We start from the raw sequence: 144,179 nt of genomic DNA, 5'->3' as shown, positions 1-144,179 counted from the left end.
CCCTCTTTCCTCTCTTAGTGACTATGTTTTAATGGTATGGCCTCATATGCTGACTTCCTGCCATCCCCATCCAGGGGCTGTTATGGCGGAGACTCCATGAACAGGAAATGAGGCAGCGGATGAGGCATGCGAGTGCACAAACACGGCCCAAGACAGGATGGAAAGGGGCAGGGTGGATGGGACTGGGGAGGAGGAGGGAGGACCAACATTTGTTTAGTCATGGGTTGTGGCAGCCATGTTCTTACTGCTACTGATGTGTCAAGCTATGGGCTGGGAGAGAAATAAAAAATGTCAAGGAAGAGCTAATATTTGTTGTTTTTCTTTAGAGTTTTCCCACAATGTCCTTGCAATGAGGGACTAACTGTTCCCTCTTTCCAGCGAATACATTTCAAAACGATTGTGAAATGACAGTGAATTTTTATGGTCATACTCAAAGTAATTCACCTCAGTTGTCATGTATCCAATCACAAGTGGTAGCCCTTCGCTTCTGCGTGTGTGAATATTGTTAATTTGCCTCTAGCAGTCTCTGACCTCTTTGCTGCCCCTCAGGCACACTGGTGACCCCATTAGAAAGGGTGTTGGATACCCCTGCTGCCACCGATATCCTCGAAGGCGCCACCGATGCCCCCACGGCTGAACCCAATGCTGCGGACGATGAGGTCATAACGAAAGCCCCTGCCACCGATAAACCCGTCACTACTCAGGTCGATGAGGCTGCCCCGAATGTGACAGAGGCCGCTCCCACGGAGACCGAGGCCACTGAGGCTGCCGGGCAGGAGGCGGCCACAATGGAGGCCCCTGCTGTTGCCACCATGACCCCGGCGAATCCCGAAGCCACGGCAGCTGCAGAGGCTGATGAGGAGGAGTTGGTGGTGGAGGAGGGTAAGGATAGGAGATGTCAGCTGCAGATGTAGAGATCATGAAGCTGAGAAACCCTGTCAATGCTACAGTCTGTAGGTGCTCCCATTAGGCGGGAATCAAAGAGGGCAAGGATATGTGTAGAGCTCAAGACAAGATGAAATTGCTCTGCCCCCCAGTCTCTAAATTTCTATCCTTGCCTTTTAGTCAATTGTCTCTCTCCCTATTTCCAAAATTGTTTTCCCTTCTCTCAGTTTCCTTCCTGTTTCACCAAACGGGTTGTTGATTCCCTATCAAGGTCAGTCTGGTTGGGTAACTTGGTCTTTGTGTTCCTTCCACAGAGGGCACTGGCTCTGGACAAGTGGTGGGTATTGTGATTGGCGCATTGGTGGCAGTGATCATTGTCATCGCCGTGGTGATCGCCTTGGTGAGGAGAATGGGCAAATACTCGTAAGTTCCTCCAAGGGATACACCCATTGAACTAGAATTGGTCAATTTATTTCTATGAATATATACACACACACACTCATGTGCACATGTACACACTCTGCATGTCCTGTTTGCCTTGTGATCTTAGAGGACTAAGCATGCTGTAGAAGCATGAAGCTACTAGTGTATAAAACTATACTCTCATTTTCACAACTTATACATGTACTTTAAAGGGCTAGTTTGGGATTTTGGCAATTAAGCCCATTATCTACTTTCCCAGAGTCAGATGAATCATTTTTGACCCATTTTTTTCCCCTCTGCATCCAGTATGAGGGAAGTTAGAGGTAGTTTAGCAAGCCAATGCTAACTAGCTATGTGCAAACCCTGAAAGTCTACGGGATCCGTTAGCATCCGTTATACTGGACGCAGAGACATAACATTTGCTATCACAGGAGGTTGGTGGCACCTTAATTGGGGAGGATGGGCTCGTGGTAATGGCTGGAGTGGAATGGTATCAAATGGCTTCCGTGTGTTTGATGCCATTCCAGTTGTGCCATTCCAGCCATTATTATTAGCCGTCCTGCCCTCAGCAGCCTACACTGTTTGCCATCCACGTGTTCATCTGACTCTACTACGGTGAAGTGGGTGCAATGGGCGTTACGAAGCACATGGTTTAATAGATAAGACAACCTGCATCACTTGTCAACCATATTTGGTCCTCTGAACATAACACATTTGAATCATAGATTCAAATAGAAGTGTCTGTATTCCTTTAAAAAATATGTTTTGGCCTCCCGAGTGGCGCAGTGGTCTAAGGCACTGCAGTGTTAGCTGTGCCACTAGAGATTCTGAGTTCCGAGTCCAGGCTGTCGCAGCCAGCTGGTAATTTTTAAAATGTATCTATAGATGTTTTAAATGGGAACAAGAAGCGTCTTCCAATATTGGACACGACAGCTGCTGTACTCCTTACCAAACCGCACACCTTTTCCTCTGAACATATTGTTATGTTTGGGGATGTGCTTGCCTGCTAACAGGGAACATTTTTTTTATGCCATAGGGCTGCTGCTAAGAAAAAAGCTGCCACAAAAGAGAGCATCTTGGTTTCTGTCATTTTCTCTTTGATTGTTTTCCCAGTTAATCATCTTAACCCCGTGACTCTCTGTGGTCCAAAGTCACAGACACAAAACAAATGATGCGTCTCATATTGAACCCTATTCCTTTTTTAGGGACCTGGTCAAAAGTAGTGCTCCATAAAGGAGAATGCCATTTAGGATGCACCCTTTGTCTGTCCATCGCCGATCGACAGGCTGTTGGTTGCTACTGCTCTCTGAGACATCCACTCATGGGCCAATGAGCCATCAGGCATTGTTCATTCAGTGAAACAAGTGGCTTTATTTGCACTTCAATTTCAGTCAAAGGGCTCATGTATGGACTTAGTGGGTCCATTGACAAATGGTTTCCCAGCTGTTTGGCTTTACATCAGTTCTGATTGATTAGGCTGGCTGTCTAGGTTTCAGGATAACACACAGATTTGTTGTTGGTCCGTTTTGAATCACTTTTGTTTTTTATTGTACCAACTTGACCTAAACTGTGTGAACTGAGTACAATGTATTAAATAAATACCATTATGTTAAGCACGTTTCTCTTTTAAACCATTCAAAACTAACTATATCCTTATACTTCCCGAATGGCTGTAGTGCCCATAACTAAGATAGCATGCAGCATATGAGTGACTGGAATTAATTCAGTTACAATCACCCATGCTTTTATTTCCTCATTTTGGGGTCATCCCCCCCCCCCCTCTACGAATTATCACATTTCATAAAACATTTACTAAAAGTAATGTTCTCCATGTGCTGTGGTATCGTTAAAATCATAAACCAAGCAGCTTTTTAGATCTCATTTAGCCAAACCATTTTTTCAATCATCTGAAATGTATGAGCCGTGAGCAGATTTTGTTGTGTGTTGGCCTGTGTGTTTTACTCTCTCATTCTCTTCATCCCTCAGCCCCTGAGGAGAAAGGCTGCAAGACAGGAAGTCCCAAAAAAGTTCTCGCAATTCTGAACTGCTGAACTACGTAATTTCCTGTCATTAAACAAGCATGCTACCAGCACGAACCTAACCAAGATCTTGTACTGTTGCCAAAAGGAGGGGGAGGTGTGGGGGGGAGAAGAATGTTTCTCCCCCAACCCCCAGACAGAGCCATTGATATCAATGGTCCTGCCCAACCACACAGCAACCCTCCACGCTAATATCCAAACAGGGGGGTGACCCACCCCCCCACTGACATCCATAGTGACCCACAGGAAGTCAGTGAATTTCAGGATTTTTTGTAAAAAGAAAGGAAGTAAGGGATTATTTAACTTGTAGTAGAAAATGCTCTCTCTTATGCAGTGGTGTGTACATTAATTCCAATTTGCATTTGAGTTGAAGACGACCTAGAAACACGACACAAAATAAACAGAAAATTAAAATAAAAAGTTGACTACAGAGGGGGGAAATGGCGGAAGAGAATGTGGTGAATTTAATAGGGTGTATATACCATGAAAAGGGACTACAGTTATTTCTTGATCATATGTTGCAGTTGCTCACTATAGCATTGAGTTAATGGGACATTGGAAAGCAGCCAAAAACATCCACATAGTACATAGTATCTCACCTTAACACCTAGCCAATGAGTCCCTACCTACCAAAATGTTCAACAACTATATGAAGCACTGTATGCAGAAGTTGTTTCGACATTGTGCTCATGTTCTGAGGGTTAGCAAGGGGCTAATGAAAAGACGCCTCATTTGCAAGTGTAACGTGACATTCTGCCAGCTTTAACACTGACATAAAAACCTAATACACATCTGTGAAATTTTGCAGAAGGGTTTGTGCCACTGTCTCTGGTATTCCCTGGATAGTTTGGAGATTTTACTTTTAAAGTGCATTAATGTGAATGGACTGTACTTTAACTGTCACCCATTCCATTAGGACAGCTTTGACGACTTCAGGTTTTCACAAAATCATGTGTTCCGTATACAGGTAGAAGTCATCAGCCCCCATTCTGCTAGCATTGTCCTTTACAATGTATTCTCTGTACTTCTGCTTACTTTAGTTTGGATAGAGTATACCAAGCAAGCACACACAATCTTTAAATACAGGTTCCCCCCTGAATGCATGCAAAGGATGTTTAGACTTTCATGGTTGCACCCAGTTTTAGGCACATTTTCTTCATAATCGTTAGTGGACATTGAATCATTTTTACACCCATTAGTCTCAGCTTAGCTCCGCTTGCTTTAAGAACTCTGTTAATAAGTGCACTGAATGAGTGATGACAATTGTTTAATGGATCCGCTTTAGACACTGCAATCGTTTGCAACGATGTTTGTTTTCTGCTTTTGCTCCATATTATCAAATCTAGGTCTTTCATTTTATTGTCAGATTTGTCCTTTTATTTAATTGCAGTGTTTTTGTTCATACTGTTTCAATAAACAAGTGAAAACACTCCAAAATACACACTGGCTTGAGACATGTTTTTATTTGTGTGTGTTGGTAGAATTCAGATGTTGTATTGTCTTTGTTGCTCATCAAATCACGTTTTCATGACACTGTCTAAAGTCAGATTCCCTAAGTAATTTTCCCAAAAATCTCAAGCCAACCAAGAGGTGCTGACACAGGAAGTAATTCATTATCTCATGACACTGCTTTTTACACAACTTTCCCCACAATCTTTAGTGTAAAATTAGCACACACCACTACCCAGCATGCACTGGGGTAGAAGTCAGTGGCGAAAGCTGATTGCTCCAATACACAATTTCAACACCCCTCCACTGAAACAAGACAAACTACGGACAAATGCGGTCCTGTATGGACTGGTGAGTCCGTTAGCTCTCTCCGGCTGGGGTGTTTCTCTGACAGTTACGTGTGTATTTTTTTATGTTGTGGAGTTTTTCGTACGGCACTGTTAACCTGGAGCAGCTCTCCAACAGTGAGCTGTTAGGCACACAGAGCTGGCCTGTGTCTTGCTCTCTCCTCCATGTGGTTTTAGGCAGCGTCCCAAAATCCACTGCCCTAGACGCCCCCCAATCTGCCAGCTTCATCCCCCTTTAGCTCTGCTCTCTCCCTCCACACAGGGAACAATGGAGTCTTTTGAGAGGAAGAAGATGGAGAGGCTATGGGCCGTTGTGACGCTCACCCAGCTCTGGTCTCCTGTCATTACACAGCCTGCATGGACTCCCCACCCACCCCACAGGAGGTGCTAGGGCAAACTCTGTACATTGACCCAGGGTGGAGTCACTTCCTCCATGCACATGCAGATGTACACAACACAACTGTATACATTATTATTTACAGGTACATACGGTACACATGAATGCACGCATGCAAGACTACAAGCATCACCTCCACACTGATGCAGAAGCCCGGATAGGCACACAGCCACACTCAGGCTGCCCAACTCTCACAAATTGGTATTTTGACCAATCAGATCCGCTCTGAAAAAGATCTGATGTGATTGGTTAAAAAAAATGAATTAGGCTGCCTGTGTAAACACAGCTTCAGTCTTGTCTGTCTGCACACACATTCACAGACTGCAGCTACCCACACACACAAACAACTCCCTGCCTCACGTGTACAATACCTCCCTCATAAGCTCCCACTTGTGCAGTGTGCAGGCGTAAACATGAGCTTGGTGTGTGTGAAATAAATCCTTGTGCCGGTGTCCTCCTGCCTGGGTTTTTATGGCTGCTTCCCCCAGCCTCCCTGCGCACACGTACACACCCCTGTCCTGCTCAAGAGGTGACGGGCTGTTTCATAGGCCTGTCCACTCAGGAAGGCCGAGCAGAGGGAAAACGCGCAGCACTACAGTAACTCAGGCAAGCAGACAAATTCCAAATAGAAAGTCCTAAGAGATCTTGTGTAGGTCATGTCCATGGAAAATGACCAATGAGTGCCAACATGTGAAGTTCATAGGAACATGTCAAATGAAAGCTAAGAGTCTAGATTTTTTTTAAATGAAGGCATCAACATTTTCAACCATTTTCCACCCCCAAAAAATTGGAATAAGCAACGGCTTTGATTTCTGGTCAAACCGATGAAAAAGTCTTAAAAAGTACATCAAATCAGTCAAATAAAGACCTCTGCCAACTGACATCAATACTTCTATATAGTTTGAGAAAATGTTCTGCCTTCTGTAAGTTAAAAGAAACATTGCCTTGTGCCTTGGAATTCCATTACCAAAAACCCACATTCTTAACATATTTTCTCATTTCTCTCCCTCATGAGGGGAGGATAATAAAAGTTCACAGAAGTAACAAGTAAAGGTAGACCAATCAATTCGTTTGTGTTTTTACTGATATCAATTTTGTTAAGTGATTAAAACTCGAAATTAAAATCTAACAGAATTTCTGCAATTGAATTGGCTACAATGGTAAATCATAGTAGTCACAAATTTGGGTTCACAAGTTTGGACAGCACAGGAGAGCACAGTACAATAATCTACTGTACTATACTGGGCTGTACTTTTAAAACTTGAAACATCAACGTCTATGCTTGGTTCAGAGTTGATCTTGTTTTGGGTGCAGAGCTCATTAAAATAACACCTAGTGTGTAGAATAATGCCCCAAAATCCAAAGGATGGTATTGCATATTCTTACCTCTGTCTAGCTATTTAGGATACATCACATGAAGAGAATGACATTCACATCCATAATTTCTGTGTAGTACAGATCAGCGAATCATGATGAAATTCCATTACTGCAATTCCATTACTGGGTGTAAATCCACTTCACTTACTGTAGTTTAATAAACAGAGTAGAGTCAATGTGTCATGTTATCGCTGGCACCCCATTCTGTCTGCAGACATCGTTGAATCTCAATTCAGAACAAATATTTGGCAATTGTGGACACCAAAAAAATAGGGAGATTTGACCAAAATTCTGTTAACAAACTTTGCATTCGCACAGTTCTTCCAGTAAATGTGCTTTTGTTAAACTGTAAAAAGTAGTTGTTGTACATAAAATGATATGGTTTGTTAAACTTTGAAATGAATGGCATACATTTTAAGTGAAAAGAGCCACTCCATGAAAATGCCTTGTAGCAAAACAATACTTGTAACCTAGTTTATCCAGAACCCACTACACAGACGTGAGTTAATTTGTGACTGGAAATGTGATATTATTATATGCCGGGATTTAATCCGATTGGGCGTTATCGACAATGTCCCTTTTAAAGACAATGTTCCTGTGATCGCAGAGACCACATTCACGGTGAACGCTGTGTAAGTCAGCTCAATCAGAAATGATTTAAATGTCAAATGTTCTACACTACGGGTTAAATTCCAATTCTGTCAATAATGCTAGAACATGCGTACATGAATGTTTGCAATTTAGCTAGTCCAGCATCAACTACACACGTCAGATGAATTTGAGGTAAACTGAAGAAAAACAGGCCACAAACGGTACATTCGGGAAGTATTCAGACCCCTTAACTTTTTCCAAATGTTGTTACTATACAGCCTCATCTACAGACAATACCCCATAATGACAACGCAAAACGTTTTTTTGAAAATTTTGCAAATGTATTATGAATAAAGAATAGATACATTATTGAAACAAATATTCAGACTCAAAATTGAGCTCCGGTGCATCCTGTTTCCATTGATCATCCTTGAGATGTTTCTACAACTTGATTGGATTCCACCTGGGGTAAAATCAATTGATTGGACATGATTTGGAAAGCACACACCGGTCTATATAAAAGGTTCCACAGTTTGCAGTGCATGTCAGAGCAAAAACCAAGCAATGAGTTCGAAGGAATTGCCTGTAGAGCCCCGAGACAGGATTGTGTCGAGGCACAGATCTGGGGCAGAGTACCAAAACATTTCTGCAGCATTGAAGGCCCCGAAGAACACAGTGGTCTCCATCATTCTTAAATGAAAGAAGTTTGGAACCACCAAGACTCTTCCTAGAGCTGGCCGCCTGGCAAAACTGAGCAACTGGGGGAGAAGGGCATTGGTCAGAGAGGTGACCAAAAACCTGATGGTCACTCTGACAGAGATCCATAGTTCCTCTGTGGAGATGGGAGAACCTTCCAGAAAGACAACCATCTCTGCAGCACTCCACCAATCAGGCCTTTATGGTAGAGTGGCCAGACGAAAGCCACTCCTCTGTAAAAGGCACGACAGCCCGCTTGAAGTTTTCCAAAAGGCACCTAAAGGATTCAGACCATGAGAAAAAAGATGATCTGGTCTGATGAAACCGAGATTGAACTCTTTGGCCTGAATGCCAAGAGTCACGTCTCAAGGAAACCTGGAACCATCCCTACGGTGAAGCATGGTGGTGGCAGCATCATGCTGTGGGGATGTTTTTCAGCGGCATGGACTGGGAGACTAGTCAGGATCGAGAGAAAGATGAACAGAGTACAGAGTGATCCTTGGTGAAGAGCGCTCTGGAGCGCTCAGGACCTCAGACAGGGGCGAAGGTTCACCTTCCAACACGACAATGACCCAAAGCACACAGCCAAGACAACGCGGGAGTGGCTTTGGGACAAGTCTCTGAATGTCCTTGTGTGGCCCAGACAGAGCCCGGACTTGAACCCGATCAAACATCTCTGGAGAGACCTGAAAATAGCTGAGAAAATAGCTGTGATTTTAGAATAAGACTGCAATGTTGCAAAATGTGGAAAGTGTCAAGGGGTCTGAATAGTTTCAGAATGCATTGTACATGAATAAAGTCATTTTCATTTCACAATCCTCTCACCACAAGCTTGGTTATCATATTTTCAAGATATTGCTAGTCTAGAGTAGTCAGTCGCTGTCATATACAAAGCTTCCCACTGGGCACAGAAGTCTATTGCACATTGAAATTACGTGGAGGTTACGAGGTAACCCCAAACTGGGGTACGTGCAATAAAAATGTGATTCACATTTTTTGAAATAATAATCATCTTCACATTTTCAAACAGTCCATTTATATTTTCCAATGGGGCTGAGGTTCTTTTCTCGCCTGAGTAGCCTCGTTTCACTTCCAAAAATATAATTAAACCATCTAGTGTTCACCGAAATAACAACAATGTCAAATACAGGTAGCCTAGTCAAATAATTAACATCCAATCACATTAACCGTTACTCTCTCACGGGAATTCCACTAATGGTCCATATGTAGCCAAACGTAAGCCACAGGAGATTTTTGAGTGAGAATTAAGATGACTTTCGAGTAGTAAGACATGTATCAAAGCAACAGACGACATTCAACTTCCGGCGCCGACAGAGATGGCCGCCTTGCTTCGCGTTCCTAGGAAACTATGCAGTGTTTTGTTTTTTTACGTGTTATTTCTTACATTAGTACCCCAGGTCATCTTAGGTTTCATTACATACAGTCGAGAAGAACTACTGAATATAAGATCAGCGTCAACTCACCATCAGTACGACCAAGAATATGTTTTTCGCGACGCGGATCCTGTGTTCTGCCTTTCACCCAGGACAACGGAGTGGATCCCATGCAGCGACCCAAAAAAACGACTCCGAAAAAGAGGGAAACGAGGTGGTCTTCTGGTCAGACTCCGGAGACGGGCACATCGTGCACCACTCCCTAGCATCCTTCTCGCCAATGTCCAGTCTCTTGATAACAAGGTTGATGAAATCTGAGCAAATGTAGCATTCCAGAGGGACATCAGAGACTGTAACGTTCTTTGCTTCACGGAAACATGGCTCACTGGAGAGACGCTATCGGGGGCGGTGCAGCCAGCGGGTTTCTCCACGCATCGCGCCGACAGAAACAAACATCTTTCTGGTAAGAAGAGGGGCGGGGGCGTATGTCTTATGACTAACGAGACATGGTGTGATGAAAGAAACATACAGGAACTCAAATCCTTCTGTTCACCTGATTTAGAATTCCACTCAATCAAATGGAGACCGCATTATCTACCAAGAGAATTCTCTTCGATTATAATCACAGCCGTATATATCCCCCCCAAGCAGACACATCGATGGCTCTGAACAAACTTTATTTGACTCTTTGCAAACTGGAATCCATTTATCCGGAGGCTGCATTCATTGTTGCTGGGGATTTTAACAAGGCTAATCTGAAAACAAGACTCCCAAAATTTTATCAGCATATCGATTGCGCAACCAGGGGTGGAAAAACCTTGGATCATTGTTACTCTAACTTCCGCGACGCATATAAGGCCCTGCCCCGCCCTCCTTTCGGAAAAGCTGACCACGACTCCATTTTGTTGATCCCTGCCTACAGACAGAAACTAAAACAAGAGGCTCCCACGCTGAGGTCTGTCCAACGCTGGTCCGACCAAGCTGACTCCACACTCCAAGAATGCTTCCATCACGTGGACTGGGACATGTTTTGTATTGCGTCAGATAACAATGACGAATACGCTGATTCGGTGTGTGAGTTCATTAGAACGTGCGTTGAAGATGTCATTCCCATAGCAACGATTAAAACATTCCCTAACCAGAAACCGTGGATTGATGGCAGCATTCGCGTGAAACTGAAAGCGCAAACCACTGCTTTTAATCAGGGCAAGGTGACTGGTAACATGACCGAATACAAACAGTGCAGCTATTCCCTCCGCAAGGCTATCAAACAAGCTAAGCGTCAGTACAGAGACAAAGTAGAATCTCAATTCAACGGCTCAGACACAAGAGGCATGTGGCAGGGTCTACAGTCAATCATGCTTCAAGAGGGCCACCATTGTTCCTGTTCCCAAGAAAGCTAAGGTAACTGAGCTAAACGACTACCGCCCCGTAGCACTCACTTCCGTCATCATGAAGTGCTTTGAGAGACTAGTCAAGGACCATATCACCTCCACCCTACCCGACACCCTAGACCCACTCCAATTTGCTTACCGCCCAAATAGGTCCACAGACGATGCAATCTCAACCACACTGCACACTGCCCTAACCCATCTGGACAAGAGGAATACCTCTGTGAGAATGCTGTTCATCGACTACAGCTCGGCATTCAACACCATAGTACCCTCCAAACTCGTCATCAAGCTCGAGACCCTGGGTCTCGACCCCGCCCTGTGCAACTGGGTACTGGACTTCCTGACGGGCCGCCCCCAGGTGGTGAGGGTAGGCAACAACATCTCCACCCCGCTGATCCTCAACGCTGGGGTCCCCACAAGGGTGCGTTCTGAGCCCTCTCCTGTACTCCCTGTTCACCCACGACTGCGTGGCCACGCACGCCTCCAACTCAATCATCAAGTTTGCGGACGACACAACAGTGGTAGGCTTGATTACCAACAACGACAAGACGGCCTACAGGGAGGAGGTGAGGGCCCTCGGAGTGTGGTGTCAGGAAAATAACATCACACTCAACGTCAACAAAACTAAGGAGATGATTGTGGACTTCAGGAAACAGCAGAGGGAACACCCCCCTATCCACATCGATGGAACAGTAGTGGAAATGGTAGCAAGTTTTAAGTTCCTCGGCATACACATCACAGACAAACTGAATTGGTCCACTCACACAGACAGCATCGTGAAGAAGGCGCAGCAGCGCCTCTTCAACCTCAGGAGGCTGAAGAAATTTGGTTTGTCACCAAAAGCACTCACAAACTTCTACAGATGCACAATCGAGAGCATCCTGGCGGGCTGTATCACCGCCTGGTACGGCAACTGCTCCGCCCACAACCGTAAGGCTCTCCAGAGGGTAGTGAGGTCTGCACAACGCATCACCGGGGGCAAACTACCTGCCCTCCAGGACACCTACACCACCCGATGTCACAGGAAGGCCATAAAGATCATCAAGGACATCAACCACCCGAGCCACTGCCTGTTCACCCCGCTATCATCCAGAAGGCGAGGTCAGTACAGGTGCATCAAAGCTGGGACCGAGAGACTGAAAAACAGCTTCTATCTCAAGGCCATCAGACTGTTAAACAGCCACCACTAACATTGAGTGGCTGCTGCCAACACACTGACACTGACACTGACTCAACTAGAGCCACTTTAATAATGGGAATTGATGGGAAATTATGTAAATATATCACTAGCCACTTTAAAGAATGCTACCTTATATAATGTTACTTACCCTACATTATTCATCTCAGAAGCATACGTATATACTGTACTCTATATCATCGACTGCATCCTTATGTAATACATGTATCACTAGCCACTTTAACTATGCCACTTTGTTTACATACTCACCTCATGTATATACTGTACTCGATACCATCTACTGTATCCTGCCTATGCTGCTCTGTACCATCACTCATTCATATATCCTTATGTACATATTATTTATCCCCTTACACTGTGTATAAGACAGTAGTTTTGGAATTGTTAGTTAGATTACTTGTTGGTTATTACTGCATTGTCGGAACTAGAAGCACAAGCATTTCGCTACACTCGCATTAACATCTGCTAACCATGTGTATGTGACAATTTATTTGACATTAATAAGTTGGGTCTTATATGGTGAGCTACCGAGTGGCTAGGACAAATAAGCCCCATACTATTGTGGAGGACTTAATTCTTCCTGCTGCAGCAGATAGGGCTGGGACAATGCTGGGGGGAAAAGGCCCCAAAAAACTATACAGACAATGTCTTCATCAAACAACACTGTTTCACGATGCATCAGTGACATGGCAGGAGATGTTTTGAAACACTTACTGCTTCGCATACAAGCCAGGGAATTCTATGCGTTACAGCTGGATCAGTCAACAGACTGGCACAGCCTGGCACTGCTCCTGGAAAATGTCTGTTACTTTTATGGGGGGCTCAATTAAGGAAGACATCCTCTTCTGCAAACCACTGGAAATCAGGACAACAGGAGAGGATATTGTTAAAGTACTGGATAGCTTGGTGACATCCAATGGACTTTGGTGGTCAAGATGTGTTGGTATCTGTACGGATGGCACAAAAGCCATGACAAGGAGACACAGTGTAGTGATAACGCGTGTGTGCACGTGCAAACAGTTGCTACCGACACCACTTGGGTACACTGCAGCATCAACCTAGAGGCTCTTGCTGCCAAAGCAATGCCTGACAGCCTGGCTAGCATGGCTAGTATTATAATTATAATCCCAAGTCCTCACAAATTCTGGTTCCTATGGCTTCCACGAGATGTCAGTCTTTAGAAAGAGTTTCAGGCTGGTTTTTGGAAAAATGACCCGGAAATTGTAGTTTCTCTAGGTGGCTCCCATTTTGGCTGTAGTGGAGGAAAGCACGTGGAGGAAAGCTTGTTCTTTTGCCGTAAAGCCTTTTTGAAATCTGACACGGCGGCTGGATTAACAAGAAGTTAAGATTTATTTTGATGTATAACACATATATTTTCAAGAATGTTAAATATTGGAATACTCTGCAATTTCACTGGATGTTGGCCAGGTGGGATGCTACCGTCCCACGTACCCTTAAGAAGTTAAAGCAAGGCCCCTGAACTTTGTATTTCTGCACTATGCAATATGGGCAGCGACCATGTAACGCTTTTACAACATAGTGTATAACAAGTGCGCTGGTTATCAAGGGGCAAAGTATTGACACGTTTTTTTAATTGAGAGACGAGGTTACAGTTTTCACTGACCATAATTTTTCACTTGTCTGACCGCATGATGACGAGTTTCTCACATTACTGGCCAATCTGGGTGATGTATTTTCCTCTCCTGACTGATCTGAATCTAGGATTACAGGGACTCTCCGCAACTAGATACAATGTGCGGGACAAAATTGAGGCTATTATTAAGAAGTTGGACCTTTTCTCTGTCTGCAATAACAAGGACAACACACAAGTCTTTCCATCATTGTATGGTTTTTTGTGTGCAAACTAACTCAAGCTTACAGACAATGTCAAATGTGATATAGCGAAGCACCTGAGTGAGTTGGGTGCGCAATTACGCAGGTACTTTCCTGAAATGGATGACACAAACAACTGGATTCGTTATCCCTTTCATGCCCTGCCTCCAGTCCACTTAACGATATCTGAACAAGAGAGCCTCATCGAAATTGCAACAAGCGTTTGGTGAAAATTGAATTTAATCAGAAGCCATTGCCAGATTTCTGGATTGGGCTGCGCTCAGAGTATCCTGCTTTGGGAAATAGCGCTGTTAAGACACTGATGCCCTTTGCAACCACATACCTATGTGAGAGTGGATTCTCGGCCCTCACTAGCAAGAAAACGAAATACAGGCACAGACTGTGTGTGGAAAATGATTTAAGACTGAGACTCTCCAATACAACCCAATGAGGGTTGTTTATGAGTTATACCATTATAACCTTCTTCCTTGTATGATTATCAAATCGGTGCACTCTGTGTTATGATCTAAACCCTTGACAGTATGTATGATCTTTATGATTTTGTTTTCATGGAGGACTTATTGGGCTCATTGATTTGAAAAATAAATCATGGCTCATGGAATGGCATGCTTTGAGCACTACTGAAAAGTGCTATTTACATGTGAACAATGAATGCCATATGGAATTTGCTATAGGCCTATTGGTTTACCTTTTTGTTGGTGACGCTTTGATATCTTGATAATATACAGCTGTTTAAAGGGCAAATCCATAGATATAAAATATATTTTGATTTGTTTAACACTTTTTTGGTTACTACATGATTCCACGTGTGCTATTTCAAAGTATACAGTACCAGTCAAAAGTTTGGACACACCTACTCATTCAAGGGGTTTTCTTTATCTTTACTATTTTCTACAGTATGAAATGACACATATGGAATCATATAGTAACCAAAGTTTTAAACAAATCAAAATATATTTTAGATGCTTCAAAGTAGCCAACCTTCGTCTTGATGACAGCTTTGCACACTCTTGGCATTCTCTCAACCAGCTTATGAGGAATGCTTTTCCAACAGACTTAAAATGAGTTCCCACATATACTTGTTGGCTGCTTTTCCTTCACTCTGAGGTCCAACTCATCCCAAACCACCTCAATTGGGATGAGGTCGGGTGATTGTGGAGGCACAGTGATTGGAACCAAAAATCTCAAGAGAGAGAGAAAGCCAAGAGAGAAAGCCAAGAGTGTGCAAAGCTGTCAGGGCAAAAGGTGGCTACTTTGAAGAATATAAAATATACAACATTTTGGTTACTACATGGTTCAATATGTGTTATGTCATAGTTCTGATGACTTCACTATTACTCTACAAACACACACACACATTTGAAGTCAGAAGTTTACATACACCTTAGCCAAATACACTGCTCAAAAAAATAAAGGGAACACTTAAACACAATGTAACTCCAAGTCAATCACACTTCTGTGAAATCAAACTGTCCACTTAGGAAGCAACACTGATTGACAATCAATTTCACATGCTGTTGTGCAAATGGAATAGACAACAGGTGGAAATTATAGGCAATTAGCAAGACACCCCCAATAAAGGAGTGGTTCTGCAGGAGGTAACCACAGACCACTTCTCAGTTCCTATGCTTCCTGGCTGATGTTTTGGTCACTTGAATGCTGGCGGTGCTTTCACTCTAGTGGTAGCACGAGACGGAGTCTACAACCCACACAAGTGGCTCAGGTAGTGCAGCTCATCCAGGATGGCACATCAATGTGAGCTGTGGCAAGAAGGTTTGCTGTGTCTGTCAGCGTAGTGTCCAGAGCATGGAGGCGCTACCAGGAGACAGGCCAGTACATCAGGAGACGTGGAGGAGGCCGTAGGAGGGCAACAACCCAGCAGCAGGACCGCTACCTCCGCCTTTGTGCAAGGAGGAGTAGGAGGAGCACTGCCAGAGCCCTGCAAAATGACCTCCAGCAGGCCACAAATGTGCATGTGTCTGCTCAAACGGTCAGAAATAGACTCCATGAGGGTGGTATGAGGGCCCGACGTCCACAGGTGGGGGTTGTGCTTACAGACCAACACCGTGCAGGACGTTTGGCATTTGCCAGAGAACACCAAGATTGGCAAATTCGCCACTGGCGCCCTGTGCTCTTCACAGATGAAAGCAGGTTCACACTGGGCACATGTGACAGAGTCTGGAGACGCTGTGGAGAACGTTCTGCTGCCTGCAACATCCTCCAGCATGACCGGTTTGGCGGTGGGTCAGTCATGGTGTGGGGTGGCATTTCTTTGGGGGGCCATACAGCCCTCCATGTGCTCGCCAGAGGTAGCCTGACTGCCATTAGGTACCGAGATGAGATCCTCAGACCCCTTGTGGGACCATATGCTGGTGCGGTTGGCCCTGGGTTCCTCTTAATGCAAGACAATGCTAAACCTCATGTGGCTGGAGTGTGTCAGCAGTTCCTGCAAGAGGAAGGCATTGATGCTATGGACTGGCCCGCCTGTTCCCCAGACCTGAATCCAATTGAGCACATCTGGGACATCATGTCTCGCTCCATCCACCAATGCCACGTTGCACCACAGACTGTCCAGGAGTTGGCGGATGCTGTAGTCCAGGTCTGGGACGAGATCCCTCAGGAGACCATCCGCCACCTCATCAGGAGCATGACAAGGAGTTGTCATACAGGCACATGGAGGCCACACACACACACACACACACACACACACACACACACACACACACACACACACACACACACACACACACACACACACACACACACAACTGAGCCTCATTTTGACTTGTTTTAAGGACATTACAACAAAGTTGGATCAGCCTGTAGTGTGGTTTTCCACTTTAATTTTGAGTGTGACTCAAAGCATTTATTGAAGTTGGATAATCTATGAATGCCGACAGAAGTCGCACCATTGGAAGACAGCTTGGACTGTCGCATACAAAAGCCTATTCCTGCTCTTTTCCCGCGATCCATCAAACACATTTGGTGTGTCATCATAGTGGTCTCTGACTTGTGATCAGACTCGCTCAGGTGGAACAAACTTTTTTTCAATGCTGATTTGAATGTCATTGAGAAAACAGAAGTGTCAAAGATTTGTTTTCACAAACCCTTTCTGAATTTAAAAGTAATCCTCAATGTAATCTAGTTTTTCAAACGTATTTGTAATCTGATTACAATATTTTTGTTGGTAACGTAACGGATTACAATTTTATTTTTATTTTTATCCCTAACATGTAACGGATTACATGTCATCATTTCTCCCCAACTCTGCCAATTGGCTTGTATTTGGCACACGTGGTTAGGCCCTAAAGTTTAAGCTTATGCACTAATGCCAGATCAAAATAATGAAAGTAAAACCTCAATGTAACCTATTGACATGAATTGCACAATAATTATAGTCATGGATTTTTAATGCACTGTTTTCTCTTCATTCAACCTGCCCGTATCCCACCCTCTCTTCATCCATCCAATATTTAATGACCCTAAACCTGCCCCACAGATATAACCGCAGGGACTGCGTGTTATGAGTCAACCCGCACATCACTAGTGTTGGAGAAGTGACCGGGAGAGCACTGCATATAAAAATGTGTGTCTTGTGTTAAGGGAACTAGGACCATGGGAGAATAAGTCAAATTTATGGTAGAAAAGACAAGTGTCGTCTGAGGGTGTCTGCGACAATTTAAAAAAAACAAAGGGTGTCCACAACCCTCCTTTGCAACCAATGCACAGGAATTTTTGTCTGCTCTGTCGTCACTTTTGTCTGCAACCAATCCGGAATATATTTGTATTTTCTACCATGAATCGGGCATTAGGCGTCCAGGACAGGTGGTATTTGTGTGTTTGTATGTTTTTGTGCATGTGTACATGTGTGCACGCACACGTACTTGTGGGCGAGTCCTTTGGCTGCACATCTGGTGTGCTGGGATATATAGAAGTGTTTTTCTGTTCCAACGGCATGACTGTACTTTCCTGAGAGGCACAGCTTTGTGCCTGGCAGCTGGGAACATGCATTACGTTCGTGTGACACTCGGTGTCTGTAAGAGACACATAATATTGTTCTGGCCAAAACACTGTGCATTGATGGGGCCCAGATTCACAACGGCATTACAGGGTCCTCCGTCCCCCACACTTCAGTGGCCATGGTGCACATGTCATTGGCACAAGCTTGTGTCTGTCTGCCTTGACAGGATACTTTCCCATGCATTTAAATCAGTTGCACTATTCTGCCCAGTTTTACTGATTTCTTCCAACCATAGCTCTGTTTAAATCACCTTTGATCAGACTGTAGATCTGTGAGTGTATTTTAAAATTGTGTGAACTTTGTTTTCAGGTCCCGTCTTCCTACTGCTGTAGAGGAGTAGCATGTTAACCTTAAAGTAGTAGTGTGCAAAAGTAGTCCTCGTTTTGGCAGATGGCCACATTTATCGTATGGTTAACCCGTTTCTCAGAAGTCACAAAAGATGCCATGCATGCACTGGACATGTGGTGGAAACATTTGGCACACATGATAACTGAATATGAACTCGACAAGTCAAGGGAGGTTGAGAGCCATTGCATTGTGAGATTTTCACATGAAGGATGTAGATTTTTTGACGAATGACTATGTATTATTTTAAAGATTTCTGAAGATACAATAAGGGTGGAGGGTGGTTATTTGTAAACTCAACAAAAAAAGAAACGTCCCTTTTTTGACACCATACAGCTTACAGACGGTAGGCAAGTAAGGTCACAGTTATGACATTTTAGGACACTAAAGAGGCCTTTCTACTGACTTTGAAAAACACCAAAAGAAAGATACCCAGGGTCCCTGCTCATCTGTGTGAACGTGCCGTAGGCATGCTGCAAGGAGGCATGAGGACTGCAGATGTGGCCAGGGCAATGAATTGCAATGTCCGTACTGTGAGACGCCTAAGACAGCGCTACAGGGAGATAGGATGGACAGCTGATCGTCCTCGCAGTGGCAGACCACGTGTAACAACATCTGCATAGAATCGGTGCATCCGAACATCACACCTGCGGGATAGGTACAGGATGGCAACAACAACTGCCCAAGTTACACCAGGAATGCACAATCTCTCCATCAGTGCTCAGACTGTCCGCAATAGGCTGAGAGAGGCTGGACTGAGGGCCTGTAGGCCTGTTGTAAGGGAGGTCCTCACCAGACATCACTGGCAACAACGTCACCTATGGGCACAAACCCACCGTCGCTGGTCCAGACAGGACTGGCAAAAAGTGTTCTTCACTGACGAGTTGCAGTTGTCTCACCAGGGGTGATGGTCAGATTTGCATTTCATCGTCGAAGGAATGAGCGTTACACCGAGGCCTGTACTCTGGAGCATTTTGGATTGATTTTGAGGTGGAGGGTCCGTCATGGTCTGGGGCGGTGTGTCACAGCATCATCGGACTGAGCTTGTCGTCATTGCAGGCAATTTCAATGCTGTGCGTTACAGGGAAGACATCCTCCTTCCTCATGTGGTACCCTTCCCAGGCTCATCCAGACATGACCCTCCAGCATAACAATGCCACCAGCCATACTTCTCGTTCTGTGCGTGATTTCCTGCAAGACAGGAATGTCAGTGTTCTGCCATGACCGCGAAGAGGCCGGATCTCAAGCCCATTGAGCACGTCTGGGACCTGTTGGATCGGAGGGTGAGGGCTAGGGCCATTCCCCCCAGAAATATCCAAGAACTTACAGGTGCCTTGGTGGAAGAGTGGGGTAACGTCTCACAGCAAGACCTGGCAAATCTGGTGCAGTCCATGAGGAGGAGATCCACTGCAGTACTTAATGCAGCTGGTGGCCACACCAGATACTTACTGTTACTTTTTGACCCCCCTTTGTTCAGGGACACATTATTCCATTTCTATTAGTCACATGTCTGTGGAACTTGTTCAGTTTATGTCGCAGTTGTTGAATCATTTTATGTTCATACAAATACACATGTTAAATTTGCTGAAAATAAAACACACAGTGGACAGTGAGAGGACGTTTCTTTTTTTGCCGAGTTTATGGTCATATGATTGTTCTCTATGTCGCTACACCAAAACTCCACCACAAGCTGTGTTTTTGCCTGTCATTATCCTTGTTCTTCAAAAGTTGTCCAATACTTTGCACACAAAGTTTCACATGCAGTCAACAGCCAACAGACCTTGTGGAATACTAGTCTGAGTAAGATGTTTACATCTCCTAATACTATATTATAATAGCTTGATATTCTATGCGTATTAGTCAGAGTATGATTACTTTGATTAAGACCCTACTCTGATTTATATAGATAATAAGAGTAAGACTTTGCAAGATTTCTTCTTCTTCCATAATCAGAGTAATATTGGATTATAATCAGGCATCAATCAGTCAGTCAGTCACCAATTGTGCAAGTTCTCCCACTTAAAAAGATGAAAGATGCCTGTAATTTTCATCATAGGTACACTTCAACTATGACAGACAAAATGAGGAAAACAAATCCAGAAAATCACATTGTAGGATTTTTTTATTAATTTATTTGCAAATTATAGTGGAAAATAAGGTCCCCATTCATTTAATCTCATTATGGTACATTAACATACAGTATATGCCCATTAAATCAAACAGAGGAAAGGCGGCTGTAGAGCTACTTATGAAATACAGGTGCTTTACAGCCACACCACCATCATTAGTGTAGCAGAACTATCCAAACTAAGGTCAAAAGTGAATCCAAATTAACTTATTTTCAGATGGTGTTACAGCTACTTTAGGTTTGATAAATTGACATATTTATTTGGTTTGGCACGGCTTTATAGCAGCATTTGAACCATAGGCATTATTTATCAATGGTACAGTATCGTTTAGGAAATGTAACAGTTTGATTGAAGTACCACGAATATACCGGCGAGATGTGAACCTTAATTGAGTAAAATTCACACATCACTACACAAAAAAAGCTCTAATGCTGAGAGACTGACACCACAAGTAAATCCAGACCTACTCAGTTAAAAATTCTGTGACAAGCACACAAATGGGCTTCCCTGAGGCGGTTTCTGACAGTTTGTGCAGAAATTCTTCAGTTTTGCAAATCCAGAGGTTCATCAGCTATCCGGGTGGCTGCTCTCGGGCGATCCCGCCAATGAAGTGGGAGTTTTAGGCTGGCATGGTTACACGTGGTCTGCGGTTGTGAGGTCGGTTGGACTCACTGCCAAATCCTCTAGCTAAAACGATGTAGGAGAGGCGGCTTATGGTAGAAAAATTCAATTATGCTAGAACATTCAATTATCTGGCAACAGCTCTGGTGGACATTGCCGCAGTCAGCATGCCAATTGCACGCTCCCTCAAAACTTGAGATCTGTGTGGCATTTCATTGTGACAAAACTGCACATTTTAGAGTAGCCTTTTCTTGTCCCCAGCACAAGGCGCACCTGTGAAATGATCATGGTGTTTAATCAGCTCCTCGATATGCTACACATGTCAGGTGGATGGATTATCTTGGCAAAGCTCATGAAACATGGGACCAACACTTTACATATTGTGTTTATATTTTTGTTCAGTATAGGTCTACATCATCTCTAGGATATAACAGATTCAATAGTATATGCCTTTGAGCATACACCACTTTGACTTAACATCTACCACCATTTTCTACTACCTGTTTATTGTATAATGAGCTACATAATTATGTTTCCAAACAAAGCAAGGTATTCTTTGCTATATGTTGCCTGCAGTATCAGAGGCTGATTTTGGAGAAAGTGGTCTATCTTCTTCTATACATTGGGACATAGTGTACTCTAGTGGAGTATAAAGCTAATGCATGTATAATCAGTGTCTGCAGAACTGCTGGTTTTCATCTTTCCTCTCTAATCCTGGATCTGGATCAGGAACACCAGATGTGTGGGTTTTGATTAGTCTAAGGACAAAAGAAAGAAAACCTGCAGCACTGCAGACCTCAAGGCCCGGATATAAAGGCCTCTGAAATAGAAGAGACTTGTTGAGCTGACTGTCTTCAAAAATAAAGTCCTATAAAATTCAAATCCTGCAAGGTCAGTTACAGCCTTCAGGCTAGCTCTGTTGGAATGTTTGTTTGCAGGTTATGAAGCAGATGCATCATTAAACCCCATCTAAGGTATGAGCGGATGAGGACTTCAGTGCTTAATTTGTAAATGGAGATGTGCCAGTACAAAAAGTGAGCGCGAGAGGGGGTGACCTGGGGAGCTCTAAAAGGTACCGCAAAGCATGAGAAAAAAAATCCCCATTATAATAAAGCATTGCATGTGTAGCAGTGTCATGTTGTTCCCCTAGATTATGCACCAAGTTGCACACAAGGACCAATTCAAATAGGCCAGGTCAAGAGGGGATGTTAATAATTTGATAATAATACTAATAATTCAGTGTATTTTTTTATTTAATTACAGCTGCATAGTGTCGTGGAGAATCGTAACAAAATTGAACACTTACAAGAACTTGTGAATTCAATATAGGCTTTTAATAGAAACATATCAGAAGCCTAGATGGTCTGCAGAACACAACCTTTCCCAGAGCACTGGCTCTGTCTTTATACACACACAGTATATGAGTCCATTCCATACCTTACATATGTAAATGAAGTTACTTCCCTCAAGACATCGGTCACCATTATCTTTCAGTCCAGGCTTCCTCCATGTTCATGCCTAATAACGCCTGTATCCACTCTTGATTAGATTACAATGGTGGCATGACCCTCTCATGTCCTAACATTAATGTATATCTATCTTACCCTAAGCACTTATGTCCTTTACCCTCTCTATCTAATCTGTATAATGATGTCCTGCTCCTCCCATAATAGATAATGTATTTAAGTGTCACCTCCTCCTCTTTGCCCTAAGCCCTTATGCACAGTAAAGCACGTATGGCTTCGGCCATTACACTTATGTCTGTTTAATCTTTGGTTTCCTGTCCGCTTTCTGTTTGTGGTCTAATGTATACCTATCTTTGCTCAATAGTGTCCTATCTGTCTCTATATGTAACAAAAACTACAACAAATCCCTCCTCTGGGGCTAATTAAGCCCCAAAAACTACACCAAAAGGACATATAGAGTGAAGGCCAATACCAACAGTTGACAAAGACATTATCAAAAATAAAGCTTACAAATCACCTGGACCAAACATCTCCAATACATGAACACAGATAGGAGTAAAAGATCCAATTTGAAACATAAAACACTTACAAATCCCAACTAGACCAACCATCTCCAAACAATAACATAGGAGTAAAAGTCTGTAAAAAATAAAACACTTATAATCAATCATTATATTGTGAAGAAGCAATGAGCATGTAGTATGCCCACACACCCAGAAACTATCAGCTATTCCTCAATCCTGATTCTTTAATATTGCAACAGATAATGTTACTTGAGTCATTACCACATTTACCTTTGTGATTCACAATCATTCCTTTATCAAATTTACTAACTCCTGTAGTTTCTAACACCCAAATAGTTTATTCAATTAACTATACTGTTTCCCACATCCATCCCATTATCTCCATAGCTGTAAAAACATTAATTTTTATTTTGTCATTTCTTTTTACAATAGTAAACCTATCATTATGAGGATCATTCAATTCAGTTCTTATGTTGCACATTCATGTTCTCCCAACATATTTTTTATTTAATTCATTTCTGCATTTACTGTTACCTAGTGCCAAACTGCATTCTGTGTTACACAAAGGAATGTAGTATTTTCTCTGAATACATTGAACATTTTGCATTTAACACATTCTTCAAATGATGAAGGTTCAGGTACTATCAAAGGATCAGACAAAGGTGATTTGCGACACAAAATACAATTGTCTATCCTATGTTTGTTTGCTGTATACTTAGCCCATTCGTACCACTCATTCTTCACTACTTCTTCTCGTGTGGTGTCCTTGAGTGGTTCTGATTCTGAGATATCTGTCGATTCTACAATGTTTTTGTCTTGAGGTATATCATTAGAGTTTGTCAAAAAGTTCCAAATGTCAGTAAAGAACCCTCCTGGTTCTGATGCTTCAGGTTTCTTTGTGGGTACAGTGGACTGCTTGGTAAGGGCAGTTGATGTTATCTTAGTGGTAGCTACTGTGGTCTTCACAGCAGCTGCCACCATTGTTGTTGTCGTTGATCTAGTTGTCACAGGTTCTTCCTGTTCAGGTGCAGGGGTGGGATCAATCTTAATGACCATGGTGCTATTCCCTTCGGTCACTGTTGTTCTTGTTATTTCAACTATATGTTGCTCACCTTCCACTGGTTCAATCTTGTTCATGATGAGCACCCACTCATCTTCTTCTTTGATTAATGTCAGGTCACATCCTTTCGGATCCCATATGACTTCTCCCTTCGTTTGATGATGTGTCCATCCACAGAATGCAATCTCAGGTAGAGGCTTGATCCTTTTGATTGAGATTGTCTTCTGTTCACCTGTTTCAGTTATGTGTTGAGGTGGAACAGAGATTCTAACCTTGTCAGTCTTTTTGGATTGTTTGGCTGGTTCCTCTCTTCTCTTCCTGTTTCCACCATACTTCTTGATTGTGTGTGAGTCTGTTGTTTCTGTACTAGTGTTCACTATTTATTTTGCTATGTCAATGCCTTTGTTCTTCTGTCGTTCTAACTTCAATTGTCTGTTAAGGGGACCATTCAAAAGTTGAAAAGTCAATTGTGGGGAAAGCCCCATTTTTTTCAGCTTGCGGGACTTTTCCTCCTCTTTGTGGGGTCTCTCCTTTTGTTCCTTGTGAGGCCTCTCCTCCTCTTTCTTCCCCTGAGGCTCCCTCCTCAGGCCGGACTGAACTTTCATCTGGAAGGGTGTCAATTTTAGGGAAGAGATGTTCCCATTCTGTAGGTGGTACTTCGGGGTCCCACGGTGGAGGGCTTCTGTCAAAGAGGTCTGCCACAACAGGTATGTCATCAAGAGTAGCAGGCATGTTACTCCCTTCCATCCCTGGACTCTCTGGCCCCACAGGAGTAAATTCTGGTTGTTCGCAGGTTCTCTCTCCAGTGTTGTCTCTCCTTCATCTTCTTCTGTGTGCATTAGGCGATGCACCTGTCGTATTTTGGCTTTCACTTGGTCTGCTGTTCTCTTGGCTCCTCCCTGGCGTCTCGATTGCTTTTGCTGTTCCTGTTCCCTCCGGGCTCCCTCCTGGTGAATCAGCATCCTCTGTGTCCTCATCTCTATATGGTTGTGTCCTTCTTTCTGTTGGGACTCGGGTCCAGTGATTCAGATGGTACCACGTCTTGCTTCCTTTCACTTGGACGGCCGTGTTTGTTGCTGCAGCCACCTCGTAGGGTCCTTCTCTCCTCGGTTGATCCCACTTCCTCCGGAACAGTCGAACGTAGACTAGATTTCCTGGTATCACTGGGAGAGGTCCTTCTGGTCCCCTTGGATCATCAGATGTGGAACCTCTCATCCTGGTTCAGGTTTCTGCCTTCTTTCTGTGAGGCATTCAGACTTAGAGACTTATGGCCTCTGTTCTAAGATTACACCATATATTCTATTACTTACATCACTCATCACACAACAAACTGACATTCCAGCTGAAGCTGGCAAACCCTTCTCCATCTGGTTTCCTAAACATAAGACTTGAAACGCAAAGGACAAAACATATCAGTATTGACACTGTTATGTGTTATGCATGAATATATTCATGAATACTGAAATCTGAGACCATGACAATTCCCACTCTCTCTTCACCTGACTCTATGCCTCCAGGATACTTTTCTGCTGGACTCCACAAAAATGAAAGCCCTGAAAAGCTTCCTCTTGCTTTCACCCAGTCTTCCCCTTTCGGCCCCAGGTTCTGAGAGGTGTTCCCAAATAATGTCATTTTTACTTAGTTCCCCATCTGCTCTATTTCAACTGATAAGCACATGCATAACCTTAATCAACATTATTTCTTCTTGAGGTAATTCAACACTGAATGGGCTTTCACATCAAGCCTTCAACATGTTGTTTAGAGTACAACTACCCTAACATCTATAATTTTTCACATGATACATTAACAAATAAAACAAGTAACCCCCAAACTCAACCCAGTATGTCTACAGTGGAATCTAGTCTTTCTCTCTCTGGTTCCACGTCCTCTGTCATGGTGTTTTCAAGCTCACCCATTATTCAGCTGGACCTTACTTCTTGTGAGACTTATGCACCCACCAAAGAGAGACATGACGATCTTTACCACTGCAGGTGCTGTAAGAAGTATATCCCCAGCCTGGTGTATCTTGATGTACACTCAGTCTCCAGAATTCAGCCCATGCCCTTCCATCTGGCCTCTTATGTGCTTTTTCCTGAGGACATACACACTAACACATGGGTTATTTCCTGACAACAGACTTTCTTCTTATAGCAAGATCACTGAAACTTAATTTTTAAATAACAGCCCTATGTAAACATTCTGTCTCAAATACCTGGCCTGCCACAGAAATATTCATAATGATAGCCAAATTATGGTGCCTACACCAACTGCTGTAAGAATAACATGTAATCAGTCAAGTGTCTTCCAGTTGGAAGAATATCCAATCCTAACAAAACTAAGTCATAAGTTTCTTAAACGTTTGCTCTAGTGTTCAAAATGCCACTACTTATTACTTTTACCATAATCTAGGTATGTGTAATGTTCTATTTACTTTTAGAATTGTCCCTATATTTTATATCCCTATATTTTTACAAGACCAACTGTCCTTCCTTTTCTGTGAGTTATCTTGTCTATTAATATATATTGTTTCTAGAAATAACACCCCTCCGCTACCATAACCTTCATGTATGAGTTCCCAATGTAGTTACAGTTTTTTCTAACCCATAACACATAAGTCACTACTCCTAATTTCCTTCCATAGTTTGATACATACTTAAACATTCTCAAATGTAGTCAATTTATATCAGTCCCTTCTCAGGAACAATATACACACTTATTTTTCTCAAAACAAAAATAAATTGACCAAACAAGAAAAAATTGTAAAGTAAATTATAATAACTGCATATTTGCAATAAATTACCACTATTTGTAATGTAATTAAACCTGGGGAAAACGTCCATCCGTTTCGCTTTATGCCCATGTTGGTCTCTTTCTTCTTCATCCTTGGGTGTTATCGCACAACAGACTACACCTTTTATTCAATTACTTGTATCATTCCAATTTATCACTCCAATTACAATGACATTGTAAAACAAAAGAAACAAAAACCTTTAATCTAATATTCTGCAAGTTCTGTCAATCACCCTGTCTCAGGATTAGTTTCCAGAGCTTCCATAGGCCTAGTAAATTTAAACAGTCCTATATCCAAAACGTAACTAATTGTTGTTTATAAATTGTCCAACCCAATATTCAGGATAACAGTCCTTAGTGCTTACTTTAACTCAAATTTGACCTTCTCAATTCAATACACATCTTCCCTTTAATAATTAACATTTATACTAAAAACTTTTAGTACCAGTAATATCTATTTTCCAATACGCCCTTTTGTCTCTTTTCTGTCATGAGTGGCCTGGTAATAAAAGGTCATTTCCCCAATCCCCTTTAGCGTCTGAAAGTTTTGTATATTTTGGTTTGGTCCATCGCGGGTTATCTGTATTTCCATACCTCCTCATTGTTCTCTTTTGCCCGACCTTCAGCTAGCAAGGTATGTTGTCCTTGGCTCCAAAATTGTTTAATATAAAACCGTCATAATGTTACACAATGTACTGTTATGCTACCATAAGTTTGTTACAATGTGGATAATATAAAGATTTATGTTAACAAGTTTCACAAAGCTCGCTAACTAGGGTATCTATTGTAACTTGTGAGTACTTGGGACAGTGTTTGAGTGAGTGTCCATGTGCTTGCGCAGGTGCCTGAGAGCTAGGACCTTTTCTGAGGAAGATGACATTTATGAATTCCCTGACTGGGCTGCTTATAGTAGGATTATGACAGCACGTAAACAGGATTTGGAAGAGTTTTCATACAACATATAAACCAATCAGCATCCAGGATCCAAACAACCCGTTTTATAATTGCACAGATAGAAAGATGAGTCTTCTACCTATCTCTACGGCCTGCCTGGTCCCAGGTGTGTCTGCCCTCATTGGCTCAGGTCCCACCTGATCTTACCTGCCTTCCATCTTTGAGGACATGTACTTCCATTGTTAGAACAGCCAATCGACTATCTTGTCAATATAATAGAACATATTTGAAATAAAGAATTGGTTGAAATGCACGTAGCTAGTATGTCAACATCGGAAACCTGGTTTGTGTTGAAGTAAGAATTTTGAAGTGATGCAGCGTGCGAGCCAACAAGAACATGCGGATAGAATAACGTTAGCGATATGAAACGTGATTTGATAGCTAGCTTGCTATATACAGTATATCCATACAAATAAGAGACTGACGTGGTCCGTGTGGGCACATGCACAAAGAACTTGAAGTGAAGCAGTTTAAGCAACATCTTCACCCAATCCTGATACATCCAAATAACCAGTGACTAACACCCAAAGACCTGAACTACTGCTGATCATTATCTCACACATCCGATTCAGTCCCAACCGATTCTACACAGAATCTATCCACGAGAGATTCATGTTTAGTACAAGTAACATTAGGCGATTTTCCAAGCCAAGTTTGCACCTCAACAGATCCTCATTTGTTTCAGGAAGATTGTGAAAGATTAAAGTGGCAATATGGGAGTCACAAAAATAAAGCAGTTAACAGCTGAGGGATGGGGCTGGAGAAATGCAACCACTCAAATGCATAGGCTGAGCTATAGATGCAAGGACTCACCTTCCATAACATACAAATTGTAGTTAACCATGTTTTGAAGCTATAGTTGTACTAAGCTAATTAGGCATTTAAGTTATATATTTCAACAATCAATGGCTATATAATTTAAAGTCCCAAAACATATGTACAGTACCATTGTCACGTTCTGACCGTAGTTCCTTTGTTTTTGTCTTTGTTTTAGTATGGTCAGGGCGTGAGTTGGGGTTGGCAGTCTGTTTTTCTATGTTGGTTTTTGAGTTCGGCCTAGTATAGTTCTCAATCAGAGGCAGCTGTCAATTGTTGTCATAATTGTAATCATACTTAGGTAGCCTGGGTTTCACTTTTGGTTTGTGGGTGTTTGTTTCCATGTGAGTGTTTGGGCCACACGGTACTGTTTTGGTTTTGTAAATTCACGTCGTCATTTATTGTTTAGTTTTCTGCGTTTTAATTAAACATCATCATCATCATCATCATCATCATGAACACTTACCACGCTGCACTTTGGTCCTGCTCTCTTTCTCCCGAAGACGATTGTTACAACCATTCCCAGATTGCTTGAAAAGGAGAACCACACACTCTAGGAGCTCAGATGAAATAATAACCAATGTTTCGACAGACAAGCTGTCTTCATTAGGGTATAATTGTCACACCCGGATCTGTTTCACCTGTCTTGTGCTTGTCTCCTCCCCCACCAGGTGTCTCCCATTTGTACCCATTGTCTCCTGTGTATTTATACCTGTATTTTCTGTTGGTCTAATGCTAGTTTGTCTTTGTTTGTTTGAGTGTCTATAGTTGCTGTTTTCTAGTCCTCCTGGTTTTGACCATTCAGCCTACCCTGAGCCTGCCTGACGTTCTGTACCTTCCTGACACTGCCCTGGATTACTGGCCTCTGTCTGCCTGCCGTTCTGTACCTTACTGACACTTCCCTAGATTACTGACCAATGCCTGCCCTTGACTTGTCGTTTGCCAGCCCCCTGTTTTGTAAATAAACATCTGTGATTCGAACTGCATCTGGGTCTTGTCCTGATAATAATGACACACACTAGTTTGTATAGTGTCAAATGACACACACAGGTGTCTGCAATCATGGCTGGGTGTGGCTTGATATCATTAATTTTCAGATATAAATAGAACATACAAAAAACATGAGTGGATAGCATGCGATCATAGATACAATTTGGCGACATAGTCCTACAAACATTTACAATTAATAGCAAAATCACTAATCACAAGAATGGCTTCAGATCAAAGTCTACGTTGAGAACGAGGGGAGCAATGGTCTTTAAATGAAAGATCCAGGCAGCCTCTCGTTTTAACAATATATTGTCGAGGTCACCCCGTCTCCTAGGGAGGGTGACATGTTTGATGCTGATATAACGTAGGGACGAAATCTTTGGTTCGCTTCCAAAAAATGGGCCCCAACTGGGAACGTCGAGTTTTTGCACCTAATGGTGCTCTGATGCTCCGAGATTCATACTTTTAATTCGCGCTTCGTTTTACCCACATCATTTTTACCACAAGGACAAGTTATAAGTTACAAATAACTTCCCTAGTAGAGCACGTGATAACGCCTTTGTTTGGGATCCGTTTCCCTGTTTGGGGATGTTTAAAGGATCTACAGTTTTAGCCGGAGGTTTACATACACCTTAGCCAAATACATTTAAACTCAGTTTTTCACAATTCCTGACATTTATTCTGTGTAAAAATTCCCTGTCTTAGGTCAGGTTTTATTTCTTTCATCACATTCCCAATGGGTCAGAAGTTTACATACACTCAATTAGTATTTGGTATCATTTCCTATAAGTTGTTTTGGGTCAAATGTTTCGGATATCCTTCCACAAGCTTCCCACAATACATTGGGTGAATTTTGGCCCATTTCGCCTGACAGAGCTGGTGCAACTGAGTCAGGCTTGTAAGCTTCCTTCCTCACACACACTTTTTTCAGTTCTGCCCACATATTTTCTATAGGATTGAGGTCAGGGCTTTGTGATGGCCACTCCAATAGCTTGACTTTGTTGTCCTTAAGCCATTTTGCCACAACTTTGGAAGTATCCTTTTTTATTTGGAAGACCCATCTGCGACCAAGCTTTAACTTCCTGACTGATGTCTTGAGATGTTGCTTCAATATATCCACAATTTTCTTCCCTCATGATGCCATCTATTTTGTGAAGTGCAGCGGTCCCTCCTGCAGCAAAGGACCCCACACCACATGATGCTGCCACCCGGATGCTTCACGGTTGGGATGGTGTAGAATTGTGATACCGTGAATTATAAGTGAAATAATCTGTCTGTAAACAATTGTTGGAAAAATGAGTTGTGTCATGCACAAAGTAGATGTCCTAACCGACTTGCCAAAACTATAGTTTGTAAACAAGAAATTTGTGGAGTGGTTGAAAAGCGAGTTTTAATGACTCCAACACAAGTGTATGTAAAGTTCAGACTTCAACTGTACATTTGTAAGTGGATTGGGCACAGCCATTATACTTCTAGTTTCCATCCCAGTAGAGTTGCAAATAGCCATTGTGCAGGGGTATTCTGGGTTGGTAAATCAGAGTTTACCAATTTATTCCAGAAATTTCTGCCCCACAAGAATACAAAAGAGGGCGGGTCCGAAAACCTTACCGATACTGTCATCGGATCTTAGAATGTGCCAATGTTTGTGAATGATTCCCTTAATATGTTCAGAGCACCATTCGCAGATTGCCCCTTAAATATTATTTTTATTTTGTGCAGTTTTAAAAGTGTACTGGTCAGAGTGGGCCATTGGAAAGATTGATTAACTGGCCCGATGTTCAGAAGTGGAAATGTTGAGTCCTGACTAGTGTGATATAATTGCACTGTCAATATGAGGCACTTAGTCTGCATAGATATTAAATTACAGGATCTTAATTTGTTTATATGTTCTCCCACCTGCCTATTCCTGCACAAAGTGTATGCGTCACAGAAAAGGGTAGCTTCCCAAGGCCATGGACAACTTTCACACTTTATACATTTCATAATTGGGGGATGGTGAAAATGTGGAGGAGGAGGAGATGGGGAGAAGGAGCCAGAGGAAAGTCACTGCAATCTTTATTTTAAGCCCATGGAAACTGATGAGCTGGCAGATTCAAACACGTGTTGCCAAGAACCTAAGGCCAAAGGCTGTGGTCTGAAGCAGGATTTAGGATTGGTCTACCGTTTGACAACCCCTGAGATCCTACAGGATCCTGACCACAACCCTAATGTAGAGCTCCAGGATTTCTTTCCCTGCCAATTCTGTGAGAGACATTTTACCAGCAAGCAAGACTTAAAACGTCACATACCCATTAGCTAATCACCATGCACACATATTCAAGTGTAAGTACTGCATCAAGTCCTTTGGCTCTAAGATTGGCCGCCGGCGGCATGAGAGGAGACACAAAAATGCAAAGGCAATGCCTGGATCTTTAATATAGCCTGTGGGCCCTTGAAGTTCTTCCCCTCAGAGTGACGGTCCAGAACGTGTTTCTTCTCCCAGTAGCTCCAGTGCCTCTGTTTTGACAGAGGGAGAACAGGCATCCACATCACATGAACATAGATAATTGCAGGGTGGTCACACTTGCAAGTATTGCAAAAAGGGTTTTGATTTGCATACAAACATACAACAACATCAGTGCAGGATGCACGAGCGCCACCTGTGGCTCAAAGGTAAGGAAGCCCCTCTGTTGCAGGTGGCAAAACCTCTGAAGCTACCTACTATTACATCTCAACACGATCCCCCCAACAAGAGCTCAATAGCATTTCTTAAGAATGTAGGGGACCAAGAGGAGAAATATATGCTGAATATCTCTAGTAACATCTCAGAGAACCTCAGCTTTTATATTGATGGGAAGATTGTGTCAACAAGCACTGTCAGTAGATGTGAGGTAGTTGGACTGGATGCGGTGATTATTAATCTTGCCCAGATCAGTCAGGCTCTTAAAGAAGAGGCTGCTACTCGCACAGGAAAAGAGAGACCTGGTCAACCCTTGACAAACATTAGAACTGCCACACCACCTCTTCTACGCCAAATCAAAACTAGAATTGGACGCTGTTGTGAAACAGCTTTTAAATATGCAAGATGGCCTCAAACCCACAAATTGACTCCTATCCAGAAGAAGTTAAACATTTTTGCAAATATATATAAAAAACTGAAATATTACATTTACATAAGTAATCAGACCCTTCAGTACATTGTTAAAGCACCTTTGGCAGCGATTACAGCCTCAAGTCTTCTTGGGTATGATGCTACAAGCTTGTCACAGCTGTATGTGGGCAGTTTCTCCAATTGTTCTCTGCAGATCCTCTCAAGATCTGTCAGGTTGGATGGGGAGCATCGCTGCACAGCTATTTTTAGGGCTCTCCAGAGATGTTCGATCGGGTTAAAGTCCGGGCCCTGGCTGGGCCATTCAAGATCATTCAGAGACTTGTCCCAAAGCCACTCCTGCATTGTCTTGGCGGCGTGGAATGTTGTCCTGTTGGAAGGTAAACCTTGCCCCAGTCTGAGGTCCTGAGTGATCCGGAGCAGGTTTTCATCAACAATCGCTCTGTACTTTGCTCCGTTCATCTTTCCCTCAATCCTGACTAGTTTCCCAGTCCCTGCCCAGAAAAACATCCACACAGCATGATGCTGCCACCACCATGCTGCCACCACCATACTTCACTGTAGGGATGGTGCTAAGTTTCCTCCAGATGTGACGCTTGGCATTCAAGCCAAAGAGTTCAATCTTGGTTTCATTAGACCAGAGAATCTTGTTTCTCATGGTCTGAGTCAATTAGGTGCCTTTTGGCAAACTCCAAGCAGGCTGTCATGTGCCTTTTACTGAGGAGTGGCTTTCGTCTGGCCACTCTACCATAAACGCCAGATTTGTAGAGTGCTGAAGTAATGGATGTCCTCCTGGAAGGTTCTCCCATCTCCACAGAGGAAGTCTGGAGCTCTGTCAGAGTGACCATCAGTGTCCTGACCAAGGCCCTTCTCCCCTAATTGCTCAGTTTCCTCAAATCTAGGAAGAGTCTTGGTGGATTCATACTTCTTCCATTTAAGAATGATGAAGGCCACTGGGTTCTTGCGGACCTTGAATGCTGCAGAAATGTTTTGGTACTCCTCTCCAGATCTGTGCCTCGACACAATCCTGTCTCGGAGCTCTACGGACAATTCCTTAAACGTCATGCTTTGGTTTTTCCTCTGACATGCACTGTCAACTGTGGGACCTTATATATCGCCTCCTCGTTTGTTTTATTCACTGCCTTAGCACACTCTGCCAACCCAGATGTCCTAGCTGTGTCTGAATCCTGGCTTAGGAAAACCACCAAAAACCCTGAAATTTCCATCCCTAACTATAACATTTTCCGACAAGATAGAACTGCCAAAGGGGGCGGAGTTGCAATCTACTGCAGAGATAGCCTGCAGAGTATTGCCTTACAATCCAGGTCTGTGCCCAAACAATTTGAGCTCCTACTTTTAAAAATCCACCTTTCCAGAAACAAGTCTCTCACCATTGCCGCTTGCTATAGACCACCTTCTGCCCCCAGCTGTGCCCTGGACACCATATGTGAATTGATTGCCCCCCCATCTTTCTTCAGAGCTCATGCTGTTAGGTGACCTAAACGGGGACATGCTTAACACCACGGCCGTCCTACAATCTAAGCTTGATGCCCTCAATCTCACTCAAATTATCAATGAACCTACCAGGTACAACCCCAAATCCATAAACACGGGCACCCTCATAGATATCATCCTAACCAACCTGCCTTCCAGATACACCTCTGCTGTCTTCAACCAGGATCTCAGCGATCACTGCCTCATTGCCTGCATCCGTAATGGGTCTGTGGTCAAACGACCACCGCTCATCACTGTAAAACGCACCCTAAAACACTTCAGCGAGCAGGCCTTTCTATTCGACCTGGCCGGGGTATCCTGGAAGGACATTGACCTCATTCTGTCAGTAGAGGATGCCTGGTTAATCTTTAAAAGTGCTTTCCTCACCATCTTAAATAAGCACGCCCCATTAAAAAAAATAGAACCAGGAACAGATATAGCCCCTGGTTCACTCCAGACCTAACTGCTCTTGACAAGCACAAAAACGGCCTCCTGGGTGGCGCAGTGGTTAAGGGCACTGTACTGCAGCGCCAGCTGTGCCACCAGAGACTCTGGGTTCGAGCCCAGGAGGTCCGTGGGGCGACGCACAATTGGCCTAGCGTCATCCGTGTTAGGGAGGGTTTGGCCGGTAGGGATATCCTTGTCTCATCGCGCACCAGCAACTCCTGTGGCGGGCCGGGCGCAGTGCACGCTAAACAAGGTTGCACGGTGTTTCCTCCGACACATTGGTGCGGCTGGCTTCCGGGTTGGCTCCCGTGGTATTCTTAAAGTTTATGTGAATTTTGCAGCAGAATCGTATTTATTTTCAAATATTAATTTGGTGATCCCTTTCTGTAAAAACCAAGACTACTTTGCTTCCGAATGTCAGCATGTCGACCAAACATAAGGCCAAAAGCATGACTTTGAGAAAACCCGGCCTACAAGACCCGCTCTCATAACCGCCCTCTCCTGAGTCTGAGGGCCCGGGGACGCACACTTTACACGGGGGTGGGGCTTGGCCTGGCGGCGCTGAAATGAACATTCTCGAGGCCATCAAACTACTACGCTCTGAGATAGTTGAAATGAAAACACAGGTGGTTGCTACGATTGAGGCCAGAATACAGGAGGTTTCTGAAACTTTAAAAGCAGATTTAACCATCCTGCGGAACGAGACTGTGCCAGCAATCGCATTACTCAAAACAACAACAGCGTCACACACTACAACGATTGCAGCACTGGAGACCTCCGCTACTAATGTCTCCGACTTAACTACATCCCTGGAGGCTGAAGTTAAATGCCTAGCTGCTGATTTGAAAAAGGTGAAGGAGAGCTGTGTGAGTTTAGAGGGATTCTCTCGCCGCAATAATCTGAGACTTGTATCGGTCCCAGAGTCAGCGGAAATGCATCGCGCCACGGATTTAGTTTCAGGGCTGCTGAAGGATGTTCTTGCCTTAGATGAAAAGCCCCTGATTGATCGAGCCCACCGGTCGCTGCACCCAAAGCCCCAGGATGGGGAGAGGCCCCGTGACACAATTCTTCGAGTGCACTTTTTTCATGAGAAGATGGAGATCCTCCGACGAGCCCGCAATACCACTCTGAGCTTTGAAGGACAGAGCTTCTCCATCTACCAGGACTACTCCCCCACTGTTTCCAGGCAGCGTGCAGCTTTCGGACAGGCCAAACGAGTACTTCGGGACCATCCAAGTGTGAAGTATGGACTGCGATTCCCGGCCCGTTTATGGATATCTCATGAGGGTAAAGACTACACATTTGAATCTCCGGATGAGGCTATGGCTCACATTCAACCTCACATCAAGAAGTCTTGAACATGCTCACAGTTCAGCAACTGTTGCTTGTGAACTGTGGATAGTAAGTAACCCACCTGTGGTACAATTATGTTTAGATATAACAGGCTAGTCTTGTATAGTTGGCGAACTATTCAGGCTTATTTGATGTGATCTAATGTTTTGATCATCTAGTGTGCGTGCCTTACAAGCATTCAGTCATTTTAATTTAATTGTATTAAGGTTTTACTTAACTCCTGTGTTTCTAGGCTGTCTCGCTCACCTATTTAGTTTGTTTACACAGTGTATCAATGACTCAAAATATTTTTGGTTATTTGTTTACTGCATCCGTTTGCATTGACCCAGTAAACAGTAAATGTCTCCCGAGGCTACACGGTTTTTGGGGTCTCACTTTAATTCTAAAAGTTTTGAGCTTCATTTATGCCCAGCAAATGTTCAATGTTGCGCAACAGTCTTTTGGTATTGGTTGTAAGCTGTCTCAGCGTCAACTAGACTACTATTATAATTACTATTATTTTTGATTGTCTTGCTACGATTTCCTTACTTCAAACAAGATTTTTGGCTGAGAGCCTTTATACATTTGATTTATTTTCTCTCTCAATGCCTGTTATAAGACTGGGAATATAATTATATACATCTACAAGTGGTGCGTTTGTCATTCCGTTTGCACAAGGGATTCGCCTTTTTTTTATTTGAAAAAAATATATACAAATCTTTCTTTTTGCTGCTTGTTCCACTAACAAAACGCAACTTTAAAGAGCGGGACTGTGGGTTTAGGTTTAAGACCGCACTCTCACAGACATACTGTGCGAAGAGAACATGTTCTATTTAGGCTTGTACCTCGTTTGGGGAGGTACTGGTTTCTGAGCTGGTCATGGGTGCACCTCAGCCACGCTCAAGGTCCTACACGATATCATAACCGCCATCGATAAGAGACAATACTATGCAGCCGTATTCATCGACCTGGCCAAGGCTTTCGACTCTGTCAATCACCACATTCTTATCGGTAGACTCAACAGCCTTGGTTTCTCAAATGACTGCCTCGCCTGGTTCACCAACTACTTCTTAGACAGAGTTCAGTGTGTCAAATCGGAGGGCCTGTTGTCTGGACCTCTGGCAGTCTCTATGGGGGTGCCACAGGGTTCAATTCTCGGGCCGACTCTTTTCTCTGTATACATCAATAATGTCGCTCTTGCTGCTTCTCTGATCCACCTCTACGCAGACAACACTATTCTGTTTACTTCTGGCTCTTCTTTGGACACTGTATTAACTAACCTCCAGACAAGCTTCAATGCCACACAACTCTCCTTCCGTGGCCTCCAACTGCACTTAAATGCAAGTAAAACTAAATGCATGCTCTTCAACCGATCGTTACCCACACTTGTCGGCCGCGCATCATCACTACTCTGGACGGTTCTGACTTAGAATATGTGGACAACTACAAATACCTAGGTGTCTGGTTAGACTGCAAACTCTCCTTCCAGACTCACATTAAGCATCTCCAATCTAAAATTAAATCTAGAATCAGCTTCCTATTTCGCGACAAAGCATCCTTCACTCATGCTGCCAAACATACACTCGTAAAACTGACTATCCTACCGATCCTTGACTTCGGCGATGTCATTTCCAACACTACTCAGCAAACTGGATGCAGTTTATCACAGTGCCATCCGTTTTGTCACGAAAGCCCCTTATACCACCCACCACTGCGACCTGTATGCTCTAGTCTGCTAGACCTCGCTACATATTCGTCGCCAGACCCACTGGCTCCAGGTCATCTATAAGTCTATGCTAGGTAAAGTTCTGCCTTATCTCAGCTCACTGGTCACGATAACAACACCCACCCGTAGCACACACTCCAGCAGGTGTATCTCGCTGGTCATCCCCAAAAAAGCCAACACCTCCTTGTTGCAGGAATTAAATTCCTCTGTTTTAATACCCAATTAAAATCAAACACTCTGTCAATTCATAAGGACTTGTATGACCCTTATTTGTATAAAATGGACAGAGCCCAGTCTTAACTTCTTCGATATAGGGGGTGCTCTTTTAATTTTTGGATGAAAAACGTTCCCGTTTTAAATAAGATATTTTGTCACGAAAAGATGCTCGACTATGCATATAATTGACAGCTTTGGAAAGAAAACACTGACGTTTCCAAAACTGCAAAGATATTGTCTGTGAGTGCCACAGAACTGATGTTACAGGCGAAACCCAGATAAAAATCCAATCAGGAAGTGCCGCATTTTTTAAAACCGCCTCATGGCAATAGGTCCACAGCCGATGCAATCTCAACCACACTGCACACTGCCCTAACCCATCTGGACAAGAGGAATACCTATGTGAGAATGCTGTTCATCGACTACAGCTCGGCATTCAACACCATAGTACCCTCCAAGCTCGTCATCAAGCTCGAGACCCTGGGTCTCGACCCCGTCCTGTGCAACTGGGTACTGGACTTCCTGACGGGCCGCTCCCAGGTGGTGAGGGTAGGCAACAACATCTCCACCCCGCTGATCCTCAACACTGGGGCCCCACAAGGATGCGTTCTGAGCCCTCTCCTGTACTCCCTGTTCACCCACGACTGCGTGGCCACGCACGCCTCCAACTCAATCATCAAGTTTGCGGACGACACAACAGTGGTAGGCTTGATTACCAACAACGACGAGATGGCCTACAGGGAGGAGGTGAGGGCCCTCGGAGTGTGGTGTCAGGAAAATAACCTCACACTCAACGTCAACAAAACTAAGGAGATGATTGTGGACTTCAGGAAACAGCAGAGGGAACACCCCCCTATCCACATCGATGGAACAGTAGTGGAGAGGGTAGCAAGTTTTAAGTTCCTCTGCATACACATCACAGACAAACTGATTTGGTCCACTCACACAGACAGCATCGTGAAGAAGGCGCAGCAGCGCCTCTTCAACCTCAGGAGGCTGAAGAAATTCGGTTTGTCACCAAAAGCACTCACAAACTTCTACAGATGCACAATCGAGAGCATCCTGGCGGGCTGTATCACCGCCTGGTACGGCAACTGCTCCGCCCACAACCGTAAGGCTCTCCAGAGGGTAGTGAGGTCTGCACAACGCATCACCGGGGGCAAACTGCCTGCCCTCCAGGACACCTACACCACCCGATGTTACAGGAAGGCCATAAAGATCATCAAGGACATCAACCACCCGAGCCACTGCCTGTTCACCCCGCTATCATCCAGAAGGCGAGGTCAGTACAGGTGCATCAAAGCTGGGACCGAGAGACTGAAAAACAGCTTCTATCGCAAGGCCATCAGACTGTTAAACAGCCACCACTAACATTGAGTGGCTGCTGCCAACACACTGACACTGACACTGACTCAACTAGAGCCACTTTAATAATGGGAATTGATGGGAAATTATGTAAATATATCACTAGCCACTTTAAACAATGCCACCTTATATAATGTTACTTACCCTACATTATTCATCTCATATGCATACGTATATACTGTACTCTATATCATCGACTGCATCCTTATGTAATACATGTATCACTAGCCACTTTAACTATGCCACTTTGTTTACATACTCACCTCATGTATATACTGTACTCGATACCAACTACTGTATCCTGCCTATGCTGCTCTGTACCATCACTCATTCATATATCCTTATGTACATATTCTTTATCCCCTTACACTGTGTATAAGACAGTAGTTTTGGAATTATTAGTTAGATTACTTGTTGATTATTACTGCATTTTCGGAACTAGAAGCACAAGCATTTCGCTACACTCGCATTAACATCTGCTAACCATGTGTATGTGACAAATACAATTTTATTTTATTTGATTTGATTTGTATGGCTGTGAAGGAGCTAGGAGTCAGCTTATGTTATCCAGATTTTCCCCAAGGTGTCTACAGCATTGTGACGTATTTGTAGGCATATCATTGGAAGATTGACCATAAGAGACTACATCTACCAGGTGTTCGCTTGGTGTCCTCCGTTGCAATTATTGCGTAATCTCCAGCTGCAGTATTTTTCCGTTTGTTTCTGATGAGAAGCCAGCTGCCACCACTGATAGATTATCGAATAGATATGTGAAAAACACCTTGAGGATTGATTCTAAACAACGTTTGCCATGTTTCTGTCGATATTATGGAGCTACTTTGGAAAAAAGTTTGGCGTTGTAAGTGACTGCATTTTCCAGTATTTTTCTCAAATGTGATGAACAAAACTGAGCTATTTCGTCTACACAAATAATATTTGAAAACATCCAAAGTTCTTCAAAGGTAAATGATTTTATTTGAATTATTTTCTTGTTTTTGTGAAAATGTTGCCTGCTGAATGCTAGGCTTAATGCTATGCTAGGCTATAAATACTCTTACACAAATGCTTGTGTAGCTTTGGTTGAAAAGCATATTTTGAAAATCTGAGATGACAGTGTTGTTAACAAAAGGCTAAGCTTTTGTTTCAATATATTTATTTCATTTCATTTGCGATTTTCATGAATAGGAAACGTTGCGTTATGGTAATGAGCTTGAGGCTGTGATTACGCTCCCGAATACGGAATTGCTCGTCCCTAGAGGTTAAAGTCAAACAGCAGATTTTTATTCACGAGAGTACTCCTCCTTACACATTTTACCACAGGTTATAAACTTAAAACCCATTTTTTTAAACTCACAACCCATTTTCTCTGTTTAAATTTGAGGAACGGTGTTGTTAACGTAAAATGACGCCGCAAGTCAGCCTGCCTCTGTAAAATATATATTCCCTATTCCCTATTGCAATTCTGCTTTAAATTCTATCAACAAAGTAAAACCAACCAAACTTCTCAACTTTCTTACCCTAACATTTAAACGTACCATGATCTGTGCTAAATTTATCGTATGTCAGTCGATTCATAAAAAAATATATCATCCTGGTGGCACAAAACTGTATCGTATCTCTCCGTTATTCCCTACATTTAACCCGGTTTAGGTGACTTTCTCTTCTATGATACATTTATTTAAATACGACTCCCATCTCAATACATTATTCCAGCAGATCATTTTGGGCAAAATAGCGTATTACATCGAAATTGTCTCGCCATTATTTTTAAAGACTTATTTTTTCAATTCAATCTAAACAACATATTAAACGTTCAGTTCATATCTTATACAGACACTTGCGATCGTGTTTTTTGAGGCAAAACATACAAATAGATGAATTACAATCTAAAATCAATTTTAGTCTATCGGTTTCAAAGCTGAAATACGAACCTTGGTGTCCCGCTATTAAAATGATTGAGTTTCCACCAATAACTATATTATTATAATTGTCTGTAGTCGCAAACTTCAACACCGAGAATTCTCAGAAAATCGTCCTAATTTAAAACCCTTCCTGACTATTTTAGTAACATCAGATTCTATTCAGGTTCTTTGTCTGAGTCAGATTTTGGACGCCTCCCTTCCATTCTCTTTGTTCTCCTATAACGGTAATCTCCCGTTAGTTCCGGGACCTCTTTGGATTTATATTTGTGTTTTCTCCTTTATGGAAACCTTATCAATAGCTTTGACTGTTGAATCAGATATTAGGTCTTACCTATACAACTATAAGCCCAGGGGTCGTAAATCCTTAGTTAATATCTTATTTTCCGGTTGTGTCAGAGGGCTTTTAAAGAACGCTAATAATCGTTATCTCACGCCACTATTTCTTAGGCTTCCCTCTCGCATGGAACCTCTTGTCTATAGATTTGGCTTTTATCCCATTCCTTTAGATTTTGGTTTCCCTCTCCTCCTCATTTGGATATTTCAGTACTATTTGTTGAATCGGAACGATGACCAATACTCCCACAATTCAAATGACCATTCCAGTTATCTTGTTCGCATAGCATTCCTTCCTGTCTCCCCACGCCTAGTATTTGTACAAGAACACCGTCCTATCCCCCAGCACCTATTTAATATCCCGTCTTAATCTCGGGCGAATATGCCTCTCATGATCAACTCTTGATACTAGCCATCCCGGATCCGGGATCGTGAATACAGCCTCAAGCTCATTACCATAACGCAACGTTAACTATTCATGAAAATTGCAAATGAAATGAAATAAATATGCTAGCTCTCAAGCTTAGCCTTTTGTTAACAACACTGTCATCTCAGATTTTCAAAATATGCTTTTCAGCCATAGCAAAACAAGCATTTGTGTAACAGTGTTCATAGCTAGCGTACCATTTAGCGTAGCATTGAGCAGGCAACATTTTCACAAAACAAGAAAAGCAGTAAAATAATTTACCTTTGAAGAACTTCGGATGTTTTCAATGAGGAGACTCTCAGTTAGATAGCAAATGTTCAGTTTTTCCAAAAAGATTCTTTCAAAACCGATTTTTTTGTTTGTTTTTTTTAAACGAAAATTCAGTCATCAAAACACCTAACTTTTTTCCAAATGAACTCCATAATATCGACTGAAACATGGCAAACGTTGTTTAGAATCAATCCTCAAGGTGTTTTTCACATATCTCTTCGATGATATAACGTTCGTGGAAGTCTGCTCTCTCCTCTGAATCCCATGGAAGAATGCTTGCAGCTGAAGATTACGCACCAATTTCGACAAAGGACACCGGGCGGACACCTGGTAAATGTAGTCTTTTATGGCCAATCTTCCAATGATATGCCTACAAATACGTCACAATGCTGCAGACACCTTAGGGAAACAGCAGAAAGTGTAGGCTCGTTCCTGGTGCATTCACAGCCATATAAGGAGACAATGGAAAACAGCGCCTCAGAAATTTTGTTAACTTCCTGTTCGAAGTTTCGTCTTGGTTTCGCCTGTAGCATCAGTTCTGGGGCACTCACAGACAATATCTTTGCAGATTTGGAAACGTTAGAGTGTTTTCTTTCCAAAGCTGTCAATTATATGCATCGTCAAGCATCTTTTCGTGACAAAATATTGCGCTTAAAACGGGAACGTTTTTTTATCCAATAATGAAATAGCGCCCCCATAGATTCAACAGGTTAAGTTTAGTTTATTTACGGTAGTGCACATTACCACAGGTTATTTTCGAACCTGCCCAGTGGATATCGGTAATACAAAACCCAGTGTATGTTGGTCATACAAAACCCTGTGGGAATAGCAAAGCTCCCATTATTGATGAATTCTAAAAGTTTTAGATTATCAATCAAAGAACTCAAATCCCCCCAGAATCGAGAGTATAGGCTACTGACCTTGCCACCGACTGGGAAAAGCATTGTTCGTTGGATCTAGTCACCGTCCCTGTCGGTCTGGGGTGTACACCGGCCTAGTCTTTTCACCCTCAATTCAGAGGCCAGGTCTTAAATAACGGGACCAGACCCGCTCGTGTACAATTTTTCAGCGTACGACCTTCAGATGGCAGGGACGGATATTTTAGATCCGGCTCGAAGGACCAATTGTTGCAGGAATTAAATTCCTCTGTTTTAATACCCAATTAAAATCAAACACTCTGTCAATTCATAAGGATTTGTATGACCCTTATTTGTATAAAATGGACAGAGCCCAGTCTTAAAGTCAAACAGCAGCTTTTTATTCACTAGAGTACTCCTCCTTACACATTTTACCACAGGTTATAAACTTAAAATGACGTCATTAGTTTCAGTACCAGCCCGTGTCATCTCCGCTCTAGTACAATGGCTGTATGGTTCTCACATGTCTCTCCCTATTAAGATAATATATATATATATATATATATATATATATATATATATATATATATATATATGAGCCAAGGTCAGCTTGTGTAGATAAGCCTTCTAGCCAGACCGGCTATAAATTCATTCATTTCTACCATGGTACAGACAGTCATTGTTCTAATTCTTGATTATATTTACACACATTATATTTAATACTAGGATTTAAAATAAAATTCATACATATACAGTAACATAATAGTATTCTGATTAGTACATATACAGTAACATAATAGTATTCTGATTAGTACATATACATCATAATCTGCTCATCTATCATCTAATTTGCTCAATTGTAATTACTTCGCTACTATGGCCTATTTATTGCCTTACCTCCTCATGCCATTTGCACACACTGTATATAGACTTTCTTTTTTTATATTGTGTTATTGACTGTACGCTTGTTTATTCCATGTGTAACTCTGTGTTGTTATTTGTGTCGCACTGCTTTGCTTTATCTTGGCCAGGTCAAAGTTGTAGATGAGAACTTGTTCTCAACTAGCTAACCTGGTTAAATAAAGGTGAAATAAATATAATAGTAAAAAAAGGCTGAACATATCAAATCCACAGGGGAACCTGTGACTGAAATAAAAAATAATTGTATAAGTCCACTTGTTTTCATTGGAGCCGATTACAATTGCCACAACATCAAGAAACACTGTATTTTTGTCAGGCACTGAAGGAAAGCAAATTTGATGTGAAAAGTTAATCAGTAAATTAATCAGCTACAAAGAAGTAAATTAATTTGAAATATTTCTGATATTTATGCCTACTCATTAAGATATCCTAATAATGTTTGTTTGTGTATGTTGGGCAGACAACTAAACTTCTCTTCCACATTGTAGCGATATCAGAGCTTGCAATATCGGTTAATATGAGCTTATGTGGCCCATCCCCCTACAGCCAGGCATTATTTAGCACTTTTTGAGTTTGAGAGGGGTGTGTCACTATCTATCAATTGAACCACTTTTGCAGTGAAATATTTTGACACAACCATCCATTTCATAAATGGGAGACATAAGAGATATGGAAAAACATGATTATGCTTTGTTATATCTCGGGTAGGGTATTTTTAAAACTAAAGCCCTTTTTGAGGATGGGCCACTTGTAACGGCCATTGGTGGAAGAAGGTGAGGACCAAAGCGCAGCGTGGTACATGTACATGTTATAAACTGAACACTAAATACACCAAGTAACAAAAGAACAACCGAAACAGCTCTGTCAGGTGTAAAATACACTAAACAGAAAATAACTACCCACAAACACAGGTGGGAACAGGCTACCTAAGTATGGTTCTCAATCAGAGACAACGATTGACAGCTGCCTCTGATTTGGAACCATACCAGGCCAAACACATAGAAGCACAAAACCTAGAACAAAACCTAGAATGCCCACCCCAACTCACGCCCTGACCAAACCAAAATAGAGACATAAAAAAGGAACAAAGATCAGGACGTGACATCACTAGCCGATAATGTCAGGTTAAATACTCAGGCTAAGCTTGAGTTATCCAAATGCGTAACTTACAGTATTGAGGCACGAGTCATCGAATGGGTTATCAGTTTCACTCTCAGGATCAGAGTTCACTTCTCCATTCACCAAGGCATGTTGAGAATAGGCATTGGTCAACATTTTCAGTACACAACAACTTTTTACCTATTTCACAATCAAAGCGGACTTCTGTTGTACTCCTGAGAGAAAAGGCATGAGAGAAATGGCTGTCGATAACTTCAACTGGATGCTGTACACCAATTGCTGGCTCGGACTCGGGTCCCTCGATAGAAGTTGTGCAGGACAAGGCCGTAGGGAACGCCATTTCTTCAGCCGGTTAAAGGTGGATTTAAGGTCCACAACATTTGGCAAATTATCCCTTCTATGCATTTAGATATCATCTCCACCATAACCTTGAAAAAGGACAGGTCAGAACCACAACTCAGTTCATCTCTGATTAAGGAAATCCAGACAAGCATTTCAAGAAATCCAAACAAATTATTTACTGTATGACAAATTACTACTACTACCAATGTTCCCAATGCAAATCTCTAAAACAAATGTCAAAGAGAATAACAACACATTTGGTAGAAAAAAATGTTTTAAATGAGCCCTTATCACACTGTCAATCTCATCGCAATCATAGGATCAGGAAGTTATCCCAATCATCCAGCTGACCCAATCTGGTGAGATTTATCGAAAACAAAACAGAAGAACCAACAATACAATTCTTCATACATCATTCGATACATTCCTACATATCACTCAAGGTGTGTAAACATCAATCCAAAATCCATCAATTCAATCCATTAAAAGGTATATATTTTTAATACCAACCTCTGCTGGATATTCCCTTTCTGCTTCATACTTATTAAACAACTATTATTTTAAGATGAACCTGTAATGCACCCAATATATAAAATACAACAGCCAATGATTAATCAGTCCAAACAATTACCTTCCAATTTACTTACTTTCCTTTGTTACCTTCACTAGACTACATCTCTGTTTCCTTCAACTCAGAAAGCCCTCTACAATCTCTACTATACTCTACCTCTGTCTTTCCTCCACCTCTGTCTTTCCGTCTAACGTTACTATACATGGTAAAAACATTTTTTTTTAAATTATAGTCAAAACAAACATAACTTCTGTTCACAGGGAGGCCACTTTAATTACTGTTATCTCTTGTTTTGCTGGTTGTACTTTCCCATGTGATGCCTTTTCACCCTGCTCTACCAAATAGTTTAGTAATGTGGCGATGTTTGGCATATGAGTTTCTTCGTCTTTTTACGCCAATATTGTACATTACTGCCAATTTTAATATCTTACATAATATCCACTGTCCTTGATTCTCACAAGGATTATTCAACCCCAAAATCTGGTAAGGAGCAGGGTTCATCCAAGCTCTCTGACCTCACAAAATATAATTATTTTCTTGCCTCACAAAAGCAGTCAAGCACCCAAGCTAACTGGCTAAAGTTGGCTAGCTTGCTAGCTAACGTTACTTCCAGACACCACATCTTTAATATGAACATTCTACTCACCCTAGCAGAGCTGGTTAGGCTTTTCTCATGTTATTCAAAGCGTTGGTGACTAACTGTGCTGCTGGCAATAATTTAAATGAAGTTATTTCCCTAATGTTTACTGGCACCGGCCATATTCACCCGACATTGAGCATTCGTAAATTAATCAGTTATTCTGCGCTCTGGTATTTTCAAACCAGTGCTCTGAAATCCAAACAAATGGCCAGAGTGAATTTACCAAGTACCCCATTTAACAATGTCCATTGAGAACGCACAATGACTATACATTTAGCCAAGCTAAAAATGACATGAATAGTCATGTCATTCGACAAATGTTGGGAAGTTTAATAGAATATAGTGAATATACTAGCTCGATGCAATGAAATGCTATGTGGTTCATAAGGCTAGCGCAACCAACAAATTTGTCATAATTAGTTCAAACAAGACCTTATATCTTAAGACCAATAAGCATAACACATACTCAAATTACTTCACAAATAGTACAGTTAGTGCGGTTACACTGAGTACATCTATTAATCTTGATTTTATCGGTTTTAGATCTTCTTTTATGTCATTGTGCCCAGTCACAATTGCATCCCTGAATTCTGTAGTAGTTTGGAATTTTCCAGTCAGCGGGGAAAAGCTGCCAAATATTATCCATGATTGGATTTTTTCATATATGAGCCGAATATCTTACTGCGAAAAATACATATTCAGGTCTTAGGGGCAGTTTTCTCTAAATGTATAATATAACCCTGACGGAAAAAATCCCATAAGCATTTTAGACAGTCATAATGCTTTTAACCTTATCTCTATCATAAAGAGACCACTCTGAAACTACATACGTCTACGTATGGGTTGTTTAAGTTGCATCTCATTATATTCCCAGTATTACTTTATCAAATCTCTAGTAATCGATTATACACACATACAATTTCTCTTCTATGTTTATCTTCACAGAATCCATGTATAACGTAGGAAATCTTAGGTACTCACATTAATTAACCACTCCATGTGTGTTTCCAACGACTCTCCATCCCAACTAATCCCAGCGGAACCCAAAACGTTAGTTTCTCGGATGCTGTCCTATGGGAATAATGCTCCACACGAAACGGTTCTCCAGACTTCCAGAAATGATAGACTTGCCGCTACATTCTAATTAACATCCCGCACTCAATACCACCCCGTGATATTCTATGATGGGCAGTGATGGACAGAACCCTAAGATATCCCCAAGATAACACTCCATATCAAAACCAAATTTAAATCATTTTATTTCTTATTATCCAAACTTCAAATTAAAACGTATTTCCACACTTACACAACTCTCCTATCGCAGGGAATGGGACAGACAAGAGGAAAAACAGTTTAACACTCTTTTTAGATTTCAAACCCTGTCTATATGAACAGGGACACCCATACCATTATCAAAATATTGCCTAAATAGTGGTCCCACAACGGGGTGTTGTATCCACACCGGGATATCGCCTACTGCGATTACTATGGTATATCTATCCAAATGTGCAAAACTACCTACAGAATACCCATGTCTCCTATCCAACCTATGTAACCACAGTCACAAGAAATCCAATCTTAGGAATATCAAAACACTCACAATAACACCTAACAATAGTAACCCAGGGCATACCTGTTTACCTAATTTAACAAAACGTTTTTTAAATTACATACAGTGGGGCAAAAAAGTATTTAGTCAGCCACCAATTGTGCAAGTTCTCCCACTTAAAAAGATGAGAGAGGCCTGTAATTTTCATCATAGTTACACTTCAACTATGACAGACAAAATGAGAAAACAAATCCAGAAAATCACATTGTAGGATTTTTAATGAATTTATTTGCAAATTATGGTGGAAAATAAGTATTTGGTCAATAACAAAAGTTTATCTCAATACTTTGTTATATACCCTTTTGTTGGCAATGACAGAGGTCAAACGTTTTCTGTAAGTCTTTCACACACTGTTGCTGGTATTTTGGCCCATTCCTCCATGCAGATCTCCTCTAGAGCTGTGATGTTTTGGGGCTGTTGCTGGGCAACACAGACTTTCAACTCCCTCCAAAGATTTTCTATGGGGTTGAGATCTGGAGACTGGCTAGGCCACTCCAGGACCTTGAAATGCTTCTTACGAAGCCACTCCTTCGTGGCCCGGGTGGTGTGTTTGGGATCATTGTCATGCTGAAAGACCCAGCCACGTTTCATCTTCAATGCCCTTGCTGATGGAAGGAGGTTATCACTCAAAATCTCACGATACATGGCCCCATTCATTCTTTCCTTTCATCTGACCATATGACATTCTTCCAATCATCTTCTGGATCATCCAAATGCTCTCTAGCAAACTTCAGACGGGCCTGGACATGTACTGACTTAAGCAGGGGGACACGTCTGGCACTGCAGGATTTGAGTTCCTGGCGGCGTAGTGTGTTACTGATGGTAGGCTTTGCTACTTTGGTCCCAGCTCTCTGCAGGTCATTCACTAGGTCCCCCCGTGTGGTTTTGGGATTTTTGCTCACCGTTCTTGTGATCATTTTGACCCCACGGGGTGAGATCTTGCGTGGAGCCCCAGATCGAGGAAGATTATCAGTGGTCTTGTAGGTCTTCCATTTCCTAATAATTGCTCCCACAATTGATTTCTTCAAACCAAGCTGCTTACCTATTGCATATTCAGTCTTCCCAGCCTGGTGCAAATCTACAATTTTGTTTCTGGTGTCCTTTGACAGCTCTTTGGTCTTGGCCATAGTGGAGTTTGGAGTGTGACTGTTTGAGGTTGTGGACAGTTGTCTTTTATACTGATAACAAGTTCAAACAGGTGCCATTAATACAGGTAACGAGTGGAGGACAGAGGAGCTTCTTAAAGAAGTTGTTACAGGTCTGTGAGAGCCAGAAATCTTGCTTGTTTGTTGGTGACCAAATACTTATTTTCCACCATAATCTGCATAACTATGTCCGAGCTCTGGTGTCCACCCATGGACACCAGAATTTTTGGCAACGAGGAGGATCTCTGAGAGGTGGCGGGCACCACCGTCGTTGCCAAATATTCTGTGGAAATCCAGTACTGAGAGAGACTTTGTCATTTCTTCAAACAGTCATCTTGATTTAATATCAATTAATTATTGCAATAATGAAACAATCAACCCAACAGTCTTAGGCAGAAAGCCTACCCTTTACAGACCATGCTGTTTCTTATATAGCTGATACCAAGAATGCTTCGTCATGGCTGGTTCAACCCCTCCCATATAGATTGGGGTCACCATAAGCCACTTTGGGTTAATCCTCTGATCATCTGCCTCTGGTGTTGTCTCCCAGATGACAGGATAATTAGGAATACTGAGGCCTTTGTTCTGTTCCTTCAGGCTCTCTCTATCTCGTGACACCCACCACATCTTATCTATGGAATGCCAGCTGTACGTTTTTAGGCTCCTCTCAGTTCACAAAGATATTTAACAGAACATAAATGTTTTCCTGTTTAGTTAAGTATATAATCTTAAAATATCCAATGAATCAGGCAAATATGTAATTTTTCTATCACACTGGCCCGAACTGCAGTCAGGTCTAGACCCTGGTGAGGACGACGAGCACGCAGATAAGCTTCCCTGAGACGGTTTCTGAGGGTTTGTGCATAAATGCTTTGTTTGTAGTGCAAACCCACAGTTTTATCAGCTGTCCGGGTGGCTGATCTCAGATGGTCCCGCTGGTGAAGAAGCCGGATGTGGCATTTCCTAGGCTGGTGAGGTTACATGTGGTCTTCGGTTGTGAGGCCGGTTAGACTTACTGCCAAATTCTCTAAAATGACGGGGCGGGTTATGGTAATGAAATGAACATTCAATTCTCTGGCAACAGCTCTGGTGGGCATTGTTGCAGTCAGCATGCCAATTGCATGCTCCTTCAACTTGAGATATCTGTGGAATTGTGTTATGTGACAACTGCACATTTTAGTGGCCTTTAATTGTCCCCACCACAAGGTGCACCTGTGTAATGATCATAATGTTTAATGCTTCTTGATATGCCATATCTGTCAGGTGCATGGATTATCTTGGCAAAGGAGAAATGCTCACTGACTGGGATGTAAACAAATGTGTGCACAAAATTTGAGAAGCTTTTTGTGCATATGGAACATTTCTGTGATCTTTTATTTCCGCTCATGAAACATGGGACCAACACTTTACATGTTTATTTTTGCTCAGCATATTTAACTCTTTCGCGGTCTTATGGCTTGAAGGAAGAAGTTGAGCAGGGTCCTGTAGGTTCCAGACTTGGTGCATTGCTTCCACTTGCTGTGCAGTAGCATATTGAACAAGTATATGACTTGGATGGCTGGAGTCTTTGACAATTGTTTGGGGCATTCCACTGACACTGCCTGGTGTAGAGGTCCTGGATGGCAGGGAGCTCGGGCCCAGTGATATACTGGGCCGTACGTACTACCCTCAGTAGCACCTTTCAGTTGGATGCCAAGCAGTTGCCATGCCAAGCGGTGATGGAGCCAGTCAAGATGCTCTGAATGGTGCAGCTGTATAACTTTTTGTGCTCACTCCACACCTCACTTCACCTTTCCACACTACTGAGCCAAACCTAGCCAAGCTTTACTGGGCATCCACCATAGTTTCTGGAGCCATGCTGGAAAATTAAGGACAATGTGATTAGAGAATATCCAAGCCAGCACATTAAGGCTCAAGTTGGGTCTATAGTATGAATTACAGCCAGAAGAGGACTGACTGGCCAGTGGAGCCTGTTTCTTCCTAGGTTCCTGCGTTCTAGGCAGTGGCTGAACTAGAGTTTTTCTTTAGATTTTTGGGGGAATTGGCCTAATCAAGACCAAATTAAATCTGTGTGACATGATACCCTTTGTGTGACATGTGTGACATGATACCCTTTGGTATTTATCATTTTAAATGTCAGTATACTTGCTAGTACACAGTGCAGGTTTTAATCATGACCAGAAGGGCCGCTTAAGTGCCAAATTATCCAAGGTAGATTTAAACAGCATCATTCTGCGGTTCTGGTAAGAACTGGCAAAATGTTTCACAAACCCATCCATGTTGAGGGAGCATGCCCTCCTTGACTCATCACTGAGAATTACGAGGTGACATAACCTGTCATCAACCATTGTTGTCCTAAGGTGTTTTAAAGCTGAGATGCTTATCTCGCAAAGAAGCACTGCTGACTGGTGTAACAACAGCAATCTTACAATGTCGAAATAGCTCATGGAAGACCTCTTTATAAGGTTCTAGAAACACAACAAAGTCAAGGAGAGTAGACAGCCTGTCCCTTCCACTTTTCTCTCTCCTATCAAGAAGCCGCTTGGTTTGATGACCCTCATGTTTGAGGTCCTCTAAATCTGACTCAAAGGTCTGAGCAAATGCAAACAGAGGCTCCTTATTCAATACTGTTGTACTCTTTGGGTTGAGAGACTGGGCCCCTTGCATTATCTCGCAATTCTTCTTTGAAAAATGCCTCTGCAGCTCAGCTGTGAGACTGTCAAGCACCTGATAAAAGATAGCTCTTTGGAAGCTCTCAACATCACTTTGGTCACTATTTTTCTGTCCTACAGTGTTTATCAATGAGTCGTGAAATCTTACATTTGTTTTAGGCTGTCTTTTACACGCTGTCTTTTGCACACTTTTTGCAGTGCTCTGCAATCTCTTCAACCTCTTTCCATAGTTCTCCAAAGTAACCCTCACTTCTGTAGTCCTGTAATGTGTCTGTAAGGGCACCTACTAGATCTACAGCCCTTGCTTGGTCAAAAGAGAGCTTGATTGGAGGATGTGAGACAGACATTTAGCATCACCAAGCACTTTACAAAAGGTTCCCAAAAGCCCTATGAAATGTAAATCTGAGAAAAAAGGCCCCTTGCCTCCACTGATCTATCATCACTATTTTCAAGTGTGATAGCACTCTCAGAGCTGCTGAAAGCCTGTCCCTCAGATCATGGCATGCCATGTCTCTGCATGCTCACCTTAAATCTCAGTAGTTCCCTGGGCTGCTGTTGTGGATACAGCTCTTTCTGAACTACAAGCCACTTGAGATGAATGTACGAGCCAGATGCAAAGTTATAAAGCTTCTGCAGGAGAGCAAAAAAGTTTACTTCCTCAGGCACTGATTTTACAGCATTGACAGTAACCAAATTCAATGTGCATTACAGTGCAGATAAAATGCAAATCTTGCACTGTTTTTAATCTGTGCAGACACACCAGAATGCTTTCCGCTCATGACGGATGCACCGTCATAGCCTTGTCCCACAAGATTATTTCTATAGTCCAGACCATGATTTTCAAGGCAGTCAATTATAATTTTTGTGAGACCTGCTGCATCGAAACTTTCAGCTGACTGAAAGTGTAAAAAGCTTTCATGGATGGCCTCGTTGTAATAGTACCTCACAACTAAAGGCATTTGTTATTTTTTATTTAAATCTTTGGTTTCATTTGCAATTACACTAAAAACTTCACTTTCTTTTACTTCTCTTATCATTTCACTTTGTACCATCTCAGCTAAGTCCTCAAGAACTTTGTTCTGGATTTGGTGGCTTGTGTACTTAGCATTGCCACATGCATTCATCCTTTTCTCTATGAGAGGGTCATGCTTTGCTATTTCTTCTAAGATTGTCAAAAAAAATGACCCTTGTTGTGAGAGTCAGACTCTCGATGACCTCTCTGCGCTATATTTTGAGTGGCAGTTAATGGGAGCACATCTGCAATTGTTTTAATGTAAGTACAGTTCCTCCAATGTCTTTTTCCAGTCCTCATTTATGAAATCTAACATTGATGAGATGCCGTCAATAACCGTTTTATGCTGATTCCAATAGCATTGATATGATGCTCCGTCTTTGAATGGAGCTTAAACCAAGAATCTTTAAACAGCGCCTTTTTCCAGTTACAAGAACCTGACTGTGATGTGAAGGCAGATTTAGGTGTATTGGTGCAGAGAAAAATGCCTACAGGCGAAACAATAAGTTGAATCTTGACTTACATAATATTCAAGCAATGAATTGTCCTTTTACCAGGAGCTGTTGAAAGCCCTTTTCCTAGTACCATGTTGAGTTCTGGGAAATATTTTCAAACACGGCTGTACTGGACCCTCTTCTCTGGATCTTGAAATGACTGAAATACACGTTAAATAATGTGTCATATCTCTGTGTAAATGCATAATTAAGGGATCAACAAGATCAGATACTAATAGCTGCTATAATGTGTAGTTTAAACTAAAATGTGTAGTTTAAAGTATAGGCCTGGCCTACCATTGGGTCCTTCTGGAACAGCACATCTGGTTCTTGATGCAGTTAGGAGGGGCTCGATGACATCTCCTGGCAGCTCTGGCTCACTGTCCTGCTCAGAGTGAGAGGTCTCTGTGTCATCCCTTGATACATCTATTACATTAAAATAACACAAGAACCATTAGTGTATAATAGCAATAAAAATGCCACAGACATCAAAACAAGAACACACATGAATTAACAACCAACATTTTAAAGTGAGGCTTAATCTGACAAAACCATCTATTACAATCTGAAGCTAAACTTAAATTCTGAACTTGGCATATGACTAACTGCCTGGTAGATGCTCTGACCTGGTGGTGGCAGACTTGGTCCTTGTGAAGTCTGACCACAGTGACTCTGACTAGATTCAGGTAGGGAGCTGCTCTGGGGTCCGGTGGTGATGCACCTGATCTGCCTGTTTGTGCTTCTACAAAAAGAAGTCTGATATCTCTCCCTTTCTTTTCATGTTTAATTGACCCTATGCAAAAATAAGACAGTCTATGGTTACATCTAATCATCCAATTACCCACATTTTAGTCCAATCTCAACCTTAATTACAAATCTCCATCATAACCGTACCTTAAAATCAACTACCAACCTAAGTTACTAGTTGGCTAGCCCTACTCTGCAGTAAGTAACTTAGATAGCTATAATTTCTTACACCTTTACAATAGCAAACAGGCTATCTGCAAATTGTGGAAATCGTTTGAGTAACATTAACAGATTGATAATAACAATTGTTAATTTTGAGTTCAAGTACGAACTGAGTTAATGGATTTATCTAACTGAGTTAATGGATTTCAAGTTGCTGAATGTTAACTTGATTAACACTGAGAGCTGTAGCCTACTAGTTATCCCACATCAGCTAAACTTTCGTATACTGTAACTTACGACACTGCACTGTATATGCATGTATTACTAGCACAGATGTAAACACAATGTTAGTCTAAATTGGGAACCGATCTCTCTCATCTGATTAAATGTCTGTTAACGGAGCCAAAGGTCTAACGTTTTAACTTACACGACGACTCAACTTATTTTAAAAGTTGTTCAGGAAACCTAAACCCAATGCTAAACCTTAAAACTTACTTCAAATATGATTATTTCGCCAATTGCGAAAAGAGCTTGTGGAGCTGTGGAAATATTCTCTCTTCTTCTTCTGTATGTTCTTCTTATTCTTCTGTATCTCGCAACCAACGTTAATATTCTCTCTTCCTCGTCCTTAATTTGAAAAATGTGCCGCAGAAAATCAAAATAAATGTGTCTTTCAACAAGTGAGATATCAATCAGCATCAAACTGCCAGTAGCGAATTAAATTTTGTGGTGGCACCCGGGTTAGCCAATCAGACGTCAGTGGTGTCCAGTGCCACCCCAGACACCCCTCTGGCTCCGCCCCTGGTTCTAGGTAGTCTACAAGTTTTTCCTGGCTGTGCGTCTGCATTGCATTCTCTTTGTGGTTTTAGGCTGGGTGTCTGTAAAGCACTTTGTGACAACTGCTGATATAAAAAGGTCTTTCTAAAATAGATTTAATGAATCAGTCTGTGTACGAGAAGTAAAATATAAGCCAAATGCTGTGATGAAAGAACTCTCTTCCTCTGTGTTTTAGATGACCCTCGTCCACACCTGAGAAAGCCAAACCAAAAAAGGTGAGACTGCCAATCCAATGCTTTTAAATCAGTGAGGGCTAATTGGGTAGTGGAATGCAGCCCTGGCACTCTAGCCTTGTCTTATGAACCCTTCGAATCCAAAGTGTGCTCATCAACGTTTTGATGAATGGCTTCCCCATTCAAGTCAATGGGTGGAATTCTATTTCTTTGGTTGCATCAGTCAGCATTGCCCCAGTCGGCCATAGAGTGTCATGGTTGCCTTTCAGGAGAGACAGAATGTGAAGGAGAGCAGTGTGGAGCAAAAAGAGAACTGCGGAGTGGCAACAGCAGCACCAGTGGCTGCGGGGACCAGTCGAGCAGCCGGGAGGCCCCAGAGAGCCGCCGCCACCACTGCCAAGAGCTACAGGGAGCCCGACAGTGCTAGCCAATCAGAGAAAGAAGAGCTGTCCGATCTCAATGTCCTGCCTCTCTCCCTCACACATCTGACGTTTCCTCCTGATTAGGCTCATCACAGAATCAATAGAACAATTAAATAATATAGGCAATGTGTCTCTATGGGCTCTAAGAGTTCTCTTTATGTTTCTCCTAGCCATATATGAATGTATATATACACTCACTACTGTAAATCGCTCTGGATGAGAGCGGATACTACAGTGCCTTGCGAAAGTATTCGGCCCCCTTGAACTTTGCGACTTTTTGCCACATTTCAGGCTTCAAACATAAAGATATAAAACTGTATTTTTTTGTGAAGAATCAACAACAAGTGGGACACAATCATGAAGTGGAACGACATTTATTGGATATTTCAAACTTTTTTAACAAATCAAAAACTGAAAAATTGGGCGTGCAAAATTATTCAGCCCCCTTAAGTTAATACTTTGTAGCGCCACCTTTTGCTGCGATTATAGCTGTAAGTCGCTTGGGGTATGTCTCTATCAGTTTTGCACATCGAGAGACTGACATTTTTTCCCATTCCTCCTTGCAAAACAGCTCGAGCTCAGTGAGGTTGGATGGAGAGCATTTGTGAACAGCAGTTTTCAGTTCTTTCCACAGATTCTTGATTGGATTCAGGTCTGGACTTTGACTTGGCCATTCTAACACCTGGATATGTTTATTTTTGAACCATTCCATTGTAGATTTTGCTTTATGTTTTGGATCATTGTCTTGTTGGAAGACAAATCTCCGTCCCAGTCTCAGGTCTTTTGCAGACTCCATCAGGTTTTCTTCCAGAATGGTCCTGTATTTGGCTCCATCCATCTTCCCATCAATTTTAACCATCTTCCCTGTCCCTGCTGAAGAAAAGCAGGCCCAAACCATGATGCTGCCACCACCATGTTTGACAGTGGGGATGGTGTGTTCAGGGTGATGAGCTGTGTTGCTTTTACGCCAAACATAACGTTTTGCATTGTTGCCAAAAAGTTCAATTTTGGTTTCATCTGACCAGAGCACCTTCTTCCACATGTTTGGTGTGTCTCCCAGGTGGCTTGTGGCAAACTTTAAACGACACTTTTTATGGATATCTTTAAGAAATGGCTTTCTTCTTGCCACTCTTCCATAAAGGCCAGATTTGTGCAATATACGACTGCTTGTTGTCCTATGGACAGTCTCCCACCTCAGCTGTAGATCTCTGCAGTTCATCCAGAGTGATCATAGGCCTCTTGGCTGCATCTCTGATCAGTCTTCTCCTTGTATGAGCTGAAAGTTTAGAGGGACGGCCAGGTCTTGGTAGATTTGCAGTGGTCTGATACTCCTTCCATTTCAATATTATCGCTTGCACAGTGCTCTTTGGGATGTTTAAAGCTTGGGAAATCTTTTTGTATCCAAATCCGGCTTTAAACTTCTTCACAACAGTATCTCGGACGTGCCTGGTGTGTTCCTTGTTCTTCATGATGCTCTCTGCGCTTTTAACGGACCTCTGAGACTATCACAGTGCAGGTGCATTTATACGGAGACTTGATTACACACAGGTGGATTGTATTTATCATCATTAGTCATTTAGGTCAACATTGGATCATTCAGAGATCCTCACTGAACTTCTGGAGAGAGTTTGCTGCACTGAAAGTAAAGGGGCATAATAATTTTGCACGCCCAATTTTTCAGTTTTTGATTTGTTAAAAAAGTTTGAAATATCCAATAAATGTCGTTCCACTTCATGATTGTGTCCCACATGTTGTTGATTCTTCACAAAAAAATACAGTTTTATATCTTTATGTTTGAAGCCTGAAATGTGGCAAAAGGTCGCAATGTTCAAGGGGGCCGAATACTTTCGCAAGGCACTGTAAATGACTAAAATGTCAATGGAATTCTCTTTTGGTTGGTAGTAGGGGTTGATACATTTTTAGTTATGGCAAATCAAGTCTGAAATCTTAAAGTGGAATGCACTACAAGTTTGCATTTCCTGCTGTGATCAAATTATGATCCTACATCTGTAGTTGCATGTTTTTTTAAACACTTTTTTTACCAGAGCAACTTGGAAGAAAATAAACAACTGTAATTAATGTATGTTTTGATGTATGTTTGTATGTTTGTTTGTTTGTATGTATGTTTGATGTATGTTTGATGTATGATGTTTTAATGTATGTTTTGGGATTATCATCTCCCAACTCCTCCTCTCAACTCCTCCAACTCCTCCTCTTGACAATTCAAAACTCTCTGAGAAGTAGTCGTTATTTACTATTTTACACCTGGTGTTGCTATACAATACTTATACCCATTTTATAAGAGAATCACAGAAATTGAAAAACTGTCGAGTTAATTTCCAATTGAGCAGACAGCATTTACCGTGAATGCAGTCTCTGACATGGAAACATTGCCTTTACATTTCTTCTGCACTACGGATTGAATCAAGCCCTAACTTCTAAATGAAATGGTTCAGTCACCGACCAAAAAATGTAGAGAGCCAAGAAGGCCTCCTCTTGGCCACAGTGACAACATATATGTCACGCCCTGGCCATAGAGAGGTTTTTATTCTCTATTTTGGTTAGGCCAGGGTGTGACTAGGGTGGGCATTCTATGGTCATTTTCTATGTTTTGGATTTCTGTGTTTGTTTGGCCGGGTGTGGTTCTCAATCAGAGTCAGCGGTCTATCATTGTCTCTGATTGAGAACCATACTTAGGTAGCCTTTTCCCACCTGTGTGGTATGGGTAGTTATTTTCTGTTTAGTGTGTTTTGCACCTGACGGAGCTGTTTCGGTTGTTCTTTTGTTGCCTATTTGATAGTGTTCAGTTTTACCATTCAAATGATGAACACTTATCACGCTGCATCTTGGTCCTCACCTTCTTCCACCAACGGCAGTTACAATATAGCTGTTTTAAATCTAATTACCAGGAATTCTACTCATTTCTCCATGGCTTATGCTATCTGAGTGACTCAAACATTATAACAAAATCAATGGGAGCCTCATGCCATGACAGATACTCCTGCATGCATCATTTTGGGAATTTTAGGTTCTCCCTGACTGTCATTTTGGTGATTGTAAAAAATAAAAAACGTATAGGTCTACCTTTTCTATATACTTTATATCTGGTTTTAGTCATTTAAGTTCACACTAAAAACCTTTAACCATCCTGAAAATTATAAATAATACAAAAGAAGCTGAGGTCCAGATGTGATTTTGAGGGCCCAAGTAGATACTCTTGCCAAGATGGCATAGCAGTCAGACATCCTTTGTTCTCGTCTTGTCGTGTATATATTTACATCTTTCTTCGCATATCTTTTATATATTTTATTTTCCAAAAACTCAACTTCAAAACACTCTCCTGCAACCCGCCTCACCAATTTAAAAAAAATAATATTATTTACCTCAAATCTGAAATCAACAATGGAAGCTAGCCAGACGCTAACCAGAAGCTAGCAAGTTTACTGGCTAATGTTAGTATTCAGCTAACCACGGTTTGTGGTCATCAGCTATCCTTTAGCTCGAAAAGCTATCGCCAGTTTTGTACAACACAACTCAGACCAGAACATACCAGACCTATTTTTCTCTCCATATCCCCGGATTTCAACTGCAAGCTCTGGACTTTGACACCTGGATCTCACAGCTAGCTAGCTGCTATCCGTGGGTAAACATCAATTATTCCGGAGCTAGCCAGCTAAAGAGTTCCATCAGCCACTCCTTGGCTACAATCTCCTATCCGAACCCGTTTTACTGTGGACGCGGATCCCCACCCATCTCCGACTCGACATTACCTGAACACCCATCTGCGGCCCGCTAATCATTAGCTGTCTTATCGGCTGCTATTTGAATAGGTCTATCGGACAATTTTTCTTGGGTCACTATAAGTATATCTATTTTGCCAATTGGATTGATCCCCTCTACCACACGGAACCCCACTAATCTACCGACGAAAACGCACGAGGTGGCTAAAAACAGACCTCCATCCTATGCTAGCTTGCTACCGATAACCCGGCTAGCTGTCTGAATCGCCGTGACCCCAACCAACCTCACTACTCACTGGACCCTTATGATCACTCGACTAAGCATGCCTCTAAGCATGCCTCCTTAATGTCAATATGCCTTGTCCATTGCTGTTCTGGTTAGTGTTTATTGGCTTATTTCACTGGAGAGCCTCTAGCCCTGCTCATTATACCTTATCCAACCTTTCAGTTCCACCACCCACACATGCGATGACATAACCTGGTTTCAATGATGTTTCTAGAGACAATATCTCTCTCATCATCACTCAATACCTAGGTTTACCTCCACTATATTCACATCCTACCATACCTTTGTCTGTACATTATACCTTGAAGCTATTTTATCGTCCCCAGAAACCTCCTTTTACTCTCTGTTCCGGACTTTCTCATAGCTTTTAGCCGTACCCTTATCCTACTCCTCCTCTGTTCCTCTGGTGATGTAGAGGTGAATCCAGGCCCTGCAGTGCCTAGTTCCACTCCTATTCCCCAGGCGCTCTCTTTTGATGACTTCTGTAACCGTAATAGCCTTCGTATCATGCATGGTAACATTAGAAGCCTCCTCCCTAAGTTTGTTTTATTCACTGCTTTAGCACACTCTGCCAACCCGGATGTTCTAGCCGTGTCTGAATCCTGGCTTAGGAAGACAACCAAAAATTCTGAAATCTTCATCCCTAACTACAACATTTTCAGACAAGATAGAACGGCCAAAGGGGGCGGTGTTGCAATCTACTGCAAAGAGCCTGCAGAGTACTGTCCTACTATCCAGGTCTGTACCCAAACAATTTGAACTTCTAATCTTAAAAATCCACCTCTCTAAAAACAAGTCTCTCACCGTTGCTGCCTGCTATAGACCACCCTCTGCCCCCAGCTGTGCTCTGGACACCATATGTGAACTGATTGCCCCCCATCTATCTTCAGAGCCCGTGCTGCTAGGCGACCTAAACTGGAACATGCTTAACACCCCAGCCATCCTACAGTCTAAGCTTGATGCCCTCAATCTCACAAAAATTATCAATGAACCTACCAGGTACCACCCCAAAGCCGTAAAGACGGGCACCCTCATAGATATCATCCTAACCAACTTGCCCTCTAAATACACCTCTGCTGTTTTCAACCAAGATCTCAGCGATCACTACCTCATTGCCTGCATCCGTAATGGGTCAGCGGTCAAACGACCTCCACTCCTCACTGTCAAACGCTCCCTGAAACACTTCAGCAAGCAGGCCTTTCTAATCGAACTGGCCGGGGTATCCTGGAAGGATATTGATCTCATCCCCTCAGTAGAGGATGCCTGGTTATTTTTTTTAAATGCCTTCCTCACAATCTTAAATAAGCATGCCCCATTCAAGAAATTTAGAACCAGGAACAGATATTGGTACTTGGTTCTCTTCAGACCTGACTGCCCTTAATCAACACAAAAACATCCTATGGCGTTCTGCATTAGCATCGAACAGCCCCCGTGATATGCAACTTTTCAGGGAAGCTAGAAACCAATATACACAGGCAGTTAGAAAAGCCAAGGCTAGCTTTTTCAAGCATAAATTTTCTTCCTGCAACACAAACTCAAAAAAGTTATGGGACACTGTAAAGTCCATGGAGAATAAGAACACCTCCTCCCAGCTGCCCACTGCACTGAAGATGGGAAACGCTGTCACCACCGATAAATCCACTATAATTGAGAATTTCAATAAGCATTTTTCTATGCCTGGCCATGTTTTCCACCTGGCTACCCCTACCCCGGTCAACAGCACTGCACCCTCCACAGCAACTAGCCAAAACCTTCCCCATTTCTCTATCTCCCAAATCCAATCAGCTGATGTTCTGAAAGAGCTGCAAAATCTGGACCCCTACAAATCAGCCAGGCTAGACAATCTTGTAGCAACCCCTATTACTAGCCTGTTCAACCTCTCTTTCGTGTCGTCTGAGACTCCCAAAGATTGGAAAGCAGCTGCGGTCATCCCTCTCTTCAAAGGGGGGGTCACTCTTGACCCAAACTGCTACAGACCTATATCTATCCTACCCTGCCTTTCTAAGGTCTTCGAAAGCCAAGTCAACAAACAGATTACCGACCATTTCGAATCCCACCATACCTTCTCCGCCATGCAATCTGGTTTCAGAGCTGGTCATGGGTGCACCTCAGCCAAGCTCAAGGTCCTAAACGATATCATAACCGCCAGCGATAAGAAACAATACTGTGCAGCCGTATTCATTGACCTGGCCAAGGCTTTCGACTCTGTCAATCACCACATCCTCATCGGCAGACTCGATAGCCTTGGTTTCTCAAATGATTGCCTCACCTGGTTCACCAACTACTTCTCTGATAGAGTTCAGTGTGTCAAATCGGAGGGCCTGTTGTCCGGGCCTCTGGCAGTCTCTATGGGGGTGCCACAGGGCTCAATTCTTGGACTGACTCTCTTCTCTGTATACATCAATAATGTCGCTCTTGCTGCTGAAGTGTCTCTGATCCACCTCTATGCAGACGACATCATTCTGTCCCTTCTTTGGACACAGTGTTAACAACCCTCCCGATGAGCTTCAATGCCTTACGTGGCCTCCAATTGCTCTTAAATACGGTGTTTCCTCCAACACATTGGTGCGGCTGGTTTCCGGGTTGGATGAGCGCTGTGTTAAGAAGCAGTGCAGCTTTGCTGGGTTGTGTTTCGGAGGACGCATGGCTTTCGACCTTCGTCTCTCCCGAGCCCGTACGGGAGTTGTAGCGATGAGACAAGATAGTAATTACTAACAATTGGATACCACAAAATTGTGGAGAAAAGGGGGTAAAATGTACAAAAAATCTTAAATAAATAAATAAAAATAAATTGGATGCAGTCAATCACAGTGCCATCCATTTTGTCACCAAAGCCCCATATACTACCCACCACTGCGACCTGTACGCTCTCGTTGGCTGGCCCTCGCTTCATACTCGTCGCCAAACCCACTGGCTCCAGGTCATCTACAAGACCCTGCTAGGTAAAGTCCCCCCTTATCTCAGCTCTCTGGTCACCATAGCAGCACCCACCTGTACCACGCGCTCCAGCAGGTATATCTCTCTGGTCACCCCCAAAACCAATTCTTCCTTTGGCCTCTCCTTCCAGGTTCTCTGCTGCCAATGGAACGAACTACAAAAATCTCTGAAACTGGAAAGACTTATCTCCCTCACTAGCTTTAAGCACCAGCTGTCAGAGCAGCTCACAGATTACTGCACCTGTACATAGCCCATCTATAGTTTAGCCCAAACAACTACCTCTCCCCCTACTGTATTTATTTATTTATTTTGCTCCTTTGCACCCCATTATTTCTATCTCCACTTTGCACATTTTTCCACTGCAAATCTACCATTCCAGTGTTTTACTTGCTATATTGTACTTACTTCGCCTTCATGGATTTTTTTTTTTTTTTGGCCTTGACCTCCCTTATCTCACCTCATTTGCTCACATTGTATATAGACTTACTTTCCTACCACTTTCACTGTATGTTTGTTTTACTCCATGTGTAACTCTGTGTTGTTGTATGTGTCGAACTGCTTTGCTTTATCTTGGCCAGGTCGCAATTGTAAATGAGAACTTGTTCTCAACTTGCCTACCTGGTTAAATAAAGGTGAAATAAAATAAAATAAATAAAACAAAACCTCTTTACTGTAATGAATATTAGGAAAAGTATCTCTGTACTATTGACCTCAATGACCTTGACCAGCTGTCAGAGTTGTGTTTTAACCCACACATAACCGCATCCGAGAGATCGCTAGTGTTCTTACCCCGGTTGCCCCTCACCACGCTGGGCTCCCTGTCCGCCTCCCCTGCCCTGGAGCTGCACCCCAAACCCACTCACAGCTGCGGGGCTTCCAGCCTTCTTCCTTCTACAGAGCCCCTCGAAGGAGGAGTGACAGCAACGCTAAGGCTCCCTCTCTCCCCTTCCTCACTCCCACTGGCAAGACTCTTAGCCTCTGCGCCCAGAGACCCAGTGACTTAGAGGTAAGATACTGGACTAATGCTGCACCAAATTTGAGATGGAATTTCTAGGTGTATGTTTAACTCATTAGTAGTTGAATTGAGGTAGTGTGACCTCAAGCTCTTGCATGAGATTCCCCTCATCCTGTTGTGTGTGCAGCTGATATTGGTACTAGTAGAATGAAGCCTACACCTACATGTTGCACAATAGTATTGAAATGTTTTGAGAACTGTAGAGTGGCTACTGCAGTAATTATCTGTTGCTGACAAAGATGTATTTGACTAAGCCATGTTAACTTCAGCGTATGCAACATTGTTACATTTCATGTTGATGTTAATGTTAACTACTGCTAGTGAGCATCTTGATAACTAACTTTTGTTGGCAGCTTTTAGCAACTGTATATCTTGTAAAAAGTTTTTATCCAACATTTGATTCATACTGGCCCAGATATCCTCAATGGCCTCCCATATTCGCTCTTGCTCTCTCTCTTGCCCCTCGATCTCCCCCTCCTTCTGCAGCCCCAGCTGAACCCTATCCAGCCCATTCTATCCCTGGCCCAGTCACGCCTCCTCGCCCCTCCTGACCTCCACGGCCTTGCAGAAGTCGGCTACGCCCTTTCTTCCAGTCGCAGTCCTCTACAGGAGACAGAACAATTCACCTTTAATTTTGGCTCCCGGGCCTACCTGCCTCCTTCGACAAGGAGTCGCTGGTTTCCCGTGGTGACACTAAGCCAGTTCTCGTCTGGGTCAGTGACGTCATCGACCCGAGTGGAGGTGGTCAACCCAGCAGCCCTGACCACCGCACTGGAGGTATGAATACTAAGGGCCAGTTTCCCTGGACACAGACTGAGACTGAAAAGTTGTTTCAATGGCGTTTCTGGGCTTATGGGTAGTAGGCACCAATTTAGTGTCTGCCGAGCCCTTCATATCCACAAAATAACTATAGGGCTGCATCTGGAATGGCACCCTTTTCCCTATGTAGTGCACTATTTATGAACATTGGACTCTGCTCAAAAGGAGTGCACTAACGCAATATTTCGACCACAAACTTCTGGGTTAACAAACGACTGTTACCCCCTAGAAAACCCCATCCTCTGAGTGAGGGCACAAGCTGGATCAATGTAGCTTTCACCGGTCAGGCAAAAGACCACAACAGCTGACCACAACCCCCTGAAAGAAAATGCTGTTATTAACACCTGTGTCCACAAAGAAAGATTGGCAGTAATAATGTAAAGTTATTTCATCTGATCTTAAATCTAGCATCATCTGGTCTGGTTCAATCATTTGGTCCCCCTCTCACAGGTCCCTGCGCAGGGCTCAAGTGCCACAACTGCCACCCCTCACTCACTAACGCGGAGGGGGAGGGAGAGCGAGCCACATGGAGAGGGGGCCAGGCGGTCAAGATGAGGCCCAGGAAACTGTTTAAACCCAGTGAGAACGACATTTCAACGTTTTTATTTATTGTCAACAATATTCGATACACATCCGTACACTTTTACATGTGTTCACAGAATTGGCAAACCAGCTCCCAAAATACCTCTTTAATAAAAAAGTTAAATTATTTTACTCCACCTCAGTGGTCAAGCCTAACCTCCACACTCAGACCCAGGCATGGGAGGAACAGAGCAGCTCTGACGAAGGGAAGAAGGGATGAGGAACAAAGGACGGGCCCTCCCGGACGACCATGAAAATATAGCACCACATCCAGAGCAGCAAGAGCGATCATGACACAGGTACAGCCATGGAATTGAATAGAACACTTAAATGTCATGCATCTCTATGGGTACAGCAATCCACAAAACCTTTACGACAGAGATTCACCTACCCCCACGGTTCTTCAGAACAAGTAATAATAGTTATGATTTAGTCAAACCAACTGCCATATTTATCTTAACTCATTGAGCAGGTTGAAGATTGAAGGATTCACTTACACATCCAGTACATATGGGAGATGGAGTGCTATAAACACGTTAGTCTATGAAGAGGTTCTTACGACGGTTTAAGCCATGATGTTGCTGCCCCTGTATGTCCTTGTGACTGTGTGCTTTCATGACTGTATGCTCCTGTGTGGGTGTTCATGACTATGTGCCTGCATTTGTGTTGTCCCTAGTCATGGACGTGTCTCCAGAGGGGGACCTTAGCGTGGTGGTGTCGTCCCACATGGTGACATCGTCCAGCTGGGAGGCCAGTGTGGACGTGGAGGCCAAGGGGGAGCTGCCTCGCCTCCCTCACGACATGTGTCGCCAGATCAGCTCTGAGCTCCAGAGGAAATTCCAGGTTCAATAGAATGTTGCTTTTACTTCCTCCATTACTCCTATGAGTACACTCATTGTGTACTCCACTTTTCACACAGACCCATTGAGGACTTGAATGGGGAATACTGTTCTAGGAATTGTATTTCTATGGTTGGACCCAACAGTCGTGTTTACCCAACTAATCCTTCAAAAAAAATGTACCCACTGTTTTATTGACTCGTACAGTAAAGTAAACTGACATGCCACATCAACTTCATATTTGGTTTGATGTTACTTTACAATGATTTGGCCATCTAAATAAAACATGCACACGTCCCATTCACCTCCGCTGATTGTTAGCTAATGGTAGCTTAAAATGGTTGAAAACAAAACCATGGATTGTAGTTTTTCCTCGGCCATAAACTAACAAGTTGTAAAATCCTGAACTTCCCCTTTAATCAATATGCCTTGTTGATGAGGATTTTGTTTTCCTTGAGAAACCTTAAGTGCCGTGGCGTAAAGTAGTCAAGTAAAAATACTTTAAAGTACAACTTAAGTTGTTTTTTGCGATATCTGTATTTTACTTTACTTGTGCAATTAAACTAAACGTTTTTACTTCAGATCAACATGTTAACAACTCGTTCAAAATGCACTCATCCAATCCTCACGCCTCTGTTCACGCACAACATGCCTGATACATTCTTAAAGCAACAGTATTCAATACTGAACTGAGCTACGACACTATATTACTGAACACCACAGTAAATTATGTCGGAGTGTGCCCCTGGCTATCCGTCAATATAAAAAATTGTGCCATCTGGTTTTCTTAATATAAAAAATGTGACATGTTTTAAACTTTTGATAAAGTACATTCTAGCAATTATATTTACTTAAGTATATTTAAAACCAAATACTTTGACTTTTACTCTAGTATTTTACTGGGTGAATTTAACTTTTACTTGAGTATGACAATGGGTTACTTTTTCAGAATTGATCCAGGCAGATGGAGCTGCACTCCAAGCAGTCTCTGAAGACTGTCCAGCAGTATGTCTTCTCTGTCAATGTGCAAGTTCACAACCACAGGTCAATTAGTAGTACACAAGTATAAACTACTTAGTGAGCTGGCAACTACAGGGTTACTGACATCAATTTCTCAGGTGCCGCTGACTGCCCAAATGTCCTTGAGCAGCAAGGCCCCACCACACACACACACACACAACAGGCTAGGAGCAACACATGGTCAGCCTCAGAGCAGAGCCCCTGTTCCAATTAACATTTAACAAGGCACACCTGTTAAATTAAATGCATTCCAGGTGACTACCTAATGAAGCTGGTTGAGAGAATGCCAAGAGTGTGCAAAGCTGTCAAGGAAACAGGTGGCTACTTTGAATAAATATTAATATAAAATATAACACTTTTTTGGTTACTACATGATTCCATATGCGCTATTTCATAGTTTTGATGTCTTCACTATTATTCTACAATGTAGATTTTATTTTATTTTTTAAACAAAGAAGAACCCTTGAATGAGTAGGTGTCCAAACTTTTGACTGGTACTGTCTGTCTGTCTGTCTGTCTGTCTGTCTGTCTGTCTGTCTGTCTGCCTGTGTGTGTGTGTGTGTGTGTGTGTACGTACACACATAAAAGTATGTAGACACCACAGGAGGCTGCTGAGGGGAGAATGGCTCATAATGTCTGGAATGGAGCAAATGGAATGGTATCAAACACCTGGCAATCTGTGTTTGATGTATTTGATACCATTCCACTAATTCAGCTCCAGTCATTACCACTTGCCCATTCTCCCCAATTAAGGTGCCATCAACCTCCTGTGCTGGACACCCCTTCAAATTAGTAGATTTGGCTATTTCAGCCACACCCGTTACTGACGTGTATAAAATCAAGAAAAACGGCCATGCAATCTCTATAGACAAACATTGGCAGTAAAATGGCCTTACTGAAGAGCTCAGTGACATTCAACGTGGCATCGTCATAGGATATCACCTTTCCAACAAGTCAGTTCGTCAAATTTCTGCCCTGCTAGAGCTGCCCCGTTCAACTCTAAGTGATGTTATTGCGAAGTGAAAACGTCTAGGAGCAACAATGGCCCAGCTGCAACGCTCACAGAACGGGACCGCCGAGTGCTGTAGCGCTTAAAAATCATCTGTTCTCGGTTGCAACACTCACTACCGAGCTCCAAACTGCCACTGGAAGAAATGTCAGCACAATAACTGTTCGTCGGGAGCTTTATGAATGGATTTTCATGGCCAAGCAGCCGAATACAAGCCTAAGATCGCAATGCCAAGCATCTGCTGGAGTGTTGTAAAGCTTGCCGCCTTTGGACTCTGGAGCAGTGATGAATCATGCTTCACCGTCTGGCTGTCCGAAGGAAAAATCTGGGCTTGGCGGATGCCAGGAGAACGCTACCTGCCCCAATGCATAGTGATAAATGTAAAGTTTGGTGGAGGAGGAATAATGGTGAAAGCTTATTGGAATCAGTGTGTGTAGCCGGACAGGTAGGATGACTGACAATAGGGAAGGCGAACAGATGGTCACGGGTCCGATGACTAAAATTCATTTAACCACAAAGTGGTATATTTACCTGATAGTTTTTTTGTGTGCTGCATAACAAAGGAAACATAATCAATCAATTAATCAAATGTATTTATAAAGCCCTTCTTACATCAGCTGATGTCACCTGATAGTTTTTTTGTGTGCTGCATAACAAAGGAAACATAATCAATCAATTAATCAAATGTATTTATAAAGCCCTTCTTACATCAGCTGATGTCACAAAGTGCTGCACAGAAACCCAGCCTAAAACCAGAAACAGCAAGCAATGCAGGTGTAGAAGCACGGTGGCTAGGAATAACTCCCTAGAAAGGCCAGAACCTAGGAAGAAACCTAGAGAGGAACCAGGCTATGAGGGGTGGCCAGTCCTCTTCTGGCTGTGCCGGGTAGGATTATAACAGAACATGGCCAAGATGTTCAAATGTTCATAGACGACCAGCCGGGTCAAATAATAATAATCACAGTGGTTGTCGAGGGTGCAACAGGTCAGCACCTCAGGAGTAAATGTCAGTTGGCTTTTCATAGCCGATCATTCAGAGTATCTCTACCGGAGCGCTGTTTCTAGAGAGTTGAAAACAGCAGGTCTAGAACAGGTAGCACGTCCAGTGAACAGGTCAGCGTTCCATAGCCGCTGGCAGAACAGTTGAAACTGGAGCAGCAGCACGACCAGGTGGACTGGGGACAGCAAGGAGTCATCAGACCAGGTAGTCCTGAGGCATGGTCCTCGGGCTCAGGTCCTCCAAGAGAAAGAAAGACAGAAAGAGAGAAAGAAAGAGAGAGAGAAAGAGAGAGAATTAGAGAGAGCATACTTAAATTCACACAGGACACCGGATAGACGGGAAAAATACTCCAGGTATAACAGACTGACCTTAGCCCCCCAACACAAACTATTGCAGCATAAATACTGGAGGCTGAGATAGGAGGTATCGGGAGACACTGTGGCCCTGTCTGACGATACCCCCGGACAGGACCAAACAGGCAGGATATAACCCCACCCACTTTGCCAAAGCACAGGCCGCACACTACTAGAGGGATATCTTCAACCACCAACTTACCATCCTGAGACAAGGCCGAGTATAGCCCACAAAGATCTCCCCCACGGCACAACCCAAGGGACCACATCAGTGACTCAACCCACTCAAGTGACGCACCCCTCCTAGGGATGGCATGGACGAGTACCAGTTTTCCTGTGACTCATCCCCTGTAATAGGGTTTGAGGTAGAGAATCCCAGTGGACAGCAAGGGTGGTTCGATTCTCGAGTGCCTTTCCTTCACACTCCTGGGCCAGACTACACTCAGTCATAGGACCTACTGAAGAGATGAGTCTTCAATAAAGACTTAAAGGTTGAGACCGAGTCTGCGTCTCTCACATGGATAGGCAGACCATTCCATACAAATGGAGCTCTATAGGAGAAAGCCCTGCCTCCAGATGTTTGCTTAGAAATTCTAGGGACAGTAAGGAGGCCTGCGTCTTGTGACTGTAGCGTACGTGTAGGTATGTACGGCAGGACCAAATCGGAAAGATCGGTAGGAGCAAGCCCATGTAATGCTTTGTAGGTTAGGAATAAAACCTTGAAATCAGCCCTTGCCTTAACAGGAAGCCAGTGTAGGGAGGCTAGCACTGGAGTAATAGAATCAAAAAATGTTGTTCTAGTCACGATTCTAGCAGCCGTGTTTAGCACTAACTGAAGTTTATTTAGTGCTTTATCCAAGTAGCTGGAAAGTAGAGCATTGCAGTAGTCTAACCTAGAAGTGACAAAAACATGGATACATTCTTCTGCATCATTTTTGGACAGAAAGTTTCTGATATTTGCAATGTTACGTAGATGGAAATGTTTTTGTCCTTGAAACAGTCTTGATATGTTCGTCAAAAGAGAGATCAGGGTTCAGAATGACATCACCAAGAGGTAAAATATATTGTGAAAACAATAGTGGTCCTAAAACGGAAACTTGAGGAACACCGAAATGTACAGTTTATTTGTCAGAGGACAAACCATCCACAGAGACAAACTGATATCCTTCCGACAGATAAGATCTAAACCAGGCCAGAACTTGTCCGTGTAGACCAATTTGGGTTTCCAATCTTTCCAAAAGAATGTGGTGATCGATGGTATCAAAAGGAGCACTAAGGTCTAGGAGCATGAGGACCGATGCAGAGCCTTGGTCTGACAACATTAAAAGGTAATTTACCACCTTCACAAGAACAGTCTCAGTGCTGTGATGGGGTCTAAAACGAGACTGAAGCATTTCGTATACATTGTTTGTCTTCAAGAATGCGGTGAGTTGCTGCACAACAGCTTTTACATTTTTTTTTTTAAGAATGAGAGATTCGATATATGCCGATAGTTTAAAAAAAATTCTGGGTCAAGGTTTGACTTTTTCAAGAGAGGCTTTATTACTGCCACTTTTAGTGAGTTTGGTACACATCCGGTGGATAGAGAGACGTTTATTATGTTCAACATAGGAGAACCAAGCACAGGAAGCAGCTCTTTCAGTAGTTTAGTTGGAATAGGGTCCAGGGTGCAGCTTGAAGTTTTAGAGGCCATGATTATTTTCATCAATGTGTCAAGAGATATAGTATTAAAAAACTTGAGTCTCTCCCTTGATCCTAGGTCCTGGCAGAGTTGTGCAGACTCAGGACAACTGAGCTTTGGAGGAATACGCAGATTTAAAGAGGAGTCCGTAATTTGCTTTCTAATGTTCATGATCTTTTCCTCAAAGAAGTTCATGAAATTATCAGACAGACACTTTCCAACTGATTTTTGTACTTTGATGTCCTTGGGTCGGTGCAGAGAGTCTGATAGGGCATCTAGGAATCGTTGGGTTGTCCGAGAATTTATAGCACGGCTTTTGATGATCCTTGGTTGGGGTCTGAGCAGATAATTTTTTGCGATTGCAAACATAATAAAATGGTGGTCCGATAGTCCAGGATCATGAGGAAAAACATTAAGATCCACAATATTTATTCCACTGGACAAAACTAGGTCCAGAGCATGACTGTGGCAGTGAGTAGGTCCGGAGACATGTTGGACAAAACCCACTGAAAGGAAGATGATGGCTCCGAAAGCCTTTTGGAGTGGTTCTGTGGACTTTTCGATGTGAATATTAAAGTCACCAAAAAATTTGAATATTATTTGCCATGACTAAATGGTCCAATAGGAATTCAGGGAACTCGGTGAGGAACGCTGTGTACGGCCCAGGAGGCCTGTAAATAGTAGCTATAAAAAGTGATTGAGTAGGCTGCATAGATTTCATGACTAGAAGCTCAAAAGATTAAAACGTTGTTCTTTTTTTTGTAAATTGAAATTTTCTACCGTAAATGTTAGCAACACCTCCTCCTTTGCGGGATGCGCAGGGGATATGGTGACTAGTGTAACCAGGAGGCGAGGCCTCATTTAATACAGTAAATTCATCAGGCTTAAGCCATGTTTCAGTCAGGCCAATCACATCAAGATTATGATCAGTGATTAGTTAATTGACTATAACTGCCTTGGAAGTGAGGGATCTAACATTAAGTGGCCCTATTTTCAGATGTGAGATATCACAATATCTTTCAATAATGGCAGGAATGAAGGTCGTCTTTATTCCAATGAGATTACTAAGGCGAACACTGCCATGTTTAGTTTTGCCCAACCTAGATCGAGGCACAGACATGGTCTTAATGGGGATAGCTGAACTGACTACAATGACTGTGCTAGTGGCAGACTCCACTAAGCTGGTCTGCACCCTATCTCATTGTGGATCTAGGGGAGTTAGAGCCCTGTCTATGTTCGTAGATAAGATGAGAGCACCGCTCCAGCTTGGATGGAGTCCGTCACTCCTCAACAGGCCAGGCTTGGTCCTGTTTGTGGGTGAGTCCCAGAAAGAGAGCCAATTATCTACAAATTCTATCTTTTGGGAGGGGCAGTTTTCAACCAGCGATTGAGTTGCGATTGAGTTGTGAGCTCATCACTCCCCCTAACTGGGAGGAGGCCAGAGACAATTACTCAATGCTGACTCATCTTTCTAGCTGATTTACACGCTGAAGCTATGATGCGCTTGTTAACCTCTGACGTGGATAACAATATCCCTATACTCTCTACACTTGACAGTTTTAGCTTTAGCCAGCACCATCTTCAGATTAGCCTTAACATTGGCAGCCCTGCCCCCTGGTAAACAGTGTATGATCGCTGGATGATGATGAGTATGAAACATGAGTCGTTTAGGATCATAACCGTTTATCATAATCACAATCATGATAATGCAAATACATTTGGCCAGCAGCATACCACCCTGCATACCACTGCTGGCTTGCTTCTGAAGGTAAGCAGGGTTGGTCCTGGTCAGTTCCTGGATGGGAGACCAGATGCTGCTGGAAGTGGTGTTGGAGGGCCAGGAGGAGGCACTCTTTCCTCTGATCTAAAAAAATATCCCAATGACACTGGGACGTTAAATGGGTGTCCTGACTCTCTGAGGTCATTAAAGATCCCATGGCACTTATTGTAAGAGTAGGGGTGTTAACCCGGTTGTCTTGGCTAAATTCCCAATCTGGCACTCAAGCCATCACAGTCACCTAATAATCCCCAGTTTACAATTGGCTCAATCAGTTTTTCAGGATAATCAATTTAGCAAATAATAATTACGTTTCATAGTTTCATGTTTGTCTTCATATGTACATGTCATTTTGTTACATTTTAACCACATGTAAATTTATTTATTGTCCGGTGATGATCTGTAGGGCCGTGATCATTGTCCATTGATATAATACAATAGGTTTGAAGCGTGCACTCCAATCCGTGCTCTGTGGTATTTACTATAAACAATATTTGATGGCCCACTCTTCTGAGCACAACAGATAGTTCAGATGAAAGAGAACTGATTCTGTGTGCTTACGTTGATTTGTGGAAGCACACATTAGATGTAGTTGGGGGAGAGAATGCAACGAGGTCTGTTGGTGGCTAGTTCCTCTTTTTAATGAGTTGAGAGCTGTCAGACTTTTCCAGCTGACCTAATTAAAGCTCTCTGTCCCAATTGCTCAAGTGGCCATGAATTAAAGGGTGATTCCACCAAATCCATGGGCCTTTTCCACAAATTGTATTGGGCTGTTTTCATATTTCGGGCTAGGCCCCTTAGTTCCAGAAGGGAAATCTTAACGCTACAGCATACGATGACATTCTAGACGATTCTGTGCTTCCAACTTTGTGGCAACAGTTTGGGGAAGGCCCTTTCCTGTTTCAGGCCCATTCCTGTTTCAAGACCCCGCAGCAATGTTCCAACATCTAGTGGAAAGCCTTCCCAGAATGGTGGAGGCTGTTATAGCAGGAAAGAGGGGACCAACTACATATTAATGCCCATGATTTTGGAATGAGAAATTCGACCATCAGGTGTCCTACATACTTTTAGTCATGTATTGTACTGTATATATATTGAGATCTGCCTGCGGACCAACTACTGCAGACCCTGTGGACCCCACTTTGAGAACACCTGTATTAGCAGATGCTCTCAACTGGTCGCGTGTATGTGCTGTAAACAATGACAGGGCCCATATAATATGTATCTGCATTACTTTTAAAGGGTATACCAACCTAGCTCAACAGATTCAACATAGTTGAACTCAAACATGAACTCTATTTAGTAGTAAGATACATCCCTGACAATGCAGTATTCCAAATAACAAAACATTTTCAGTTTTGGTTTGTTTATGGGGAAGTCCTCCTGTGCTTTAGTTGACTGTATGTTGATTTAATCACTGTTATCAATTCGCCTCTCCTTAGACATACTGGAGGAAGTAGTCTGTGGTTTTCCGCTCATACCAGGAGAAAGAGACCAGAAGGTGAGAGAGAATGTGTACCCGTGCGTGTTTGTGTGTGCGCCATATTGGGGGAGTGTGAAATGTGTGGGAAAAGTGGGAAATGTTGTTCCACCTGCTCGAAAGGTCACACTGCAAAGATTGCAATCTAGCCTCTAGTCATCACCGGCTCCATTTCTAAAGGACCATATAACACATTGCCCAATTTATAACTTAGGCGAAATTAACTGTGACCAAAAATACAAGTATATCTGTTGTCATTGATGCTAGATCTGTCTCCAAATAACTGATAGTTACTTGTTTCTTTAGGATGTGGTCATAGCATGCCTATTCACATGACTGTTCAGAACAAAACGACAGTATCTCAAATTGTTCTTAGAAAGTGTTCTCATTAAATTTATCAGGGTTGGGGTCTATTCGAATTGAGGTCAGTCAAATTGGAATTGAGTAATCCATCCAAAAAGAGCACATTTTCAATGACTTCTCATTCAACTGTAAAGGTGAAGCTATTATATTGATATATTTCTAATCAACCAAGTGTTGAAACCCTAGGCCTATATGTATTGTCTGTTTTTAGTTTTACAACGGGTGGGTCAAATCCTAGATGCTGATTGGTTAAAACAAGTTACCACCGGTTAAAGCTATGACATGCCTATTTACTCTGTTCCATCTCACTGTGCAATCCACTGCCTCATCAGCCCAGCAGGCAATTTATTAAGTTGTTCTCCACTATAAAAAGCATCTAGACATTATCTCCCATTTCTTTTAGACTAGCATTTGGTTTTCAATAGCGGATAATTGTATAAACCTTGCTGTCTGTCTCCCCCCGAAATTTGGAACATTGTTTCAATATTGAAATTCGATCTCCAACTGTCCCATAGTAATGAACGTGTTGGGACAAGATAGACAGGCAGCTTTTCTCAGCCAGTCGAAATCATGAATAAACTGGCATCATTTTTATGGATATATACAAATAAATGTCAATAGAAAACAGGTAAAACGCAATGCAGCTAGTTGGCAGTCTTTCCAGCTTCAGTTTGAAGTGATTATATTAGCTGTGTTGTTGGCTAGCTCCTCTGAACAACAGTGTCCTAACGAGGCAGCACATTTTCTATGCCAGGGGAAATTGTGCCTCATTAGCTCATTGTTGTAGATGTATCCAAATAAATGCCACTAGAAAACAGCTTTAAAAAATGCAGCTACTTTGCTGTTATTCTGGCTGCACTGTTTGACGTGACTGTAAGTTAGCCGTAGTTGGCTAGCTAGCAAGCAAGGGATAAGAACGTTAACAGCCAGTATGGCAATAGAACATTTAGAACGAACGACTGGTTCGCGTCTCTAAGCAACCCTAGATTTGTGTCTGGACTATATCTTGTGGAAGGATGAAATAATACAAATATATTTATCAAAATATCGTTTTTAATGAAAATATGTCGATCATTATTTGATGTTGATAAAACGAAACGCAGTTTGTTTGCTCTTTCCAGCTCAGTCTGAAGTGATTGTGTTAGCTGTCTAGTTGGCTAGCTAGCAAGGGGGGGAGTTTTGTTTACCATAGCGACCTGCAAAGTTCTAGAACTATCAATCAGCGATTAGGTAGTTTTGCTTTACATGGCAGTCAACACTAATAGAACTAACGACCAGTGAGCGCATACAATTGCACTTGACAACCAGTGTTAGTGAATCTAGCATCACGTTTTGTAAAAAAAAATGTTTTTATGGTTTGGGAAATAATCTTGCTTTTTAATGCTGTTAACTCAGTTGATAAAATATATAATACACTCAAGTCCATATTTCAGGTCGCAGTTGTAAATGAGAACTTGTTCTCAAGTGGCCTACCTGGTCAAATAAAGGTGAAATAAAAAAAAATAGGAAATGTTATTATATTTTTATCATGGCTGGTAGACCACCACCAACACATGGCTTCTCATGTAGTATTGCTTAATTAAATCCTGGGCTGATTTTTAACAATAGCTGTTGATTACTATATGCCTAAATAGCATAATTGATGATATGTGATTGATATGGTTACATTTAATTTGCTCTGTTGAACCTACCCTTTGGAATGATTTCGATAGCAACAGTGAATCTATTAATAAGTGGAGATTTCTCAACAATCATTCTCACGATAGCACAATGGTAAATGTGGCATCATTAGTAGTCATAAACATACATTCTAGTCCTGAAATTGACTAACTTTGGTCATTAAAGACAATATTTTCCAAAACAGAGATTTGATAGATTTAGGAAATGAATGATGTTACCGATATTTGAGGGTTGGGTCTGGATTCCAAGCATGCCCACTAACACGGAACAGCTGTCTAGCAGCACCCAAATGGTCGGAGCATGCCCCACGCTTTCCAATCGTAGCTGCAGAATCAACCTACAGCCCATTTCTTTACAGACAGCAGAATTACCCAATTGAGTCATTATAACACAGTCCCTTGGGACTTGTTTGATTGACTACGAATGAAACATACTTTTGATCATTTAGCATATGTGGACACCTGGTCGTCAAACGTCTCATTCCAAAATCACTAGCATTAATATGGAGTTGGACCCCCTTTGCTGCTATAACAGCCTCCAGTCTTCAGGGAAGGCTTTCCACTTGATTCTGGAACATTTCTGAGGGGATTTGCTTCCATTCAGCCACAAGAGCATTAGTGAGGTCTGGCATTGATGTTGGGCGATTAGGCCCAAAGGTGTTCGATGGGGTTGAGGTCAGGACTCTGTGCAGGCCAGTCAAGTTCTTCCACACCAGTCTCGACAAACCATTTCTCCCTTTGTGCACGGGGACATTGTCATGCTGAAACAGGAAAGGGCCTTCCCCAAACTGTTGCCACAAAGTTGGAAGCGCAGGATCGTCAAGAATGTCATTGTATGCAGTAGCACTAAGATTTCCCTTCACTGGAACTAAGGGGCCTAGCTTGAACCATGAAAAACAGCCCCAGACCATTATTCCTCCTCCGCCAAACTTTACAGTTGGCACTATGCATTGGGTTAGGTAGTGTTCTCCTGGTATCCGCCAAACCCAGATTTGTGTGTTGGACTGCCAGATGGTGAAGCATGATTCATGACTCCAGAGAATGCATTTCCACTGCTCCACGCTTGGCATTGCGCATGGTGATCTTAGGCTTGTGTGCATCTGCTCGGCCATGGAAACCCATTTCATGAAGCTCCCGACGAACGGTTCTTGTGCTGATGTTGTTTCCAGAGACAGTTTGCAACTCGGTACTCCGTGGTCCCGTTCTGTGAGCTTGTGTGGCCTACCACTTCGGAGGCTGAGTCATTGTTGCTCCTAGACACTTTCACTTCACAATAACAGCACTTACAGTTGACTGGGGCAGCTCCAGCAGGGCAGAAATTTGACAAAGTGACCTGTTGGAAAGGTGGCATCCTATGACGGTGTCATGTTGAAAGTCACTGAGCTCTTCAGTAAGGCCATTTTACTGTCAATGTTTGTCTATGGAGATTGCGTGGCAGTGTGCTAAATTCTATTCACCTGTCAGCAACGGGTGTGGCTGAAATTTCTGTCCTACTCAAACATTTACACATTCGTGAGCTAACATTAGCATCACAAACACAAGTATCATTCCTTTAGTCAAAGTCAAAGATAATGCAGTGGCTCAGGCTGTTTGGGGTAACTCAACTACAGTGAGTGAAGAGGAACAAACAACAATAACTGCCAGGGTAGGATATAGCAAACATAACAAAATGTGTTAAACCACACTCCCAAGAGGGTAAATCACCCTTTTTTCTTAATTAGGAGGAAAACTGAGTTTAGTCCCCATTTAAAACATAATGAATGAGAAAAATAACTGATCTCTCCTGTGATGAAAAATAACATTTGGTCTCATTTCCCATTGTCGAATTAGGGCCTTCTCTCTCACGTTTGACCCTTACATCTAAACGTTTATTTTGTGGACAGTTCAATAAATATCAACAACAACATAAAATAGGTAGAAGAAAGTCACTGCCAGACAGTTTTTTTATTGATTCATAATTTGTGTTTTTACATTTTTTATTCACAACACCACAAAAAGATGCAAATGTGATGGTTTTGTATTTGAATATTTCATTTTCTCGTTTCTCTCTCTCTCTCTCACACACATTGACCTTTGGCTCGCTTGCTCTTTTGTGGGCTCTTCTTTTCCTTTCTTCCTTTGCCCTCATCAGACTGCAGAGCCTCAAGCAACTTCCAGACCAACGTGTGTCACAGCCTGGAGTACAAGGAGAGGATCTTCACCTCTCAGGTGTGGATTTTATCTAAACTTTAGCCTCCTACTTCATCCGAACTTTAGCCCTCTTATGTTGGTCATAGATCAAACAATTCCCTTTGGAACAAGTACAGAGAATAGGGAAAGAGGAACAGCCAACCTACTGGGCACACCACATAATTTCAACGTTGTGAATTGGGTAATATTTGGTAGATACGCTGATCAATGAGATTCCAACCTATTTTAACTAACTCAAAAAGACAGCCAGGAGTTCCAAATGTGTTATCACTATGCTTTCAACCATCTAAAAGCTCAACCAAATTCCAATGGAAAATCAATGTCAGATTTTTGGTTTAGCACATAGAGGTTCAAATGGAAAAACAATGTCAGATATTTTGTTTATTTATTCAACAACTTAATGTGTTATCATTGTGCTTGATCTAATAGCACAAGCAAATGACCTGGATAGCAGGTAATTGAGATTACATTAAAGTAGGCTACATGCATGTGCAGATTATTATAGCAATTGTGAAGATTTCCACAGACCTACCACCCTCCTCATGCACACTTTCTATGATTACATAAGAATTGCCTTAACATTTGGCTATTCTTGGTCTTACAAAAGTAATATTGAATTGTGTTTGGTTGACAACGCAACCAAATATCAACTTTTGAAAGAGATGCATCTTCTGCTTGGACAGCTCCATCTGTGCCACTAAGTCTGGCTTTAATTAAATCACATCTCCATTTCAACCAACAATCTAAGTTAAATAACAGGACTAAATCAAATCAAACTTTAAATGCACTTTAAATACAGTTTGATTTGATTTCAAAATGCACTATGCAGAAATCCCTCCGCCATTTCCTGGTTGCTAAAATTCTAATAGTTTGCCTAATATCAGTTTATGTGACAAAACAAGCAAGTGTAGTGTAGAGAATCATTGTACGATCTAAATCGCTGTGAAATATCTTTCCCATATCCAAAAAATATTGTATTTTCAGCTGTTTCAAGCTGATTTACCAAACTGAAAGTAAGACTCAAAAACAAAACTTAAGACTGGGAAGCATAGACATAGTGTACATAGAACAGATCTACCGCTTCTTAGACTTGCTTTCAATGAGAATGACAGATCTATATGGCATTGTGCTTATCCCCATTTCCTCTTCTATCTACTCTGGCATTGAAGAGTTCAAACCCTTAGAAAACGTTTTGTCACCTGCTGTTTTCAGATATGCTTGACGAGGAAAGGCATGAAGTCAGTTCAGAACAGACTCTTCAAGAAAATGGTGAGTGTAAATGACAGTCATGACTAGGCTAGAGACAAAATAATAATAATTCCCCTTCCACAGCATTAAAGAGGTCCCTCTTTTGTAGGCCATACTCAAAGTGCTGACTTTACAAGCGCCGACTGAGACTGCACCCCCTGAGGTGTTGCGAGTGTATTTGAGCGCTGTGTTTTGTGTCTCTCCCTTTAACAAGACAGGACATACTGAGTGTGAGGAGAGGACTACAGGCTCGTTTCCTGCCTGAGGGATCAAGGCCCTAAACCCAAATCAAGTACCACTGCACATTTATAAGATGTGTTTGTGTTCCATGAAGTTTTCTCGTCATTCTACGTTAATTGCGATCAATGAAATATATTGAGCATAACTTAAAGAAATATACATGCCTCATTTAAAAAGTATAAAATGTTAATTTATATATTACTATAGAATTTGTATATTTATGAATTAATTTATGTATTATTGCAGTGATGTTTGACACTGTTAATAGCTTTTTTATGGTTTTAACCGTCTCTCGCTGCGAGTAGTATTTTCAAAATATAATGCATTTCTGTGAAAATTGTTCTAATGGCATGCCTGCTGTTAACATAGCCTGAAGTTAATTTCACTTTTAAAATGTTTTAGAATGTGAATTCAGATAAACTAAACTACCTTACTTGGCAGGGATATATGAAAATAGTACTTCAACTTATTCACGTTATTTCAATGGACAAATATCCATGAGTATCAGTTTGAGTGTCCTTTGCTGAGTAACTGTTATCTCACATTGCCAGACTCATGAATCTCACATTCACCCTGCTTACCACTGTACTGTACTTTTTGAGCAACACAAAGGGGAAGGCTGGATCGAGGTTTTGCTTTTACATATAGAGCTCGCCAGCTTGTAGTCCTAAAAAACTGAAATTATTTAGCATTTTCTACCTCCAGTTAGTTGGAAATTCATGGGGAAAGATAGGGGTTTTGGGATATATGCCAAAATGAAGGTCTGAGGTTAATACAGGCTTAGGATATCTTAGACATTTTGTTCTATGAGATAATACAGTATCAGTCAAGTATCATGACTTTTATGAATTATGAAGCTGTTATGGGCCTGTTTTGATTACATAAATGCTTAAAAGTTCACAAAAAGTTGTGTTAGCTGATGAAGATGGTCTCATTGAACAAAATGTATAATATCTCCTAAGCCTGTGTTTACCACAGACCTTTATCCCCCCCACAAACCCATTCATGTTTTGGCCAACGTGCCATGACGGAGTGAGCATCTGTTGATACCTAAGAAAGACGACATTACTATTGCTCTCTGTTCAGCTGCCTAGCAATCCGTTTATTAAAACTTTCAAAAAAATAAGCTGATTACCAAAAATAAGAGGAGGCAAAAACATGTTTTTAAAGACCTTGTATTTTGAAGACAAGTAGTGCTTACAAAGTTTTTCTATTTTCAGTAAAGACATTGACAGTCCGGTTCAGATTGACATATATACAGTTGGTACAAAATCTACCCCTGACCGACCACACAGTCCCACAGTCCCCCCCCCCCCCCCCCCCCCCCCCCCAAGTGACACTTTTTTTTTTTTTTTTTATGTAAAAGGTGAAGCTGGTCACATGCACAACCGTCATCTTCCCCGTACGGGTTTGCCACCTTCTCAAAGGAGACTGTTAAAAAAACACACGCACACAGACCGAAGTAGATTGTTCTTCCCTCGGCTCCATCTTAACCGATGGGCAGACAGACAGACGGAGTCCGGGGTTCCGTCTTTAGTATTCTGCCTCCAGGCAGCTCCCACAGTGGGATTCACTGCCACACACCCAAACATCACCATCCGTCCACCCCTCCTATCGATGAAGGCCAGGGGCGTGCTGGAGGAATCGAGGACACCCTGCAGACAAAGGACCGGGCTCTGGAAGAATGGCTTTAAGTGCTCCGGCAGTTTTCTAACCGCTGCCGACGCAGCAACCGAAAATTCTAGGCTCAGCAGTATTTCTTCATAGAAGTATCTCCCCTTCGTATTCATGGCCTGTGGAACCTACAGAAGGAAAGGAAGGGGGAAGAGTGAGGGGGAGGAAGAGTCATGAGCGCAGAAGGTGCCTTTGTAATACCTCCACTTATTATTACAGCTATTCATCAATCTTGTGAGGCTATTTTTAGCACGGCTATGTGCACCGGGGGAGTGGGGTTGCTGTCTCCCTAGATCATTGGTACAAATCGACTGGAGGACATTCGTTTACCACACACACTTAATTGGGGACAGACAGCATTTGTAATTTATCTTGCCAATATCAGGCCGCGGGGAAGGTAAGCAAGGACTCCCCTCCTCCCCTTTTACGCATCTATCTTTAGCTCTGTGGACCTTTTCTAGACATGCAAGAGGAGTTAAAAATAGAGTCAGCCGCAGCCAAGAATAGAAGCAAGCACAGAACACACACTGACCTCGTAAGGTGCTTGCTCGAGGCATGCACCTCCATCTCAGTGCTTTTGAACTCGTTCAGCTCTTTTCGGATAGCCGCCTGCAGAGGAAGAAAACAAGCGTTAGACTAGAGAGCATCCTTAAGCAGAAGCTTACCACCCATCGACCCTCGCATGCATCGACCCACAGTCTGCAAAACTCAGCACGGAGAGCGTAGTAAACAAAAGAAAGATGACAACAACAAGGTCTTAGCCACAAGGACATAGTCTGAGATATGGAGTGAGAAAAAAAACTGAAGCTAGCTAGAAAAAAAGTGAGACATTCTGGCTCTATGGAGGAGGTAGCCAGGGCAATAAATACGACAAGTACATCACAAAATGCTCAAAAAGGGTATGTGCCAGTCACTTTGCCATTTGAGTTGGGAATCATTAATTTGGTGTGGAATGTGAAATATGGGAGATGCAGTCGAAGGATCCTTGTTTTTGACATGGTTGACATTCTCACACACACACACCTTGTCAGCTGCCGAAAGCCTGGTCCAGGGCTTGTCTGCTCTCCTGTCGTAATCTTGAGCTTTGGCCACCTCGACATAATCGCTGAAGCGGATGAGAATCTTTCGGTCCCGTAGTTCGTCGACTGTGGGCCGCTGATTGAGCTGAAATGCACAATGGTCTGAAATTCCTGTATTCATCTGTGGTTTTGGCATCATAATGCTGCTCTCATAAAAGTAACGATTTTGCCATAGTAGGCTTATACAAGATTTTTTTTAATAAATATTTGTATGTCTTATTATGTTCTTATCCAGAGCACTTCACAAAACAAAGATACAACTAGTGTATAGCATGAAATAAATAGTGTATAGCATGAAATAAAGTATAAAAACAGAACAAGTACTTCAGTCAGGAGTAATGGGATGTAGTGTACCTTACTGTTAGTGTATAATTACATTGCCAATAATACCAATAAATGAATAATAATACATAGTAACTAAGTAGTGTAATAAAAAAGTGTAACATACTTTTCTGTTGAGCCGCTGTTTGATTTCCCTCCTCTCCTCTTGTTCGGTCTGGTCATTTCTCTCTTTAAACCAATGAGAATAATACAATTAGTGATAGACAACGACACTGATAAGAACACTTGAGGTTTCAACTGATTTTCATCAGTTGTCCCCCTAATCCACATGTCAGTGATGTCACTGTTTGACCCTAAACCTTATCTATGAGTGAATGATTATGAAATCAACACCAGTGTCCCACTGTGTTTGACTGTAGACACCGCTTCAGTCCCACTGTGTTTGACTGTAGACACCGCTTCAGATATTACAAATAAAGTCTAATCTATGGGGATATATATGTATATTTGAACCATTTAAACATAATTCTTGGTCTAAATGTAAATCTTGTTTCACTCAGGGTCAGATCCAAATTCCCATAGAATCTCGAAATTAAAACGCTTACGTAAGAGAAACACAACGCTAGATAGAGCCTGCCCAAAATAATATGTGCTGTTGGTCAGTTTTCTAAACGAATTTCTAAACGAATTTCTCAACATCAAGTTATGTTGAAAAACAATGTGTGCTGCTCGTCCTTTCCCTCTCCTGAATTTTGCACGAGTGAATGTGTGTATCATAATACATGTATGTATTGTCCACCTTGGTAGAGTCCTGCGCATGAATTTCACATTACTCAACGAAAAGAAACATAAAAAGTGCAGAAATGTAAATAAAAAGGCAGTTTTACAACTCACGTTTCAGAATATTCCGGCTTTCCAACTCCTCAACGTTCGGCCTCTGGCTGAGTCTCCTGCGAAAAAATACCAGAACCACGTTCTGAACCATTTTCGATTCAAGCTAGGTCAACATCAAATAAGTAGACTTTTAAACCAAGTTCGCCTATCATTCTCCTCAATGTAGTCGTTCTATTGGGGAACACCTTGTTTTTCCATCTCGCGTCTAAACCTCGACTGTGATGCTTTACTAGAGGCGCCCCCCACATCTGGAATACCCACAGACGCGCGATTTCTTTGTATTTCACGTTTTACCGCTGTTGAAACCTCTGGCTGTCTTAACTTATTGTCTCAAATCGTGTATTATCAGAGAGACGAAGAGCAAACACTAAGTCTACTGTCGTCTGTTGTTGCATGTGCAGCTGCGCGCTTCACTGTCATCCATTGCAGTCTACTCCACACACACAGGCAGCACCCTTCTTGAACTGAGTCGTGATGCGCTACTCAGGCGAACCTCCCCCTTTCCCGAATGAATGTATAATTTGCTATCGGGAGGAGGTGCATACGAGATTCCCACTCAAGTTATCCACGATCACTCAGACAACATATTCTCAGTCACAAAGTTGCTTCTATTCTTCAAATGCTTTTGTTTCGAATTGTAAAATTGGCTACAATTAGCCTTTATGTATCATCTTGACTCACCTATCTAAATGTATATACTCACTCCTGATATGGGTAGCTAGCTACAACACATCTATAGGCCTATCTCAAACTGATTACAAAACTGTATATACGTTTTTTCTTAAAATGTAATAAAAATGATGGGATACTAATAAGATGGTCCCTGGGTCATACAAATAAGCAACTCAAAATAATGACTAATTCATGTTTGCTTAAACCTCACCATCAAAGCTTCAAACAGTCCACAAAAACCAAATGCCCCTGACTTTAGAGTCACCTGTGCATGTGAGCATTTCAAAGACTTTGATATCAATAATAGATAGGGCTCAGCCCTCAGTGCATGTGGCAAACTCACCGCCCAAAAGATAAAGGTAGCGAGACAGAGTGCACCACACAACCTCACAGCATGTCTCGCCCCCGACCAACTTCAAACCTCAATTCCAGAGCTCTGAGTGAGGACCAAAGTCAGGTCACACACCTTGAAGTCGCACGCGCTGAACTCGCCACTGACGTGCCACAGCTGGGTATTGTGGCAGTAGTGCCCATTGCCCTCCCACACTGCTGCTCTTTCCCTCTGAAGAGGTGATCAATTTACTGGAGCCCTAACAGTTATAGGCAACGTATATACGTACCAAATGCATACAATGAAATGCAAATACAGAAAAATCATGCTTGTATTCAAGACAATGTATTTAATAATACTACTATTATGACAAGACGACTAAACGAAATCAATGTTATTACATTTAATAATCAAGAGTTGGATGATGACATTGAACAGCATAAAGAATACAATGGCTTCAATTGTAAAATCGTATAGAATCAGCTTGATCTCCTCTGTCTAAGAGGCGTGGACCTTTTTTAAAAATATTTTCAGTGGTATTGTTAACAAACACACCCCTATAAAGAAAATTAGAATTAAAAACAGATTCTACCGTGATCTTGCAGAGTTACTCCACCTCAAGAATTGCATTTGGTGAAAGGCTCGGCACCCACATACTCAAATGAGAACTTAGTGCACTTAGGCTACTATTAAAGTTAGTTACTTTAAGGAGCAGTTCTCTCTCGGTCTAAATCCAAGACGTTCTGGAGAATAAACCCTCCTCCTCACAGCTGCCCATGTCCCTTAATGTTGATGATGTGATTGTTACTGACAAGAAGCACATGGCTGAGCTCTTTAATCACCACTTCACTGAGTCAGGATTCTTTTATTTTTTAATTTGTTTTACCCCTTTTTCTCCCCAATTTCATTCTGCCTGCCCTTGTTTTTAGTACCTACTATCTTGTCTCATCGCTACAACTCCCGTACGGGCTCGGGAGAGACGAAGGTTGAAAGTCATGCGTCCTCCGATACACAACCCAACCAAGTCGCACTGCTTCTTAACACAGCATGCATCCAACGCGGAAGCCAGCCGCACCAATGTGTCGGAGGAAACACCATGCACCTGACAACCTTGGTTAGAGCGCACTGCGCCCGGCCCGCCACAGGAGTCGCTGGTGCGCGATGAGACAAGGATATCCCTACCGGCCAAACCCCTCCCTAACCCGGACGACGCTAGGCCAATTGTGCGTCGCCCCACGGACCTCCCGGTCGCGGCTGGCTACGACAGAGCCTGGGCGCAAACCCAGGCTCAGGAGCCAGGATTCAGGATTCAGACATGCATCCTTGCCCATCCAACATTTCCTCATCTCCCACCATTTCTAATGCGACTAGCCCTGACCCTTCTCCCGCTTTTTCCCCTGATCCGCTACAAAGTTTCTCCCTGCAGGCGTTCACTGAGTCCGAGGTGCTAAAGGAGATCCTGAAACTTGACCTCAAAAAACCATCTGGATCAGATGGTTTAGATCCTTTCTTCTTTAAGGTCGCTGCCCCTATCATCGCCAAGCCTATCTCTGTGTCACACCCTGATCTGTTTTACCTGTCTTTGTGATTGTCTCCACCCCCCTCCAGGTGTCGCCCATCTTCCCCCTTATCTCCTGTTTATTTATACCTGTGTTCTCTGTTTCTGTTGCCAGTTCGCTTTCTAGTTTTCCCGGTTTTTGACCTTTCTGCCTGCCCTGACCCTGAGCCTGCATGCCGTCCTGTACCTTTGCCCCACGACTCTGGGTAATCTACCCCTGCCTGCCTTGACCTGTCGTTTGCCTGCCCCTGGTTGCTGTAATAAACATTGTTACTACGACACAGTCTGAATTTGGGTCTTACCTGAAACGTGATACTCCAACCTTTTTAACCTGTCTATACTTTCTGGGGAGGTTCCCATTGCTTGGAAGGCAGCCACGGTCCGCCGGTTATTTAAAGGGGGAGATCAGGTTGATCCTAACTGTTATAAGCCTATTTCTATTTTGGCCTGTTTATCAAAAATGTTGGAAAAACTTGTCAATAATCAACTGGCTGGCTTTCTTGATGTCTATAGTATTCCCGCTGGTATGCAATCTGGTTTCCGCTCAGGTTATGGATTTGTCACTGCAACCTTAAAGGTCCTCAATGATGTCACCATTGCCCTTAATTCTAAGCAATGTCAATCAATCAAATGTATTTATAAGCTGTTCTTACATCAGCTGATGTCACATAGTGCTGTACAGAAACTTAGCCTAAAACCACAAACAGCAAACAATGCAGATGTAGAAAGGCCAGAACCTAGGAAGAAACCTAGAGAGGAACCAGGCTATGAGGAGTGGCCAGTCTTCTTCTGGCTATGCCGGGTGGAGATTATAATAGAACATGGCCAAGATGTTCAAATGTTCATAGATGACCAGGGTCAGATAATAATAATTACAGTGGTTGTAGAGGGTGCAACAGGTCAGCACCTCTGTGCTACTATTTTAATTGACTTGGCCAAAGCTTTTGATACGGTAGACCATTCCATTCTCGTGAGTATTGGTGTCTCTGAGGGGTCTTTGGCCTGGTTTGCTAACTACCTCTCTCAAAGAGTGCAGTGTATAAAGTCAAAACATCTGCTGTCTCAGCCACTACCTGTCAACAAGGGAGTACCCCAAGGCTCGATCCTAGGCCCCGCGCTCTTCTCAATTTACACCAACAACATACAGTGGGGCAAAAAAGTATTTAGTCAGCCACCAATTGTGCAAGTTCTCCCACTTAAAAAGATGAGAGAGGCCTGTAATTTTCATCATAGGTACACTTCAACTATGTCAGACAAAATGAGAAAAGAAAATCCCCTCAATCTGGGGCTCCACGCAAGATCTCACCCCGTGGGGTCAAAATGATCACAAGAACGGTGAGCAAAAATCCCAGAACCACACGGGGGGACCTAGTGAATGACCTGCAGAGAGCTGGGACCAAAGTAACAAAGCCTACCATCAGTAACACACTACGCCGCCAGGGACTCAAATCCTGCAGTGCCAGACGTGTCCCCCTGTTTAAGCCAGTACATGTCCAGGCCCATCTGAAGTTTGCTAGAGAGCATTTGGATGATCCAGAAGAAGATTGGGAGAATGTCATATGGTCAGATGAAACCAAAATATAACTTTTTGGTAAAAACTCAACTCGTCGTGTTTGGAGGACAAAGAATGCTGAGTTGCAGCAAAAGAACACAATACCTACTGTGAAGCATGGGGGTGGAAACATCATGCTTTGGGGCTGTTTTTCTGCAAAGGGACCAGGACGATTGATCTGTGTAAAGGAAAGAATGAATGGGGCCATGTATCATGAGATTTTGAGTGAAAACCTCCTTCCATCAGCAAGGGCATTAAAGATGAAACGTGGCTGGGTCTTTCAGCATGACAATGATACCAAACACACCGCCCGGGCAATGAAGGAGTGGCTTCGTAAGAAGCATTTCAAGGTCCTGGAGTGGCCTAGCCAGTCTCCAGATCTCAACCCCATAGAAAATCTTTGGAGGGAGTTGAAAGTCCGTGTTGCCCAGCAACAGCCCCAAAACATCACTGCTCTAGAGGAGATCTGCATGGAGGAATGGGCCAAAATACCAGCAACAGTGTGTGAAAACCTTGTGAAGACTTACAGAAAACGTTTGACCTCTGTCATTGCCAACAAAGGGTATATAACAAAGTATTGAGATAAACTTTTGTTATTGACCAAATACTTATTTCCCACCATAATTTGCAAATAAATTCATTAAAAATCCTACAATGTGATTTTCTGGATTTTTTTTCCATTTTGTCTGTCATAGTTGAAGTGTACCTATGATGAAAATTACAGGCCTCTCTCATCTTTTTAAGTGGGAGAACTTGCACAATTGGTGGCTGACTAAATACTTTTTTGCCCCACTGTAGCTCAGGCAGTAGGAAGTTCTCTCATCCATTTATATGGAGATGATACAGTCTTATACTCAGCTGGCCCCTACCTAGATTTTGTGTTAAACAATCTAAAAAAAAAGCTTTCTTAGTGTCCAACAAGCTTTCTCTATCCTTAACCTTGTTCTGAACACCTCCAAAACAAAGGTCATGTGGTTTGGTAAGAAGAATGCCCCTCTCCCTACAGGTGTGATTACTACCTCCGAGGGTTTAGAGCTTGCGGTAGTCACCTCATATACAGTGCCTTGCGAAAGTATTCTTTTTGCCACATTTCAGGCTTCAAACATGAAGATATAAAACTGTATTTTTTTGTGAAGAATCAACAACAAGTGGGACACAATCATGAAGTGGAACGACATTTATTGGATATTTCAAACTTTTTTAACAAATCAAAAACTGAAAAATTGGGCGTGCAAAATTATTCAGCCCCTTTACTTTCAGTGCAGCAAACTCTCTCCAGAAGTTCAGTGAGGATCTCTGAATGATCCAATGTTGACCTAAATGACTAACGATGATAAATACAATCCACCTGTGTGTAATCAAGTCTCCGTATAAATGCACCTGCACTGTGATAGTCTCAGAGGTCCGTCAAAAGCGCAGAGAGCATCATGAAGAACAAGGAACACACCAGGCAGGTCCGAGATACTGTTGTGAAGAAGTTTAAAGCCGGATTTGGATACAAAAAGATTTCCCAAGCTTTAAACATCCCAAGGAGCACTGTGCAAGCGATAATATTGAAATGGATGGAGTATCAGACCACTGCAAATCTACCAAGACCTGGCCGTCCCTCTAAACTTTCAGCTCATACAAGGAGAAGACTGATCAGAGATGCAGCCAAGAGGCCCATGATCACTCTGGATGAACTGCAGAGATCTACAGCTGAGGTGGGAGACTCTGTCCATAGGACAACAATCAGTCGTATATTGCACAAATCTGGCCTTTATGGAAGAGTGGCAAGAAGAAAGCCATTTCTTAAAGATATCCATAAAAAGTTGTTGTTTAAAGTTTGCCACAAGCCACCTGGGAGACACACCAAACATGTGGAAGAAGGTGCTCTGGTCAGATGAAACCAAAATTGAACTTTTTGGCAACAATGCAAAACGTTATGTTTGGCGTAAAAGCAACACAGCTCATCACTCTGAACACACCATCCCCACTGTCAAATACAGGACCATTCTGGAAGAAAACCTGATGGAGTCTGCAAAAGACCTGAGACTGGGACGGAGATTTGTCTTCCAACAAGACAATGATCCAAAACATAAAGCAAAATCTACAATGGAATGGTTCAAAAATAAACATATCCAGGTGTTAGAATGGCCAAGTCAAAGTCCAGACCTGAATCCAATCGAGAATCTGTGGAAAGAACTGAAAACTGCTGTTCACAAATGCTCTCCATCCAACCTCACTGAGCTCGAGCTGTTTTGCAAGGAGGAATGGGAAAAAATGTCAGTCTCTCGATGTACAAAACTGATAGAGACATACCCCAAGCGACTTACAGCTGTAATCGCAACAAAAGGTGGCGCTACAAAGTATTAACTTAAGGGGGCTGAATAATTTTGCACGCCCAATTTTTCAGTTTTTGATTTGTTAAAAAAGTTTGAAATATCCAATAAATGTCGTTCCACTTCATGATTGTGTCCCACTTGTTGTTGATTCTTCACAAAAAAATACAGTTTTATATCTTTATGTTTGAAGCCTGAAATGTGGCAAAAGGTCGCAAAGTTCAAGGGGGCCGAATACTTTCGCAAGGCACTGTAAGTACTTGGGAGTATGGCTAGACAGTACACTGTCCTTCTCTCAGGACATATCAAAGCTGCAGGCTAAAGTTAAATCTAGACTTGGTTTCCTCTATCGTAATCACTCCCCTTTCACTCCAGCTGCTAAACTAACCCTGATTCAGATAACCATCCTACCCATGCTAGATTACGGAGACATCATTTATAGATCGGCAGGTAAGGGTGCTCTCGAGTAGCTAGATGTTCTTTAACATTTGGCCATCAGATTTTCTACCAATGCTCCTTATAGCGAACATCACTGCACTCTATACTCCTCTGTACACTGGTCATCTCTGTATACCCATCGTAAGACCGACTGGTTGATGCTTATTTATAAAACCCTCTTAGGCCTCACTACCCCCTATCTGAGATATCCACTGCAGCTCTCATCCACCACATACAACACGCGTGCTGCCAGTCACATTCTGTTAATGGTCCCCAAAGCACACACATCACTGGGTCGCTCCTCATTTCAGTTCGCTGCAGCGACTGGAACGAGCTGCAACAAACACTCAAACTGGACAGTTTTATCTCAATCTCTTAATTCAAAGACTCAATCATGGACACCCTTACTGACAGTTGTGGCTGCTTTGCGTGATGTATTGTTGTCTCTACCCCCTTGCCCTTTGTGCTGTTGTTTGTGCCCAATAATGTTTGTGCCATGTTTTGTGCTGCTACCATGTTGTGTTGCTACCATGCTGTGTTTTCATGTGTTACTGCCTTGCTATGTTGTTGACTTTAGGTCTCTCAATATGTAGTGTTGAGTTGTCTCTCTTTTTGTCCTATATTTTTATTTTATATATATTTTTTAATCCCAGTCCCCGTCCCTGCAGGAAGCCTTTTGGTAGGCCATCATTGTAAATAAGAACTTGTTCTTAACTGACTTGCCTATTTAAATAAAGGTTAAATAAAAAATGTAAATGAGAACAGAGACTTATAATTTCAACAGCCTAACCTTGCCATTTTGTTTGATAAGCTGACGGGTGGAGCTGGGGAACCACTCAAATACATAGGAGTCCATGAGATCAACATGACAGTTAGCATATTTTGAAACTATACATCGTTGACTGAAATGACAACATAAACCAGAAACAGAGTTGAGAGTTTGGCTTATGATATTTTAGACAGCTGTGCTAGGTTCGGACATTTATACAGCATTTATACATTTATAAGAATCACTGTCAATACAGACTTGCTACTAGCAATACTGTTGAATAATTCATTAACTTATTTGTCTGATCAAATCGTTTTCCAAGGAACATTAATACAAGGCCATGTTATTTTAGTATTTCCAGAGATGCACAAATTACAGCATTTACTTTTCAGTTCTAATATTTATTGGTTCTGCATGATTTTATGTAAAGTTTTGTCAGCCTAATACACAATCTTGTGTCAGATATGCTCAATTCAAATCAAACTTGTTTTGTCCAATAAGACATTTATTTGTGAACATGGCAGTATAATAGTCTGTCCTCCACAAAAAAAAAGAACTTGACAACACTAGCCACCAACTACAGTGAGCTCCAAAAGTATTGGGACAGTGACAATTTTTTACTTTAACACTTTGGATTTCAACTGTGATTTGAACCATGATTACAGATAATCCTTCATGAATTGTGAATAACGATGAGTGAGTATAGACACACAAATATCATACTCCTCCAAACAATGCTAACCTCCCCTGTTACTGTAATGGTGAGAGGTTAGCATGTCTTGGGTGTATGATATTTGTGTGTCTGTATGAGTCTCTGTTCTCATTTAAAATGTTGTATCTCACTCATAATTATTCACAATTCATTCAGGGTTATGTGTAATCAGGGGGGCATCCACATGAATCTATAAGTGTTTAGAAACATATTTTATTCTTATTTAAAATAAAAATTACTCCAAGAGGACACTACATTATTTACAACGAATTTCTATTGGGCACAAAATAATCTGAAACACAACCAAAACAAACAGCAAATGCATCCAACAAATTTGTAGAGTCACAAGCTTGATGTAGTCATTGTGTGCTATGAATATGGGACCAGATACTTAATTCTTTCTACTTTAATACACACAAGTGAATTTGTCCCAATACGTTTAGTTCCCCCATTTTAGGGTACCATGTGCAAAAAGTATGGCATTTCTAAACGGTTCACCCAATATCGATGACAACACACTCAAATTAAAGCTGACAGTCTGCACTTTAACCACATAGTCATCGTATCATTTCAAATCTAAAGAGCTGGAGTACAGAGCCAAAAAAACAACACCATTGTCACTGTCCCAATACTTTTGGAGCTCACTGTGTATCCTACATCTGTCACTCCAGTGCGAGTGTGTGATAAAGGCATAACATTTTCATCAAATGAAATGGAGTCACTCTCAAAGCCCCAATGGACGCTATATCACCATGACGTTGACCTGGCCGCTGTGTGGCTTAGCGACATTTTCTCGTGGAAGACAATGGATTCTTCCCAGGGAACCCTTACTACAGTGTAGGCCTAATAACAGCTGTGTGTATGTGCAGAACATTGGCTATTCTTGGCAAAAAAAGTAATATCTTAATTTATTTGGAGACGGAAAGTCGAGAGACTAAGCGCTCATTAGATGTTTTGACGTTTCCTACCCTATACATTTCATTTTGACCCAAGGACAGCTCTCTAAGATACAGTACAGTTCAGAACATCTACTTTTCTTGAACATACTGTAGCACATGGGATGATAATGCAGTGTATTGCAGGTGTATAGGTACCCACTGTCCTGAAATGGCTATTCAGCCAACAATGCGCCTTTTAAAGGCATTTTTCCCAAACATTCGCAAAGACATGGTAAACGCATATCGGCTCAAAAGTAAAGTACCTTAAAAAGTCTGTTATTGTGTAATGCTTTATAACACCCCTTGGATTGAATCCCGGCCTATTCCCAGCTAGCACATTTGGTCCCTTGGAAGTTATTTTGGTTACCATTGGTTCTGGGAATGAAGCAATATGTTTCCCGGCCGGTAAAACTGAAGGTTTTTTAAACATTCTGAGAACGGAAGTGAATTTTGTCTGTTCCGGGAACGTAACATTTTAGTTTGCAAGGTTTTACTATGGTTCCCTGAAATTTTTCCTGGGAGGTTTAATTTACATTCCGAGAACAGAAATGATAGGTTATTAATTAACTTTCTGAGAACACGTTTCAATAAGACTTAACACTGCTAGCTTCGGTTAATTGTTTTGAACTCCAAGCACAGATAGGACACATGGAAATTAATTTGCTTAGGCATTAATCATGCAAATATATATTTTTTTATAGTGGCACGGCATCAGTGAGATTTGAACTTATGATCTTCTGTTTTTTAGCCATGGAATTATTCCACTGCGCCACCAGGATGGAGCTAGTTTGCCATGTTTTTTAAACTCATACAAAGTTGTTAATTTTAGGCTATTCAAACAGACCCCGGTTCAAAGGAAACAAGCACTCATTAAGATCAGGTGTGGCCAACACACCTGAACACACTTAACAAGATAGAAGAAAGAAAGCATTTGGTTGATGCTGAGAACAGAATGATTATGTTTTTAATGACATTCTTAGAATGTTCTCTGAACATTACTACAGGTTTTTATGGAACATTTTCTTAATATTCTCGGGAACAATTTGAGAACATGACTTTAAATAGAACCACAAAGAAACTTTTAGGAAACGTTATGCTGAAGTACTGAAATTTCCACAGAATAACGTTGTTTGTTAATGTTCTTGGAACAATGTGAGATTATTATTTTAAATAGAACCATGTGGACACCTGTGGGAAAAGTTATGCTGAAGTACTAAAATTTGCACAAAAGAACATTTGTTTCTTAACGTTCTCTGGACTATATGTGAACATTCCCAATCTCATTTTGGAAACGTTCCTAGAACATTTCCAAAATGTAAATTAAATGTAACCATGTTTGAACTTTTAGGAAACGTTCTGTTAAAGTATTGAAATACCAAGAAAAAAAACGTTTTTTTTTTATTATCAAGTTCCTTAAATGTGCTGGGAATGTTCCAAAGCCAAGCAACTATCCTGTACCTTTCCGAGAAAGTTGTGGGAAGGTTGTATGCAAAATAACCATAGGACAACCACGCTCCACCAAGCTCTAAGAAACATGGTTCTCAGAATGTTATGTGCTAGATGGGTATTACTCAAATTGTCTAATACTAGTATAAATATGTAAAGCATTGCTTGTGCATGGAGAGAAAAGGATAGACAGCCTTGAGTGGGTGGTTGCAATAGGCATTCGCTTCCTTTTCTCCTTCAGCCACAAATTGGCAGCCAGACTGCAGCGAGCAGTCACAATAAACCAGCTCTCCACAAAACACACCTCTTGCTGGCCCGGAGTCTGGTCAGGCGGGTAAAAAAACTCAGAAACCATACACTTCCCCTGTAGTGGGGATCCCGGTTCTATTGAGGCATGAACTCTACACATTTCTGCTCCCATTAATTACTCTGTCTCCCTTCGTCTGCTCCTATCCTGTCATTAAAAAAAAAGAATGAGTTCGAAATTCCACTCTTCTTTAAAATGGAAAATCCCCATCTCCTGCATTCTGGCCTACTGTAACTGTATTGCCCTTCCCCCACCATTTCTCCTCACATAACTCCTCAATAACACACATTTGAGGAGGAGTGGGGAGGCGGAGAGATAGGAGTGCACCGTGATGTATTATTCAATAGTCTCCAAGCTAAGAATAGCACCGGTGAAGCGCCACCACAGCAGAAGTGGCAGGCAGAGAGCAGAGTGCTATAGATGGAAAGGTCATCTCACTCTGAGACAACGGACAGGCAAGGTGTCATTATCCCAGTGAGAAGCTAGGACAGCATCTTTTTTTCTGCTTTTTATCTGGCTGGCGGTTTCTCCGACGTGGAAAGAGGCTCAGAAAAAGACGATTCAATCTAAGCTAGCAGTCATCTTTGGAGATCTGAGCTCGGAGTTATAGACTATTTTGTCATTCATTAAGAGTACCCTTGGGAAATAGGCTTTACTCCTCCATTAAGCTTCCCTCTTCTCCACCATCTTTAGGGCTAAATGTAGTTGGGCTTTCCCCTCTCTGAAAAAGCGCAGTGTAACCAAAATATGGAGCATGCACGGCAAACGGGCACCTATACAGCGCATTCGAAAAGCATTTAGACCCCTTCCCTTTTTCCTATTTTTTTTAGGTTACAGCCTTATTCTAAAATTGATCAAATATTTGTTGCCCCTCATCAATGTACACACAATACCCCATAATGACAAAGCAAAAACAGGTTTTTGGAAATGTTTTCAAATGTATAAAAATAACGAAATACCTTATTTACATAACTATTCAGACCCTTTGCTATGAGACTCAAAATTGAGCTCAGGTGCATCCTGTTTCCATTGATCATCCTTGAGATGTTTCTACCTGGTAAATGCAATTGATTGGATATGATTTGGAAAGGCACACATCTGTCTATATAAGGTCCACAGTTGACAGTATATGTCAGAGCAAAACCAAGCCATGATGTTGAAGCAATTGTCCGTAAAGCTCAGAGACAGGATTGTGTCTAGGCACATACCTGGGGAAGGCCTCCATCATTCTTAAATGGAAGAAGTTCGGAAGAAGTTGGAAGAAGCTGGCCGCCCGGCCAAACAGAGCAATCGGGGAGAAGGGCCTTGATCAGGGAGTTGACTAAGAACCCGATAGTCACTGACAGCTCCAGAGTTCCTCTGTGATGGGAGAACATTCCAGAAGGACAACCATCTCTGCAGCACTCCACCAATCGGACCTTTATGGTAGAGTGGCCAGACGGAAGCCACTCCTCAGTAAAAGGCACATGACAGCCCACTTGGAGTTTGCCAAAAGGCACATAAAGGACTATCAGACAATGAGAAACAATATTCTCTGGTCTGATGAAAGCAAGACTGTACTCTTTGGCCTGAATGCCAACCATCACGTCTGTAAGAAACCTGACACTATCCCTACGGTGAAGCTGTGGCAGCATCATGCTGTGGGGATGTTTTTCAGCGGCAGGGACTGGGAGACTAGTCAGGGTCAAGGAAAAGATAAACGGAGCAAAGTACAGAGAAATCCTTTAAGAAAGCCTGCTCGGGACCTCAGACTGTGGCAAGGGTTTACATTCCAACAGGACAACGACCCTATGCACACAGCCAAGACAATGCAGGAGTGGCTTCGGAACAAGTCTCTGAATGTCCTTGAGTGGCCCATCCAGAGCCCGGACTTGAACCTGATTGAACATGTCTGGAGAGACCAGAAAATAGCTGTGCAGCGATGCTCCCCATCCAACCTGACAGAGCTTGAGAGGATCTGCAGAGAAGAATGGGAGAAACTCCCCAAATACAGGTGTGCCAAGCTTGTAGCGTCATACCCAATAAGACTCGATGCTATAATCTCTGTCAATGGTGCTTCAACAAAGTACTGAGAAAAGGGTCTGAATACTTACGCAAATGTAATATTTAAGTTATTTAAGAAAAAACTGTTTTTGCTTTGTCATTATGGGGTATTATTGTGTGTAGGTTGATGAGGGTAAAAAACAATTGAATGAATTTTAGAAAAAGGCTGTAACGTGACAAAATGTGGAAAAAGTCCAAGGGGTCTGAATACTTTCCGTATGCACTGTACGCACTAATGGCACCACGTAAAGAAGAAATAAGCAGCTCAGGACCTCAACAAAATGTCTACCCTGGTGTTGGAATCTGAACGTTTACCATATACAGTGGACCTTTTCATATGTGGTCTCTATTTTGTCTGGAGGTAACAGTGGCTAGAAAATGGGAGCACAAATTGCAATATAGTAGGATAATCCTACTATGCCTGCCCCTTCCCCTTACCTTTCAATGTTTGCTGATTTCAGTAGTCTGGATAGGTAGGAGCAATGTAGTGGTGGAGCTTTCACTAACCACATTGCTCCTGTGAGTTATCTTCCACAGTGATCCCTCAGGACTCTAAGTCTTGGTCCTGGAGGCCCACTGTGTATGCATCACATCATAACCAGGCTTAATTCAATGGTCAAAACTAAGACATTTAGGGGGAGAAATGTTAGATGTATAGCGGTCCCTTGAATTTTGTTCAACAGTTCATCTCAATGGTCCTAATTCAGTACACATTGCCTACAGGACACACGGTTGTTCTCCAAGACCAGGATTTGGTGACAGTTCTTTACACACACAAGACAGAATTTCGCAGAAGCAAATGGCAGTGCACATGATCATTGAGCAAAAATAACTATAATATTTAAAATAGACAGGAAAGCATATTACTAAGTTATTAAGTTCCAAATACAACTTGCAATTGCATTGTGTGCATCGAATCCATCCATTTAAATAAAAAATAAAAATTACTTTATGCGCAGATTGGTGGTCTTTTGTGTGACTAGCCTACAATGGTGCTCTCAATGTGACCTTCTCCCCAGACAGCTCCACATCTCACTCCCATGCTAGAGGGGCTCTTACGCAAGCCGGAGTCATGCTGCTTTGCTCTGACCTTTTACATAAGGTGTTTGTTTGCAGCTGGTAGTGAATTGTTTTTGTTGTCCAGTGACAATATTACACTTTAAGGACCCTGTGGTACGAGCGGGAACTAAGAATAGCCTGAGGTTGATCGTTTCCATGGGTCTGACTGTTAAATCTTTTTCTTGAAGATGAGTAGCACTCAACTGTGAGTTGTTACATGGCTGGTTACATAACATGATGGTGTACCCCTAGCTTGACAAAATGGTGATGAGCAACACAGCAGTTATAGTTCTTAAATTCCTTCACATTCTGTCCTCGTACCAAAACATTCTCTAACGGCTTTTGTTTAGAGAAGTGTGATGTATCCACATCCATAGTGTCCCGCTGGCCTGTACATAGCTAAGACTGTTACTGGAAGTTCGAATTCTAATAACTTCCTGTGAGGGAATGTCTTGTGTGTGGTTGGCACATACAGTAAACCAAAACAGTACACAAACACAAATGAGGCAAAAGAAAACAGGAAATTCAGGATTCCGGATTTCTTATCTTTAACTCTCCAGGAACATTCTTGAAATCAAAGATTTTTTGCTCTTGAGAAGGAATCTGGGTATTTTACCACCATAGTGAACCACGTTCTAATTGTATAACTCAGGTCCACAAATGAACCACATTTCGAGTTTGCAGGATCTTACTCCAATTGGTGATAAAATCTCTCTTCCTCAACTAGGGATTGGTTTGGTCAAGACCTTGATTAGTTCAATCAGCTGGTTTAGCACCTGGCCGCTGTAAAATTAATCCAACACAATAGAGCGACTGATCCGGGATCAGGATTGGCCGAGTCCAAGCATCAATTCCAAAGTATGTACAAAACAATGTCAGATTAACTGACGGACGCAAATCAAGTCAATGCAAGCCAAGGAGGTAATCCTCCTAGATCAGATCGTCTTTCTCACCTCCACTCTAAACCCTCCACTGTTCAACATTACATAACCACTACCATTAAGTTTACATTTTCATCCCTTCCTAACACTAATTGTTCAGACTCTCCACTCATGGACATTCATAGGTGAACAATTTGTCAATGTGCCCATGTGCAAGGCACTTAACCCTATTTGCTCCTGTAAGTCGCTCTGGAATTTACTGTATTTATATTGACATTCATTTGCAATCAATATCAATGGTGTGGTCTTATGTCCCGAAAGAGCCTTCAGGTTAATGTCTTCCATCCAGACCTGGGTTCAAGAACTATTTTAAATAATTTTTCAAATACTTTATTTGTGATTACCAGTAGAATAGTTCCAGACCTGCAAATCCTACCCATATTGCAGGCATTTTAAAGATTTCAAATAGTATTTGAACCCAGGTCTGCTTACATACATTCTAGGGCCGCCCAACTCAACTGGCGGACCGTGGTCCAGACCCGGACCCAGAGAACCGGACAACATTGCATTTTGTTATATAAAAGTCAATCCATTGTTTCTAGACAGCTTTTTTTTTTAAATCAACCGGACGCAGTGGGCCTCTTTTTCTCACTCTCTCTCTCTTTCTCCCGAAGCAACACCCGTATCTACTAGTGCCCCGTCTAATCCAATCGAGTGGTTATATGCAAGTACAAGAGGCGTTTTACCCAATCACATTAATCCAAATATCCTCTGCGGAACCTTGGGACAAGCAGGCGGAAATAAACAGAAATATTTAACCGCGGTTCAACTGTAAATATCACAGACAGGTGCTTAGTTACCTTTATCTTTCTTAATATGGCTTCTTAAAAAAAAGTTGACTCTGAAAACCGTATATTCAAAGACTAGTGGACGGAACAGTAGTCATTCTCCCCGCAACTAGCACAAAACCAATGTGCCTGATATGCAGTGAGTCCGTAGCTCTCGTGAAAAGTGCCAATGTTAAACGCCATTATGGCACCAGGCAAAATAAATTAGATCAGACTTATCCCCTGAACACGGAGGTGAGAACAAACAACTCAAATCCCAATATGAGAAGTCCACTAAAGTCCTTGTCAATTCCCTTACAGCCCAACAACATGCAATGGAGTGTTCACTGAGGACAGTTTGGGTTTGGGGAAAAGGAAGAATAATTCAGACGCTGAGATGGTAAAAGAATGCGCGTGTGTGAAGTTGCTGACACCTTGCTTTAAGGTAAACAAAAATATGACATCGGGGAAAAATCAAACAGATCCCACTGTCAGATTCCACAGCAACGAGGAGAACTGAAATATGAGCTGAAGATTTAACTTCACAAGTTGATGAGGCCATTCAGAATGCACCATGCATTTCATTAGCTGTGGATGAATCAACAGATAACACTGATAATGTCCAGTTTCTGGTGTTTGTCAGATTTTATAACGAAACAAAGAAGGAATTCTGTGAGGAGCTGTTGGGCTTAACACATCTGGAAGCACACACACAGGAGAGGATATCCATGAGGTCATCAAAGGGAAGTTGACAAAAAGGGGGAGAGATTTCAATTTGCTTTCATTTAAGGGGCTTTATGGGAAACATGTTTACATTGCCAAAGCAAGTGAAACAGATAATAAACAAAAGTGAAATAAACAATAAAACATTAACAGTAAACATTACACTGACAAAAGTTCCAAAAGAATAAACACATTTCAAATGTCATATTATGTCTATATACAGTGTTATAATGATATGCTAATTAAAGTACAAAGGGAAAATAAATAAACACAAATATAGGTTGTATTTACAATGGTGTTTGTTCTTCACTGGTTGTCCTTTTCTTGTGGCAACAGGTCGCAAATCTTGCTGCTGTGATTGCACACTGGTATTTCACCCAATAGAAATGGGAGTTTATCTAAATTGGATTTGTTTTCAAATTCTCTGTGGGTCTGTGTAATCTGACGGAAGTATGTGTCTCTAATATGGTCATACATTTGGCAGCTCAATTTCTACCTCATTTTGTGGGCAGTGTGCACATAGCCTGTCTTCTCTTGAGAGCCAGGTCTGTCTTCAGCGGCCTCAATAGCAAGGCTATGCTCACTGAGTCTGTACATAGTCAAGGATTTCCTTAATTTTGGGTCAGTCACAGTGGTCAGGTATTCTGCCACTGTGTACTCTCTGTTTAGGGCCAAATAGCATTCTAGTTTGCTCTTTTTTTTTGTAAATTATTTTCAATGTGTCAAGTAACAGAATTCTATTTGGCCCTAAATAGAGAGTACACAGTGGCAGAGCCCCAGGACCAGCTTGCTTAGGGGGCTCTTCTCCAGGTTAATTTCTTTGTAGAATTTAACGTCTCTTTTTCTGGATTTTGATAACTGGCAGGTATTGGCCTAATTCTGCTCTTCATGCATTATTTGGTGTTTTACGTTGTACACTGAGGATATTTTTGCAGAATTCTGAATGCAGAGTCTCAATTTGGTGTTTTTCTCATTTTGTGAATTCTTGGTTGATGAGTTGACTCCAGACCTCACAACCATAAAGGGCAATGGTTTCTATAACTGATTCAAGTATTTAGCCCGCCCAACTAGCATCACTACTCTGGACGGTTCTGACCTAGAATATGTGGACAACTACAAATACCTAGGTGTCTGGCTAGACTGTAAACTCTCCTTCCAGGCTCATATCAAACATCTCCAATCCAAAATCAAATCTAGAATCGGCTTCCTATATCGCAACAAAGCATCCTTCACTCACGCCGCCAAACTTACCCTAATAAAACTGACTATCCTACTGATCCTCGACTTCGGCGATGTCATATACAAAATAGCTTCCAATACTCCACTCAGCTAATTGGATGTAGTCTATCACAGTGCCATCCGTTTTGTTACCAAAGCGCCTTCTTATACCACCCACCACTGCGACCTGTATGCTCTAGTCGGCTGTCCCTCGCTAAATATTCATCAATAAGTCTATGCTAGGTAAAGCCTTATCTCAGCTCACTGGTCACGATAACAACACCCACCCGTAGCACGCGCTCCAGCAGGTATATCTCACTGGTCATCCCCAAAGCCAACACCTCCTTTGGCTGCCTTTCCTTCCAGTTCTCTGCTGCCAGGGATTTGAACGAATCGCTGAAGCTGGAGACTTACATTTCCCTCACTAACTTTAAACATCAGCTATTTGAGCAGCTAACCGGTCGCTGCAGCTGTACATAGTCCATCTGTAAATAGTCCACCCAATCTACCTACCTCATCCCCATATTGTTTTTATTTACTTTGCTGCTCTTTTGCACACCAGTATCACTACTTACACACCATCATCTGCTAATCATCATCTGCTCATCTATCACTACAGTGTTAATCTGCTAAATTGTAATTACTTTTCTACTTTGCTACTATGGCCTATTTATTGCCTTACCTCCTCCTTCTATTGTGTTATTGACTGTACGCTTGTTTATTCCATGTGTAACACTGTGTTGTTGTTTGTGTCGCACTGCTTTGCTTTATCTTGGCCAGGTCGCAGTTGTAAATGAGAACTTGTTCTCAACTAGCTTACCTGGTGAAATAAAAAAAAATATATTTTTTTTTGCCAGATCCTAATTGGTATGTCGAATTGTATGTTCCTTTTGATGCCATTGAAGGCCCTTCTTGCCTTGTCTCAGATCGTTCACAGCTTTGTCGTAGTTACCTGTGGCGCTGATGTTTAGGCCAATGTATGTATCGTTTTTTGTGTGCTCTAGGGCAATGGTGTCTAGATGGAATTTGTATTCGTGGTCCTGGCAGCTGGACCTTTTTTGGAACACCATTATTTTTGTCTTACTGAGATTTACTGTCAGGGCCCAGGTCTGACAGAATCTGTGCAGAAGATCTAAGTGCTGCTGTGTCCTGGAGGGCATGTAGTTTGACCCCGGTGATACATTGGGCAGGCCGCACCACCCTCTGGAGAGCCCTGCGGTTGAGGGCGGTGCAGTTGCCGTACCAGGCGGTGATACAGCCCGACAGGATGCTCTCAATTGCGCATCTGTAAAATCTTGTGAGGGTTATAGGTGCCAAGCCAAATTTATTCAGCCTCCTGAGGTTGAAGAGGTGCCTTCTTCACCACACTGTCTGTGTGGGTGGACAATTTCTGTTTGTCCGTGATGTGTACGCCGAGGAACTTGAAGCTCTCCACGTTCTCCACTGCGGTCCCGTAGATGTGGCTCCTTTATTTTGTTGACGTTGGGTGAGATGTTATTTTCCTGGCACCACACTCCCAGGGCCCTCACCTCCTCCCTGTAGGCTGTTCGTAATCCGGCCTACTACTGTTGTGTCATCTGCAAACTTGATGATTGAGTTGGAGGCGTGCGTGGCCACGCAGTCATGGGTGAACAGGGAGTACAGGAGGGGGCTGAGCACGCATCCTTGTGGGGAGGCCCGTCAGGAAGTCCAGGACCCAGTTGCACAGGGCAGGGTTCAGACCCAGAGTACAGACTCAAGCTTAATGATGAGCTTGGAGGGTACCATGGTGTTGAATGCTGAGCTATAGTCAATGAACACCATTCTTACATAGGTAGACCTCTTGTCCAGATTGACAAGTGCAGTGTGCAGTGTGCAGTGTGATGGCAATTGTATCGTCTGTGGATCTTTTGGGGCGATAAGCAAATTGAAGTGGGTCTAGTGTGTCAGGTAAGGTAGAGTTGATATGATCCTTGACTAGTCTCTCAAAGCACTTCATGACGAAAGAAGTGAGTGCTACGGGGTGATAGTCAATTAGTTCAGTTACCTTCGCTTTCTTGGGTACAGTAACAATGTTGGACATCTTGAAGCATGTGGGAACAGTAGACTGGGATAGGGAGAGATTGAATATGTCCTTAAACACTCCAGCTAGCTAGTTTGCGCATGCTCTGGGGAAGCAGCTAGGGATGCCGTCTGGGCCGGCAGCCTTGCGAGGGTTAACACGCTTAAATGTCTTACTCACATTGCCCATGGAGAAGGAGAGCCCTTGGTGCCGGTCCTTGGTAGCGGACCACGTCAGTGGCACTGTGTTATCCTCAACGCAGGCAAAGAAGGTTTTTAGCTTGTCCGGGAACAAGACGTTGTCCGGGACGTGGCTGGTTTTCCCTTTGTATACCGTGATTGTCTGTAGACCCTGTCACATAGGTCTCGTGTGTGAGCCAATGAATTGCGACTCCACTTTGTCTCTGTACTGACGTTTTGCCTGTTTGATTGCCTTGCAGAGGGAAGAACTACACTGTTTGTATTCAGCCATATTCCCAGTCACCTTGCCATGTTTAAATGCGATTGTTCACGCTTTCAGTTTTGCGTGAATGCTGCCATCTGTCCGGTTTCTGGTTAGGGTAGGTTTAAATAGTCACAGTGGGTACAACATCTCCCATACACTTCTTGATAAACTCAGTCACAGTGTATTTGTGTATGTTGTTCTTGGAGGCTACCCGGGACATATCCCATTCCGCGTGATCAAAACAATTTTGAAGCGTGTATTCCGATTGGTCAGACCAGCATTGAATAGTCCTTAGCACAGGTACTTCCTTTTTGAGTATCTGCCTATAGGAAGGGAGGAGCAAAATGGAGTCGTGATCAGATTTGCTGAAGGGAGGGGGAGGGCCTTGTAGGCATCCCGAAAGTTGGAGTAGAAGTGGTTGAGTGTTTTAGCAGTGCGAATACTACGAACAATGTTTTGTTAGAAAGTGGGTAATGTTTTTCTCAAATTTGCTTTTTTTAAATCCCCAGCTACAATAAATGCAGCCTTAGAATATGTGGTTTCCAGTTTTCATAAAGTCCAGTGAAGTTCTTTGAGGGCCATCGTGGTATCGGCTTGAGGGGGAATATACACGGCTGTGACTATAACCAAAGATAATTCTCTTGGGAGGTAATGGATTGTGAGGTATTCTATGTCGGGTGAACAAAAGGACTTGAGTTCCTGTATGTTATCACAATCAAATCACGAGTAGTTAATCATGAAACATGTACCCCCACCCATCTTCTTCCCGGAGAGATATTTATTCATGTCTGCGCGATGAACTGAGAACACAACTAGCTGTACGGACTCAGACAGTATATCCCGAGAGAGCCATGTTTCTATGAAACAGAGTATGTTACAATCCCTGATATCTCTCTGGAAGGAAATCCTCGCCCTGCGCTCATCAACTTTATTATCCAGAGACTGAACATTAGCGAGTAATAGACTTTGGAAGCGGTGGGTGTTGCGCCTGCAGTGTTTTGGAACAGCCTTTGGAATCAGTTAAATTGCCCTGGGGGGTACGAACAAAGGATCCGATTCGGGAAAGTCGTATTCTTGGTCGTAATGTTGGTAATGCTGGTGAATTATCTCCAGGGAGAACTTGTCCACTTCCCCAATGTTCTGGTGCAAACGCAGGGAGACAAAGCTGTTCCCATGTTGATTTCTTCCAGAAGCTGATGGATAACTTCAAGGCTCGCTTTAATGATTTCACTTTGGAAGAGAACTGCTTCTGCTCATTGTCAGAAGAAGCAAAACAGATCTTCAGGTGGGTAGATGTTAAATCACTATAAATGGAGTGATGAACCCTGTCACGTTCTGGGAAAGATAATGCCTGCAGCTGATGTCCATGTTCTCAAGAAACTGGCACTAAATCCTGACCATGTTTGGCTCCACATACAGTGGTTAATCAGCCGTTTCTACAATTAACTTCATTAAAAACAAGTACCGCACCAGGCTCACCAATGAACACCTGCACCAGTGTCTGAGTTGCTCTCACACCATTTGTGCCTAAGTTCAAAGCATTGGCAGGAGACAGAAAGTGTAATTTCTCTCATTAATGCAGGACAAGGCCCAGATAGACTTATACATGAATATCGCATGGCCCACAGTGACGTTCTGTGCATTAAGATTATTATTTTTGTTCAACTTTCTTTTTTTTACGTTGTTCTTCAGAAAACATGCACTTTATTTTATTTAAATGTTTTGTTCCTCAGCAATGTTGATGCAATTTTGCACATGTTTACATTTGAAAGAAATTCTTAGTCTCATTTAATGTACATTTTATATAACAACATGTTTCCTAAGTCCTAGATGACTATGTTTGTTACTACGCTGTACCAGTGCTGATAAAGGACAATATCCATCCGTACCTTTGCCATCTAGGGAATTTGTGACACTGGACCTTCTCAATTAGTAGTACCCCTGTTCTAGGGTAGGAAAGATGTTGAAGAGGTGTCATAGAGGTCGGCCTACAGGATGTGATCTAGATGGGATTTTCTCAATTGGCCTTTTCGGCATTCATCGCTCCTTGCCTCCTTCCCAACCATATTGGACAAGAAGATCCAAGGTCCATTTCCTTGGACCTTCTTCTCCAATGCCTTTTGAGAAAAAGGGGTGACGAGACGATGTGAGGTATTATGGAAAGATGAAGTGAGAAAGGAGTGGGTGAGGAGAGAAGATGACTACTTACTTGGCGAGTTTCATCTCGATCTGCTGGCGTATATCCTGACGCTCCTGTTCGGTCCGTGCCGGGAAGATATTCCGGTCTTCCAGCTCCTCCTTGCTGGGCCGATTCCGAAGCTTCACCGTCAACAGCTCCTTCCTTAGCCTGCGAGGTAGTGTACCTGCACACACATACACAAACGGCGTCAGGGATCACTTCAAGATCACTCTCACAGGACAAAAACCTAACCTAAAATGTTCACACGCAACTTAAACCTTCTTGTAAATCACGTGGACCTCTCAAGTTTAGGAGAGTCCATAATGCCCACCAAAAAAAAAACAAGCTTTTTACATATGTCAGATTAAAACTGCTGTGTCTGCCATTTGTGTCTGTCTGTTTTCCCAAAAAAAGTTTAACACAGGAGTTAGAAAGTTAAAAAATGAGAGTCTATTTTTTTATTGTTATACAGTTGAAGTCAAAAGTTTACATACACTTATGTTGGAGTCATTAAAACTCGTTTTTCAACCACTCCACAAATTTCTTGTTATACTATAGTTTTGGCAAGTCGGTTAGGACATCTACTTTGTGCATGACACAAGTCATTTTTCCAACAATTGTTTACAAACAGATTATTTCACTTATAAGTCACTGTATCGCAATTCCAGGGGGTCAGAAGTTTGCATACACTAAGTTGACTGTGCCTTTAAACAGCTTGGAAAATTCCAAAAAATGATGTCATGGATTTAGAAGCTTCTGATAGGCTAATTGACATCATTTGAGTCAATTTGAGGTGTACCTGTGGATGTATTTCTAGGCCTACCTTCAAACTCTGTGCCTCTTTGTTTGACATCATGGGAAAATCAAATGAAATCAGCAAATCCCTCAGAAACCAAATTGTAGACTTCCACAAGTCTGGTTCATCCTTGGGAGCAATTTCCAAACGCCTGAAGGTACCACGTTCATCTGTACAAACAATAGTACGCAAGTATAAACACCATGGGACCACGCAGCCGTCATACCACTCAGGAAGGAGACGCGTTCTATCTCCTAGAGATGAACGTAGTTTGGTGCGAAAAGTGCAAATCAATCCCAGAACAACCTTGTGAAGATGCTGGAGGAAACAGGTACAAAAGTATCTATATCCACAGTAAATAGAGTTCTATGTCAACATAACCTGAAAGGCCGCAAGCCTCAGCAAGGAAGAAGCCACTGCTCCAAAACCGCCACAAAAAAGCCAGACTACGGTTTGCAACTGCACATGGGGACAAAGATCGTACTTTTTGGAGAAATGTCCTCTGGTCTGATGAAACAAAAGTAGAACTGTTTGGCCATAATGACCATCGTTATGTTTTGAGGAAAAGGGGGAGGCTTGCAAGCCGAAGAACACCATCCCAACCGTGAAGCATGGGGGTGGCAACATCATGTTGTGGGGGTGCTTTGCTGCAGAAGGGACTGGTGTACGAAATAGATGGCTTCATGAGAGAGGACAATTACGTGGATATATTGAAGCAACATCTCAAGACATCAGTCAGGAAGTTAAAGCTTGGTCGCAAATGGGTCTTCCAAATGGACAATGACCACAAGCATACTTCCAAAGTTGTGGCAAAATGGCTTAAGGACAACAAAGTCAAGCTATTGGAGTGGCCATCACAAAGCCCTGACCTCAATCCTATAGAAAATCTGTGGGCAGAACTGAAAAAGCGTGTGTGAGCAAGGAGGCCTAAAAACCTGACTCAATTACACCAGCTCTGTCAGGAGGAATGGGCCAAAATTCACCCAACTTATTGTGGGAAGCTAGTGGAAGGCTACCCAAAACATTTGATTCAAGTTAAACAATTTAAAGGTAATGCTACTAATTGAGTGTATGTACATTTCTGACCCACTGGGAACGTGATGAAAGATATATAAGATGAAATAAATCATTCCCTCTACTATTATTCTGACATTTCACATTCTTAAAATTAAGTGGTGATCCTAACTGACCTAAGACAGGGAATGTTACTAGGATTAAATGTCAGGAATTGTGAAAAACTGAGTTTAAATGTATTTGGCTAAGGTGTATGTAAACTTCCGACTTCAACTGTATATTGCTTGGGTTTAACAAGGGGGATGTCATTAATCTATGTTGTTCATTTGGTGAATATCATTGTATGCGATCTTTCCTTTAAGAATGGACACACCGGAGATGACAGAGTCGTTCCAGTCGTCCTGATCATGGGGGAGGCCCGAGCTGTCGGAGAAGCACTGGTCCAGCCGCACGTTCTCCTTGTTCTCCTCCGCCTCCATCTTCCTCTCCGCTTGGTGGAGCCAGTCGACAAAGCCACCACCCGCCACCGACTGATTCTCCGAGCTGGAGGAGCGAGAGATCCGCCCGTCAGATCGCCGCCAAGGGGGCGAGCACGGCTCAGCAGGCCCATGCACACTGAGGGGACACGGGAGGGAGGAGGGAACGTGGGGGTTAACAGAACAGGGGGGGTTAATGGATGGGTGAGCAAGGCAGTGCAGGTCTTATGGGAGGTAGCATTGGGTCAATTTGAAAGGTAACAGGTAGGAGTTAACATGGATGGGTGAGCATGTGGTGAAGATACCATAGGAGTGAACACTGGGTTCTTCAATTATGGGATAGTGAAAATGCAACATGGCGGTAGTAAGCTAATTGGCTGCAACATCACTGAAAGGAATGATGTTGAGGTTAGATGTGGGGTTGAACATTAAATAACGCTTTACTCAACACCAGTAAGTATAATGCATTATGATTCAGTTATAATGCATTGTAAGATATGAGAATGTCTAGTCGCATGTGTGACAGTGTTTATAATGTCTTATCATCGTCTCATAATGAGCCTGACTAAATACCAGCCATTTTGAGTCAGTGGAACTGTTGATACAGACCTAACATATTATAATAAACTTTATTTTAAGACATTATAAAGGCTCATATATGCTTATAACAAGTTATAAAGAATTCTACCCACAGGCTTTAACTTTTACCAAACATTAGAGACAACATGAATGCCCGGGAGATAATATGGCTGTTTGCTGTGAATGGGTTGTGCCCCTCACCTTTCTTGCCGATTCGCCTTTGAGGCAAAGGCTCGTTGTAGTTCTTCCATGATACAGCTAGGGGGCATTGGAGGGTGCATAATATTGGTGAGGTGAGGAGACCCTGAGGGGTTGGAGTGGGGCCCTCGCAGGGACACCATGGGGGCCAGGCTCTCGGGAGCCCTGGGGGGCTCCTTAGGCAGGAAAGAGTTGGCCAAGTGTGAGGACACAGGGGATGGGTCTGAGGGGCAAAGAAAGACAAAGGTCAGGTATCTACTGTATTTGATCTTTGCATGGGCCAGCACCAGCCGAGCGAGCCGAGTTCAGAACGTATGAACGTCAGAATGTATGGGTCTTAGAAGTCGTTTTCAGAATCAAACATGCTTCCCAGAAATAACATGGTCAATGTTTTAGAACGTTTATTTTGATTGCCGATGTTTTGCATTTATCAGAGTGCCATCAGGTAGCCTGATTTCAGATGTATCCATGTAAACAGGATTATTAGGGAAATCGGCCTCCTTGCAAAGCATGTAAACGCTTTATTTGAACTATTATATTCATCTGACTATCTGACATCTGACTACCATAATCGCATGCTCAATGTGAATTTTAAAAACTCTTACTCTCGTGGTATGGGTGGTCCATCCTCTTCATGCACAGATGTGTGATCCTTTGGTTGTTGTGTACAGTATAGGTAGCAGATGTCAGCTAGTTAGCTGTGTGTGCTAGTAGTACCCATCATGCCATGACAAAGTAGTATTACCCTCAGCCAAACAAAACTATTGGTAAGGTAATGGTAGGAAGGAAGCATACTAGCTTTTATAGTTTTGTGTCATTGGTGATGTGAGATTGAATCCTGGTCGGCCATACATGGATGGTCTCCGTCACATGTATTGGGGTGTTTGTGTGCTTGTATATGTGGGGTTCACACTATCCTTGTCTGAGTGTGCAGTGCAGTACATGTGTATGTATTTGCAGGCCGATGTGTTTTGGCATGATGGTCCCTTCCTAATTATATACTCCAACCGGGTTAATTCCATTTCAATCAATTTTTCTCAGTGCTTTTCAATGAGGAAAAATTGGAATCGTAATGAGCTCGATTCGAATTGACCCCTACCCTGATTCACTACACTCGTCTACTCACCCTCGCCACTGCTCAGCTGTGGCATCACCGGTTTGGCCGCTACTGGAGGTGGTGTGGTTCCTTGAGGTATTTCCTCTTCTAGTCTCTCCTCCGTCTCCTCTATGCCCTCCTGGACCTCGTCGGAGGCATCGGCAATAGGCTGCGCCTCCTCTTCTCCCTCCTCTTCTGTTTTCTGACTGCTCTCCTCCTCTGGCTCACAATCCTCTGGAGGCGCAGCCGCTGAAAGACATTTGTTTAATTGAGTTAAATCAAAGTTTAATCAGGTGCCACCATTTACAGTGAGATAGTTGTTGTCAGTGAATGAACCATGCTATTATAAGTACCATTCTGGTTGTTTATACATTATCTATGTTGCCCCCTAGTGGCTCTTGTGAGTATCATGTGGCTAAACGTAACCTACTTTGAATAATTTGTACAGTATAAGAACATGAATAATAAAATGGTGATCTCTCCATATCATAGATCATGTATCTTGAGTTTTTCCTATTGTAAATACTGTCAAAAGTGTATTAATAATTGTTTACAATTATAAAGAAAAAATTAAATAGTGGTTAGAAGATATATTTTGAAAGTCTATATAGTCCCTTTGACATGCCTATAAACTATTATCAAAGATACACATGAAGGATTCAGTCGAATTCCATGGCCCTCTGTAAGTTTGATTACTCTGAAATGTGTCACTGGCTAAAGCAATACGGTTGATGGTAGACTTCACGGCTATCCTATCCTGTGTCAAATAATTAATCTTCTTCTAAAGGAGTACAAAATCCAGAATGCTGGAGTATATAGCCCAAATTTAAAAAAAATGCTTCGCTGTGAAAATACTGAGGACTGTAGCTCCACCTTGCCCTATGACAGGCTATGGGGTGGAAGTTTCATCATATATACCAATCAAATCCTCTCAGATCTCCATAAGTGCATAATAACCCATAGGATTTAGGATTGGGTCTTAGTTTTCTTTGTAGGGTTGTTGGGCTGTCCTACCTGGCGGGGGGAGTTCCTCCTCTGGGCCCAGGTACTCCACACTGCTGACCGTGAGAGTGGCACTGAGAGACCCCCCAAAACTCCCCAACATGCCTGTCCCGTCTGAGGAGCCCTGCAAGGGGGAGCCGGGCTCGGGAGAGATGCACCCACTGGACAATGCCACATCTGCAGGGAGACAACATACAGGGCTTAGTCTGCAGTATTCTACAAAGTTGTACCTTCTATTTCACGCTCATGGTCTCCATAGCATGACTACATTACATTATTTTCATATTGGGTTTGATTTCAATCACTTTTTGACCACACCCCTTTAGATTTAAACAAAACTTTCCTACATACAGTGCCTTCTGAAAGTATTCAGACCTCACACACACCTGTCTATATAAGCACACACCTGTCTATATAAGGTCACACAGTTGACAGTGCACGTCAAAGCAAAAACCAAGCCTTGAGGTTGAAGGAATTGTCTGTAGAGCTGCGAAACAGGATTGTGTCAAGGCACAGATCTGGGGAAGGGTTCCAAAACATTGCTGCAGCATTTAAGGTCCCCAAGAACAAAGTGGCCTCCATAATTCTTAAATGGAAGAAGCTTGGAACCATCAAGACTCTTCCTAGAGCTGGACCGCCCGGCCAAACTGAACAATCAGGGGAGAAGGGCCTTGGTCAGGGAGGTCACCAAGAACCTTATAGTCACTCTGACAGCTCCAGAGTTCCTCTGTGATGGGAGAACATTCCAGAAGGACAACCATCTCTGCAGCACTCCACCTATCAGGCCTTTATAGTAGAGTGGCCAGACAGAGGCTACTCCTCAGTAAAAGGCACATAAAAGCCCTCTTGGAGTTTGCCAAAAGTCATCTTAAGGAGTCTCAGACCAGGAGAAACAAGATTATCTGCTCTAATGAAACCAAGATTGAACTCTTTGGCCTGAATACCAAACGTCATGTCTAGAGGAAACCTGGCACCATCCCTACAGTGAAGCATGGTGGTGGCAGCATCATGCTGTGGGGACGTTTTCAGAGGCAGGGACTGGGATTTAGGCCAAGATGAATGGAGCAAAGTACAGAGAGATCCTTGATGAAAACCTGCTCCAGAGCGCTCAGGACCTCAGACTGGGGTAAAGGTTCACCTTCCAACAGGACAACGACCCTAATCACACAGCCAAGACAACGCAGGAGTGGCTTCGGGACAAGTCTCTGAATGTCCTTGAGAGGCCCAGCCACAGCCCAGACTTGAACCCGATTAAACATCTCTGGAAAGACCTGAAAATAGCTGTGCAGCAATGCTCCCCATCCAACCTGACAGAGCTTGAGAGGATCTGCAGAGAACAATGGGAGAAACTCCCCAAATACAGGTGTGCCAAGCTTGTAGCATCATACCCATGAAGACTCGATGCTGTAATCGCTGCCAAAGGTGCTTCAACAAAGTACTGAGTAAAGGGTCTGAATACTTATGTAAATGTAATATTTGAGTTTTTATAAATTTGCTAACATTTCTATAAAGCTGTGTTTGCTTTGTCATTATGGGGTATTGTTTGTAGATTGATGAGGGGGGAAATCAATTTACACTCCAATTAGTATAATATGTTAGGTAGCCTAGTGGTTAGAGTGTTGGGCCAGTAACCAAAAGATTGCTGGATCAAATCCCTGAGCTGACAAGGTAAAAAATATATGTTCTGCTCCTGAACAAGACAGTTAACCCACTGTTCCCCGGGAGGGCATCATTGTAAATAAGAATTTGTTCTTAACTGACTTTCCTAGTTAAATAAAGGATAAATAAAAAAATACTGTAAGTATTAATTTGTGTATGGCCACCACCCATTTCATATGATATGTGATTAATTACAATTTGTATTATATGTTACGAATTAGCAAAACATGTACACTGTGTTACGAATTTGCAAAATGCATGATTTGTTACGAATTCTAGCGAGGTGGCTAACGTTAGCTAGCTAGGCTAGGGGCTAGGGTTAAGTTTAAGGGTTAAGGTTAGCTAAAAGGGTTAAGGTTAGGGAAGTGGTAGCTAAAATACTAAAGTTATACGTGATGAGATTCAAGCTCGACGTTCGTGCTAAACACCCACCCATTTTTGTTCGTGCATACGTTGTAGCTTAGACCCTGTGTCCTTTCTTTCATGACGCCTGATCTGACAGAAATGGAGAGTCCTATTTGGGGTCATGGTAAGTTGAGATAGAGGAAGCCATTTTAAATATTTGGGGAATTGCTCAAGTCCTTTTACTCCTAATCTACTACGCCTGCATGTGTGCATGTTTGTGTAGTTTCCATCTCTCTCTCTCTCTCTCACACTCACACTCTCTCTCACACACACACACACACACACACACACACACACACACACACACACACACACACACACACACACACACACACGCACACACACACGCACCTGTGGAGCTCTGCTTCAGCTTCTCGTTTTTCTTTTTCCTCCACTTCCAGGGTTTGAAGATGCGCCCCAGGCTGGCCAGCTTGCTGTTGCGGCGGATGGGCGGGGTGTGGACCCCCGACACCAGGCAGCCAGTATGCAGCACCCTCTGATGGTCCATCACCTCCACTGCAACCAGAGAGGTGTGTAGCAGACAGGGAGGATGGATATTAGTTAGCAGTCAATTAAGAAAATCATGTCATGTGTCAATGTTCACCCTATTCATTGTGCAAATTAAACCTACTTTTGGCCACAAAGCCACAGGCCCACACAACAGCTGCACTGATGTACACATAGTCTTACTGATGTGTTGTGTTCATATTCAATTGCAAAGAAACAGGGTACATACATAGGAAATGTACAATAAATAGACCAGAAAGAATCCAAGCGATAAACATTAGTGTGACTAAACCCACGACAACAGGAACAGGCAGGAGGCAGACATTTTGGTTTCTGTAGTCAGTACAGGCTACAGAGGCTTTCAACAAATCAGGGGGAAAAGGACGGGAAAACCTCACTTCACTGAGGAACTGAGTGTTGTTGGAGTACAGTGGAGGAGAGGGAGGGTGGACAGAACCCCGATGCCGTGTGCAACATGCCTCGTTCTCTCTCTCTCTCTCTCTACAAATGCATGGGATGGGATGGGATGGGATGTGGGGGAGAAGCAGGCTCTGGAGTTTGACCCCAAATAATGGAAAAACGAGTCAGTTGACCGGCACGCACGTCTGGCCGACTAACTGTCAACCAGCACACAACGGAATCCAGGTCAAGCCTGAAGACGCGCGGCAACGAGCACAGCGAGATTAGAGAAGGGGGGAGGAGGTAGAAAGGAGGAGGAGGAGGTAGAAAGGAGGAGGGGGGGGGCATTGCTGTTGCCATGGCGACAACATCCAGATGCTGCAGACAGTCGGTGGAGAGGAGCCTCCTTGGAGGCAGAGCAGCCCAACTGCATGCAGGGAAGGGGGTAAGCAGCATGGAGGAGGTCAGTGAGTAGAAAAGGGGAGGGGGGATGTGAGGAGAGGAGAGTTGAGGGGGGATTCTAGGCTGTTGCCATACGGAAGGAGAATCTCCAGTAGCCAATCAAAGCCCAGTAATTCATAATGTATATCAAGTATTTCTACATTTTCCATAGAGGGAAACCTGTTTAAAAAATGGAGTAACAGATAACATTGAATTTGGAGAAAGCTCAGAATTTGTTTCTTCACCGGATGGGGATATGTTATAAAAGTATGTAAAATTTCCATCATGAATGGGCTGTACCACATGTGGTGAACAATACAATTTCAATGAATATGCTAATGTACATTTGGATGAATTAAATCCATGTATCGTGTTTAGGCAGCACCCCATTTCTTTGCAGTAATGTACATAATCCACAGTATGTATTAGTCTTCCAGCTGTTGCGAGTGTTTAGCCTACAAGTGCTAAAAGTCTGGAAGACATACCCAACCTATCACATTTAGGCTAAATACATTGTGTGTGGAAAAAGGGAGATTTTATGATTGCAGCATAAGAAGTGTTCATGAGAGTCCAATGATTTTCATAGTAGACTCTGCATACAGTATTCTAATTTTCACATGTGCTAGCCTACTATAAACTTTAAGAAGGATGTTTTAAATATGAAGAATATAGGAGAAATCCATATTCATTGCAATGTTACGTAATAATAATGAGGATTCAATAAAGAATCCTAGTGTACTAAACTCAGAAATACAGTGGTACTGCATCTCAAGGGGGACCCCACCCCGTTTAACCATGCTGTCAGTGAATTCAAAACCGGAATATTTTTACAGAGAAAACCTGCTCTGTATAGCTCCACAGCTAGTATTTTACTGTGAAAGTAAAGAGAACAAAGCAAATGTAATTTTAACTGCCATTATGGTTTGCCACTCATGTACATATGACAGGACAGATTCAAAATTCAACATGAAAAAGATTTGAGCTACATCTAACCCTCCTAAAATAATATATGGTATCACTGCTGCACATCCGATGTCAATACACTCTGTTTTCCTATGACTCCAGTGTCTCTTTGAATCACGGCAAAGTGCACAATCAACAGAGATATGTGTGACGCTCAGATATAGAGCAAAATGTATTTTTCAAGCATGATTGACAGTGTTGTGAGGTTACTGTTGTACGGTCACAATAAAACTATGAAAAAAAACCATACAACTTCGTTTGCATCTTAATATGTTGTAATGCATACCCTGTTAGTGTGGAAGCTGTGGTAACTAAGAGTTCTTCAAATTGTGTGATTATAGTCACAACAATTGTGCCCTGCTGACTGGCCAAGATGAACTCCCTCACTGTTCACACACTTAAAGACCAGGGTCATGTTCCTACCAAACGGAAGAAAACAGATTGAAACAAGGAGGGACTAGTTAGACTTGTCCAATAATAAATGCTGGTTTTCCAATGCAGATCATTAATAAAATGTGTTATGTTGTGTGCGTTAATGAACAAGACCCTGCTCTGTATTTGGTGCTACTTAGCTTGCCTTTCCCTTAGCTTGCCTCCATCTCAGTAATACGTTACACTGAGTGAGATACTGCCAGCTCTAACAAATAATTGCAATTCATTTCCAGCTGTCTCTCTAATGACAAAAGTAAACTGACATAAAACATGACTGACATTATGCATGACTGACATTATGCATGACTGACAGAATGCATGACTGACAGAATGCATGACAGACACGATTGTAACTAAAAGGCTGTTGTCCTAAGGAAGAGTTGAAAGGTGGGCTGTTCATAGGTGCAATGACATAAGTAGGCCAAACATATGCCTTATGAGCGTGTTTCAAGGGCATTGTTGAAGGACACTTCATGGTGCAATATCACAGTTGATGTAGGTCACACACACCATATACAGTACACATGGCTTGTAGAGTGACATGTCTCAAATCCCACATAGTGAAAAGGAATGGATCCACCAACCTTCAGAAATCAATTCAAAGCTCAGGATATGGCTTTGTCTAGATATTTACATGTCAATTGCTCCATCATGCCCTCTGATAGGCCAGGTGGACTTGTTGCCATATCGCTTTCACCTATCGAATCGTCTCATATCTATCCAAGTGTATAGGGGGTAGGGGCTAGGGGTTGATTTGGGATTCAGGGTCTTCTCAGGTCAGCTCTGTTCAAATCCATTCCTCCCACCCCCCTCACCCTCTTCACTCGGAGGACTAACAATGTGCCCTTCAACAGGCCACTTCCTTACCCACTGCCATGCTATGCCATGCCAGCTAACCTCCTCACTTACCCCCCTGGCATTGCAACTGTGCTGCCATCTGGCCATGGCCTACGGGCCTGTCACAGTCTGAGCACACAGCTAACTACCAGAAGAGAGTGAGAGGATGCTTGTGTCTATGCTTCCTAGTGAGCAGCCACACATTGATTTAAGACCCCTGATCTGAGAGAGACTAGCGAGCACCTGCACCACCATTACACAAAGGGAGGTGCAGAGTTCAGAGTGACCCAGTCTTTATGAAGAGTCCATGCTAGCAACTGGTCCCTTATATCTCAGTTATTGCATAGTACTGCCTTGAATGATAACATTGTATAATTGCATCTTTTTCAGATGCCAAAAATCAGAATTATCTGATATTCCACTAACAGGCCAAATAGGGTTGACCAAGAGCAGATTTGGGCTGCTATTTTTTATATATATATATTTATATTTATATATATTCAGTGCCTAGTGAAAGTCTACACACCCCTTGCACAGTCTGCATATTTTGCTGCCTAAACATTTAATCTAAAAAGGGATTAAATTATTTTTCCTACAGTTCTACACAACCTACTTTTTTTTCCAGAGTGAAAGAAAGTCATAGAACATTTTCCAGATTAATTAGAAGAACAAAAGATAATGTCTTGATGTCTTCACACCCCAGAGTTAATACTTGGTGGAAACACCTTTGGCGGCCATTAGAGCTGTGAATTGTTTTCAACAATATTCTACCAACTTTGCAACATATGTCCATTGTTTTTGTCAAAATTGCTTCCACCAAGGATTAATTCTGGGGTGTGAAGACATATGCAATCAATACATCCTCGTTTTGTATTTCTAAGAAATTTGGAAAATGTTCTATAATTTGTCTTTCACTTTGAAAATGTGGAGTAGGTTGTTGAGATAGATAGTGAAAAAATCTAATTGAATCCCATTTAAGATGTTATTTTAAGGCAGCAAAATGTGAAGACTGTGCAAGTGATGTCCCCTTAGATTGATGAGGAATTGAAACATTTATGGTTGAGAAAGGTATGCCAAATAAACCTGGCAGCACGACCGATTGGCAAAGAAACTATACTATGTAAATATATATATATATATATATATATATATATATATATATATATATATATATATATATATATATATATATATATATATATATATATATATATAATAAAATAAAAATATATATATATATATATAATAAAATAAAAATATAAAGAATGATAGTAAAAAGCTTTGGAGCACCTTTAAATTACATTTTGGGAAAAAAAGCTAATTCATCACAAAACCCACTGATATTGCCAAATACTTTAATGATTTATTCGTTGGCAAGATTAGCAAACTTAGGCATGACATGCCAGCAACAAACACTGACACTACACATCCAATTATGTCTGACCAAATTCTGAAAGACAAGCATTGTACTTTTGAATTCCGTAAAGTGAGTGTGGAAGAGGTGAAAAAATTATTGTTGTCTATCAACAATGACAAGCCACCAGGGTCTGACAACCTGGATGGAAAATTACTGAGGATAATAGCGGACAGTATTGCCGCTCCTATTTGCCATATTGTCACATTCTGACCTTAGTTTGTCTTTGTTTTAGTATGGTCAGGGCGTGAGTTGGGTGGGTTGTCTATGTTTGTTTTTCTATGAGTTGGTATTTCTGTGTTTGGCCTGGTATGGTTCTCAATCAGAGGCAGCTGTCAATCGTTGTCCCTGATTGAGAACCATACTTAGGCAGCCTGTTTTCACCCTTGATTTGTGGGTGATTATTTTCTGTTTTGTATCTGTACCAGACAGAACTGTTTCGGTTTCATTTCGTTCTCTTGTTGGTTTTGTGTTTTAGTGTTCTGAGTTCTATTAAAGAATATGAGCACTTACCACGCTGCGCATTGGTCCTCACCTTCATCCACCACATACAACTGTTACACATATCTTCAATTTAAGCCTACTAGAAAGTGTGTGCCCTCAGGCCTGGAGGGAAGCAAAAGTCATTCCGCTACCCAAGAATAGTAAAGCCCCCTTTACTGGCTCAAATAGCCGACCAATCAGCCTGTTACCAACCCTAAGTAAACTTCTGGAAAAAAAGGTTTGACCAGATACAATGCTATTTTACAGTAAAAAAGTTGACAACAGACTTTCAGCACGCTTATAGGGAAGGACATTCAACAAGCACAGCACTTACACAAATGACTAATGATTGGCTGAGAGAAATTGATGATAAAAAGATTGTGGGTGCTGTTTTGTTAGACTTCAGTGCGACTTTTGACTTTATCAATCATAGTCTGCTGCTGGAAAAACGTATGTGTTATGGCTTTACACCCCCTGCAATATTGTGGATAAAGAGTTACTTGTCTAACAGAACACAGAGGGTGTTCTTTAATGGAAGCCTTGCCAACATAATCCAGGTAGAATCAGGAATTCCCCAGGGTAGCTGTTTAGACCCTTACTTTTTTCAATCTTTACTAATGACATGCCACTGGCTTTGAGTCAAGACAGAATGTTTATGTCGACAGATGACTCAACACTATACATGTCAGCTACTACAGCAACTGAAATTACTGCAACACTTAGCAAAGAGATGCAGTTAGTTTCAGAATGGGTGGCAAGGAATAAGTTAGTCCTAAATATTTCCAAAACTAAAAACATTGCATTTGGGACAAATCATTCACTACACCCTAAATCACAACTAAATGGTTTAAGTGTGGAAATTGAGAAAGTTGAGGTGACTAAACTGCTTGGAGTAACCCTGGATTGTAAACTGTCATGGTCAAAACATACTGATACAACAGTAGCTAAGAGGGGAGAAGTCTGTCCATAATAAAGCGCTGCTCTGCCTTCTTAACAACACTTTCAACAAGGCAGGTCCTACAGGCCCTAGTTTTATCGCACCTGGACTACTGTTCAGTAGTGTCGTCATGTGCCACAAAGAGGGACTTAGGAAAATTACAATTGGCTCAGAACAGCCATGACTATATGGAACTCTGTTCCACATCACGTAACTGATGCAAGCAGTAGAATCAGATTTTAAAAAACAGGTAAAAATACACCTTATGGAACAGTGGGGATTGTGAAGAGACACACACAAAGGTACAGACACACACACTCTACACACATGTACATTGTGATATTGTTTTATGGTGGTATTGTACATTTTGTATTGTAGATATGTAGTGGTGTAATAATGTTATATGATGTCCTATTTTATCTTTTGTTTTATATGTAAGTGCCTTAATGTGTTTGGACCCCAGGAAGAGTAGCTGCTGCCTTGGCAGCTGCTAATGGGGATCCATAATAAATACAAATACAAAGTAGATTTACTCTGAGTCTGAGAAACCAGTCTATGTGTGGTATTGTCAAATGTGTTGGCTACTGGCTTTAAAGGAGAGAAGCAATGTCAACAAGGAGAGCAGCCAATAGGAAGTGCCCGAGGGCCTTGTTTGCTACCATATGTTTAAGTTAAGATTGGGGACAGGTGGGGGAGTACTCAAATAGACTGCATGCAGCCTCACTACAAAACACTTAGGATCAAGTCTTGTTTAACTTTTCAAAGAGGCCTGTTTTGGCCCTTTGGTTAGTACCTTGGTTTGTATGCTGCTTAGGTTAAGAGCTAAGTTGGTTTTGATTTTGACACACGCAAGTACACTACACACACACACACGTATACACAAACACGGCATATGCTCATACACAAACACGCATGTACACAAACACGCATGTATACAAACACGCATGTACACACACACACACACACACACACACACAAGCACCCACAGGTCTTTGGTTTCCAACAGTTATCAGAGTAGACAGAGACGGCATCCCGAGTGGTGCAGTGCTTGAGGCACTACAGATCCAGGTTCGATCCAGGGCTGTGTCGCAGCCGGCCGAGACCGGGAGACGTATGAGGCGACAAACAATTGGCCCAGCGTCATCCGAGTTAGGGGAGGGTTTGGCTGGCCGGGATGTCCTTGTCCCATCACGCTATAGTGACTCCTGTGGCGGGCAGGGCACATGCACACTGACACATCGACATGCGTACTGTGTTTCCTCCGACACATTGGTGTGGCTGGCTTCCGGGTTAAGAGAGTAGTGTGTCAAGAAGCAGTGTGGCTTGGCAGAGTCGTGTTTCGGAGGACGCATGGCTCTCAAGCTTCGCTACGGGAATTGCAGCGATGGGACAAGACTGTAACTACCAATTGGATATCACGAAATTGGGGATAAAAAAACTAGACAGGCATCTTCCCCCTGTTTTTTCCCCCTGTTTTTTAATTTGTCAGATGTTAAATGAACTACTAAACATTTGAAGCGTTTTAAGCCCATGTTTTTCCAGCGGTAATTTGCAAGAGGGGGCTCACTAACTGGACCAGGCAAAGGGTACCACCCTGTCTTATTCTTCCTAGTAAGTGTTTCCTTCCAAGGTGCACCAAGGAGCAAAGATATGCTAGACAGAATGTTAGCTACTCTAGTGAGTGCAAACAGTATCGTCAGTGGAGAAGAGAGAGAGTGTAGAGTGACACACACACACAGTTTTGGATTTTATTTTAGCTGCCGGTGATGGGCAGGAGTCGCAGGAGGTACGTTTTAAAATGAATTTGGTCAATCTATGTAGCCTATTGATTCCTACTTTATGAATAAATTATAATATAATGTAATGATTAATGTAATACTAGCCATCTAGCAATTTTATGAAGTTGGCTTTATCTAGCTAGATTGGTAGATTTGGAACCTATCTCATAACTAGCTACCAAGCCATTTCAGGCTATGAATGAAGTTAAAGTATCTTGTCTGACTATCTTAGCTGGCATGCCTGCTGGAAAGGTTGCTAAACTTTAGAGAATACTAAACTTGCTTTAATTCTTGGGTTATGATACTATATACCAGTGTGGCATTTGTACTAAACTCCTAATGTTACGGTGCGTGAATGAGGACCCAAAAGCGAATTAACTTAAACAGAGCTTCTTTAATTACCAAACATAGGTAGGCTCAGACGGACCGGCAGATTCCGACAGGACAAGACAAGGTTACAGCAAACATGACGACAGTCTGGTTCAGGCATGAAACACAACAAACAAGAATCCGACAAGGACAGGAGCAGAAACAGAGAGAGATATAGGGACCTAATCAGAGGGAAAAAGGGAACAGGTGGGAAAAGGGGTGACGAGGTGGTTAGGAGGAGACAAGGCACAGCTGGGGGAAAGAGGGGGAGAAAAGGTAACCTAACAACGACCAGCAGAGGGAGACAGGGTGAAGGGAAAGGACAGAGACAAGACACAACATGACAGTACATGACAGTACCCCCCCACTCACCGAGCGCCTCCTGGCGCACTCGAGGAGGAAACCTGGCGGCAACGGAGGAAATCATCGATCAGCGCACGGTCCAGCACGTCCCGAGAGGGAACCCAACTCCTCTCCTCAGGACCGTACCCCTCCCAATCAACGAGGTACTGGTGACCACGGCCCCGAGGACGCATGTCCAAAATTCTACGGACCCTGTAGATGGGTGCGCCCTCGACAAGGATGGGGGGGGGAGACGAGCGGGGGCGCGAAGGACGGGCTTGATGCAGGAGACATGGAAGACCGGGTGGACGCGACGAAGGTATCGCGGAAGAAGAAGTCGAACTGCGACAGGATTAATGACCCGAGAAATACGGAACGGACCAATGAACCGCGGGGTCAACTTGCGAGAAGCCGTCTTAAGGGGAAGGTTCTGAGTGGAGAGCCAAACTCTCTGACCGCAACAATATCTAGGACTCTTAGTTCTACGCTTATTAGCAGCCCTCACAGTCTGCGTCCTATAACGGCAAAGTGCAGACCTGACCCTCTTCCAGGTGCGCTCGCAACGTTGGACAAAAGCCTGAGCGGAGGGGACGCTGGACTCGGCGAACTGAGATGAGAACAGCGGAGGCTGGTACCCGAGGCTACTCTGAAAAGGAGATAGCCCGGTCGCAGACGAAGGAAGCGAGTTGTGGGCGTATTCTGCCCAGGGGAGCTGTTCTGACCAAGACGCAGGGTTGCGAAAAGAAAGACTGCGTAAGATGCGACCAATAGTCTGATTGGCCCGTTCTGCTTGACCGTTAGACTGGGGGTGAAAGCCGGAAGAGAGACTGACGGAAGCCCCAATCAAACGGCAAAACTCCCTCCAAAATTGAGACGTGAATTGCGGACCTCTGTCCGAAACGACGTCTGACGGAAGGCCATGAATTCTGAAAACATTCTCGATGATGATTTGTGCCGTCTCTTTAGCAGAAGGAAGCTTAGCAAGGGGAATGAAATGAGCCGCCTTAGAGAACCTATCGACAACCGTAAGAATAACAGTCTTCCCCGCTGACGAAGGCAGTCCGGTGACAAAATCTAAGGCGATGTGAGACCACGGTCGAGAGGGAATAGGAAGCGGCCTGAGACGGCCGGCAGGAGGAGAGTTACCGGACTTAGTCTGCGCGCAGACCGAACAAGCAGCCACGAAACGACGCGTGTCATGCTCCCGGGTGGGCCACCAAAAACGCTGGCGAATGGAAGCAAGCGTACCCCGAACGCGAGGGGGGCCGGCTAACTTGGCAGAGTGAGCCCACTGAAGAACGGCCAGACGAGTAGGAACGGGAACGAAAAGAAGGTTCCTAGGACAAGCGCGCGGCGACGGAGTGTGAGTGAGCGCTTGCTTTACCTGCCTCTCAATTCCCCAGACAGTCAACCCGACAACACGCCCCTCAGGGAGAATCCCCTCGGGGTCAGTGGAGGCTACTGAAGAACTGAAGAGACGAGACAAAGCATCAGGCTTGGTGTTCTTAGAGCCCGGACGATAAGAAATCACGAACTCGAAACGAGCGAAAAACAGCGCCCAACGCGCCTGACGCGCATTAAGTCGTTTGGCAGAACAGATGTACTCAAGGTTCCTATGGTCAGTCCAAACGACAAAAGGAACGGTCGCCCCCTCCAACCACTGTCGCCATTCGCCTAGGGCTAACCGGATGGCGAGCAGTTCGTGGTTACCCACATCATAGTTACGTTCCGACGGCGACAGGCGATGAGAAAAATACGCGCATGGGTGGACCTTGTCGTCAGAGAGGGAGCGCTGAGAAAGAATGGCTCCCACGCCCACCTCTGACGCGTCAACCTCGACAACGAACTGTCTAGAGACGTCAGGTGTAACAAGGATAGGAGCGGATGTAAAACGATTCTTGAGGAGATCAAAAGCTCCCTGGGCGGAAACGGACCACTTAAAGCACGTCTTGACAGAAGTAAGGGCTGTGAGTGGAGCTGCCACCTGACCGAAATTACGGATGAAACGACGATAGAAGTTCGCGAAGCCGAGAAAGCGCTGCAGCTCGACGCGTGACTTAGGGACGGGCCAATCAATGACAGCTTGGACCTTAGCGGGATCCATCTTAATGCCTTCAGCGGAAATAACAGAACCGAGAAATGTGACGGAGGAGGCATGAACAGTGCACTTCTCAGCCTTCACAAAAAGACAATTCTCTAAAAGGCGCTGGAGGACACGTCGAACGTGCTGAACATGAATCTGGAGTGACGGTGAAAAAATCAGGATATCGTCAAGGTAAACGAAAACAAAGATGTTCAGCATGTCTCTCAGGACATCATTGACTAATGCCTGAAAGACAGCTGGAGCGTTAGCGAGGCCGAAAGGAAGAACCCGGTATTCAAAGTGCCCTAACGGAGTGTTAAACGCCGTCTTCCACTCGTCCCCCTCCCTGATGCGCACGAGATGGTAAGCGTTACGAAGGTCCAACTTAGTGAAAAACCTGGCTCCCTGCAGGATCTCGAAGGCTGAAGACATAAGAGGAAGCGGATAACGATTCTTCACTGTTATGTCATTCAGCCCTCGATAATCTATGCAGGGGCGCAGAGACCCGTCCTTCTTCTTGACAAAAAAAAACTCCGCTCCGGCGGGAGAGGAGGAGGGGACTATGGTACCGGCGTCAAGAGCTACAGACAAATAATCTTCGAGAGCCTTACGTTCGGGAGCCGACAGAGAGTATAGTCTACCCCGGGGGGGGGGTGGTTCCCGGAAGGAGATCAATACTACAATCATACGACCGGTGTGGAGGAAGAGAGGTGGCCCTGGACCGACTGAACACCGTGCGCAGATCGTGATATTCCTCCGGCACCCCTGTCAAATCACCAGGCTCCTCCTGTGAAGAAGAGACAGAGGAAACAGGAGGGATAGCAGACATTAAACATTTCACATGACAAGAGACGTTCCAGGAGAGGATAGAATTACTAGACCAATTAATGGAAGGATTATGACAAACTAGCCAGGGATGGCCCAAAACAACAGGTGTAAAAGGTGAACGAAAAATTTAAAAAGAAATGGTTTCACTATGATTACCAGAAACAGTGAGGGTTAAAGGTAGCGTCTCACGCTGAATCCTGGGGAGAGGACTACCATCCAGGGCGAACAAGGCCGTGGGCTCCTTTAACTGTCTGAGAGGAATGTCATGTTCCCGAGCCCAGGTCTCGTCCATAAAACAGCCCTCCGCCCCAGAGTCTATTAAGGCACTGCAGGAAGCTGACGAACCGGTCCAGCGTAGATGGACCGACAAGGTAGTGCAGGATCTTGAAGGAGAGACAGGAGTAGTAGCGCTCACCAGTAGCCCTCCGCTTACTGATGAGCTCTGGCCTTTTACTGGACATGAAGTGACAAAATGACCAGCGGAACCGCAATAGAGACAGAGGCGGTTGGTGATTCTCCGTTCCCTCTCCTTAGTCGAGATGCGGATACCTCCCAGCTGCATGGGCTCAGCACCCGAGCCGGCAGAGGAAGATGGTAGTGATGCGGAGAGGGGGGCAACGGAGAACGCGAGCTCCTTTCCACGAGCTCGGTGACGAAGATCAACCCGTCGCTCAATGCGAATAGCGAGTTCAATCAAGGAATCCACGCTGGAAGGAACCTCCCGGGAGAGAATCTCATCCTTTACCTCTGCGCGGAGACCCTCCAGAAAACGAGCGAGCAAAGCCGGCTCGTTCCAGCCACTGGAGGCAGCAAGAGTGCGAAACTCAATAGAGTAGTCTGTTATGGATCGATTACCTTGACATAGGGAAGACAGGGCCCTGGAAGCCTCCTCCCCAAAAACAGATCGATCAAAAACCCGTATCATCTCCTCCTTAAAGTCCTGATACTGGTTAGTACACTCAGCCCTTGCCTCCCAGATTGCCGTGCCCCACTCACGAGCCCGTCCAATAAGGAGAGATATGACGTAGGCGACACGAGCAGTGCTCCTGGAGAAAGTGTAGGGCTGGAGAGAAAACACAATATCACACTGGGTGAGGAACGAGCGGCATTCAGTGGGCTCCCCAGAGTAACACGGCGGGTTATTGATTCTGGGCTCCGGAGATTCGAAAGCCCTGGAAGTGGCCGGTGGATCGAGGCGGAGATGGTGAACCTGTTCTGTGAGGTTGGAGACTTGGGTGGCCAGGGTCTCAACGGCATGTCGAGCAGCAGACAATTCCTGCTCGTGTCTGCCTAGCATCGCTCCCTGGATCCCGACGGCTGAGTGGAGAGGATCCGAAGTCGCTGGGTCCATTCTTGGTCGGATTCTTCTGTTACGGTGCGTGAATGAGGACCCAAAAGCGAATTAACTTAAACAGAGCTTCTTTAATTACCAAACATAGGTAGGCTCAGACGGACCGGCAGATTCCGACAGGACAAGACAAGGTTACAGCAAACATGACGACAGTCTGGTTCAGGCATGAAACACAACAAACAAGAATCCGACAAGGACAGGAGCAGAAACAGAGAGAGATATAGGGACCTAATCAGAGGGAAAAAGGGAACAGGTGGGAAAAGGGGTGACGAGGTGGTTAGGAGGAGACAAGGCACAGCTGGGGGAAAGAGGGGGAGAAAAGGTAACCTAACAACGACCAGCAGAGGGAGACAGGGTGAAGGGAAAGGACAGAGACAAGACACAACATGACAGTACATGACACCTAAGGCATAAAAGTTCTAAAGAATAAATGTGCATCATTCTTAGTTAAAATTACAATTGAACAGGTGAAGAGGTATGCTTAGATAACTATGCAGAAACTTATACATATCTTTGGCTCTAGATTGCAGGAAAAAGTAGTTTCAGGTATTTTGGGGCCCACTTTCTCTTGTGAATGGTGGTGGTTTCTGTTTACTTGATAGTTGTAGAGACTAGCAGGATCAGGTAGGTGTGTGCATGTATATTGCAGTTATTCCGCTGATTTAGGGCAATGCCTGAAAGATTTATATAAAACATGAGTGTCTGTGTGTGCGTGCATACGTGTGTTCATGAGTGTGAGAGTGTATGTGCATGCGTTAGGAGTTTGCAAAATTCTCTGTGTAGACCCTTGAAACCTATTTGTCTGTGTGCATGTGTGCGCAGTGCATGTGCATGTGTGTAGGTGTGTGTGGTGTGTGTGGTGTGCACATACCAGTGAGTGTGTATGAGTGTGAATGGCTCTCTTCCATTGGGCCCCCTGCAGGCAACACACTACTGGAAGTCTACACTACAGCCTCATTGTGGTGAGGCAGGAAAGACAAAGAGAGGCGCACAGAACACGGAAAATCACTACCATTTACATTTAATGATACCTACGTGGATTGGTTTTACTCTGATTCTTACTGGTTTTACAGTCATGTATATCCACGAATAAGGAATAGATTCAGAAATAAGTTGACCATTATATTGATAAACTAAGTGAGACTACTATTGCAAGTACAATAACCTTGTTATGGGCTACAGTATGTCTGGGAATGATGTATCCTGAATAATAATGTGTAAAAAAATATTCTGATGCTGGATCCCAATGCGCTGACTCAACAAATACACAAACACATGGCAAATTCCGTTGGATACTGAATACAGCAGACAGTAGTAAAGCGTTAGCTTTCACAGACAGCAAGTGTACATTACTGTGTCAACGGCAATTGCGTGTGTGTGTGATTTGGTTTTACTATCCTTGTGGGGACCAGATGTCCTCACAAGGATAGTAAAACAAGGACAATTCTGACAAGTGGGGACATTTTGCCGGTCCCCATAAGGAGAAGGGCTATTTTAGGCTTAGGGGTTAGGTTTATGGTCACAATTAGGGTTGGGGGGGGGGTGAGAGAGAGATGTGTCATATCTGCCATAAGAGGACAGAGACATGAACTGGGTGTGTCGGGAAAATAAACCATGAGTAAGAATAAGTAGCTATGATCCATTGTGTGTGTGCATATAGAGAGGTAACCCAGGTAACACTGTAATTGATACCTCTCTCTCTCATAAGGTTTGTGAATACAGGCCTAGGAGTTCCACTGCAATGCGAGTGTTTTGCTCTCCATGGTGCTGAAATCCCCAATGCTGCCATGTAAACATACAGAATGCCCACCATCCATACAATAGTGGTATACACCTCTCTCTCTTCTCTCTCTCCCTCTCTCTCACACACATACACAAATGACATGCATCCTACCACACACTCAAAACAGTCCGGCGAGACAATGAATAGATCAATTAATTTCCCTTACAACCAAATTCCTTCTATCACTGTCATCTAATACAGCTATGTATTTAATTTACCATCTCTAGAGAGGGCCTGTGAGGATTGTTGTGTTTAATACTGCTCTACTGTAAGTGCTTATCAAGCTAACAGTTACTCTGAAAGGGCTTCCTCTACTCTCACTCGGTAATGATTCGATGATGGCACCCATTGAGTGGCTGGGAAGACTAGCTCTTCTACCTCGTCCGCCTTGGGCTCATTGTTCTTTTTCAGTCCACCCCTCCCCCCTCCTTCTCTCCTTCTTTCTATTCCCTTGTGTTCCCAGCCCAGACCGTGTTTATTTGAGTAAGGGACTGGGAATTCCCTCTCCCTTGATCATCTATCTCTGACAGAATCGGCCACATCGTCAGAGTGGGAAACCCAGACTGTAGATGGTGGGGAGAATCCTAACTTCCACTTAAGTCGAATTTTCACTAAGTAACGCATCAATTTCAATGGGATACTATAAGTGAACATTTGACTAAAGTGGGAGTTAGGATTGGCTGTAATACCAGCCAAAACAAAGGGTGAGTGGGGCCCCTTAGTCTACAATGATTATGTTCCTTGCTCCCCTTGATTAGAAAGGACTGGATAGTTGAAAGCAACCACCTACCCAGCTGGATAGTGGGATTTAATTGTATCATATGGCTTTCACTAAACCAAGGTTTTTGTTTCTGATTGGAAAATTACTAACGAAAGGATACAAGGGAAAACACAATAGAAGGATACCAGAGCATGGTATTGGTATGTAGCCTCAAAAAAGGTGAGACGTTGTTGATTGATGTTGATGAATACAGAAACTATCCAAAAGAGCTCAGGTAACTTTTACAACAAGTGTATTTACAGCAGATTCACACAGTCTATCCCTGTAATGTTGGCCAGATAGCAGGCAGGCCCAGGAGGGCAATACTACAGTATCTCTCTGGCTTTTCACACAGGCAGAGGCTGTCTCGTCCTCTGTTGTACAAGGGCCAAAACTAGAGCTTTCCTCTTATTGCTCTACTCTAGTGTAGCTTGGCCTCCTAAATTCCTGTTTTTAGCTCCATTATTTTCTCCCTTAACATTGAGGCCTATGCTTTGCTTGGGTCCTAGTTCCAGCACGGTCTCAAAGGGCTGTCTGCTGACTGCTTTCCCACTCAGTCTGATTCCATCTGTGATTTTTTGGTGTTGCACAAGCTCAGGCAGGCGTGCCCGTTCTCCAACACATCAACACACACACATGCTCGTAAGTACATGTATGCGTATAGACACATGCACGCATCCACGTGTGCACGCACGCACATACACACCACACAGTTCACACATTGACTACCTCAGGGAATAAGCATAACCATGAGGCTTGTTGCTGTTGTGTTCCATTTTCATTTGTGGGGAAATACAGCGACCCCACAGTGAGCAGTGCTCGACAAGGCATACACTAACAGTTTGTCCCGCAATAAACAGGTGGCCTTAACTGGCATCCCAATCTTGGCAGGCTGAGATGAATGAGTCGTGAGCTGACAGCGTTGTGAATTACAGCTCTAGTTCCATAATAGAAATGGGTTTAAAGGGCTAGTTCACCCAAAGTCCATTATTGATGACCCAACAATCGTTATACAGTATCTAAATGAGGTGGGAAGAGATGCTCGGAGAAGGGCCTCCCTCCCACCCTGTAGTGGACGTGATCTTTTTAGCAGCCAGTTAGCAACGAAGTGATGACTCATAGCCTGCCAGCTTGGTCTCATGATATAACATAGTAAACGTAAATCCGGGACACTCAAATTAGTATGATATGTTACATTCGCTATGGTTACATCAGACAGAAGGTAAGGCCTCCCGAGTGGCGCAGTGGTCGAAGGCAGTGCATCGCAGTGCTAGCTGTGCCACTAGAGATTCTGGGTTTGAGTCCAGGCTCTGTCGCAGCCGGCCGCGACCGGGAGACCCATGGGGCGGCGCACAATTGGTCCAGCGTTGTCCGGGTTAGGGGAGGGTTTGGCCAGCAGGGATGTCCTTGTCCCATCACGCACTAGCCACTCCTGCGCAGTGCACACTGACACGGTCGCCAGGTGCACGGTGTTTCCTCCACCACATTGGTGCGGCTGGCATCCAAGTTAAGTGGGCACTGTGTCAAAAAGCAGTGCGGTTTGGTTGGGTTGTGTTTCGGAGGAAGCACGGCTCTCGACCTTCGCCTCTCCCAACTGTACGGGAGTTGCAGTGATGAGACAAGACTGTAACTACCAATTGGGGAGAAAAAGGGGTAAAATAAAATAATAATACATCTGACAGAAGGTTACTTAGACAAAAACTAAAGTAGGGTGGTTGGTCGGGTGGATGGGTAGGTGTACAACGTGAATGGCTAGCAACCCAAAGGTTGCGTTTTCAAATGTCATTATGGACAACTTTAGCATTTGAGCTAATTAGCAACTTTGCAAATACTTACTACTTTGAGTTATTTTGCAACTACTTAGAATGTTAGCTAACACTTCCCCTAACCTTAACCCCTTAACCCTAACCCTAACTTTATCTCCTAACCCCTAGCCTAGCTAACATTTGCCACCTAGTTAAGGTTAGCCACAACAAATTGGAATTTGTAACATATCATATGGAATGGATGCTGGACATCCACAAATGAATACATAGTACCATACAAAACGTAGCCCATCATACTATTTGGCGTGTCACAGATTTACATTTACTATGTTATGTCTACCCGAGTCCAAGTTGATCCTGCTTCTGACTCGTTAATTACCCTGACATTGCATGCAGCGAGAGTGTGGGACGCCCAGCAGATCTAGGTGCAGAGGTAGGCTTCAAGACCAGGGTTACTGTGACACACTGAAGCAGCAGGTGAGATAGACAGCCAGAGAGAGAGAGAGAAGGAATGAGTGAAAAATGTAGATGTGGGGAGGTGGTCAGAGAGAAATTTAAACTGAGGGGCTGGAAACTTGAAGTGTGAATATCTGTTTAAATGTGGTTTACAGATCAGATATAAATAGTAAAACATGTAAAATAGTAAATACAGACTCACAGCTAGAGCAAGAACAAACACAGAAACCCAAGTAGGCCTTCGATCAAGCCTGAAATGAACTAGTTGCATGTGAGGTGAGATGGTATGAATGATACTGACAGAAAACAGTGGTAGGCCTATCACCTCATGTCACCAATACTGTGTAAAATGCAGTGCTTTCAGAAAGTATTCGTAACCCTTGACTTATTCCACATTTTGTTGTGTTACAGCCTGAATTCAAACCATAACTGTTTTCTCACCCATCTACACATAATACCCCATAATGACAAAGTGAAAACATGTTTTTAGAAAATGTTGCACATTTATTGAAAATTAAATGCGGAAATATTCAATTTACATAAGTATTCACAGCCATTTATTATGACACTCCAAATTGAGCTCAGGTGCACCCAATTTCCTTTAATCAGCCTTTCTGATTGGAGTCCACCTGTGGCCAATTCAATTGTTTGGACATGATTTATAAAGAAACACACCTGTCTATATAAGGTCCTACAGTTGACAGTGCATGTCAGAGCAGAAACTATACCATTAAGTTCAAGGAACTGTCTGTACAATTGTAATGAGGCATATATCTGTGGAAGGGTATAAAACAATTTCTACAGTGTTGAAAGTTTCCAAGAGCAGTGGTCTCCATCATTGGGAAATGGTAAAAATATAGAAACTAAAAAACTACACAGACTCTGCCTAGAGCTGGCCGTCCGACCAAATTGAGCAACTGCGCAAGAAGGACCTTGGTCAGGGAGGTGTCCAAGAACCCAATGACCATTCTGACAGAACAACAGAGTTCCTTGACTGAGATGGAAGAACCTGCCAGAAGTACAACGGTCTCTACAGCACTTCACCAATCTGGGATTTTTGGGAGAGCGGCCAGACGGAAGCCACTCCTGGGAAAAAAAGCACATGACAGCACATCTGAACTTTGCAAAAAGGCAAGTGAAAGACTTTAAGATCATAAGGCAAAAGATTATGTTGTCTAATGATGCAAAAAATGTAACTCTTTGATCTGGATGCAAAGTATATATCTGTAGAAAACCAGGCAGGAACTAGGAGACTGGTAAAGATAGAGGGAACAATGAATGGAGCCAAATACAGGGAAATCCTTGTTGAGAACCTGCTTCAGAGTGCAAACAACCTTAGCCTGGGGGGAAGATTTATGTTCCAACAGGACAATGACCCCAAGCATATAGCCAAAGCAATGCTGGAATGGCTTCAGAACAAGAATGTGAAAGTCCTTGAGGCTGCTGATTATCCCGCACACCTGCCACCATTGTCTCGCGCACCTGCGCCTCATGACAATCACCTGGACTCCATCACCTCCATCATTATCTTCCCTATATCTGTCACTCCCATTGGTTCTTTCCTCAGGTGTTATTGACTCTGTTTTCATCTCGGTGCATTTGTGTTTCATGTTCATTGTTTATTTTATTTATTAAAACACTCACTCCCTAAACTTGCTTCCCGACTCTCAGCGCACTCGTTACACCCAGCCAAAGCCCAGACTTGAATCCCATTGAAAATCTGTGGAATGACTTGAAGATTGCTGTTCCCCATCTAACATAACAGAGCTTGAGAAAATCTACAAAGAATAATGGGAGAAAATCCCCAAAAATCCAGATGTGCAAAGCTAATACAGACGTACCCATGATGACTCAAAGCTAATACAGACGTACCCACGATAACTCAAAGCTAATATAGACGTACCCATGATGACTCAAAGCTAATACAGACATACCCATGATGACTCAAAGCTGTAATTGCCACCAAAAGTGCTTCTACAAAGTATTGACTCAAGGGTGTGAATACCTAGGATAAATGAGATAGTTCTGTATTTCATTTGCAATACATTTGGAAAAATGTCTAAACATGTTTTCACTTTGTCATTTTGGGGTATTGTGTGTAGATGGTTTAGAAAGAAATCTATATAATCCATTTTGTATTTATTGCTGCAACACAAGTCAAGGGGTATGAATACTTTCTGAAGTCACTGTGTATGTATAAATACACTAAACACAAATATAAAAGCAACATGTAAAGTTTTGGTCGACATGTTTCATGAGCTGAAATAAAAGATCCCAGACATTTTCCACACTCACAAGAAGCTTATTTCTCTCACATTTTGTGCACACATTTGTTTACCCTGATAGTGACCATTTCTCCTTTGCCAAGATAATACATCCTGACCTGACAGGTGTGGCATATCAAGAAGCTGATCATTACACATGTGCACCTTGTGCTGGGGACAATAAAAGGCCACTCTAAAATGTGCAATTTTGTCACACAACTTTTGTCATGGCAACTTCGCACAGCCATTGAAGAGGAATGGGACAACATTCCACAGGCCCCAATCAATGGCCTCTTGGTCACCTCCCTTTCCCAGATCTGTGCCTCGACACAGTCCTGTCTCTGAGCTCTACCGACAATTTCTTTGACCTCATGGCTTGGTTTTTGCTCTGACATGCACTGTCAATAGGGCTGTGGAGGTCAAGAAATTTTGTGAGCCGGTGATTGTCAAGCAAATAACTGTCGGTGTCACGGTAATTGACCGTTACCCACCAAACACATTTATCATCTCCTGGCTTCCACATATAGCCTACAAGCCACTGATGCAGACCTTTGGAACATCTACATTTTAAAAGTCTAATAAATCCATGTAATACAGCCTATACCTTCACAATAAATCCATTATTTACTTTAGACAGGTCTAAAGAAGCATGATATGAAGAAAATGTAGCCTATAACAGAATAGTACACTGAGTTGTCCTTATGTTAGGTCCTGATCTGGCTATGCCAAATGGCTGTGGGCTAAACTAGTTAATTTATCAGACAAGATTTGCTTGGAATTGTGTGGCATTATTTGATATTATTTTATAGTATGAAGTATACGGTTGAACAAAGCTGAATAAAATATAAGCATTTTCTCCAAATGATTTAAGAGTACATGCGGGCGGCTATTCTGTGTTGAGGGGTTAACAAAGAAATAGGTACTCCTATATGCTTATTGTAACTTTAGGTTTTCTACAAAACGTTGGGCTATATGTTTTGACGTAATATATTGTATGATACAACTCTAAAGATGATTTGAAAAAAGTTGCTTGAAAGGCATGAGCCCTGCTTTGTATTTTTTGCGCAGGCTGTACACACTTCATTAGTCTCTCATTCACAATTTGACAATCACTTGATAATGACTCAAATTTCACAGTGGCATCCCCTTTGTGGCTGTAATGCACCCTAAAAAATCCATGCCTTTTGTGGCCAGTGGCTGCATTGTGCCTTTCTCCCGGAGTGCTGCGTACTCCTAAGCACCTCTCACTCACATGGCTCTCCATCACGTGATCGGGTCTTTCTTACAGGCTACAAGTGAAGAAAGACACATTGTGGACACAACTGCGTGTGTCCTTATCCAATTCCGAGGTGCATATCCATTATAAAGATATTGGAAGAACTGTCCACATTTACTTTTCGTCAGCCAACAAGATGAGTAGGCCTAACGAACAGCAAAAGCACTAGCCTATGTCAATTTACTGTCCCACATAGTAGAAAAGTCAACCTATTCTATTCTGTGTGAGAAATAAATATTCCAAACATATTCTGGGACAGTTGTGGGAGGCAATAGATCTTAAATTAATATAACCACTAGCAAAAAAAAAAATTTGGCTGGCGCAACAGATCAGAACGTTTAGCTTAAAATGTTAATAACTATCAGGCGGTTTCTTCACATTATAAGCGCAATATAAGCGCCAATGTTCCATTAGTGGGAAAACACTATTAGCAATTTCGTATGCTGGGCATCATTCACAAGTGATAAAATTTTATTCACAAGTGATGGGATCCATTTCTTTTTTTGTAGAGGCCATCACTCTGTTTTCTCCCGCAATTGCATAGCCTATAGAAATGTTGCGCAACATGAGATCATGGGCTCTCATGAAGTGTTTTAGTTTCTCAAATACATTTGCATTTATGTCAGAGTGATTAGAGGGACAATGGAGTGCTGAGAACCAGGCAGTTAGCACGTTTGGTAGGCTACTAAACAGCAGCATCAGAGCTTGGAGAAGTCTAATTACCGTGACTAAACTGTCACATGGAATCTGACTGCCTTCATGACTCGTGACCGCCGGTGTGGCGGTAATACGGTCACCGCAATAGCCCTAACTGTCGACTGTGGGACCTTATATAGACAGGTGTGTGCCTTTCCAAATCATGTCCAATCAATTGAATTTACCACAGGTGGACTCCAATCAAGTTGTAGAAACATTTCAAGGATGATCAACGGAAACAGGATGCACCTGAGGTCAATTTCTAGTCTCATAGCAAACGGTCTGAATACTTATGTAAATAAGGTATTTCTGTTTTTTTTATTTTTCATACATTTGCAAACATTTCTAAAAACCTGTTTTTTCTTTGTCATTATTGATGACAAAGATATGCTCAGCATGTGGTGGAAACATGGAAATGACCTGAATGAAGCTAATCCATGACAGTATTTCAAGTGCCACAGATGACTGGGGTTATTGACAAATGCCTATAAGTCTCAAGCCAGTTACTCAGGACGATAGTAATTGAAAGCACCTTCAAGCGCAGTTGAAAAGACAGACGTGCTAGGCTTCTAGCGTTGCTGTAACTTCCAGTCCATTGTCTGCATGACTTGACTGACAGCACTGAGCACATCATGACTACTTCTAGTTTACTACTCCTGACGACAGGTCCAGGCTGGTGTCAGGATTCCTTTCCAACTGAAAGACATTTTCTCACTGCTGATGTCCCATCTTGTCCAGTGAGGTCCTCACCATGCGCCTCAGATCTGAGGCATTTTCCTAATGCCACTTCCTACTGATACCAGCTTTTCTGCTAAAAGAGCAGTAGGAGTGCTGATTTAGGATCGGTTTTGTCTTTTAGATCACAACGAATAGGATTACATGGACAGGGTGGACCTGATCTTAGATCAGCACTCTTACTCTGAGACTCTTGATACATACGGCCCTGTGTCTCCTTTCTTTGGTGCCCTGGTGCTCAGGAGCAGGAGGCAGAGAAGAGGTGCATGAAGTGTGAACTCAGTCAGGTCAGGGAAGAGGAGGCACATAGGCAGCTCTATGAACAGTATACCTTGGTTGTATTCATTAGGGCACATTGTACCAAAATGTTGTGCAACGGAAACCGAAATAAAAATAGTGTTTCTTATTGGACAGCTTCAGATAGTACCTCCCTGTTTATGACAATGTTCTTACGTTTAGTAAATACGACCCAATTCTGTCCATCTCGTGGAACAAAGCCTTCGAGCCTTCGAAGATGAAGTAAATCTTTGCTTGTGTCATTTTTTTAGGGCTTCACCTTTTTTTTAATCAAGAATAAGTCCACTACTGGAAGTTTTTCCTGCAAGGGTAGGCTTTTTGTGGATTCCTATCTTTGTTGTTGAGCATCCTCCTCCTACTGTCATTTGTTGGCTGAATCAATCAATCACATTTATTTATAAAGCCCTTTTTACATCAGCCGATGTCATAAAGTGCTATACAGAAACCCAGCCTAAAACCCCAAACAGCAAGCAATGCAGATGTTGAACCACAGTGGCTAGGAAAAACTCCCTAGAAAAGCAGGAATCTAGGAAGAAACCTAGAGAGGAGGCTCTGGCTCTGAGGGGTGGCCAGTCCTCTTCTGGCTATGCCGGGTGAAGATTATGACAGTACATGGCCAAGATGTTAAAATGCTGAGGTCTACCTTAACTTGCTTAATGAGCATTTGAGCAGATTTGTATGGTGTGTGTGGGGTGGTGTGTGCGCGTGCATGTGTTTGTGTAAATAGTTTTATGGTATCACTTTATTTGGATGGTCCACAGTAGAGAGTTTGTAGATGTTTATCTAACTGTACTATTCTGAAGTCTTGCATATTGTCAAGGCTTCTGATAAACTTCCCTTGTCTACATTCAGAGTTAAGGGGAGGGTTATGATGCTTGAGCGTAACTCAAACCTTTTACATCAGCAATCAAAATGCTCTTCTTTATAATAAAGAACGCTTGGCTAATTGAGCATGTACACAAAATAATCTGAGTCACAACAGTTTAAAATATCATGATGGGGTAAGACTATAAATGTGCTTGAAAAAGTCCTTGAAAATCTTTGAATTTGACTTGCCAATGTCTGTATGAACCCTGTATATGCTACTTGCTCAACCCACAAATGAAAGATAAAATCATCTGCTATTGTCAGTATTTTTTTAATTCGGGCCAATGGCTTTCAGTTGAACCTGGCCCGGACTGCTGACAAATTTACCTGAATGTCGAACCCTGTGTGTGCAGTGTGTGTAGCCATTAGCCAAGTTAATGATAGCCTAAACATCTGCCGGTAGATGGAAAGGCAAATAAAAGGGAACTACAAAGTAGCCTATGCCTACCTGGCAGAATCATGATTATTTGCATCAATGGTCATTGCACCAGTGGTCATTTGTTTTGAAAACTCCCATCACAACTGCGCGACACTGCTAGCCAAACACAACTTACGCTGGTGCTTACCTGAGTTAAAGGCCAACTACAGAAAAAAATCTACATTTTCTGATTTTTCACAGACCCCAAGAATTGTCCCCAGATGTGGTTTAAGCATTGTTGAGGACTTAGAACATCCAATGTTGCTTATTTCAAATATGGCTAGTCATTCGTAGCCTTGTTCTGTATGGAATATTTTGGGACACAGGCCAGGTCATTATAAATTATTTAAAAAAATTGGTGCGACCAAATCATTTGCTGGTGCCACTAACTGAAAAAGTTAGTGTATTACCGCGCATTACAGCGTCAAACATAGGTTTGTTCACAACAATGGCTAGTATTACATACACATTCCAACTGGAATATAAGACCCTGCAGTGTTTTCCCTAAAGGTCTTTAAGCAGGGTGCAACCCCCCCCCCCCCCCCCCCCCCCCCCCCCCAAAGTAACATCCTGTCCTGGCAACAACACCTCAGACTAATATTTCATATAACCCATAGTACTTTAAATACAAATCAGCCCTTGAAATAATACAAACTTAGTGGTAAAGTGCATTGCCCCAACAAGGATGGAGGGTAAAATTGCCTTGAACGTTCTACAACTAATATACTCTCTCTCTCTCTCTCTCTCTCTCTCTCTCTCTCTCTCTCTCTCTATCTCTATCTCTATCTCTATCTCTATCTCTATCTCTATCTCTATCTCTCTCTCTCTCTCTCTCTCTCTCTCTCTCTCTCTCTCTCTCTCTCTCTCTCTCTCTCTCTCTCTCTCTCTCTCTCTCTCTCTCTCTCTCTCTCTCTCTCTCTCTCTCTCTCCCTCCCTCTCTCTGCAGCTGCAAAGGCCACTGTGTAAAAGGCTTAGTAATCCTTTGGCAAAGACTGTGAGCCGCGACGCTCACACAGTGATGATACACTGAGGACGGACAATGTGTACTTTGGGTCACCAGACACCGCTATTGCTCTCTTGAATGCCACAGAACTGTATTTACGGTATTGTCCATTAGCAGTGCCCTGTGAATGGGTGCAGGCTACATGTGTAGGCACATTCAAGTATAAGACACGGTTATCATAGCCACTGCTTCAATGCTTCAGGACAATAACCTAAAACACAAGGGCCAAATCTACACTGGAGTTGCTTACCAACGTTCATGAGTGGTTGAGTTACAGTTTTTGACTTAAATCTACTTAAAAATCTATGGCAAGACCTGAAAATGGTTATCTAGCAATGATCAACAACCAATTTGACAGAGCTTGAAGAATTGTGAAAAATTGGGGCAAATGTTGCACAATCCAGGTGTGAAAAGCTCTTAGAGACTTACCCAGAAAGACTCACAACTGTAATCACTGCCAAAGGCGCTTCTACAAAATATTGACTCAGGGGTGTGAATACTTATGTAAATTAGATATTTCTGTAATTCATTTTCAATAAATTTGCAAACATTTAAAATAACATGTTTTCACTTTGTCATTATGTGTAGATGAATGGGGAAAATAATCACTTTAACCCATTTTTAATTCAGGCTAACAACTAAATTTGGAATAGGTCAAGGAGAATGAATACTTTCTGAAGGCACTGTAGCGGTCTTTTTTTTTTTTCCTTTATTTAACTCAGCAAGTCAGTTAAGAACAAATTCTTATTTACAATGACGGCCTAGGAACAGTGGGTTAACTGCCTGTTCAGGGGCAGAACGACAGATTTGTACCTTGTCAGTTACTGTCCCAACGCTCTAACCACTAGGCTACCTGTTAACTTGTACTTTTGTGTGTGTGTGTGTGTGTGTGTGTGTGTGTGTGTGTGTGTGTGTGTGTGTGTGCGTGCGTGTGTTAGAAAGGGAGAGGGAACAGTAAAAGGTCAAGAACCTGCTCAATTTAGCCATGAATATGCCATAAACATACTGTCTTCCTAAACTGATACAGCCTGGCACCAACACTTATTAGCTGTCAAATAAAATACTTTATTAAACTGTTTAAATTATATATTATAACAAAATGCCACTTGAGAATAAAAATGCTTGGTTGGTAAATAACATGCTTCTAGGCAGGGAGGGCCTGTTTATTTATGAAGCGTAAGATCACCCATATAAGTGAGAACAGCTGAGAGGTAGGCTGAGAGGTCGGTTAACTTAAAGGGGAATAGCCTATGATTGCTCTAGGTGCTCTGTGCACACCTGCATGGTCCACACCATAGGGAATTGATGTTTTTCTATATGTAGGGCAGCACTGACGTCGAAGTCTTTGATCCTATACATCACGTGGAACGCTGGGTCATTGATCATAGGACTGTTTGATCAGCTCAACCTCAACATGGGATCCAATTGATGCTGCCAAGCGCAGTGGCCGAGTCGGGATAGGCAAGGGTCCATTGAATGAAGGTCCAATATATGCTACCACCGAAACCGAGGCTTATGCAGAACGAAATTGCTCAAATAATCATTATAAATGTGTCTGCTCAATGTCAGTATCTGTGCGCTCAATGTAACATTGAATCCTAATATAACCTAGCGACGCAAAAATGTGTCTAGACATTTCGCCTAAAATGATGGACCACACAATGAGCTTTCTTCACTGTAGCCTATGTCATCTTTGCGTCCAATCTTATTGGGCCTATATATATATACATGTATTTAAATTGATGCAATGATGTCTGAAATATTATGGGTTTGTGTACAATAGGCTTTGCATTATAGGCTCAAGTTAATTTATAATCTTCACATTTACGGCAAAACCACATAGCATTTCACGAGCAAACAGTTTATTTTGGGAGAGCATCCATTCATTTAACTGGAACTGGAGGAAAATGGCAAACGCGTCATGATATTTTCCTACCAATTGTCTGCGAATCTTTTTTTTATTGTGTTTTCTGTCAAATGGAAGCGTGGAGTGCTTATTATTCTGATATGGTCCTCAAATCCCATTTAGCAATTGAGGATGGCTTTAGGAGACTATTGTAGCCTATCGCTAAAACGATGAAAATAATAAAACGCCAATACATTAGTCTATAACGCTTGAATATCAAGACAAAAAAAAACATGTATCTTACCTGTGCTGTGCACTAGATCGATGCCGGACTCTGTGAGTAGGTTTGGGTCACTTTGAGATCTGCCTCTATGCAGAAGACAGACATCTATTCCATTTCCATCGGATGTAGCCATTGGGGATAGAGCACATGAATACTGAATCAAATATTCAAAACCCTACCAGAGGCAGGCAAGGTCAGAAGTAAGCAGCAGTAGTGCAGATATAATTCGTTCTGACAACAGCCGCTTTGAGCATCTAATGGGGAGCCATGGGTGCTGAGCAGAAATTCCTAGTATGTTGGAGCCACTGAAGTATAATAAGAACGGTTGAAGCGCGCGTGTGTGTCTGTGCGCGCTCGTGTGGGCGTGGGAGGGGTGATACGGATGTGCCGGTCTATATGTCACTACGGCCTGATTGTTCCTCGCAACATTGTAGCCAGCGACACAAATTTAGGCCAGGCCGCCTACTTACACAATCTGAATGTATTAATTTAGCCTATTGATTTATGATGCTGGTTTGGTCTATCTGGATGGTGATGGGGTTGTATAGAGCAGAACATCAACACGTGGTGAAATTGGTTCATTGAATAAATCTCAGGACTAACGTTATTAGTTTTGAATTGTTTAAAAAAAATACTGCAATGTATCCCAATATTTCAATGTAATGCATTTAATGAATGGTATTGAAGGGATTTAGAGACAACAGCTGCATAGGCCTAGTGGTATTGGCTGAAGGGAGATCAGTAGGCCTATTGATATAGTAGAGAGCGTAACATTGGCTTTAATACCTTGAGAAACGACAATGTAGCCTAAGCCTCCTGCTCAACGACTGTATAGGCTATGAAAAACACATACATTATTATATTATATTCCAAATGTAAATATGTTAGGTTCAATTGATCAAACAATTAATAATACTTGAAAATGTATGGTAACAAGCAAAGCCATTTTAGACGTTATGCGCATATTTTGCGCCTTGATGATTGTCCATTGGAAGTACTTTCATCCTATTGGTCAACCCTGCTATGATGCGCCGATGAGGAAGTAGTTGCCGTTGCAGAGATTTTGGATATACTAACAAGATACACGTGTCTCCGCCCTAACAAATTGGAGTCGTTGTCCACAAAGTGGCACGGGAGGCTGTCTAGCTCCCGCCTATCCTTTCTTTGGATTGGTGGATACATCTCATTGTTGTAAACATTTTTGAATAGTCGATGAAGTTTGTTGATGTCAACCGCCTGTATTCAATGAATGGCGAGAGAGAGACACTACGCCGCTAGCCTCATGCATGAATATGCATTGCCATCTCTTGACAACTCCTATATAAAGTGTTTTTTTTCTTGCCGGGAATCACGTGTCCTACTTATATCAGTACACTCTTAACAACTTAAGCATTACCAAACTTTTATTCAGTCAAGTAAACCTCACGCAGCAAATAAGTCATTCGTTTTCTGTTGTTGACCAAATTCGAAACTCTTGACCTCCATATCAAATGACTGTGATTGGTGTACGAAAATACGCCACCTGTTGGAGGGCGACAGATTTTCCGCCTCGTTGGGCCATTCTTTCTCTGCCTGTCTGGTATTAGAGCATACTGTACTGTCTTCCGTATTAGCGTTACTGCAGCAGCATTCGCGTTCTGGCAGCAACATTGACTTCCGGTTTTCTGATTTTGCTTCAAAATAAAAGACTACGGTAAAACGCTATGCGTATGATACGAAATCAATAATAGTGCATGATGTTAAAAATATGATACAAAATTAAAACTACATATGGGGAAAATCTAAATGAACATATTGTCTTACTGAGAAAAAACGATTCTATGGGCCGATGTAAAAGCTGGGTTGGGAAGTAGAGTAGGGTCTGGAGAATGTATGTATTGTGTCATTTCATGGGGCACGGAATAATACAGTGTTGCTGGTCTTTTACTCCGCCCATTACATTGGCCACAATTCAAATCACTGTATTACATATTGGTTTATAGAGAGACAGCTATGTATAGGATTTCTCATTAGGGTCTGTAGAATATACAGTGCCTTGCGAAAGTATTCGGCCCCCTTGAACTGTGCGACCTTTTGCCACATTTCAGGCTTCAAACATAAAGATATAAAACTGTATTTTTTTTGTGAAGAATCAACAACAAGTGGGACACAATCATGAAGTGGAACGACATTTATTGGATATTTCAAACTTTTTTAACAAATCAAAAACTGAAAAATTGGGTGTGCAAAATTATTCAGCCCCTTTACTTTCAGTGCAGCAAACTCTCTCCAGAAGTTCAGTGAGGATCTCTGAATGATCCAATGTTGACCTAAATGACTAATGATGATAAATACAATCCACCTGTGTGTAATCAAGTCTCCGTATAAATGCACCTGCACTGTGATAGTCTCAGAGGTCCGTTAAAAGCGCAGAGAGCATCATGAAGAACAAGGAACACACCAGGCAGGTCCGAGATACTGTTGTGAAGAAGTTTAAAGCCGGATTTGGATACAAAAAGATTTCCCAAGCTTTAAACATCCCAAGGAGCACTGTGCAAGCGATAATATTGAAATGAAAGGAGTATCAGACCACTGCAAATCTACCAAGACCT

General features: G+C 42.6%; 2 protein-coding genes across 4 annotated transcripts in view; one reads left to right on the top strand and one right to left on the bottom strand.

Moving 5' to 3' along the window:
* LOC110491830 (cytochrome c1) overlaps window positions 1-4,788 on the top strand; it is a 10,233-nt gene extending 5,445 nt beyond the window's left edge. The window contains exons 2-4 of the mRNA XM_021565621.2: window positions 550-882; window positions 1,200-1,308; window positions 3,295-4,788. Of these exons, the coding sequence (XP_021421296.2) occupies window positions 550-882; window positions 1,200-1,308; window positions 3,295-3,301 (449 nt within the window). The 3' untranslated portion in view covers window positions 3,302-4,788. The remainder of the gene's footprint in view (window positions 1-549; window positions 883-1,199; window positions 1,309-3,294) is intronic.
* A 76,896-nt stretch (window positions 4,789-81,684) lies between these two features.
* Window positions 81,685-141,914, bottom strand: phactr3a (phosphatase and actin regulator 3a). Of its 3 annotated transcripts, none has more exons than XM_021565620.2 (12): window positions 141,610-141,914; window positions 114,326-114,490; window positions 111,923-112,087; window positions 110,939-111,157; window positions 109,816-110,035; window positions 108,933-109,102; window positions 106,780-106,933; window positions 84,291-84,346; window positions 83,563-83,624; window positions 83,059-83,199; window positions 82,568-82,644; window positions 81,685-82,163 (listed from the first exon to the last, which is right to left on the bottom strand). In XM_021565620.2, exons 1-12 carry the CDS (start codon window positions 141,719-141,721, stop codon window positions 82,148-82,150), a joined length of 1,557 nt encoding a protein of 518 aa, XP_021421295.2. In that variant the 5' UTR covers window positions 141,722-141,914; the 3' UTR covers window positions 81,685-82,147. The 3 variants fall into 3 exon arrangements, with proteins under 3 accessions (XP_021421295.2, XP_021421294.2, XP_036802623.1); XM_021565619.2 differs by having other exon boundaries at window positions 108,933-109,174; window positions 141,610-141,913; XM_036946728.1 differs by lacking the exon at window positions 111,923-112,087 and having other exon boundaries at window positions 108,933-109,174.
* Between the last annotated feature and the right edge of the window lie 2,265 nt (window positions 141,915-144,179).

This window comes from Oncorhynchus mykiss, chromosome 16 (genome assembly GCF_013265735.2).
Source record: "Oncorhynchus mykiss isolate Arlee chromosome 16, USDA_OmykA_1.1, whole genome shotgun sequence".
Taxonomy (NCBI): Eukaryota; Metazoa; Chordata; class Actinopteri; order Salmoniformes; family Salmonidae; genus Oncorhynchus; species Oncorhynchus mykiss.
This window is presented reverse-complemented; position numbering and strand designations above follow the sequence as displayed.

Excerpts from the sequence above, each read along its gene's own strand:
- phactr3a (XM_021565619.2), bottom strand. The coding sequence starts at position 141,721 with ATGGCTACATCCGATGGAAATGGAATAGATGTCTGTCTTCTGCATAGA. Across the intron at positions 111,158-111,922 it reads GGAGGAACTCCCCCCGCCAG|CGGCTGCGCCTCCAGAGGAT; the intron begins GTAGGACAGCCC and ends AATGTCTTTCAG. Across the intron at positions 83,625-84,290 it reads AAGCCGGAATATTCTGAAAC|AGAGAAATGACCAGACCGAA; the intron begins GTGAGTTGTAAA and ends ATTGGTTTAAAG.